This window comes from Corvus cornix, chromosome Z (assembly GCF_000738735.6).
Source record: "Corvus cornix cornix isolate S_Up_H32 chromosome Z, ASM73873v5, whole genome shotgun sequence".
Classification (NCBI taxonomy): domain Eukaryota; kingdom Metazoa; phylum Chordata; class Aves; order Passeriformes; family Corvidae; genus Corvus; species Corvus cornix.
In genome coordinates, this window is record NC_046357.1 from 10379028 (window position 1) to 10523206 (window position 144179).

The 144179-nt window shown below is 40.6% G+C and overlaps 3 protein-coding genes across 5 annotated transcripts in view; 1 reads left to right on the plus strand and 2 right to left on the minus strand.

Moving 5' to 3' along the window:
- FBXO4 (F-box protein 4) overlaps positions 1 to 609 on the minus strand; it is a 16990-nt gene extending 16381 nt beyond the window's left edge. For all 3 annotated transcript variants that reach the window (XM_039567369.1, XM_039567368.1, XM_039567367.1), the window contains exons 1-2: positions 488 to 609; positions 139 to 374 (exon numbers count right to left, since the gene is read on the minus strand). In XM_039567369.1, coding sequence (XP_039423303.1) covers positions 139 to 374; positions 488 to 583 — 332 coding nt within the window. In that variant the 5' untranslated portion in view covers positions 584 to 609. The remainder of the gene's footprint in view (positions 1 to 138; positions 375 to 487) is intronic.
- Positions 610 to 784: 175 nt separating this feature from the next.
- CZH5orf51 (chromosome Z C5orf51 homolog) lies at positions 785 to 4424 on the minus strand. The gene is made up of 6 exons (XM_039567370.1): positions 4355 to 4424; positions 3734 to 3834; positions 3206 to 3352; positions 2672 to 2803; positions 2356 to 2470; positions 785 to 1216 (listed from the first exon to the last, which is right to left on the minus strand). The coding sequence occupies exons 1-6, from the start codon at positions 4422 to 4424 to the stop codon at positions 927 to 929; spliced, it is 855 nt and encodes a 284-aa protein (XP_039423304.1). The 3' UTR covers positions 785 to 926.
- Positions 4425 to 18266: 13842 nt separating this feature from the next.
- OXCT1 (3-oxoacid CoA-transferase 1) lies at positions 18267 to 99465 on the plus strand. Its single transcript, XM_010395207.4, has 17 exons — positions 18267 to 18466; positions 21980 to 22088; positions 23414 to 23504; positions 35203 to 35338; positions 39522 to 39671; positions 41421 to 41527; positions 48070 to 48130; positions 62709 to 62816; positions 65413 to 65524; positions 65994 to 66088; positions 66798 to 66846; positions 70778 to 70850; positions 71594 to 71669; positions 82374 to 82463; positions 87273 to 87353; positions 89236 to 89337; positions 95678 to 99465. The coding sequence occupies exons 1-17, from the start codon at positions 18395 to 18397 to the stop codon at positions 95711 to 95713; spliced, it is 1548 nt and encodes a 515-aa protein (XP_010393509.1). The 5' UTR covers positions 18267 to 18394; the 3' UTR covers positions 95714 to 99465.
- Positions 99466 to 144179: the final 44714 nt, after the last annotated feature.

Sequence of the window (144179 nt, forward strand, 5' to 3'; positions counted from 1 at the left end):
TGAATTTGAGACACATCACAATTTAAAAAGCAGCTTACAGCAGAGCTTTATTGCTGTAAATATGAAAGATGCCTGGGGGCTGAGTATTACTGCTGCAGGCACACTTGGAGTCATGTAAGAGAATACGGGGATACTTACACTGCCATGTAATCATACAGCGCATTGTCGCTGACCTCTGAAAAGGCTTTATTAAAAATCTCCACATCTGGGAGTGATTTCCAATCAACAGATGTCCAAGAGGGGAGATCCCGCAGGAGAAAATACCTCCACAACAACGGGTCTTGCACAGCTGCCCTCCAGTAACAACTTGTGCTTCCTAAACGGCACAAATCTTGGGGCGAGAGGAAGGACATGATGTTCAGCTGCACGTCGATCTGAAAACCATTGAGAGCAGCGGTTTAACGACTCAGGAATTCAGCAGTGAAGGACAGGGCGGGACGCAGCGCTTTGCTCCCCCCGCCCCGCCCTGCGACCGGGCCCTACTCACCGCAGCAGCCGCAGAGCGCTCTCTCCCTCCGCGCCGTCCGGGGGCGTCGGGAGCGGGGGCCGGCGCGGTCCCGCCGCGCTCGCGGGGACCCCGCATCCAGCGCTCCCGAGCACGCGCAGCCCGCCCCGCACCGCGGCCTCCAGGCCGGCGCGCGCGGCTCCGCTCCCGCCGCCATGGCGCGCCCCGCCCGGCACCGCGCCGCGCACGCTCCGCCAGCGCCGGGCCGCTGCGGGCCCACGGGCGGCTGCCGCACCCGCTCCCCAGCACTGCACCGCACTTCGCACCGGGAGTCCGGGAGTCCTTTGAATGCGCGTTTTTAATGCAACGGAAGTATACATTTTGGTTGGAAAAAGAAAGTGAGACACCGAAGCAGAGAGAACCTCCTTGAGCGTGCTCTTATGTCGCAAGTTTTCTTCTGGCACAGACAATGCAGTGGATCTTAGCTGTGGGACTTCACAAAGTAACGCAGCATTTGTTTTGCAGTTGTTGTGTTCCACCCTTGACCTTTTAAGGGTCCCTCACATACGGCCACATATTTTGTTAACATGTTTCTGCCTGTTTCTTGGAAATCCAGCGATACGCTCTGTGATCTGCTGCCCAGGTCACTGCTGGACACAGGATCTACTGACTCAAGGTTTTCCTGCTTCCCTTCTCCACAGTGTTTCAGTCCCCAGTAGCACATTTCTCCACTGTACATCATAGCCAGTAAGTGAGTGTCACTAAATATACCTGCAAAAATAATTTAGATCAAGTACTTTACTGTTCTGGAATAAGCAAGTACGCAGCTTGTTAACTTTCAGTAACACTGGGGGGAAAAAAATTCCAAAAAGACAGTGTAAGTATATAATTATATAAATATATAATGCCCAGAAGAAAACCTAGATCAAGACCATGCTCATTTCTCTGTCCAGTTTGGCCCTCCATAATGTTAAAATCTTTTAAGATTGCCATATAAATATTATTTCTGTAATTTTGTTTGCCTATTTATCTCATAGAATTTCAGTATTTCTTTATAGTCTGTTTAGCACAGGCATGACTGTACATATTTACTTTAGAATATTTCTGTGCCTCCCACAATTTAAGTCTAAAAGATACTGTTTGAGGTCATCTTAACTCAGGTTAACCAGCAGCAACTTTAGTATTTGAACTGAAAGGCACACGTGTGTCTTTCACAAAAAGACAAATCCTGCTAAATAAATCCTCAACTTGGGTTTGCATTATGGAGTATATAGGAGCAATGCCACTTTCAGATGAAATTAAGCAAGATGCTCCATCCCACTAGTCAGAGTAGGTAGAGCTGTTTTTGAGTATGCTCAACATGGACACTGAGTCCTCAGCACCAGCTGTTTTACCTTACAAATCCCCTCCTACTGCATCACCCTACCTGTATCACACTGATACAGCCTAAGATCCTCCTGTAAATGCTCAAAAGGAATGAAACCTATGCAAAGCTAAATAAAGTGGTGACAGAGATAATTTGCCAAAACTAACCAATTCTGCATATGTTTGTACCTGCGTGAAGTCTGTAATTGTGTTTGTGCTGCCCTAGTACTAGAAGGGAAGACCAATATGTCAACCTCTGGCACCCTCTGCAGTCGTATTTGTGCCTTAAACATCTGTCAATTCTGAATTGGATGGTTGTAAAATACTGTGTGTAAACACTGCCAGCGTAAAACACTGCTGTGCATCAAACACTTGTTGCGTCAGTTCACCTCCCTCCAGTGCATAAACACCAGGAAAATGAGTGTCAGGTCTTGGATACAAATTAAGTCAAACAATAAAAACACGCAAAAAAGCACTGCATAAAGCAGTTACTAAGAGGAGTGGGTTGTGGGGGTTTTTGGAGTTGTTTTTTTGGGTTTTTTTACCTTCACTGAGTAATGTAGCAGTGTCTTTATCTGGAAGTGAGACATCTTCGTCTAGTTGAAGAGGGCATCTAAAGCTAAGCATCTTCATTAAGTAGTGAACTCCATCATTAAGACACTGAGTATGGTTAAAAAATTGAGGAAAAAACAAGTTCCAGTTAAATTAATGATAGGCAGAAATAATTCTTTCTATGAAGTCCCCAAAATCCTAATTAAAGAAAAACAAAACAAAACAAAACAAACAGCCATATTTTAAAAGTGAAGAGTCAAACTTTAAAGCTGTATTCACAAGCTCATAGAACATTTTCATCTCCTTTACCTTTTTAAATGTGGCAATGTTTTCTTGTAGCCATTCGCTCCTTTCTTTTGCTGTATGGCAATACATGTAAAGCAGGGCTCCTTTTCTCCAGTAAAGACATTCTAACAACTCTGCACCAAGGATGTTGATGGGCTGAAATAAAATCCAACAAACTGGTCTAAGACAGAAATAAATCAGAATTACACCTATGCACTGTCACATATGCAAACAGTGTGTAAATCTCTTACTTTAGGGACTGTACTTGACAGCAACATGCAGAGAGACAAGCCTAGCCTAACCTAACATTGTAGGTGAAATGGAATCATCATTAACTGCCAGTGGAATCATGAGATGTTAACAAGGGAAATTCTGAGCACACAAGGTATTTCAAACAATATTTTCAGGAATCACTATTTAAATACCAAATAGGCTTGAAAATGTTTTTTTAATGCATTTTTAATGCAAAGTTCTGCCCACCAGAAATACAAACACTACTATTCCATTTCAGATTTTTTATTTTTAAATAATGAAATAATTCACCTTCTGGCTACTCACTTCTTCATTTATGCTGCATTCCCTCACTAGGTCTTCTGGTTCTGAAAGAATATAAATAAGTTCTGTAAGTTTTTGCAGGGAAGATTCTTCTGGAAAATCTTCATCCACAAGCTGGTTTTCCTCAAAGTATGTAATGTCTAGAACAGCCTATGAAAACAAGAACATATACAAAGTAGAAATGCTACCGTCAAAATAATCAAATGGTGGAGTGTTGTAATTTAGAAAGCTCGTTAGTTTATAACATATTACAATTTAAAGGTTTTTTTAACATTTAGTTTACAAAAGGTGCAAGTTAGAAGTATTGAAGGATTGGTAAAGCTAAACCCCCTCCTGTCCCTGAAGTAAAAGCACAATTATTATCGACTCCAAGTTATCCAAGTCAAAAGCAGCCCTGTGCTTCACAGACGGTCACCACACACTTCAAGAAGCAGAGATGCCTTTCTGCTCCACCCTTTTATTACACCAAACCCTCTCCAAAACCCTACACAGATTTTCTTAAAAGGAAATTTGATGTCCATAATAAAGTACCTGGGTATAGAGCTGAAAAAGCGTGGATGGATGTTCTTTCCCTTCGTTGCAGAGGTCCTTCAACTTGTCCAGAGTAGCAGAGCCTTTTGCTAAGAAGGTATCTGAGGGAAGAATACAATGCTCCCTTAGCGCTGATGAGCACTCAGCAGGAGCCTTACTCACTCTCCTTTTCCACGTGGTTTTATCCATCCTTGGGGCACCTACCAGAGCGGCTGAATAATACAGAACTTGAACAGGCCGGTCATCCTGTCAGACCGCACCTTTCACGATTAAATTAAGGCCACCCGCGGCCGGAGGTCTGATGCTCCCAAGCGCACACGCCGCTTGCGGACACGTTCTACCCCGCCGCCCCTGTCCCGGTGCCGCCCGTGCCGCCGGTGCCGCCCGTGTCCCCGGTACCGCCCGTGTCCCCGGTGCCGCCCGTGTCCCCGGTGCCGCCCGTGCCCCGGTGCCGCCCCTGTCCCGGTGCCGCCCGTGCCCCGGTGCCGCCCGTGTCCCCGTACCGCCCGTGTCCCCGGTGCCGCCCGTGCCCCGGTACCGCCCGTGCCCCGGTGCCGCCCGTGTCCCCGGTGCCTCCCGTGTCCCGGTGCCGCCCCGTGCCGCCCCCGCCGCGCCGCTCACCGCGGGCCCCGGGCACCCCGAGCCGCCGGCCCAGCGCCGCCACCCGCGGCCGCAGCGCCGCCACCGCCATCGCCGGCCCGCGCGCGGCCCCTCCACGCAGGCGCAGCGGCGCGGAGCCGGCGGGGCGGGAGCGGCCGCGCCTCCGGCTGCGGCTCCCGGGGAGCGGGGCCCGCGGGCCCGGCGGTGCCGCCGCCGCCCTGCCCCGCTCGGACACCCGGCCCGGGACACCCCCACCCCACCCTTTCGCCCACTGACGGCTGGGACTGCAGTTCTGGGGTTGTGTGGGCGTGAAAGGTCTTTCATAACAGACGCGTGTGGCGTCTGCAGAGCCCTGTGTGTCCTCGGGAAGAGTCCCTAGCGTGACCCTGTGTTTACAGAATTTACGGAATCAATTTACAGGTTGGAAAAGACCTCTGGGTCCAGCCTATGACCAAACACCACCATGTCACCAGGTCATGGCACTGAGTGCCTCGTCCAGTCTTCACTTAAATACCTCCAGGGACAGTGACTCCACCACCTCCCCGGGCAGCCCCTTCCAATACCTAATCACCCTCTCCATGAAGCAATTTGAAACAATATTTTGTTAAATACTTGGTTAAACACTATTATGTCCAACCAAAACCTCCCATGGCACAGTTTGAGACGATTTCCTCTCTTCCTGTCACGGGTTGCCTGGGTGAAGAGGCCAACCCCCACGTGGCCACAACCTCCTTCCAGGCAGTTGCCGAGAGTGATAAGGTTTCCCCTGAGCCTCCTTTTCTCCAGGCTAAACACCCCCAGCTCCCTCAGCTGCTCCTCACAGGGTTCGTGCTCCAGACCCTTCCCCAGCTCCACTGCCTTTCTCTGGACACACTCCAGCACCTCAGTATCTTTCCTGAATTGCAGGGCCCAGAGCAGGATTTGAGGTGCGGCCTCACCAGTGCTGAGTACAGGAGGGTAGTCCCTGCCCTGGTCCTACTGGCCACACTATTGCTGATCCAGGCCAGGATGCCACTAGCTTTCTTGGCCACCTGGGCACACACTGGTTCATGTTCAGCTGCTGTCACCAGCATCCACAGGTCCTTTTCCGCTACAAAAATTTTGTTGGGGTTTTGCCTCTTATCAGTTGATGCTTTCCACCTCACTGCAAAATAGGTTTTGCCCATAAAACAAACTGAAACAAAGCCAGCAAGGATCAAACCCACACTTACATTTTAATAAAGATGTTTTTTAAACTACATTTTAGTATTTAATTACATAAAATGCAGAAGTACAGCTTTGAAAGTACAGTTAATCATCCTGAAACTATGTACTTTTGGATAGAGAAATGAAGCACTTGCTTCAACATTTTGTCCAGCAATACCCTTCATGAACTTCATAAATAATAAAGAGCTTCCATGTATGAGGGGAAAACAGTAAGTTTTCCTTTTATCTTTAACAAAATTTTGCTACTATCTGACAGTCAATCATCAAGTATTTTATATTGTCTAGTTATAAAAGTGCTACATTCCACTATATTGTTTCCCTAGCCTTCTTCATCTCTTTACCTGCCTGGAAAAAGCTAGTACCTCAGTGCCTATTACAGTAAAATAAAACAAATTTACACAATATTCAGAATGTTGTTAACTTGAATATTTTAAAAGAATAATTGACTAAAGACATTTTCTCCTTTTGAGATGATAGGCTGTTCATTCTGTCATTGACTGTGTTCCACCAAACCAACCAACCAACCAACTGGCTAACCAACCAAAAAAACCCCAAACCAAACCAGCCAACCAACAAAACAAAAACCCATCAAACCCCATCCCCACCCCACAGAAAAAAAAAGTGTCATTTACTGGAATACTTTAGAAGTGAAAAGCTGTCTACTTACAGATAGTAAAATATTTTGCTGTTGTGTATCTTATGTCTTATGAAAAAAAATAGAACATAAAAAGCAAAATTGTGTTTTCTTCCCAAAATGGTTTGATTTATAGAAGAAGTCAGTGTTTTGATCGGATATGCACTGTTATTCATTCCTGCATAGTTGAGAGTCAGATGCAATTTTTCATCAAAGGAACAGCTCTGTTAAGAATACCAAAAGTATTCTGGTACCTAACCTGTGAGTGGAGGAGATGGTGGTTCATGCCTTGAGTGAAATACAATGCTTTCCATGTTGTCAGCTTTGGGACTGAAAAAGGCTTGTGAGATTGAGACATCCCCTTCTCTAGATCCTTTGCTTGCTTGGTCCTTACTTCTTTTCAACCCCCAGCTATGATTTAAGTGTTGCTTCTTCTCAGACCTAGTCAAGTGGGCAGGTGCATCAGCCTTTAATAGTGAAGGAGATGTCACCCAGCCTTCAAGATGTCTCCCGTAAAAAAAAAAAAAAAAAATGAAAAAGCCCCGAAGAGCCTAAACCAAAACAAAACACCAAATGGTTGTATGTTAATGCATTTGATAAAATAAATGGTATTTTGTATTTCTGTACTTCAGGCACTGCTGCAGCTTACTTTAGTTGCACCCGTTTTAAAAGCTAGATGTATACGTAGTCACTGTTTTCCCAGAAATTGTTACCCACTCTTTCTGTAAATATCCAGTGAAATCGGTTTTGACCTTATCAGTTGCTGAGATGGAACAGGTGTATTTCTGTTATTACCAAGCTGATAAAATAGAAGCTGCTACAAAGGGGGTGACACATGCTTCTCTTGGAAGATTTCTAGTGTTTGGTTTTTTATTTTCCGCAACCTGATTTTATCATGAAATATGTGGGGAGCAGAAGACATCCCTAGTGGCATTTTTCTTGTCATTTGTTTCTCTCATACTCTGCATACTCTCACTGGGAGCTGGTTTGTGAGGGACAGAAAAGACAGGACTTCTGGGCAAGTAACTGAGAGACTGCAGAGCCTGGAAGAGGGGCTGGGCTGAACCGGGTGGGGTGCTGCCTCCTCACTGCGGTTGGCAAGCCCTTGGCCCAGGAAGCCTCTGCCTCTCTGCTGCCTGGATTGGTCTCTGAACAGCCTCGTGCCCTTCCCTTCCTCAGGCTGTATTCCCTTGGGCACCAAACCCCCAAGCTCTGTTCTGTAGTTCATGGGGCTGCTGTGCTGGCCTTTTCCCCACACCTTGCAAAGTGCTTTGGTCTGAAGACTGGTGAAAGACAAGGCATCTGATTATTTGAGGGAACAGTGACCTCAATTTCCTTATTTTTTGCTTTTGCTTAGAACCTGTTTAAATAAAATCCCTCTCAGATATTTCAAGGAGAGTGGCCCAGTGTGGGGTGTGCTACCTCTCACTGTTCTTCTCAGGGCTTGGAAAACTTAAAAAGCATTCAAATTTTTAGAACTTCGCATGAAGGTGCATCCAATATATTTCTGAATATTTCCATGTTTAAAAAGAAACACTTACTCTGAGTGACACCATAAATTATGTTGAAGCAAAAAAATGTTTCACTTCTTATCTAGGGAATGGTTATGATAAAATGATCTCTGGTGGAGGAATTCATGTGGGATTTGTGCTCTTTCAGTGCCTAGCACTACCTGTTTTTAAGGCCACTGTTACCAATATGGATGGGGTAAGGTGTTTACTGTTTAGAGACATGCCTCTGTTCCTAAATTAATGGAAGAGTAACAGAAAGAGTGTTGTGTGTCAACAGTGTGGTTGATGGAAGAGGGAAAGCTCATATGATTTTGTCTTTCAGAGGCACTGCCACAACTGTTCTGATGGTTTGGGTTAGTATATAAATATATCTGTGTGTATGTGCATATATGTATATGTAATGCAAATGTAAAATAGATTCTGTGGGTTGCTACAGTAGATTCTGTTGCTTCTTTTCTTCAAACCGCATGCTCTTTTTGTCCTTGTAAGATGTGTGCGTAAGTGTGTATGCTGCTGGAGAACAGGCTGGTTGTAATGATACACTTGGGAATTATTTTTGACCTGTGGTATTCCTTCAACATTTGCTAACTACCCTGATATATGTAACTGTGAAACTGTGCTAGCCTGACATCTCCAAATACCTGAAAACTTTGAACATACTAGAATAAGTAATGTCTTGGATACCCATAGTTACTCTGCTTTAGTAGCTCTGAGACATCTATTATTTATATTCAAAGTTGAAGAAGTAGTCCTTAAACACAAGAGAGTTGTTCCTCTGTGTATTTAATGTTATTTAAACTAGGGAAATGTCTTTAGCTTTAATCAAAAATACAGTATTGTCTAAGAAAAGCAGTTTTGCACACCAGAGATTGATAATTTTTTATCATTATTAACAGCTTCAAGACTTTTTGAGTTGTGCAGGTTGTGCAAATTTTCTTGAACTATAACACTTAAAATAGGTAATATTTATAATAAGCTCATACAAATTCTTGGGGAAAGTAGCCAAGAGAGAAATTTTGGCAGGCTCAAATGAACTGTATATATTCATAGAATCACAGCATATCTCAGGTTGAAAGGGACCCGTAAGGATCAGCAAGTCCAACTCTGTAATGTCCAACCTGAACTTCCCATGATGCAGCTTTATTCCATTGCCTCATGTCCTGCTGCTGCTGGTCACCAGAGAGGGAAGATCAGCACCTTCCCCTCCTCTGCCTCCTTCACCTGGTAAGGAAAATGCAGAGTCCTGGGAGGTCCCCCTCAGACTTGTGACTGCTGGCTCTTTTGATCTCTAGAAAGAAAGCTAACTTGCTTCCAGCAAATTAGTCCTCTGACCAGAGATTATGAGGCCTGATGATCATTGGATTTCTTACTGCTTGCTTTGGTTATAAACTGACTCCTAATGTTAAAAAAAAAAAAAAAAAAAAAAAAAAAAAAAAAAAAAGGGGAAAAATCGGTTATGTGTGGAGCTGGAAGTAGTTAGTAATGGAAAAAATTAATGGAATTACAGAGATAGAAAAAATAGATCAGACCTGATTAAACAAGACTCAAAAGAGATTAAACTTGTCCCTTATCTAGCAGATTCCTAACAGTTTTAGAGTCTGTGGTCAAAATTGTGTTTAAAGCTAACAAGGATGGTATCATGGGTGTTACTACAGATGTATTCAGCTAGTTTAAGCTTGAGTTTGTAGCAAATAAAGAAAGTATAACATGCTTCAGGTCCTGTAGAAACTGGCAGAAGTTATAAGACTGTATTTGGTACAGCATCTTAGAATGACACTGAATTACTGTGATTTCAAAAATATATGCCCTTATTTTGCAAGCATGAATAATTAGTTGAGGAGTATAGGAAGTGTAGGTTATAAAAATACTTGAGAGAAACTAAATTTATTAAAATGTGTTGCAGAATATTTGGTCTTCCACCTGTCTTTCATCACTGTATTGTTTGAGGTAGATATTTCTGCTCTTGAATATATGCAAAATAAATATTTGTATTTATGCCCAGAAAATATGAAACAGAGGTCTTTATTTATTGTATGTGAGCTTCATGCATTTGTTGTAGCTAATAATATCTGTAATAATATCTGATGGTCAACAGTATGGTAATCACCTGTCAGACATTCCTCAAGTTCAAAAGAGGAGATGTACGTTCTGCCTCTTTCACTTTGTCACTTTACAGTTACCAGGGAAGGGGAGTAAAACTGGAAATTATTCAGAGTAATGCTAAAACAGTGGAAAATAGTTACCAAAGATTTCCTTCTTGTCTGCGGGATTAAGGACTATGAAATGATTTCCAGAATCTAGAGTCATATGGAATAATGTCATGGCATTATTCATAATGTCATTATTCAGGACATTATATAGGACAGTATCAAATTCAGTCAGCCCTCTTAATATGAGGCTGTGTATTTACTCTGAAATGTATTGAGTTCAGAGCATTTGATATCCATATTTTCAATGCCAAATGTAAAATCAGAGGATAAGTGTGATCTGTAATGGAATTTTAACTTTGTTGTCAATATATGTGAAATATATTTATTTTGGAGAGGTATGTGAATGCCAATGATTAGTAGAAATTGCAGGTGTGTCATATTTCTGTTTGCCTGATCTTATATGGATGTTCTTTGTTCTACCTGCTTTCTACTTTGTTTATAGTTCAGGTGGTGCCCTGACAAAATATAAAACAGCTGCTTTCTTACAGCCTGCTACTGGCACAGCGTGGTACCAGAATCAAAATAGGTTCTGAACATAGAAGGTGATTCAGCAGTTTGATTTCTGGTTATTAGAGTGGCATTCACTGAACTTTGATGTTGGAACTGCTCTCTGCTAAAGTGATGTCCTTAGAAGAGGGAAGCATTAAAGACTGACTTACAGGAACTTCTTACTGTTTGAGGGAGATCTGAAGCAAGTTCTTTTCAAAAAGGAATAATAAACCTTCTGTACAATCTTCTATAAGTAATGAAATGGTTTACTTTCAACAGGCAAGGAAACCTGAGTTTTTCTATTACATGGTTAATGAACGAAGAATGGTGTGTACTCTGTATGCCTTCATCCAGGGGAATGCTGTGCCAGCCACATCATTTATTGGCTTCTATCAGTGTTGCTCTGGGAGAACTTGCATACATCAGTCTTCATCCTAGTCTCCAAATGTTACAGATCACTACGTTTGTAATTTATGGTATTATTTCCCAACAACTTAAAGCAAACACAGAAGTAACGTTCTTTAGTCAAACAGACTCTTGTCAGTTACTGCATGTTCCCATCTTTAATTGTATTAATTCTAGAGTCATGTGCTAGTTTGGTGTGCAATGTCAGCTCACTTATTTGGCTGAATGCTGCCCGTTTCTTGCACAGACCTAGTGTGCGGCTGAATCCTCAAGCTGATCTGAATGCCTGTAAAATGATACTGTAGCTTCCTTCCGAAACTGTTCTGTGTAGCGCACCCTGAGAGAACCTTTATTTGGCTTTTACTGAAGTTTTTTGCCTCTGTAAGAGGTTTTGTACAGTTAATTCCCTTGGATCATAGCAAAATTAAATCCACTAAGTGGGGTGTTGTATTAACCTACATAGCACTTAGCATTAAAGTTTTTATTGCTCTTCTGGGGTTTGTCTTGAGGAAAAAAAAAAACCCAAACCAACCAATCAACATTCCTGAAAGGATCATGCAATGGCTAAGAAAAAATGTGTACCTGAGGTATACACAAGACAGGTGTCATGCCTTAGTCTGGCAAGCATTACTCTTGGAAGAAAATTAGTTTAATCAGCTGCTCTGCTCTCTTGCCCCTTCTTCCTACTTTGAAGTTGTGCTTACATGATTGTATCTTTCACATGAATGTGGCTGGAAGGCTCATCTGTATTAAAAGCCTCCTTACCCCTTTTCCAGTACTGCAGTTGGATGTTCAGCCATGCAAATTGATGCACTGCTCTTGCTTGAGCAACAAGCTCCTGTTTGTTGTATGTTAAGTGTGGAGGAGGATGGGAAGTGTCTGTGGTGTTCTGGTTGGCTTGCTGGAAATCTGCTACTTGTAAGTGTGACTGCCAAGAGTACCCTCTTGAGCCTATGTTCAACTAAATACCCCATCTTTCGTAGTCATGAGAAAATAAATATAAACCTACTGATTTTGAAGACCTAATCTTGTCACAGGTAATTCCTCTGTTACAGTCCACAGCTGCTGAAGTGGCAAACTATGATAATGATAATCAAAGTTTTACCCTGTGAGGTAAATGAAAAATCCAATATTGTTGACAGATTTTCTGATTGCTGTTGAGCCTAACTTGCAACCTAAGTGAAATTCTTCAAGTGCTTGCTTGAACTTATTAACAATATAAATGTGCTACGAGCACAAAGCATCATGTTTATCACTTGGATAAATGATCTAGTTATGTGAATTATACATTCTAAAATTAGGTGGGAATGTTGAGACCTTTTTGCCATTCCCATAGTAATTAGTTTCTATCAATTTTTGCTGGTTACCATTGCTACTTAATGTTCTCTATGCAAAACTTGGTACAGAGGTAGCACTTTATTGGGGCCTGCTAGCCTTAAGTGAGGACAGGCATTGGTGCTAAGAAGACAAATGTCAAAGACCTCGAAGCCATTTGTGTTAGAGTTCAGCAGGATGTCACGGGGTGTCACCAACACGCTCAGTACAGTGCAGCTTTTAACCAAGACGTCTCATGGAATTGATGTCAGTGTGAAATGATTGTGTGTACTGAAGCTCTGCAAAACCCGAAAACCAGAGCATGGAAGTCTTCAGTGAGCAGTTACGGTATGGCTTCAGACTGCCTGAAACAAACTGTCAGGATCTCTGATGACATGTTTGGACATGGTGAAATTGAGAGCAAGAAACCCAAGAGCTTTGCAACAAGCAACTGTGTGCTTGTAAATGCAGGAAATCTGCTGCTTAGTCTTAGCAGGCTTCAGAGCTCCTTCTGAGTGTGTATTTGTAGAACCAGTTTTAAAATCAGACAGATATACTTTACCAAAACCAGGAGATAGCTGAAAGAAAACATGATACTCTAAGACTAATGGATTCTAAGAGGCCTTTTAAAAAGATGGAGGAGTGAATTGTAGTTCATTTTAAATTACCTTCCAAAAAAAATTAACAGCAAAAGTTTCATATTTTGCCATATATCCTGTGTGAAAGTTGTTATATTCCTTACTAATTCTGTTAATTTGCTTGTTACTGAGAAATGAAATGTCACAGTAAGGGACGGTCTGCTTTTAGATGTGCAAGTTTTGGACTGTTGAGAATACTAAGCAAGCCATTGATGAGCTTCCCACTGTAAGGGGGAAGCTGTTCTGGACTCCAGACAGCTGCTCCTTCTGCAGTTGGATGGACCAAAAGAATCAGGCAAAAAAATTAGCATCCAAAGCAGATGGAAGATGGATGGGCACTTGGTTTTGTCAGTGCATGCATAGAATTGTCTCCCTTGTCAGTAGATGAAAAGTAATTACAAGGGCTTAGATTACATGCATGAGTTTGTGTGCTAGATTCTTGCAGACAAAATGGTGCTTTCCAATTAAGCTCCACACCCATAAAGTAGATGGCAAAGTCCAAGTTTCAAAGAGGAAACCACAGTTGCAGGTGAAACCTGCCAGCCAGGCAGGTGTTGCCTGTCTTCATTTACAGCTCTGGCAGCTTGGCCCTGTAGTCTTATTGTATAGCACTAGCGAGGTGTGGGATAGGCTGTGTGCATGTGATCTATTTGCCGTGTACAGCCTCTGCAAAAGAATACCTGCATAATCTTACTAAGGCTCTGTATTTGTTTTTATATGTTGTGTATCAAACCGAAGGAATAAAATTGCTTTGGTAGCAGTTTTACAAAGTCTTCCTTGGTTCTGTTTTTATGGTACATTTTGTTGCTCTTGAGGTTTGTTTGAAGGAACCCACTGCAGCTTATTAATGTTTGCATTGCAGAATCCAGAAAAGCCTGTTACAGCAGTGCTACCAAACATGAATGGACTGGCCCTATGACAGCTGCTCAGGATTCCTGTTTACAGTTTCTTGTTTCCGTAGCCACTTCTGCTATGTTTACCCTTACAGCACCATTGGTATGGAGTGTAAAAACCTCATTCTTTCAGTTTTACTAGAGGGTGTGGGGGAAAAGACTTTTCTGTTCTCTTGTGTTCTTGCAGCAGAAAATTCCTGGCAAATGTGAGGGGTCAGAGGGTAGTAGCATTTTCTGAATAGGAATTTATACCATCCTCCATAAATATCAATACACAAACATATGGAACTTGTGCAGCTGATGTCTGTAAATATCTGCTGAATAGGCATTTTGGATTTTCCTCACTCCTGCTGTAAAGGAATGATAAGGCACTTATCCTTTCTCCAGAACTATTAGACATACCGACTGTCACTGTCAAAGGTTATTTCACTTAACTTATTCAGACAGTATTAACATCAGTTACTAAATGAGGAATATATAAATGTGAATAGAAGTGCCAAGGATCATGCTGAGTAACAGACTTTGTGGTTCTATTTAAAGAAAAATGACACCTTAATTTTAAGTGCTGTATAATTAGACCTTGTAAGTCCTGTGGTTTTGAATTGAGATGCAGCATTTGCAGTGGGGAGAAAGTTTGAAGTTTTGTCATTTTTTTTAAGACTACCAAATTGCAGTAACAACTTAACTCTTTATTTAACTGCTGCTATTTCAGTGGCTACTTCTCAAGTGCTGTCAAGGTTAATAATTTGCTGCGGTAATTTTAATTCTCGAATTTTGCCCAAATATAAAACATTCTGTGGCTTCTAAGAAGTTCTTCATAGTTGCTTGTCTTAGCTTGTAATAATGATATGATAGTCTGACAAGATATAGAAGCTTCTGTATAATTTATATGAAAGTAGGACATTCTACCTAAAATATGAGTCTAGTATATAGAAAACTGGACAAGTACAAAACAAACAAAAAAAAGTCCCCTAAGATTGTTTTTCACAAACCTCATCCAGTTAGGGGGGTTTTTGTTTGGTTGGTTTGGTTTAATTTTTTTTCAGTTTTATTTTAAATTTTTAAATTAAAAAAAAATCTTAATTAGATGAGCTCTAGTATTCTACTACAATATTCACTGTAACAAAAATGTTTGAGGACTTAATATCTGCTCAAGAAGTCCTTCAGGGATAAAGAACTGCCCTTGCCAAAGGGATGTTGGTTCTTCCTTATTATGTAGCTTCACTATCCTTTCAAAGTTTGGTATTCCTCTTTACTTTAAGATTAGGACTATAAAAGGAAAGTTAGCAAAGATATTCCTCAACAGGTCCAAGTGTTGTTTCCTTCAAAAACCTTGGCTCTGTGCTTCTCTCATTTGCTTTACATTTCCATAACCATCTAGAAAATGGCTTTTAGGGTTTGGGAGGTTTTGTTATTGCTTGTTTGTTTTCCAATTGAATTTTGCCTTTGGTGTTTTTATTTAATTTTGTTTGAACTTTCATTTGTCAAATCCCTTCTGACTTTTAACATGTATAGTTTTAGTAAGACTTGTAAATATTAATTTTTCATTGTAATGACCTTCCTTTCACTGAAATCTTGTTAATAAGTTGAAAAATTAAGTTTTAGTGGCTTGCTAGTGTGATCATTAGTCATGTAAGTAGCAGCCCTTTTGTCTTCCCCTAGTTACTTACATATCCTGTAAGTGCTATGAATTGATCCTAAAATTGTTGAATGTATTGCACAGAGCTCATCAGTGTTTTCATATTCTTGCCATATTTATAATTATTTAATGCCTTTAGATCAGTATCATAAGTTTTATATCCTCCCTTTGTTCATTTTCCCTGTAGCACTCTATTGTCACAGGAATGTGAGGATGCCATGAAATAGTGCTTCAATTTTCTTTGACTTGCCATCCCATATCAAGGGAATCAGGTTCATCGCACTTTTCAAAGATGAGTTGCAAGTGCTCTTAAATTAATAATATAAAAAATACTTTAGTATTTTGAGTAGTAATCAAAAGTACCGAACCACCAAACTCTTGTTTCAGAACTGGGACCTATTAACATGTTGAAGGTAAGTTTAGGTGGTGTCTCTGTGTTCTAGTTGCTGCATAGTTAAATGAGCTTTCCCTTCTCTGTGGCTCCATATATGGTTTTCATGCCTCACTAACTGAATTTTCCTGCCAAGTTCCAGTGGGTCTGAAAGAAAGGTAAATTTAGCTAAAGCCTAGGTCAAGTACAAATGAATTTAAGAAAAAAAAATAATCTAGAAACAAAGTTCTTTACCTCAGAATTCCAGTTCCTGCCCCTTTGCAGGTAAATCAAACCTCCGAACTATCTGCTAACTCTTTGATGGCTTCTTTGGGCAATATTATTTCACCGTATTGGTGTGCTGACTTTGACATCTTATGCGTAGTAGTAGTATAAGTAAGCTGGTGTTATACAGTGTATATAATGATTAACCTGTAGTAGCTCCAGAATGTCTACCTGCTGACTTGTTTTGGGCACCAAGGGCTCAAAACTCTCCTCATTTGTAAACGCTGTTGAATTTGGAAAGTGTTTTGACTCACATTTACTGCAGTCATGTGACTTACTTCGCTAAAGAAAATAAGATACTGAAAAAGTCTTGATCATTTTAGAGACTTGTTTCGCATTGGGTGCTTAGTTGTAGTTCTTGTTGTGTGAAGAGCTTTAAGACATGTTAAAGAAAAAGTTGATGATCTACTCTCCTTTCTAAGCTACTCCAGAACAAATTATTTTATCTACTCTTTCAGTCACGTTTGGAGCTTTTCTAAGCCAAAATAAAATGCTTGCAGTCCAAAGAATGTAAACTTTGCAATTTTTTTAAAAATTAGTTTTACATAATCTTAGTACCTGGTGAGGAAAATTTAGTTCATAAACTAATTTATGTAAGTAGAATAACCAGTTTTGCATAATAGATGTTCCAAGGAAATATTAGTACTCATCACTATACCTACTGCATGCAGTTAGCCCCCTTCCTTCAGTCTGCAAGAAGGAACACTATTGGAATCCCAAATAGTGCAAACTCTATGCAAAATAAGTGCTAGCTGGATATATAACAAATACTCAACACTGAACTCTTTGGTAAGTTCTAGAGTGCACACTGTTGGTTCAAAGAAAGATAACTTACTGAACTGAAGAGAATAAACTTTCTTTAGACAAGTTTTCGTAAGGAATTTACTTGTTAATATGAAATTTAGGTAGAACCAAGGTTCAGAAATCCAGTCCTGTGAAACTTTTCTACTAATGCTTAGTCCTGGAAGAATACAAGCTGTGCTTTTATTTTGGTTTTAGTTCATTATGCCCCCGTAATTTGTAGCTTTTTTCACTTGGAATTGCCCCACACTTAACTGACTAACTAAATATGGTGAATAACTAGAAAAAAAACCCCAAAACAACTGAAAACCTTCATGACAGTGAAGGTGTCCCCACCACACTTCACTGGTATCTGCAAGGTTTGCCTGTTACGTGAACTGTAAGTACAGGAACCAGCACCTTTTAAAATGGTCGTATAAGAGAATGGCATGCCGCAGGCCACGGATCACCACCAGGTAGGTTCTGAATAAAATGGACAGGTTGTGCAAGAACACTTTGTAGACAAAGCAGCACACTCTGAAGGCCTTGTTTTCCTTGTAACTTGTCCTTCTGCATGTTGATTACCACAATGGCAAATTAGTGAGGCTGGCAGCTGTGTTGGAAACAGCCTGGAAACAAGACAAAGGTCAGCATGACCTGGCAGAAGTGTGACCTCCTGTCATGTGTGTGAGGAGAATTTCTCTTTTCCTGTCTCTAAACAGCTTCTCACATTTTTTCTGTGAATTCTTCTGTTGCATTGGGCATCGTTAGGGCATGCACTGATCATGTGGGGTATTTTTAGAAAGTGTAAATAATAGCAGAGGCATGCTTTGAATTTTCCTTCTGGCAGCAGCAGAAGGGCCAGCAGTTCACATCATGTGGCTGCTGCTTCAAAAAGTATACATCTATTCTAGTAACATTTTCCCACCCAAACATAGCATCCCAGAGCTCTTTGGAGACCATGTGCTTACGGGAGTCTGGGTCACCCTGAGGACTATGCACTGGAAACTTAACCACTGAAAAGCCTCTGCCTTTTCCTTAATTCCCGTGATGCTAGCCCTTGGTCACAAAGTGACAGCACAGAAATTTAAGCCACCTTAACTTCACAGGGGAAACAGGTGAGATTGCACATCTCAGTTGTCCATTTGTGGAAATCGTGGAAAGGAAAAGAGGGAAAAGGAAAGGAAAACAGGAACAGCTCTTGTTTTCTGAAGTGATTGTGGCATTGTAACACTGAAGCGCCGCTGATTGATACATTTTGCCCACCTGTGTTTTGCGCGGGTTCTGAGGGATTTTATGAACAAAACCGCTGACGATGGAGCGGGGTATCACTGGTAGCTATCAATGGGGGCTGCTCCCTCCCGTGGGACAGCGCCCGGGACGGGCTGCGTGTGCTCGGCAGCCGCGGGGGCGGCTGGACAGCTCTCCCCGGTCCCGGACAGGGCCGGTGGCCGAGGGGAGCCGAGAGCCGCTCAACCCTCCGGTCCCCCTCGGTTGGCGGCCCCGCCTCGGGCGCACCGACGTCAGCGCACGTCAGGGCCGAGCCCCTCGCCCTCCCTCCGCTCGCGGATCCGCCGTCCCGCCGCTCCCGCTCCCCCTCGTCCGCGTTGGGCTCCCACAGCCGCCGCCCCGGCTCGGCCCGGCCCGCGACCCCCGCTCCGCTCCCCGAGAGCCGCGCAGCGCGAAGATGGCGGCGTTCAAATTCCTCCTGGCGCCCCTCGGCCGCCGCATCCTCCTCCCCGCCGCGCGCAAGGCTGAGGTAAGGGCGAGGGGCGGCGGGGAAGGCGGGTCCGAGCCCCTCCGCCTGGCCTTGCCCACCGGGAGACTTTGGCGGGGAGCCCACTCGCGGCTGTCCGCGCCGGGATCGGCCTGTGTCGCGGGGGGTGACCGAGCCCCGGGCGGCGGCCGCCCTGCGGCCCCGCGGGAGAGGCTTCCCGCCCCGCGGGGAAGCGATGGCTTTGTTCTCGAGGGGTTTGTCCCGCGGGAGTCCCGCAGGCGCGGGGGCGAGGAGGGAGGGCAGAGAGCGGCCCCGCTGCAGGCCCGGGCCCGGCGGCGGGTGGGGTGCGGTGACCTTGAGAGGCGGCATGGAGAGTTGACTATGAGGTTTTTTGGTCTTGTTTTTATATTTAATTTTTTTTTTTTTTATTTAGTTCCCCATCATTTCAGAAGGCGGCATAGTTACAGTGTGTTACTGTGTATTCCCGTGTTGCTCTCACCGCCTCCTCGCCCGGAGGTGGGGAGCAGGTGTGCGGAGCTTGCTGGCAGCCCCGCCATCTACCGCTTTCCATAAACGTGTGCTGTGCAGCCGTGCAGCTCCCTCGCTCGCTTGCTTTGCCCTTCCTGTAGGAAGCGGCCGCCAAACCTCGCAGATTTAATGGTTTCCAGCCCACATGTAACCATAGCGAAGTTATTTTTTGTCGCTTCGTCCAGAAGTGTCTCTGTGGCTTTTCTTAGTTTATTTTAGTTGATAAAGCTCACCTTCTCATGCCTGTGTTTACTGCTTCTGATATCCTTACGTAGAAATCTTAACACTTTCAGATTTTGTTTTACTAAGTCATATTTTTGCTTTTCCAGATAATTTACTTAAATTCTGTTGATTATTCTAGGAGCTCATCTGTCTCCATGTTACTTTCTTAAACCTACCAGAATTGCTGCCCGTTCCTGAGATCTTAGCTTGCTGCTTTGGTGTGCAGGGAAGCATAGGTGATCCCTGGTGCCTCAGGTCCCCGAAAGCCCATTGCTCTCAAATGACAGGGTGGGTAGGAAAGGGACTGAGAGGAACATATTTAGGATAGAAGAGCAGATACACTCATTAGAGGCATCCAACCTGCAAATGCATGCTTTTGTAACACATGCTGCTCTGTTCACCAGTGTTGCACACGGGAAGATTAAAGAAAAGGTACCACATGGCCTCTGAAATATTTTCCTATGCAGGGGTACAGGGACACAGCAGAGGCCCGGCCTCCCTCCAGCCCTGGCCCTTGAGCCTTATTGCAGCCCTGTTGTACTGTGATTCCCAAGGCTGCCAGCACTTAACACTCCTCTGGACCTGCTCTGATAGGTCCATGTCTTTCCTGTTCAGAGGACCCCAGAGCTGGATGCAGTGCTCCAGGTGGGTCTCAGCAGAGTGAAGCAGAGTGGCACAATCCCCTCCCTCCCCTGCTGCCCACGGTGGGCTCTGGATGCAGCCCAGGACACATTTGGCTCTCTGGGCTGTGAGTACTCATGGCTAGGTCATGTCCAGCCTCTCAACCACCAGCAGCACCTATGAGTCAATGAGTTCTTCTCCCAGTCTGTACTCAGGCCTGTGATTTCCCTGATGCAGATGGAGCACCTTGCATTTGGCCTTGTGGAACCCTGTAAGATTCCCATGGCTGACTTCTTGAGCTTGTCCAGGTCCCTCTGGATGGCTTCCTGCCCCTCAGGGTGTCAGCTGCGCTGGATAGCTGGGTGTTACCTACAAACTGGCTGAGGGTGTACTTGATCTCTCTTTGTCATTGATGAAGATACTAAGCAGTTGTGGTCCCAGTACCAGTCCCTGAGGGACACCAGGCATCACCAATATTCATCAGGACTCTGAGTCATTGTCCACTCTGCTCTGGATGTGGCCATCCAACCAATTCCTCATCCACCAAATCCATGCAATCAAATCCATCTCTCTCCAAATTAGACAAAGATGTTGTGGGGAACTGTGTCAAAGGCTTTACAGAAGTGCAGATGAATCTGTAGCCCTTCTCTTGTCCACTGATGTGGTCACTCCCCCACAGAAGGTCACTAGGTTGGTCAGGCAGGACTTGCCTGAAGCTGTGTTGGCTGTCCTAGATGACCTCTTTGTCCTCCATGTGCCTTAGCACAGCTTCTAGGAAGGTCTGTTCCATGATCTTCCCAGGCACAGAGGTGAGGCTGACAGGTTGGTAATTCCTGGGATCCTCCTTTTACCCTTTTTAAAGATGGGCACAATGTTTCCCTCAGGGAAGTCTCAAGGGACTGCACCTGACTCCATGACTTTTTGAATGCCATGGATCAGTGGTGAAACATGCATAGTATAATTTAGCATGCAGAAGGCTGTTGTAGTTTTTCTCACATGACATTGTTTCTTACGACCCACATACTGACTTTTTATTGAGCGCATCAAAGCAGAGCAACATTAGTGTTTCCACTGGGAAGGAGGTAAGCTTCCATTCAGAAAGGTTTACTTAATATTCAGTATAAACTCTTGCAGGTTTAATTTTATAAAGAGGACAGCTTGTGTAATATTGAAACCGAGCCAAAGATTGTTGCCCTGATTGTAACTGTAGGTAATTCTTAAGGTAACTCTTCAGGGAAGAATTGGACTGTTGTCTTTAAAATGTGTAGATTTCCTTGCTGATTTATTAATTCTTCTCCCTCTTTCACAATATAAATTTTTCACTTTTGCTATCAAGCTAGAAGTTGAAACACCAGTAGGTAGTACTTTAGCTTCCAGATTTTCTGAATTTATTGTGACTGTTTCAACATAGTGACTTAAGTGTCAGTTTTTCTTCTGGTGCCTGAACAAATGCTTGCGTAGTATTAATGCATTAATTATTAGTGGTAAATACTTAAAGAGAAAAAAAGGTAGCTGTGACCTAAGGCATCATGGTACATGCGTAAGTTGTGATGACTACTGTGTAATGGCTTTGCACTGTAAGGTCCAGGTTTGGGGGTGGGGTTTGTATTGATTTCCCTCTTGTCCTCCACAGTTCATGCATTCCTTGGAGTCTTCTTGATTCTGAGCTGTTCTTCAACAACACAGGGAGCTCTAAGACTGCACGAGGAAGCTGGGGGAGGGTTCACTGTGTGGAAGGGTGTCCCTGCTTACCATACTGCCAGTACAATGCTGTCCTTCCTGTTGTTCCTTGGCTTCCACTCAAATTTTGTGGCAGTGTGTCGTTCTTTCAGCAGTTTATATTTAGTGTCTGGATGTCTTTGAAGCTCATGTAGCAATGTATAGGTTTAAGAAGTCTGTGGATGGCTCCAACTCGTGCTGAGGAATTGCATTTGTAAATCTGTTCTCAGAAAGCCACAATTTGTCAGTAATTCAGGATGAAATTCTCTTGTTTTGGAGACCTGCACCGTGTTTCCCTCCCTCCTCCCCACGGCTCCCCCCCTTCCCCCTCCGCTTAGTACTTACAGTAGCAATATTTCTTTTTATCTATTTCCTCCCCTATCTAGCTAGAGGCATGGTCTTCATTACAAAGCTACTGTATAATGCCTTTTGTTCATTCACTTGTTAATTTTATTGTTGTTGCAGATTTGTGGATGCTATTTTTCTACCAGCTGTCATCGCAACACCAAATTTTACACTGATCCTGTTGAAGCTGTAAAAGATATACCCAATGGGGCAACTATACTTGTTGGTGGTAAATATTTAAATTCTTTATGGAAGCAATCATGTTATATTAATAAGATGCTTTTTACTCATTTACCTTCTTTCTTTTACTATTAACTAATTTGAGAATCCATGGAATTCCATGTTTTTTTAAACAAGTGGTTTCCTACTCCGCTCATGAGGGGTATACTCTTTCAGTGAGAAAATCCAGGTTGTGTCACAGGGGAAGAAGCCTCAGAAAAATAATTAGGTTTTTTTTCCCCACTAGCAAAAATTGGACTCTATTTGTTTGAATCCAGAAAATGAGCTTGGGTATTTTCAAGATAACATTGTTATTTCACATGGTGAATAAATACAAATTGGTTTGATTATTTTATGTTAGCATTCGCTATAGCCTTTGTCTGCCGCCTTTCTGGGTCCCTGTGACCTTGAACAAATTACCTAACCTGTTTCTGTGTTAGGAAGTGAAGATAATACTTATCTATGTTACACTTAATGCTTATGTGAGGCATTTCCAGAAGAGTCAAGAAGTTGTGTCATACTAACTTTCACTGTGACCTGAGCTTTTGGATATTGTAGATGCTTTCCACAATTTCATGCTGTTCAGTCTGCATTAAAAAAAAGTGATTTATCTATTTATTAGGTTGTTTTAATATTGCTGAAGTAATTAATTGTAAAACATGGGAAACTTCAATGGAGATATGTAATGCGGCAAAATTCCTTCTGCAGGAATTTTGAGTTTTTGTTTGTCTCTTTTTGTTGTTGTTATTGCTTGAAGAAAAGAAGATTTGAGGCCAAGGTAGGTTGGCCTTGATCTCAGGGGTCTTTTAGAACCTAATTGATTCAGTGGTTCTGTGAAAAGGTAGTGCTTGTAGTGTGACATAGTGTTTCATTTTAGGTGTACTGGATTCTCACATAATAGAGTGTGAGGCACTTGTGCCTCTGTGGAGATCTAAATTACTGTGATTCCAGTTAGACATCTTCCCAAGGGTGTTCTGACTCCCAGATTTTTATCACCTAATTACAGGCTAAGTTGTATGGGATGTGCAGCAAAGATAGGAAGGTTAAGTTGGTAGAAAGAGAAGGAGGAATAATGAATACAGGGTTGAGGACACACATTAGGAGCGCTTCCCCAAAGGCCCACTCTGATGGGTAAACAGCTTTCATCCAAATTGGGAAGTATCTGGTGAGTGGGAGATTTCAGTACTAGGGGTAACTCTTTCCAGAAATGCTGATTTATTTAATTGACTAAAGAGCTTATTCTACTCAGAAAGGATTTTTAATTCCCATACTTCTGAACTATCTGTGTTCTTTCAAACACTTGTTACATAATCAATTTTCTTGTATTTTGTGTAGGTTTTGGATTGTGTGGGATTCCTGAAAACCTCATTGGAGGTTTACTGAAGACTGGAGTAAAGGGAATAACAGCAGTCAGTAACAATGCAGGGTAGGTATTCATATGTCTGTGGTTTAGTAAGTAGAGACTAAAGATTCCAATTATGTGAAAATGCTGATATATATGAAAAAATCTTTCTTTTCACCATCATAATTTTCATATTAACAAGACAGCTTGGTTTGAAAGTGTTATTTTTGGAAGGAGCCCAGGAAGTTCAGTATTATATGATACTCAACTTTTTCAGGGACCAGTTGTCATGCTGTAGAGAGTTGCAATTATGTTACTATAAGTATTTATATTTAAATTTATATATATTTAACTGGTTGACTGCAACTGGAAAGTCTAACTTAGATACTTTAAATGTAGTATCAATGATTTTGTGTGTATGTGTGTGTTTTTATGAAGTTCCAAATAGGGATATATTTTTTTAAACTCAGATTGATGCTTTCTGACCCTCTTACTGTATTTCTGTTACTTTAAAAAAACTCCAGGCAACACAGAAACAGTGGAGAATATCTGCAATGAAAAAATGGAGAGTCTCTTTAATGGGTCTTGAAATTTTTGATTTTTTTTTTAAATGTTTGCCTATTAAGAAATTCCTGTGGGGTTGGCAGTGAGAATACTTCTTTCACGTATAATTTCTCAGCTTCTCATTCAGGCTAGTTTTTACACAAACTGTTCATAGTAAACTCCACAATACCTAATGATCTCCACATAGAGAAATAACTACAGCCACTTCCATTGAAGTGCATTGATAAAAATATAAATGAAATTGAATAAAAATATTAATGTGCAAAATATGAATTGCACATTCATTGGATAACAGATGATTTGTATTGGTATTTGGTACATACACAGTCAAACTTAAGCTCCTTAGAATCTTATGGGAAACAATTTCTGCTGGATGATAAAAAGGAGAAAGACAAATAATTTTGAGTGGAAAGATCAAGCACTAGAGTAGAGATCATTAACTTTTCTCATAGCCTTATTTTTGAATAACATGCATATATTTGCAGATAGAGAGATTGCAGAGGTGTTCCTGAGGGCGGGGCAAAAGTTTGAAAATGAGAAAAAGTGAAAAGAGGACCACTGTGGAATAGGATGAAAAAGAAGACATTTCGTATTGTATTCTGAGTATAGTTGGTGATGTTATAGGCTAGAATTAATTTTTATTGAAATAATGTTAACTTTCCTGAAAGTTCTTTGGATTTTGAGGCTGAAGTGATTTCTGTAAAACTCCTGGTTGCTGGCAGGAAAGCAAAATTTAATTCCTGTTTTCTTGAAACTAGTTTTCCATGAACATTCATGAAAACCTGGAGAGTTCCTCACAGAACAGTGTAACAATTTAAAAATGCTTAAGGGCATCTAGAGTTTTTTTTCAAGTCTAGTTTGTAAAAATACAAGTTTTACTCTCCTGTTGAACACTATAATTTAGTTTGAAATTTAATTAACAATAAAATAACTGCTTCATCTATCTTTTTATTTACTGTATTACTACTGCTATAGTTTGGTAGTGTTTGGGAACCAGGTTAAAACACAGCTGTTGTCAGAAATAGAGTAAGAATTCTCAACACAGCAATTAATACCATTTCTAATCTTCTAATTAGCATGTCAAAAAGCCTGCTTTTCTAATACCATGCATCTTCTTAGCATCTTCTAATACCACGTCCAAAAGTATAGTGGTATTATCAAGTATTGCAGCACTAATAAATGCCTTTACAACTGAAGTAGCACAGCAGCAATATACCCTGCAGCAGTCGTATCCAAAGGGTGAATTGTTCTTGTAACCTTGAGGTGTCAGGCACTTTGTGGGATGAGTAATTTCCCATTTTCAAATTGCCATATGGTTTAGTGTGCTTTTCTTTGGTGACCTTGTGCTGGAGTTGATGCCTGGCTGTGTTTCAGTTTCTTCACTGCAGCTGCTTTCTTTTCTCCAGTTCTTCCAGCCAATAGGAGGTAATTGGTTGTGGTCAGGTTTTCTCATCCTGCAGTGGGGTTAGCTTGTAATTGGAGCAGGGAAGAGCCAAGTACATAGACAGACAGCCTATTCTGGACAGCAGTGCAGCTACATGGATTAAGTCACATGCCTTTCAATATGCAAGAACCACGGAATGTGCTACAGAGCTATCTGTTTATAACTAAAATAGCAGCAATGGAGACAGTGGTTCACTTACATCTAAGGGAAAGCAGTAATTAGGAAGTCCTGAAGCGTTCTTGCCAACTTTTCTAGCTGGAAACAAGGTTCAGCAGAGCCTAGAAATGCTTAGCAGTGTCTGGAAATAACTTTAAAGGAGTAGGATGTTCACAAGTTCACATCCTACTTACTGTTCTGTGCTGCAGTGTAATTGGGAGGAGATTCCTCCTTCAAAAACTTGTTCAAATCATGTCATTGCTGGCAGGTGAAGTCCTGTCTTTGGCCTTTCTAAGGCTTTTCAATGACAGGTTGTACAGTAGTGTATGGGGTGCTCTTTGTCACACTGCTCAGCTTGCTGTCTGCTGCTGTGCTCATGCTGTGTGCTAGCCAGTGAAACAACAGCTTTAAGAGCAGTTACTCTTTTGCCAGGCCAAACAAGGCAAAGTGTTTGAAAGTGAAGCAATTCAAATATCCAGTCCCTCTGGTATTTACACAACTTGCTGCAGGGGAAACTGAAGCTTGTGAACCAGGGCAATAGTGAAAGATAACTGCAACAGATAGGTGTGCTTCTAAAATACAACCTCTCCAGCTTCCCTTATAACTTGTTTTGCTTATATTGTTCATACTGTAAATACTTTCTTTACACTGTTTTTGTAAGCCCTTTAAATTGAGAGTATTCTGTCTCAGTAAGCTACCAAAATCCATTTTATTAAAGATTTTCTTCATTCTTGTTTAAATTTGGTTTGTTCCACATTTGCCAGTATTAAAATTAATAAAAATATATAAAAACAATAAATAAATGAAAATGAATGAATGGATAAATAAATAAATAAATTTTTAAAAGCTTATTTTAAACATTGATTCAGCAAATTCCCAACATAGTTGTGATTAGTATACAGTACCTTTTTGTCTGTTTTTTCACCTCCATGTAACTTCATGGTATCTTGTTGCATACTGTTTTCAAGTTACTTGGAACTTGGGACTTGGATGTTTTGGATCAGCCTATGCTAAGACTTCCATAATGCAGGCTGTCAGACCTGTTGTTTCAGGACCTGTGTTGCAACGGAAGCTATCTTCGTGTCAGCACAGCCAAATATTTAAAATGAAAGTTAAAAAAAAGTGCATGAAATTATTATTTTTAATTAATTGTGCTTAATAAAATGTATAAATAGTTTTCGCTATAATCACATTCTGAAATCAACATTTCTTTCATTCAACCACCCCAATAGGCTGAATTTGTGCAGAGTGAAAATGAAGCCCATTACTTGTGATAACTGTATGTGTGATCTGATTGCTTTATCAACTTTGGGCTTTGTCTGCTTTTGAGACTTAAAAATGCATCCTTTTGGAATGCAGTAGTCTTGAACAAAAGCCTTTCACTTACAGTAAAAATAGAGAAGTCACAGTTAAGATCTTAATTGCTTATCACCTGGGTGATCATCTGAAAGGAGATGGACAGCATATATCAGATTATCACTGGTTCAGACTGTTCTTGTAAGGCATTACCAGCTTTTTGAACCTTTGGTCTCTGTACCCTTTTTGAAGGTCTTTTAATGTTACAGTGTTATACATTAGGAAGGAGAAGATGACTTTGAGATAAGCATTTCCACTTCTAATCATGATGCCTGAGTGTCATTACTTAGCTCTGTGAAGCATAATACCCTTGCTTTCCTAATGGGCTGGGCTATTTGTGGTTCCCAGATCTCCAAAAGGCAGTACTCTATGGGATCTGATGCAGTGGTAAACTTACTGCACCCCTTATTCTAAAGCACAAAAGGTATCTTTATATTAGCAATTAAATATTTTGAATTTAAGACAGGTTTGATAAATGTTATGTAAGTTAAAGGTTGTCTGATTTTTCAGTCATTTCTTTGAATGTTATGTTTCTGTTGAAACCAAAATGCCATCTTCGCCACAGATTCCCTGTTTTTTCTTGCATGTAACTCATTGGCTTAATTCCACTGATACTGTTACTATAATATCTATCTATCTATCTATCTATCTATCTATCTATCTATCCATCCATCCATCCATCCATCTAGCTATTTATCTATTTATCTGTCTTTGTATTACTTACACTTATTAAAAACATATTCAAATGTAAATGTGTATATACCATCATGTGGAAATCGCATTCCAAATTCACAGAAGGTTGTGAAGTTTTTCTGTATAGTGTTAGGTATCAAGTGGTTTTAGTGGAGCAAATTTGATAATCTCTTGATTCAGAAAGTTAAAATGTAAGTGAAAATGTTTGAGGGACTGGCAAGGAGGCGGGTATGTGCACAAAGATGGGATCAAGGTCATGCTCAGAGTGTCTTACCTCATGTGTGTCATTTTTGTATATCCATAAGAAATTCAAGTATCTCAAATTAAATATACTTTCAGAAATGAAATACAAGGTCAGCAGTGACTCTTACCTCTCTTGGTAGAGAGAGAAGAGTGGAGTTATGTAAAATCCTGCACATGGCAAATTACCAAATTCAGGAGACAAGGTATATATTTTCAGTGAATTTAGTTATTTGACTTTGATTTTTTTATTTTTTATTGTCTGCATTCTTTATGAAGAATCTAATCAGATGCTTTGTTACAGCTGTTAAATTGGTGACACTGTGTGAACTGCAAATCCCTGAAAATCTGCCTAGGTCATCTAGCTAATTTTAGTGTGAAGGTTATTTAGGATTTTGGCAGGGAAAATTGTACTAACTTTGTACTATGTGGAACTATTGAAAAATCAGCTGTGGAGATAACTTTCTGGTTGTGATTACAAATGAGAAAAAAATAGGTATTGAACTCAACATGGTTGAGGAATTGGATATAGAACAGTGACAGTGAAAGTTAAACCTATCTTTCAGCTAGGTGACTTTTGAAGTATGATGGTTTCATGATCAAGTTAAAATATTTATCAGATTACTTCTATAACATATAACTTCTCTGTGAAGGAAAAATATAGTACATTTTAAAAGTTCTGAATAGAGTTGTTTTACTTGTCATAAAAACACAGGATGCCATTTTGTACCAGAAAGGAATGTGAAGAGAGGAGACCTTGCTGCTCATGTAACAGTGCAATGTACAGTATTTCTTCTCTTCAGAAATTATCTGCCATGTACGGATTTGGCCTATCTGCCTGCACCCATCATTCTCAGATGAGAAGAACATCATTTTTGGAGGAGGATGGTGGTGGAACAGTACTGCTGTTTTGCTGTGAGACTTGAGATGAAGTTATGAGAGCAGAGAGGACAGAGTTCCCATGAGAAGACTTCAGTAGCAGAGGGACAAGGGTGCAGTGCAGACACTTCAGGGAAGGAATAGAAGGAGATTAAGGCTCAGGTACACCAGTTTGCACACAGGGCTTTGTGATTTTCTACAACTGTGGCCTTCCTTCCTGCCTTCCTTCCTGTCTCCCTCCCTCCCTTCTTCCCTTCCTACTTTCCTCCCTCCCCTCCCTTTCTCACTACCTTCATCTCTTTTTCTCCTGAACAGGACTGCCATAGCATATGGCAGCACCCATATTTTTCTCTTCCTCCTCTTTTCTCAGTCTTTAGAGAGCTTCAGCCTCTCTTTTTTGCTTTCCGTTAAGCAATTTGCAATCAGATATATGGCTATGTAAAGAAGGTGCCTGAAGACAGTGTCAAGGCATTTGGCTAAGACAAGAAACAACAAGGCAAATAAGCATTTTATCTCTGAATAATTTACCTTTCTGTGAGCTGAATCTGTTTTTCTGTCTCTGTTAGGTAACTCCTACTCCTCATCTTGTTCTCATTCTTTGTACCCTTATGGAAGTGGGGGACAGAGAAGGAGAAACAGAATATCATCTGAGCTGGCTCTTTAATAATCTTCCAGTGTAACACATGGAGAAAGTATTGTGGGACATAGTCTCGTTATGAGCCAGCTGTAAGACTGGGGAAGATGAGTTATGAAGAGCTGTTATATGACTGATTGTCTACATTAATTTTGCCCTGGGTATGCCTTCCCTTTAGTCCAGTGTCTTTTGGCAAACACCATCTAGTAGGCATTTACTAATTTTCTAACAAAGACTGTTAAGGATCTCTTTCTGGGGCTGCCAGGATTATACTTTATTTTTGTGGATCTAAGAATGTGTGTCCCTAAGAACTCAGGTGGTACCTCTATCCATATAACTTTCATGTTGGTAAAGTTTCATGTTATAGTCAGGCACCCCTGTGAGCCTGAAAGCTTAAGACTCTGCAACTAAGAAATGCCAAGCAGGTAGTGATTGATGCATTCCTTTTAGTTGGGAAGCAGATCTACTCTTCCCTAGGAATTGTGGATCTGTCAGAAGACATAATTGCATGTAACTTGGAGCAAATCCTTTTGAAGACTGAAAAGCTGATGCTGCAAATAAAACCAGCCTCTCCTCTTCTACGTAGAGAATGTCAGAGGAAATGATTTCCTTTCCCCACTCCTAGCCTATTGCCAAGAAAATTTCTAGCTCTGGAACAGGTCCATTTGTTATCAAGTTTCATGCTTCGTTATGTAACACTTGGAGCTTATGAATGCCTAAAAAGACTGCTCGTCTCTCTCCAGAAGGTGACAGGTGCCTTTACATAAAACGTTTTCCAGGAGTAGGACCAGCTATTAATATGCATTTTTTTTCAGCAACAGCTAGCTGCAGAAACTTCAGCTTCTGCCTGAGGTGGAGCCTTGCCTCAGGATTCTTACTGCATTCTTTTCCTTCTCAGGGGTGATGTAGTTACCCCCTTACCTTTCCAGTCTCCAAATTATGAGAGGAGAAAGATCAGGTGGTGTATCATGTTAGCTCCTTGGCCAACGTTTTAATTCTCCAGATCTCAAGATATTCATGTTAATATTTCATAATCAAGACTTCTGGTCTTGTGTAATCTCCCAGGAATATCACCTTCTGGAGAATCTTTGGACAATGACTGTAGGGGAAGCGATCTCTTTAAGAAATCTAGAAGGAAACTCTCATTCTAATTGATGCTGCTTGCCATCCAGTAAGGGCAGCCAGTCTATTCTGACCACACCCACTTTTTTTAGAAACAAATAAATGTCTTTACAAAGGCAGAGAGAGAGGAAAGTTTTAATTGTCCTATAATGTCTCCTTTTACTCAGAAAACCCCCTAACGGTAAGCCAGACTGTGTTTTGTGCCAGACTGTGTGACATTCCAAGTATCCATTTTTTCTGCATAAGAATGCAAATTTCTATTTCCTGCCTCATCAGGCTGTGCGGGGCTTGTTGGTGTGTGAGGCTTTTACCAGCTTGGAAACTTAGGTAATCTCTTCTTCACTGTAATGCTGGATGCTAGAATGTGTTATGCTTGAGCCACCAAAGAAGAAGGTTTGAGAGCTTCAGATTGTTGTTTATCTGCAGTGAGATACTGAAATGTTGCCTTTGACTCCTTCCAGTATACTGGAGATGTGTGGGCTAGATCTGTCTAGGAGTCATCTTTGGCTAATTTTTTTGATTACAAAAGGCCGACATAGTTTTTGACAGGAAGGTTTTGTGGGTCTGCGAGGGACAAAACAATAGGAGGCAGTGTATTGCTAGACAGTCAGACCTCCTTAATTTTTCTTGTCTGCATCAATAATTTGGGGAACTTGGGTCACCTATGTCCTTGATGAATGCCTAGTTAGATCTCTTTTCCTATATATGTTTCATGTATTCTGTTGATTCACTTTTCATCCTAATACAGAATGGGGAAACTTCTAGACATCCAAACAATTCTGAGGGTAAAAGAACACATTCCCTGTCTAGCACTAATGTGCCAGCACACGAAACAACTATGTCAACTTCTGTCACGCCTTCTTCCTTCCTATCTAGAGCAACATATTTTTATTGCATTTACCTTTCTTTTAATTTTTAAAGGACTGAATCCAACTTTTGAAATAGGTGTATGGGATGTATTCTTTTCATGCACTCAGTAAAGGTTCTTTTTTTCTTTCTATGGTTGCTGTTTGACAGACGGAGTGTTGCCTACAACAATGCCTGCAGTATTTTAGGGGTAACATTTTGAGGGTAAACATAATTAAAGCTGAAAAGTTCAAAAAGCCCTTGTGCTTAAAACAACTAAATCAAGAAAGCAACAAAATATGGAAAGGGAGAACAAGTAACTTAAAATCGCCATAGAATTGTTATATGGAAAGAATTTTCTGTAAACCAGAGGGTTTTGAAATTTGTAATCTGGGATAGAGACATCACATGAAAATCAAAGGGTAGGGGAAATAGGAGTGAGGACAGTGTTTTCTATGTGAAATATTTGTTTCTTAGGGTATTCAGATATAAGAGAAAAACATAGGAAACAAAAAATAGGTTGAAGTGCTCAAAATGGGTTTTGGGACGGAGATGAAAACTGATGCGTGTGAGTGCAAAAGGGTTATTTTAGCTGGAAACCTGAAGATTGCAGATTGCACCCTCAAAAAAGATGGATGGCAGTCTATTTCTTTAAAGAAATTTACATCCAAAAAAAACGCATATGAGTAATGGCAACAGGATTTTGTGACACTGCTCTGAAGATTAAATGCATGTGGGAGTTGAAGTAATTTTGTGTTACCAGGCAGGCAGAGCCTCCTGGTACAACGACTTTTGAAAGGTGAAATTCCTGTTCTCATTGTGCTAGGGAAATAAGGTTGTATGTGACCTGTGTGCACAGTAACAGATCCTCACAGCAATTTTGTGAACAAATTGGCTGCATTTGAGGTGAAGAGAAAGAGTGACTTAAGAAGTGAAGAACAACTTGGCATGACAAAATAACCTTTGACGTCTGAAGCGGCCACCTAAAACAGAGACTAGACAAGAATAAGGGAGTAAAGGTAGGTGTTTATTTGAAGGGCCTTCAAAGGTACACCGTGGGGGGCCCAGAGGCTGTTGCCAAAATGGACCCCAGGATGGACAACAGGTCACGAATTCTTCACGCTTTTATAAGTTTGGTTCATTAGCACATCAGGGTTAATTCTCCAATTAAAGCTTCAGTTAATGATGTAGTTTCCCACAGCTTGCCCCCCTTAGAGGCTCTTTGGTTTACACATTTTGGGCCTACAATGGTCTGAGTGTCCTTGAAGAGCAGGCCCGGAGAGGCTTTGTTATGTCTACCTAGCATGAGAGAGCAGAAATTAAGAGGCTACAAGAAACTTCAGAGTTACACACTAAGCACTACAGGATTTGAGAAATATTAAAGTTAAAACCTAAGGCATCATCTTTGTGCAACTTTCTGTTTAATTTCTTCATAACTACTGAGTTTCTTTTGAGAGAACATTCCTCACAGTAGTAGATCAGGGAATCAAGTGTATCCACATGGAATCCTGCAGGATGATACACAAAGTCCTGTTAAGGACAATATGCTTCAGTAGCTGCTTCTGAGAATGTAGGAGGAAGGATTATGGATCTTAGTGAAATGAAGCAGAAATTCCTTTAACCATTACAAATCTGACCCTCTGTTGCCATCCTTTCTTAAGTGAATGCACACTCAGTATTTCATTGTTTGCATGCAGAAGTGCTTGTTTCTATTTGGTAACTTCCAAGATTTGCAATGATCAGAGCAGTGTAACCACCTGAATGATACACAGAAATTGTAAACTCTGGCTTGCAAGCAGTTCAGGAAGCTTCCCCTTGTTCTTGCACTAGAAAGCACTGCAGAATTTTGTTTAAATTCTCTGCTTTCGCCACACAGTGCTGTAGTTATACCAACCTGTTTAACCCCCATCAGATATTGGCTGCCCTGTTACATTCATTTACTACCTTTTATAATGAGAGGTCAGGGTTTGATGGTTTTCATGTGAGAGGAATTGCCCTGCTTTAAATTAACCTATACAGGAAATTCTGGCTTTTTTATTTTTATTCTATTTTGTAATCCCTTTTGCCCACAAGACTCCTCTTTCTTCTCTATACTCAGCTCTTCTAGTTTCAAACTGCAGGATTTGTTTTCTTGCAGGGAATTAGAAACACAGGTTGTTTCTAGGCAACGCACATTTTAGTCCCAAGGCTTTGGCACCACAACTCTTTGGAAGTTGCATCACAGTTAGATTTTTAGGGTTTTTTTAGTAGGTCAGAGTTGGAGAGTAGAGCAAGCTTGTATAATAAGTCGCATTCTTTTGTATCTAGAGAACATAGAATAAATTCAGAGAACCAGATGAGAGAAGCTTGTTTCACTTCCTCTCATCCAGTTTCCAAAATGCTTGAGTATGCACTGAAGTGGGCCATCTCCTTAAAATAGGCCTAACCTTAAAATAGTGCTCATGATGCATGCAGTTGCGAAGGCATTGTGACTGCATGTCTGTCCATGCAACTCTTGGAGCATTGTGGTTGGAGATGAGGAACTGGTGCTGGTCCTGCTTGCTCAGCCCCTCTCCCTTCACCAGCAGCACTGCAGCCTGTGCTATGGCTGGCAAGCATTACTACTTTTATATTTGAAAATGGATACTGCATAATAGTAAAGTTGTTGAACCTTGTCCTTTTTTGGAGCTCTTCTTCAGGAATGGTGTTTTCAACAGGATTCATATATTGTAGGCATGTGTGTGTTAATTACAAAGTGCTGAATACTTGATATCTTAAAGGATTATTGTAATATTCTTCTATATTTCTTATCCTGAAATGTCAACCCGTTGTGTGGATAATTAAATAATATTGAATCGACCCAACTAATGGCAGATATACATCATTTTTTGTGAGGTAATTCTGGATCATGGCATCTTTTCTATAGAGGGACTGGAAGGTCTGAGTTCTCTGCTTATCTGATGCAGAGACCAACATAAATGTGCAGGAGCTTCACACACATGTACCACTCTGCTGGCATGCTGCATAATGTGCTGGAAAAGTGAAAGAAACATGTCTTTATCATATCATCTATGTTTATTTCCATATTTATATATTAACCTCGTATTTCCTGGAATTGAAGTAGCATTTTTTACAGAGCATCTTGGTTGCAGGAACGCTTGAAAAATGTTCCTAATCTAATAGTACACAGTATAGCATGACAAACATCACAAAGGATATCAGCATTTTAGAAGCCCTGGCACAAGAAAAGTGTTGTCTAACATCTCTGGCATTCAGTTTCAGCTGACATAGACAAGAAAGTCTTGTTTGTAGTGCCCAAACCCTTTGTTGGAGTAGGTGGTTATTTAGTAAGAAATTAAATTATTTACTATAATAACAAAATTTAAATACAAACATTTTCTTACCTCATACAGAAATTAGCATTATAAATACAAATGTGCCTTTCTCCTTGGGCTGCTAAGCAATCACTTGCCTTTTTCCTGGTCAGCAGGAGTGTGAACAAAAATATATCTGTATTCACTCAAAGCCATGTGTGACTTTTTATTAATTTGGTAAGGCTTTTAAAAGGAGTAGATACGTAAAATAACGCCACTTGTCAAGCTGTTACTTTTAGCTGTTAACATGTGAAATGGCTTTAAAGGGAAGTTTTGGATGTATTCCATATCTTGGAGGAGACGAGGTCTGAACACTGAAATCTTAGATTTTAATTGTAGCTTTGATGCTTTTCCCCCCTAAAAGCTGGAATTTGGTTTTTGTCTTCAATTCCTTATGTGTGGGGGAGATAACTTTGTTCTTTCTTGTTAAGTCATTACAGCTTATCAAGTGCTTTGTTTACAACAAAACTCTATTGTCTGGATTTTTCTACACAGTGTTGACAACTTTGGACTTGGTCTTCTGCTTCAGACAAAGCAGATAAAGCGCATGGTGTCATCATATGTTGGTGAGAACGCTGAATTTGAACGCCAGTATTTATCTGGTGAGCTTGAAGTTGAGCTTACACCACAGGTAAGGAGTGTCTCTAAGAGACTGGTGATTTCTTTCCATCTAAAATACTGAGTAGAATAATGCTTAAGTGCTCTTATGAAATTGTTTTGCAATCCAGATGTTTTGCTTGTGTGCAGAAGGCACTTGCCATCTGTGGTAGGCTCACCCTGACTGGACTACAGGGTGTCCACCAAAGCTGCACTCTCACTCCCCTCAACTGAACAGGGGAAAGAAAATATAACAAAAGACTCATGAGTTAAGTAAAGGGAGAGATCCCTCACCAGTTATGATCATGGGCGTCACAGACTCAGCTTGGGGAAATTAATTTAGTTTACACCAATCAAATCAGAGTAGGCTAAGAGAAGTAAAACCAAATCTTAACATGTCTTCCCACTACACACGCTTTGCCCCAACCCTCCCTTCTTCCCAGCTGTAACTTTATTCACAGTTTACTCTGCCTCCTCTCTGCTAGTGGCACAGGGGGAGGAGGGAATAGTGGGTTGTGGTCAGTTCATGACACACTGTGCTGCTCTTTCCTGCTCAGGAGGACCCCTCATGCTCTTCCCCTGTTCCAGTGTGGGTGCCTTCCACAGGATGCAGTCCTTCAGGAACAGGCTGCTCCAACATGAGTCCCCTGTGGGGTCACAAGTCCTGACAGGAAACATGCTCCAGCGTGGGCTCCTCTTTCCATGGGGCCACAGGTCCTGCCAGGATCCTACTCCGGCATGGGCTTCCCATGGGGTCACAGCCTTCTTTCAGGCCTTTGCCTGCTTAGGCATTGGGTCCTCCAGTGGCTGCAGGTGGATTTGTGCTCCCCTGTGGCCCACCATGGGCTGCAGGGGCACAGCTGCCTCATCATGGGCTGCAGGGTAATCTCAGCTCCAGCACCTGGTGCACTTCCTCTCTCTCCTCCCTTACTCACCTTGGTGCCTGCAGAGCTGTTCCTCTCACATATTCTCACTTCTCTCTACTCGTGGATGCACTTACATCTCTGTGAGAAGTTCTTTCTCCTTCAATATGCTGTCCCAGAGGTGCTAGCACTCTTGATAATGGACTCAGCCTTGGAACCAGCTGGCACTGGCTCTGTGGACATTGGGAGAAGCTTCTGGAATCTTTGCACAGAAGCCATCCCTCTAACTACCAAAACCTTGCAAACCCAATACACCATCTTAGGGTCCAGCATCTGTTAAGAACTGGCTGTCTGTGTAAATTCCTTTAATGGAATTAATTAATTAATAATAAATTATATTCATTTGAAGTTTTTATATATATATACACACTTATGTATATTTTATTGAAGATTGTAGAAGAAGGCATAAAGTATACTCAGCACTGTGGCCGCATATAAAGGGAAGGAAGTCAAGGAGCTGCTCTGTTCCCATCCTGGTGGCAGGTTTTGGTATGTTGGGTGTGCAATGCCTGCCATCTAGTGGGCTGGAATCAAATTAGGAGATACCGTTCCTTGTGAGACAAAACCCTTTTTGGCTTGTTCATTAACTCTTAACGAAATTAATATTTGCATACTGTTATGAGCCAATTTACAACTTTACTTTTTAGCACCATATTTTTAATTATTTTAGCTCTGCTCAGCTACTCAAATAGCATGAATGCAATGAGATCTTAAAATCATCAGTATCAGTTATGTTCTATAGAGATCAACTTTTGTGAAGTTGGTGCTCTAACTTTGAAGCCTACAGCATGGTAGTGTGTAGCACTTTCAGAGGTGACACACAACCTTTGGGCTTTAAACAGCTATTCAAGTTTCTGGGAAAAACAACTGTGGTAAGTTTGTATTGAGAATGGTCTCTTGAGCTCCCTCTTTTGTGAATCACAGAATCACAGAATGGGTCAGGTTGGAAAGGGCCTACAGTGGGTCATCTAGTCCATCCTCCCTGCTCAAGCATCTGATCCAACCTCCCTGCTCATCCCAGAGCACATGGCACAGGATTGTGTCCAGGTGGTGCTTGGATATCTCCAGTGAGGGAGGCTCCGTGACCTCCCTGGGCAACCTGTTCCAGTGTGTGGTCAGTGTCACAGTAAAGAAGTTCTTCCTCATGTTCAGGTGGATCTTCCTAATGCATCTGGTTTTGCCCATTGCCTCTTGTCCCATTGCTTGGCACCAATGGACAGGACCTGGCTGCATCCTCTTGGCACCCCTTGTTCAGATACTTACAGGCATTGGTGAGGTTCCCTCTCAGTCGCCTCTTCTTGAGGCTGAACAGGCCCAGCTCCCTCAGCCTTTCCTTGTAAGAGGGATGCTCCAGTCCCTTGATCATCTTTGTTACCCTTCACTGGACCCACTCCAGGAGCTCCATGTCTCTCTTGTCGTGAGGAGCCCAGAACTGGGCATAGCAGCCCAGACACAGTCTCACCAGGGCTCAGTAGAGGGGCAGGGTCAGCTCCCACGACCTGTTGCAAATGCTCTTCCTGATGCACCCCGGGATACCACTGGGCTTGACCACAAGGACACGCTGCTGGCTCATGGTCAGCTTGTTGCCCACCAGGAGCCCTAGGTCGTTCTTCACCAACCTGCTGACCAGCAGGTCAGCCCCCAGCCTGTACTGGTGCATGGGATCATTCCTCCTCACGTGCAGGACCCTGCATTTTCCCTTGCTGAATTTCAGATTGTTCTTCTCTGCCCATCTCTCTGACCTGTCAAGGTCCTTCCGAAGGGCTGCACAGCACTATGTGGTATTGGCTGCTCCTCCCAGCTTTGTGTCATCAGCAAACTCGTTGGGGAGGCATCTGCGCCTTCCTCCAAACCGTTGGTGAATGAGTTAAACAAAAAAGGCCTCCAACTACACCCTGTGCCGCTGATTATGATGCTCTGGGATCAGCTGTTCAGCCAGTTCTCAATCCACCTCACTGTCCTCTCATCGATTCCAGACTTTCTGAGCTTACCTATGAGGATGCTGTGAGAGAATGTTTGTTAGAATTCCACACCTGAATGGAAAAGTTTCTTTTATACCCAGTCAGCAGACCTGAAAATAGCCAGACACTTGTCATGTCTATGTTTCAAATGTCACAAATCTCACAATGCATTTTTTCCTTCCTATTTAATGTTCAGTACTTTCACCTAGAAGACTGTGAACTCCTTAGACGTGTAGTTGGCTTTGTGGACTACAGATAATCTATGTAGATCCAGCATTGAAATAATGGGTTTACACTGTGTAATGGTAAATGTAATTGCTTACTAGGAGATGTGGGGATTTGAAATATTTGTGTCAGAAAAAATAGTCTTTTGTAAAAAAGTTTGGTGTAACCTTAGGCAAAATTGGAGACTTTTGTATTATTGTTGCACTGTAAGGGAGATGTCATGGTGAGATCTTGAAATGCTAAGGCTTCTTAAAACACAGGACCCTGTATCATTGCATGGTTTGCATCTGTGTCTTCCCATCATTTTGAAAACCAACCAGAAGTCATCGTTCTTCTTGCAGGATAACTGGGGAAAATGCAAATGATGTTATAGAGGCTGTTAAGCTGGATAATTGACCATGATGGTCTTGTCTTGCTTTGAATACAGGAAAATATATTTGAAAAAAAAATCCAGGAAATTACACTAATGAAAAGCAAACACACATTTGTGGCTCTAAGTCCAAAATTAAGGCAGATGAGGACTTTCTGCTGTTAGTATCTGTGCTACAGCTGGACATAGAGAAGAGTGCAGACAGGGTGGTGAAACAGCATAAAAACTGCTCTGTTAGCTTTTTGGTATTCTTGGCACAGGCAACCCAGATCACTGGACTCCCTCTTCCTTTCTCAGTCTGTCATGTTTGGCTGCTTCAACTTGGAGTGGATTCTGAAGTTTTTCTTAGGATGTTGTAGAATGAACATCAACTGTTAGAGAAGAAAAACCTTCTAGGATATGTAGCCAGGTGGGAAAAAGAGCTCTGTACTATGCTCAAGAATAATGGGTTGGGAAACAAACTGAAGGAGAGGAGACTCAGCCAAGTGCTGGGGCCTGGGATTTGGCAGGTAGTTGTATGACAGTGTCATCTCAAGCAATTTATGACTGCCATATCCAGTACCTGTCCCACATAGGGAAGCTAAAATGTGAGGAAGAAATAGATGATCCCATCTGTCTACTTAGTACAGAAGGAAAAGCTCCAAATGACGGGATATAAAATAAAGTTAATTCAAGCCATTCATTGAAGTTTTATCTCTTGTTCCCAAATGATGATTTTTTAAATATGTTTTTCTGTAGGGTACACTTGCTGAACGTATTAGAGCAGGAGGAGCAGGTATCCCAGCATTTTACACCAGTACTGGCTATGGGACTCTGGTGCAGGAAGGGGGTGCACCCATCAAGTACAACACAGATGGCACCATTGCCATTGCCAGCCAGCCAAGAGAGGTAAGAGGTCTGATTGCCATTAGGAAGCCTGCAGCTTTGAAAAATGAGTTTCTAACATATTTACAAGATAAACAGGAGTTTAAGAAGGTATTAAGTTTAACCTTACTGTATTCAATTAACTGGATGTCTGTGGTACCAGACACATTAGTTTTGCTCCCATTGCTTACTGCTGTCCTCTGTGATGTGTTCGAAAAGTTTTTGAAGCGTTAGAGTGATTTAGCATCAAGAACTGGTCCAAGTGAAAGCCTGCCTTCCTGAGTTACTCTTCACTTGACTGTTCTCTGACCAGGTTCGCTGTGTATTCAAACAAATTTTGTACCAGGCCACTGCAGTGCATAGAGGTATTTGAGAACAATCTCCTGTTAGGGGGCAGGTGCTCTTCAGATACTGTGCCTTGCAGTAAGCAGCCCTGCAGCTGTACATGGAGCTTCAGCCTTAGAAGAAATGGGACATTTTCCTGCTAAACTGGGAAGAGCTCAGTTGACACAAATTTCAGGAAATGCATTTCCCAATCTTTGAAATGCAATTTATTCTCAGTATTTAAAACTGCAAAGAAATAAAAAGACTGTATGTGGCTTTCAAGGGAGAAACAAGGGTTTCATTTTGAAATTGTATGTAGAATTTGGAGAAGGGAAGAGAGATCTGCCGTAATTTTTCTTGAAGAAATTGGTGGGACTAATATTGTGTGTTCCAATTAGGCTGCATAGAACATTAAATTTCACCTCAAGAAATCTCTGCGGTAAAGGTAATTACGCCGTAACCCATGATTTTCATGTATGTTATACATGACTATTTGCAGCATCTAGACATTGATATAGTCTTTTTTATTCCCTTAACTTTTATACTGTTTTACCATTTGGAGGAATATTTTGTTCATTAAATAGCTTATAATTTTAATAAATTTTTTCTTCCTTTGTTTTTCTTTTGACATTTGTGGGAAAATCTCCCTTACTCTCCTCAATCTCATAACTGAGGGGTGCTAATAACATGACTAGAATGATTAGTTCAATTCCATTCTCCATATCCATTTTGCACAGAAGTGTCATTTTATAATAGCTCAGATCTCCTTTTATGGTACTGGAAAACTGACTTATGTACACTTTTCTCATACTTCCTCCCCCTTTCAGCAATTTTAAAAAGCTCTCAAGTAATATTTGTGTATACTCTCACCTTCTACATTGTTAAGAGTGGTGGATTCATCTCTCTCTGTAGGATCAAAAGACTAGCTGTGTCCCTGTTCCATATTTTGGCTTCAGGCACAGTATCATTCATTGCAAATATTGATCATAAATGCAGGGAAAACCAAATTAAATTCAGCCTGTCAGATGACATGATTCGAGTAGTCTGTCTCAAGCTGACTTAATTTTGGATTTGGGGTTTCTGATGGTGGGCAGTGTTTATGAACTTTTTCAATAGTTCTACTTTAACACCTCAATTTTTGGTTAGCTGGTAGATGTGCAGGACAAAGCATGTCTAATTCCAGTAGATGGAGCAGGAGGAATATGGATTCTCATGCTGTTTCACTGGAGACACTATGATAAAACTGGGGTTTACAGCCTTTCCATGTTTCTCTGTTATTATACAGTTTTTCAGTTAAAACTTTACATACATAAAACTTTTCAGTTAAAACTTTACATACTACAAAAAGAAGTCAAAATATAAGTCTGCAAAACTGACCCTTAAAATAAGTATTACATGTGAAATCTGTTGGAAGAAACCTACATCTCAACTTTTTACTTTTCTCTGTAGGTGAGGGAGTTTGATGGCCGTCACTTTATTCTGGAGAAATCGATTACAGGAGATTTTGCTCTTGTGAAGGCATGGAAGGCTGATCGTGCAGGAAACATCATTTTCAGGTATGACTTGTTTACTGGTGGGAAAATATTGTTTTACAGTTTAGATAATGAGAAGGAGAATCCTGCCTCTTATGTTATGGCAAAGTAATGTTCTACTGATTTCACATTCTTTCATATTGCCTTTCCCTACTGTCAAATTACACTGCTATAAACCACCAAAATTTAATTACTTTTTCTAATGAATTTTGAGAATTCAAACATAGCTATGCAATAAAACATTGGTAGTTAAAAATGGGACACAGCAGACCAAAGTTGTTACGATGACTGTTGAGAAATTTAGTGACATTCTCTTCTTTCAATTTTCATGTTAGTTTGGGTCCTTTTTCTTGAGCAATTAAAGGCTGACCCAAGAAGTGCAGGTTCATGTATGACAGAAGAGAAGGGAACTGAGTCAGTCTTCTTGCCAGCCAGTGATGGGAAAACTGATTCTGTCTAAAGAAAACTGTGTTAAAGTTGATTTGATCTCAGTGGTGTAGGGAAAGGCATCATATGAATTTAAACATCTTTTCAATGAAAAGTTTGATGTTGCACTACTGAGAAAATCTTTTATATGAGTTACTCTGTTTGTGTTCTGGTTTGTCCTGAACTGAAACAGAAGAGAGGTTTGCTTATGTTTAATGCCTGGTTTTTATTTGTTTGTCTTATGGCTACCAGATGAAAAGGTAAGTGTTGTAGTTATCCCTTGCAGTTTATTACAAGAAGATGCTGATTGAGAGTCTTTGTATGTATTAGAACAAACAAGGAGTTGGAAAAGCAACTGAAAAATATGTGTAAAAATCAATACCCATAAAGTAATGCTTTTCTTTATGTGTATATGTGTGTGTGTATATATATATCTCCTCATAATTAATACTAAATTAAAATACTTGAAAATTAACAAACAAGTTTTTATTTTGCCCAACTCTTGACATCCTGACTTGCCCACTAGCAAGACAATATGGTTTCTGATTGAAAGCCGAACTTTTTTGTGTGTGTGCAGATGAATTTGATGGCTGCTAAACTGCTTTCCTTAGGCTCTGGTACACTGAATTCATGAAACAGTGTTCCCCCTTGGCCTTGGCTTTGATCCTGAGCCACTGCTCTCTGTGCTTTTATCCTGTATCTATCTACTGATGCATAGTACATACCTCTGAAAAGTTCTTTCATTCTCCACAGAAACAGACTAGCTGTGTTCTCCTTTTATGTCCTGTTATCCTCTATGCCTTTCCTTCTTCCTGTTCCTTCCAGAAGTCTTCATATGTCTCCCACATTCACACAATACAGCTGATACCAGGTACTACTTCCATCTGGAGTGAAGACCTAAAAATCTTGATTCCTTCCTTCAACTGTAACTCATCAAAGATGGAAACAAATCATCACCTGGTGTCCTATTCCATATAGAATATTGCTAGCTCAAAGGAATTGGCTTATGATAAGCCGTGACCTATTCTGGTTCTGGATGAGACATGATTATCTGATGACATAGAGCAGAAACATAGGCTCGTCTTTTAACTTGCCGTCTGTTACCACTTTCACAGCAGTGTGGTACTATTCGTTGTGTGTTTCCTGTGACTCTGTGGAGCCAGTAGCAATCGTGTAAGTCTCTGCCAAACTGTTAATCACCCTGGAGCTAAGAGCTTTCATAAATTTAAAGGATGGACTTTAGGTACACTTACTTGGACCGCAGGCTGGCATTAATTTTTTTGCTATTCTCATACATCAAGCTATACTGTTTTCTTGGAATCTAGAATGGCACCAACTTCTTTAGAAAGCTGTTTTTAAAACTGTTTGTTTTGGGGTTTTTTTTGAAGTGATACTTTATGGGTCCTGGATCTTTTGTTCCATACAGCACATTGTGGCTTCTTTCATTCCAGGCATCTTCATGCTGAGTGGACTATTCTGCACCACTTATCAGTGGTTATCTTTTGTCTAACAAAGGCCTATGTCTGACTCAGCAGGTAATAGCTTTTAGGTACAGTACACCACTAGCAAGACAAATAATCCAAGACTCCCTCAAACATTATGAAATAATCTCACCTTGTTCCTATGATAACTGAAAAGATACATGGGCATTTTGCTTTGTTAGTCTGATGCAGGTGCTAGTTCTACTTAGCTGAACAGAGTGTCTCCAGGTCTTAACCTCCTTTAAAGCTTTGCTCATTAGGGACAACATCAGGGAGTGCCACTGCTTCTGTTGATAGTCACCAAAGAATCCCAGAATGGCCTGGTTTGGAAGGGACCTTAAAGATCATTCAGTTCCAGCCCCGGCTGTGGACAGGAATACCCTTCACTGGGTTAGGTTGCTCAAAGATCGATCGAGCCTGGCCTTGAACACTTCTGGGGATGGGGGATCCACAACTTCTCTGAGCAACCTGTTTTAGTTCCTCACCACCTTCAGTAAAGAATTTCTCCCCAATATAAAATCTAAACCTCCCCTCTCAGTTTGAAGCCATTCTCCTTTGTTTTGTCACCACATGCTCTTGTGAAAAGTCTCTTTCCGTTGGTCTTGAATACTCCCTTCAGGTCACCCTGAAGCCTTCTCTTTTCCAGGCTTAACAATTCAAATTCTGTCAACATTTCCTTGTAGGAGAGGTTCTCTATCCTTCTAATCATCTTGGTAGTCTCTGGACTGGCTCCAGCAGGTCCCTGTCCTTCCTGTGCAGGGACCCCAGAGCTGGATGCAGTGCTCCAGGTGGGTCTCAGCAGAGTAAAGCAGAGGGGCAGAATCCTCTCCCTCCCCTGCTGCCCACGGGGCTCTGGAGGCAGTCCAGGACATGTTTGGCTCCCCAAGTCCTGCTGGGCAGGGCTGCTCTTGGTCTGCTCATGCCCAGCCTGTGCTGATACTGGGGGTTGTCCCTCCCCAGGTGCAGCACCAGCACTTGGTCTTGTTAAACCTCATCAGATCCCCATGGGCCCCTTCTTGAGTTTGTCCAGGTCCCTCTGGATGGCATCCCATCCTTCAGGTGTGTCATCAGCACCATCAGGTTGGTGTCATCTGCTAATTTGCTGAGGGTGCACTTGATTCCTTCATCTATGTCATTAATGGAGATACTAAATAACACTGGTCCCAGTACAGACCCCTGAGGGATGTCACTTGTCACTGATGTCCCCTGGGACTCTGAGCCATTGACCATTAACCTCTGGGTGTGACTGTTGAACCAATGCCTCATCTACCAAACAGCTTATGCAATCAAATCCATCTCTCTCCAAATTAGAGACAATGATGTTGTAGGGCTGTAAAGCCATTTCAAAGGCTTTACAGAAGTGCAGAAAAATGACATCTTTAGCCATTTCCTGTCCACTGATGTAGTTGCTCCATCACAGAAGGTCACTATATTGGTCAGGCAGGACTTGCCGTCAGTGAGGCTGTGCTGGCTGTCCTGAATCACCTTCCTTGTCCTCCCTGTGACTTAGCACACCTTCTAGGACTATGCGCCATGATCTTCCCAGGCACAGAGGTGAGGCAGAGGTCAGTAGTTCCTGGGGTCCTCCTCTATGCTTTTATAAAAGGTGGGAACCATCTTTCCCTGTTTCCAGTCACCTGGTACTTCACCTGACTGCCATTACTTTTCAAATATCATGGAGAATGACTTGTCTGCCTCCTTTGGTTCCCCTCCTTTTTCATCTGGTACCATTCTGCTTTGGAGTTGTTCTAGCCCAAAGTACTTTGACTTTCCAAGCAAACGTGTGGCTTGGTGGTGATGAAAACAGACTGTTGTCAAAGGAGCAGGAATGTTGAAGGGATAACCTGAGTCAGAGCCTCTGCTGTCAGTCATGTCTGGTCATCTCTTCGTGCTTCAACTGGTTCTGTAATACATAAATTCAGCTCATACCTGAGGTGTCTCTGCACTGTCATATCATTAGGTGTGTAGTGGATGCAGTTTTTTGGTTTAGTCTAGTTTACTGTCTTTTGCCTTTGGGAGAAATGATGTCATACCTTTAGGTCAGCTTAGAAATCCGGTGGAACAATGGAACTTTGTAGGCATTGCTGAATCTAGATGTCCAGAAAATGATCTTAAAATAAAAAGGCAACTTTGTCTAGCTAGTTTTTGAATTTCCTACTGCTAACTCTTTAACATTATTCTGTGTTGGAAAATAAATGTAGTGCTTCTGGTTTTTCTCCTTCTGGATGATGTGCTCTTTAGAAATAAGGCCTTCGATCCCATAAAACTTCTGGGTGGTGTGTTGTTTAGAAATAAAGCCTTTGATCCTGTAAAAGACTCCTGCTTCTGAAACAACTTTACTAACTCAAGAAAAGTCTAAATGGTGGAAACTTTTATAAATTATATGAGATTAGAGCCCATTAGCTCTTCTTAATGTCAGATTAATATTGAAATGTTTTCTTGTAGTTTTTTCCCTATGTAAAAGTAATTTTATATCAGTTTCTTTTACTGGCAGAGTAGCCACTACAATCTTGAGAAAGTCTTTGGCTCAGAAAAGTAGTCACATGGGATGAAATACTGAATTGTTAGTTTTGTCATCTTCGTTCCCCCATCTGTACCCATTTCTCAGCTATTTTAATTCAGCTTTTGTAACTCCGTTTTTCTTGTCATTTGCTCCTTTACCTAGTTTATGGTAGTTTTTCCTGAAACACTGCTAACTAGTATTGTATTCATCTCTCAGAGGAGAATATAAATTCATGTGGTTTTTTTTCCTGTTGTTTCTTATTCTTACATCCTTCTTTTGAGCAACCAAGAAGACCCATGGGCAGAAGATATTAATAGAATCATAGAATCATAGCATATGCTGAGTTGGAAGGGACCCACAAGGATCATCAAATCCAACTCCTAGCCCTGCACAGCACCACCCCAAGAGTCACACCATGTGCCTGAGAGCATTGTCTCACATCATGAACTCTGTCAGGCTTAGTACTGTGACCACTTCCCTGGGGACCTGTTCCAGTGCCCAACCACCCTCTGGGTGAAGAACCTTCTCCTGATACCCAACCTAAACCTCCCCTGACTCAGCTTCAGGCCATTCCCTCGGGTCCTGTCACTGTCACCACAGAGCAGAGATCAGTGTCTGCCCCTCCTCTTCCCTTCACGAAGAAGTTGTAACTGCAATGAGCTCTCTCCTCAGTCTCCTCCAGGCTGAACAGACCAAGTGACCTCAGCCACTCTTCATTCGGCTTCCTCTGAAGGCCCTTCATCATCCTTGTGACCCTCCTTTGGACACTCTCTAATAGTTTAATATCCTTTTTATGTTGTGGCACCCAAAACTGCCGCCAGGACTCAAGATGAGAATACCCCAGTGGAGAGCAGAGGGGACAATCCTCTCCCTTGTCCAGCTGGTGATGCTGTGCTTGATGCCCCCCAGGACACGCTTGGCCTTTTGTTAGAGGCTTCACAGCAGCTGTGTATTGCCAATAAAACAGCATTTCCCCAAGATACGTGCCTTCGGGTATAGCTTTGACAGTGTCGATACCTGCGCCGGAAGCCTGTGAGAGCGGCCTGTTGGTGTCGGGCTTTGTCCGTGTCCCTTCCCTGCCCGGAGGCACGAGGTGGCAGCAGCGCCCCGAGGCTCGGAGCGGCTGCGGCAGCGCGCACGGGGCTGGCGCCCGGGGAGCGAGGGAGGGCAGGGCGCCTGGCGGGTCAGCTGTTGGACTCGATCGTCTCAAGGGCTTTTTTCCCAGCTTAAATGATTCTGTGATTCTATGAAATAAGGATGGTGAGGGCGGAAAAAAAAAAAGCTTCTGTGGAAAAACTGTGTGGGAAAGGAGGTTTTAACTTGTTTTGAACCCTGGTTTCTTGGATTTTGATGAAAAAGTTTCAAGAATTCTCCTTTCTAACAGAGAAAAATGCTGAGAAGCTAGCAGTGGAGCACCACTAAAACCTCTGTAATTTTTATTGATTATTAAATGTGCCACATGTTTTTGTGGGGCTGACACAGGTCACTTGTTTCCTGTGTGCCTACTAGGATCTTGGTGCAGATCCCAACACAGGTCTACATGTCATGTGTTGCTTTTATTCTCCAGAGGTTCTTTTTCCTTGGTACAGAAATCCTGTATGGGAATACTTAAAATGAGTGCCAGAGTCACACTGGCACAGTGAGTGCCAAAACTGACACAGTTTTGGGTTTTTTTCATTAAGAGAATTGGATTACCTTTACTGCTGGGTAAAGGGCTGTCCTAAGTCCTAGTCTGAATTATGAAAGCATACTTGAGAGATTGTTAGGCCTGGTGCTGGTCCCCTGTGGAGATTAATTTCATTCTTTGTGCAGTGAAATAAAGGCATTGTACAAAGTCCAGCTTGCTGCTGCTTTTGGATCCAATAAATGAACATATCAGTAACATAAGCAATTTCAATTAAACAGTGTGCTGATTGAAAGTCAAAAGAGCTGTAATGAATACTTTCTGACATAGAAAAATATGATTTCATCTCAGATGCATCTTACACAATTCCATAATACTTTTTCCTCCCTGTCCTTAGTTCTCCAGCTATTTGGCAAAAAGCTTTGTGATGCTTATAATACAGACATACTTGTAGTAGCTTATCTCTGAAAAGTCTTTCATTGTACTATTACAGCCGTTAATATTTATTAATTTTCTTTTTTTTTTTCCCCAGGAAAACTGCAAGAAACTTCAACCAACCTATGTGCAAAGCTGCAAAGACAACTGTGGTAGAGGTAGGGAATTGAAACATAGTAAGCCCTATACTGGTATAGTCAATATAACCCTTTATTTTACATGGTATTCTGGAGATCAGGTGGAGGGATTTCAGATAATTGCAGGGTTTCAAATCAGGGACAGTGGTCTAACCTCTCTCCTTGGATTGCCTGCTCCTGACACTATGCTCTGCTTCAGTGATTAATTCCTTAGTTGCTGTACCTTTGATCCTGACCAGGACTTCGTGTTCACTGTGACCAGCCTTTGAAAGGGAAACAAAGCAAGAACCTTAAAATTTGTAAAATAAAGTAATAGGTGGATGAAAGAGGAAAAGGGTAGGCTTTTAGGCTGTGCTTGAGAAGATTCTCGAAGACTTTATGCAAAACTTCTTGAAAAAAAAATCAGGTACATAACAACTTGGATTAGGCAAACCATAGAGCTATCACAGTTGTGGTCTCTAAGATTTAATAAATTACATAAATATCAGTCCACAGTGAGATACAGACATTTGGCTATGTCTTGAGAAAGAGGATGGACTAGCTGATCTAGAATTTTCTTCCAATCTTTTTGCCCTTTTTCTTTGTCTGAAATGATCATGTTTAAAAACATGAAGCAGCCTACACTGGAAAAATACTGGTGCCTGGAGAGTTGCTAAGGCGTAGCAATATGTAAAAGATAGACTGCTCTATTAGCTTTTTCTTCACTCTCTGGTAAGTTTTTTATATGCCTAATAAAAGCTAAATATGATTTGGCAGTAAGATCAAGACAAACTCTTCTAGACTATTTCTAGTAAATGGTTTATGGAAGAGGCTGTTACTTCTTCAGGATTTTTGGTTTATTTTGTTTGGGAGTTGGTTTGGGTTTTTGTATGTTTGTTTGTACGATGTTATTTGGAAAATATATTTGTTATATAAGCATCTCTGAATAATACATTTGGGAACTTCAGTTATTTCTTTGTGCCTTACAGAACTATGACAAAAAATACCATGGTATTTGCCACATGACTTACAGTGACAATGCAGCAAAACATTTTCATGTTTTGTTTTCAAGAAAGGTTTCAAGTATTTTTCTATTTAAAAATTAAATAAAGAATCTTTCCTTCTAGACAGTTGTCCTTCATACCTTGTTCAGTCTGGCATTTAAAGAATTTAAGTAGATCAAAGCCTTCCACCTACATTCCATCTTATTCTCTCTTTCTGCTCTTCTATCCACGTATGATAAGGTAGAATTTTCTTGTCAGTGAGCAACTGATGTGACATCGTTCTTGCTGTAATTCCACTTATCAGTTGTTAGTAGATCTGCTGTGAACTGTGTCCACTTTGAGTCTTACTGCATTTTCAATACCATTTATAAAACTGTCAATCTTTTTGCAAGATGGCATATTAATATTACTTTACAATTCTGGTTTTTATGGACAAATGAGATGAAGATGCAAAACCACAGATTTAGGACAAATATTTTGAACCATCCTCGACTTAACTTCTAAATGTCATTCTTTCAAAGTGGAATTCAGAATGTTGTGTTTGGGTTTAAAGTTCAAACCCAGGGAATCAGAAGGAAATATCTCAATATGGTGTCTAGTATATCCTCAGTACTGAGCACTATAAGCTGTCTTAGCTCATCACTAGGGAACAGAGGCAACTAAAAATTTGAGTTTTGCCTGACTCCTTAGTTAATGTTGTTCAAGGCCGAAGGGTGAAATTCTCAGTCCCATTTACAGGGAGAAGAAAAAGGTTTTTGTAGGGTAGTAATTCAGATACGGTCTTGGCTGCAGGGATTTCTGAATTCTGGTGTTTGTTCCCAGCTTTGTTGCTATTTTTTATTGACTGAACATCTAACTGAATTTAAGCAGACAGTTCTAGTCTCTAGGAGTAAAGACTTGAAGCCAACCCTGCTCCTTTTCATCAAAATAGCTACAGGTCAGGCTTGTCTTCAAAGATGAAGTGATTACCGTAGGTTTTCAGGATTGTAGTTTCCCACTTTCCCAAGATTTACTTTAGTTTCTGATCATTGATAAAAATATGGAATTTGGCGTAGTAAGATACCAATGAAATATAAACTACTGGAAATCTGATCTCAATGTATCTGTGAACTTGGGGAAAATAGGAAGTTAATTGAAAATCAATGACATTTGTTAACTTGTCCTGCTAAGTTAACCTGAGGAGCTGTGAAATCCAACATGCATACACAGTGAAAGACTTTTTTTTTTCTTTACTTTATGCTGCTGTTCTCTACTTTTAGTCGGTGTGGTGTTTTACACATTCTTATCTGAAGTACAGACAGACACTGGAGATTTGCAACAATTAAGAGGCAGGCAAATTTTGTGGATGTGAAGGATAAGAGATAAACCCCACTTCTCAAACTCACAGACTGATAGCTGTTGTTTGCTTAAAAATTTGTCTGTATTGTGAGGAGCAAGTTTGGCTGTGCATAGAGGAGTCTGAAGGAGGAAGTCAGCCTGTACTATTACCTGTTATGTTTGGGACACACAGTGAAGAATTACTAATTTTTAAAATGTCAGAATAAACTATCTGACCTTCACCCTTGTTTATATTGAATAGGGAAATGGTCAGAAGTAGCCATTTGGTACTCATTTTGGGATCAGAAATACATTGATTGTAAGCTTCTAATGAAATGCAACAAGTGCTTACTGATCTGCATGAATTTTTTGAACTGTTGCATGCGTATCTTTTGTTTATCTAAGTGAGAGGGAGTATAACCTGCTAATAAGGTTATTAGGATAATCAGGGTAATAAGGATAGGTTATCTGAGGAACAGATAACTGTCTGTAAAAACCCAACTGTGCCAAGTCCAATGGAATTTCTACTTTAATTTGAAGGAGACCCATTATTGAAGGTCAAAAAAAACTTTCAACTGAAATGCATGATTCCTGTTATTTGGAAGTTAACCTTTGCAGAGACAGATGCTAAATAATGTTGGCAGCATCAGTTAGTTTGGCTTTATCTATATATGAAAGCAAAATGATGCAGGGAGTTCATCTTCTCACTTGAGCTTGCAGAACTTGCAGAAGTTAAGCATGCAGTCAGACCTGTAGCTTTGTTTGAACCTGAGCTCTCATGCCTACACTCAGCCTGAGGCTTTCAGTTGTTTTTCAGATCCATAAACACTTTTCTGCCCCTGTTGCAAAGATGGGAGAGTTGAGAAATTGGCTGATATAAAAGAAACCCAACGGTCAGAAGTTACATACAAGCCACCAGCTCTTGTAAAGGTTGAAAGGAACAGCACGGCATGTGATGGAACTTGAGAGGCTGTGTGGTGTTATAGATGTGGTAACACTTCCAACACTGTTGAACGAAGGTCATGCTGAATTGAGGAGGTGTCACTGCTGTCAGGACCCTTAACAGAGCTGTTGAACTGTGTGATGAGAGATGAAGTGCAAGGCAGCTTGGAGTTGCAGGGAGGCCTTTTGGATGGGTGCCTAGACTCCTAGGGTGAGGGCTGTGTTAACAGAGTGTTTCTTAACATGTGCATCTCCCTGTAGAGACCCGTCTGAGCAGAGCCCCACTGGGGCTTTCGGTCATGACACCTCTTTTTTCTAGGGAGCTGTGGCTGCCCAAAGCCACAGGAGAAAACATGGTGTGACCTTGCCAGATGTGGGTGTCATGACAGCATGGGGAAGGGTAAATAGGGCTCAAGCTTTTGCTTTCTGCCGCAGAAGAGTACAGAAATGTCTGTAAAGGTCCCAAATGACCCTGAGCTGTTATCTGCTTTCTTGTTATTCTCTGCTGTGAGATCTACTGAATATTTGTCCCTGGTGAAGTGCTTTTAAATCTCAGCCATTGCCACAGTGAAAGTGTTTGGTAGTGGTAATGGTCAATATGTTTAGAAATATTTATTGACTGACTGTTTGAATATCCAGTTTGAATAATTTTCTTGTTCAGATCACAGAAGATGACTAAATATATCTTCTTGGGTAAATAACATTTACACCTCAAATAATATCAGGGAAGGGAAAAAAAGAGAGTATACTTTCTCATAAAAATGCATTAAATAAAAATCATTAAGCCCTGCATTTTATCTCTGGTTGCCTAGTAACAACACAGCCACATCAGTGAGCACCATTTTCTCAGGTACAATGAACTGCATGGCACTAAGGGACAGAATCAGACTGAAATAAGCTATTTGTATCCCGTTATCTGTGCTAAATCATGGCATTTGGTTTTATTGAGGAAACTGGAAATAAGCCTTTTTTGTGTGTGTCTATTCCTTCAAATGCTTTAACAAGGGCAAAACTTTCCTCATGTGCACAGCTCTGTTCTGAGGAATTCTTCAAGATTTTTGCACAGTGACAGTTTACTATAAAAAGCCTGTAAGTACCACTTTAAAGTGGAACAATAATCTGATAGAATCTTTTTTGTCACCTGGATGCCTCCAGCCATGGAACTCAAAACTGAACCCTGGTGGAGGATGGCTTTGGGATGGGCACAGACTTTACATTTCTGTGAAACCACAGACCATGATGAAGGATGTAGAATTGAGGTCCTTCTGTGCAAATGCTGTAACCCCTGAGCTTTTGTGTTGCTACAGCCTTTTTTGATACTATTTAATTGCTCAGTGATGAGTCTGTGTGTGCTCAGGCAGTGGTTGTGAGGGAGTGTCCCATGGATCTGCAGTGGGGGAAAGGCTTTGTTTGAGAATCCCATTTGTCACAGGATGGACACTGAGCTTCTTAGCCCTGATACATTACCAGCTACTTTTGGCACAAGTGACAGAATTCTAGTTGCCATAATATGCTTGTGTAATAAATTTTACATGTATATGTATATGTATAGATATCTTTGCATATTGAATATGTAGGTGGTTAGTCAGGGCTTTTGACTGCAAAAGTGTATTTACGTGCCTAGGCCTTGGCTAAATCCTGAGTCAGAGATGCCTGTGGATCTGAATTTAGATAACCCAAATATAGTGTAGAGACATTACAATAACCTTTCCCAGAGGAACCTTAGTTGAAGGATTTGAGTGAATACTTGTGGGAGAGAAAGTTTGAAATGCATGCTCATGATCTTTAGAAAGTATAGGGAAAATAGCAAAATATGAGGAATGTCTCTTAGGAGTACTGATTTCATAAGCTCAAGGACTTGGACTGATGAAGCCTTCTGGGAGGTATAGCGAAGAAGAAATGAAGTTAGGGGAAGACTGTGTTAATGAGTTTGAGAATAAAATTTTCCAACATGGAGAAAGTATTGGAAGAGCAGTAGGAGTTTGACCTTGATCTCAATCATTGTAATCTCAAACACAGAAAAGGAACATGATAGAAAGTGAGGACTAAGGTCAGATGTCTGAGGCTAAGCATTACAAAGCAAAATAAACCAAAAAGCTTAACCTTCTAAGAAATATCCAGCCCAGTACGAAAAAAAAAGACTATTTGAAAGTAGCAAGAAATCGTTTTAAGAATACATACATAGTGGGCTGGGAGACCAAGGATACTTCACTGCTCAGTGAAGTGAGTAAAATTATCAGTGCAGATTACAAGGAAGGCTGAAGTGTTTAATGGCTTTTCTCCTTCAATATTGAGCAAAGTTAACAACCAGTTTGGTGGCTATAGTGATGCCAGTCATAGAAAGTTAAAGAGCAAGTCAGAGAAGTACTGGAATTGAAATTCAGAGACTACTAGTATTGTTTTGGAAAAGCAGCTCCTAGAAACGTTTGCACGCCCTTGCCACAGCAATTTTGATTTGCCAAAAAGAATCTCACCCCCAGACTCTTCTATCATGAGAATTTGAAAATTAATAGGATTTACAATACTATAAATTTAACTTTTCAGCTCTGCTTTGTAAGATGTGTAAATCAATTGACTTACCTGTCATTGCATTTAAAATCATGCATTATTGTAGCACTGAAAAGATGGGAGAATTTTAGGCATGAATCAAAGAATCTGCAAGTGTATATCCTGGTGTCTTAAAGCATTAGTTTGTTTTCTCTGCTATTAACATCTCTGATGGAGATTTCTAGTATAGGATGACAAAGATTTGACATCCAAATTGAAAACCTTCCAAAAAAATTGCCTTCTGACATGAAGCAAGGGCATTTTTTCAGGTGGTCAAAATACTGAGATTTGAAAAGCTGCAGCCTCATAACTTTTGCTGCAGTGAAAATTTTTGAGTAATTGAATCAGTTGCTCAGATTTTAGCAGCATCCTTTTAGCTCTTGCAGCATCCCTCTCCTGCAAATGCTATTGAATTACTCAGTAAAAAAAAGTGAATATTTGAAGAGAAGTAATGGGTTGAGATACCAAGACTGACTTGACTTAAATAATGTTGATTTTTCAGGCTGCAGACAATGGCAAAAGAATGAACAAGGACAACAGAGTAGTTTTCCTTTTCTGTGTCCCAAACAGTTGCCTAGTCTTCCTTTTTTTTTTTTCCTCCTCCTCAGATCTTTTATTAAATTCTGTTCTAGGTAACTCGCACTCATGCTGTCCAGTGTGTGGAAATGCACTCCCATTTATATTCCCATGCATTAGATACTGAGATCCTTAGTTTGCCGCTTCTGATTCTTCTGGAGAAAGCAATAACTAAATGAATCTTAAAAGAACTTCAGGTTTGAACAGGCGTTCCTGGGGTTTTTATAATAGAGAAAGAAGCACACCTCTCCTTTTTGTTAACCTTTGGAATAAGTCAAATGTATTTTATCAGTTTTCTTCTTATTGTTGAAAAAAGTGAAGAAAAGCAAAGACATGAGCAGATTGCCTCAGCTGGTCAGAGCATGGTGCTAGTAATGCCAAAGTTGTGAGTTTGATGCCCATACGGGTCACTCAGTTAAGAGTTGTATTCCATGATTTTTGTGGGTCCCTTCTGACTCAGATGATTCTGTGAAATAATCCTGATTAGAATGGGGGAAATATGTAGCCAGCTGGCTCGGTAAGCAGTGGGATAAGGAGCACTTTTGCTAATGACAATATTTCAGCATTTCTAGTGAAATCAGAATTTTCTCATTAGGTTATGATAAGCAGAAAATTCTATTTTTATAGTTTGAAGGACTGATTTAAATGTTTCTGCCAGCTTCAAATAATAATTTTGGTTCTGTAAAGCAGTTTATTCTTGGGTTTTTTTAATTTACATCTGTGTCTAGTGCTCTCTTTTCCAGGCAGCTTTTAGGAAGGATAATGATTACATGCAAGAAAACTTTAATTCTTCTTAAAATTTGTTACTGACAATCTCTTTATACACACATTTCTGTGGCCTGTTGAAAGTGTCTAAGTCACATCAATTGTTTTCTTTCTTTCAAACTTTTCCTTGAAAAGTACCCTGATTACCTTCTTCCTCAACTGCAGAGAAGTTTATTTATTTTGAGTATTTTAGGGAGTTGGGATATCTGCCATGCTTCTGAAGGTGAAATGGACCACACTAACTTCTTGTTGAGAAACAAAGTGGTAGCATGTCAAGTAGTTTTCAGAAATCTGTGTAAATTACCACCGTCTATAACGAACATCTGAAATAAGGAGAACTAATAGATGTATGGGCAGAACATGCCATTTTGGGATGAAGTTACCTTTTTGTTACCTTTATTGAAATGCGTGCAGGAGTTCTTTTTCTTACCAGAGTGAACCAGCAACATAATTGGCTATAAACCAGCTGCTAATATGTTGTTTTAATGGGATTACATTGCTATATGTCTTCTGCGGAGCATACTCTGGTCTGATCCTTAGTTAGAGACATTAATTGAATCTGAGGGTGGTTTAGTTGCACTTAAATAGACTGTAAAGTACCAAAGCCACTTTCTTGGATAGTGCAATTAAATCTCTGATTTATTTTTATACATTTATTTTACTTTACTACTTTTCCCTTCAGTATATAAATTTTATTTAGTTCATTTTTGAAAGTTAAGCTTATATTTATCTCCTGACCTTTAAGTTACATTTCTTGGAATGCGTAGGATTTGATAGCTCTTTTAGTCTTTTTTCATTTGTTATTTCTCTGATGTGAGTAAGAAAATAAAATCTTTCGTTGTGATTATGGTTGGGTTTTTTTTGAGGTTCAATTATTGCTGGTAAAATATGAATAATTTTAATTAGAAAGTCAGTTATTTATTTTTACCTTCTAATAAAGTTCAAAGGCTTTCATTCTAAAGTAATTTGAAAATAAGTAACAAAGTATAGCAATAATGTATTTAAAGCAACTTGTGTTTTGTTTGCAAAAATTTTTTTAAATTATATTGCACTTGAGTTAATATTGCTATCAGCTATTCTGTTCTGGAGCAGTAGTATTTGGGATGTGGTCAGTCCCCTTATTTGGCAGAGTACAGATTAAACAGGTTCTTCTACTATTAACTAGCCCTTAGCAAATGAAGACCATATTCACTGATTGTGGGTTTTGTTTGTTGTCTTCTGGCTCTTCTCCCCTTATTTAATTCTATGATTGAAAAATAATTACTTCATGCAATCTAAAAAAATATTTTCCAAAATTGCCATCTCCAGATGTGAGAAGGTGATTTTGTATATATCCCACATGGATGGTTATGTTTTATTTTTTGTTAAGAATGTAGGTATTGAATACAAATTGGGTGCTTTATCACCTCATTTCATCAAGAAAGCAGAAATCACAAAATGTGATCACAGCCAGCAGGAGTTCACTGATGACTTACATCAGAGCAACCACAGGGTTTCGGAAGGAATCACTCCTTAGGTGTGCCTGCTGCAGGAGGCTGGTTTGATTGGTAATGCTGGGACTGCTAGACTGCTGGATCTTAAAGTGCTCTCTCATGCTTTCTATTCAGGTAATTTTACCATAGAATAATACTGTAAAATCCAGAGGAATGAATTTAAGGAGATAAGAGAACAGCTATGTTCACTTTCACTTTTTTGTGGATACAGAATTATACAGTCATCCTGGTGCAAGTCATCAAACAAGCAAGCCCATCAATTTAATGGAGGAACTTCTTTGAGAAATGTCAGTATCTTCAGACTTTGAACATGTTCTTGGAACTTAAGACTATTATGTATCCTAGCTGTGCTAATATGTGACTCACTTAAAAATTTCTGAAGTGTAGTTCTATGTGTATAGGAGAACCTCTTCAGAGACTGGTGGTTAAATTTTTGATATTCTTTCATGCATGCACACGGCTTTACATATACATAGCCTTTGCAGATAATCAGGTGTGATTCCTCTTTTCTTTGTGGTGTTTATCCTGGAGCTGCTGTGTGTGAGTGCCTAGAGCAGGTAATTTGGTGCTGTCTGTTTTCTTCTCTGCTGTCAGCAGTACAGCGTGGAGGAAGACGTCAAATGCATGGAACAGAAAGGGGCTGTTGGAGGAAACAGGCAGCAGGTGCGGAGAAACGTGAGAGGAGATTAAGCCTGAGGCAACAACTACAAGTGGAGGTGGTAATTGAGGAGATTTAGAACAGAGAAAACAAAGGTGAATTGAGTATATTCTAGCAGGGTCTCCTGATTTAGGAGGATATGTAGCCACATGATGAAAATGTAGATTTATGTCAGTTTTGCTTCCCTAATGATCAGATATGACATACTGGCAACAGATCTCACTGTTTTTCTCTGTGGTGTTTACAGAGGATAACAGTCTACTAGAAAGAAGAAAAACACATAAAGGTACATAGGATCTTCAACAGCATGGAACAGACGAATAAAGAACTGCTGTGTGCTGTTCCTGTATGGTACAGAGAAGGGAGCACACAGTGAATTACAAGAGGTAATAAGAAACTAGTTAAATTTAAGAAATGCATCAATAGAGTCTTTTGGGTTCTAAGAAAACTGTTAGTTCCTTGTCAGAAGCTATGAAGAAGGTGGTGTATGTCCAGCCTTTGACTGAGGACATCCTGCAGCTGGCACTTGCTAGCAGCTGGGAGAACATAAACAGAAGTACCACACTGTCTTTTAAGATCCTGTTGCTAAGAAGAAGGGCTACTTGGCTAAGTGGACCTTCAGTGTCACCCAGACCTGGCTCATTATGTGAAAAGTTGTCTAACAAATATGAACTTCACAGGTTTTTACTGTTCCCTGCCACTCAGTATGCTTATGAAAACATTTATTTGGAGTCTGATGTTACCATAATGCGGTAATTATTGACCAAGATGTGCCTTTATCAGGCTATTTGGTAGTTGCTTGATTTTAAAGATATAAAACTCTCTTTAAAGATATAAAACTCTCTCAATATCTTCTGGATATTGACTGGCTGTCATTCCATTACTGTGGAATTTTGACTGGAGTAGAAATTTCATAGTCTGTCTGATCTTAGAAAAGCAAGTAATTTAACTTAGAAGATCCTCTGTTTCATCTCCCTTCATGCAGGCGGAGCTCAGTAACCTGCTTTGCTTTTTTCTGTAGTTCAGTAAATTTTTATAGTGTGTTCTTAATTTCTAATGAACTGTTTTCAGAGTGTATTTCACAGTTTTAAAATATCAAAGCCTTTTGTGAAATGCAGTCTAAACAATTAACTTTTTTTCCCCCTTGTTTGTCATTAACTATCATGAATGGTTGATCACAGTTTCTGTGATCTTGAATGCATACAAAATTTAGTCTTATAGCCCTTATTATGTATTTTAAGGTTTTTTAAATTTTATGATTTTATGAATGTTAGAATGAATTTTGCAGTGACATTCACACTCTTCCAGTAGTGAACTGAAGAAGTGTACTGATGAGTTTGTCTTAAGCGTCTAAGGGGCTAAATTTTATTTCATTCCTCTTGTTGTTTTGGACATTTAACCAGTTGTAATGTTTTACATTACTAATGTTCTGCTAGGAATGGTCACTATTTCAGTTTGAAGAACTGAAGTGTACTAAGATAGTGATAGAGAGATTTGATGAAGTAAGTGTAAAAATAAGCTACTTAAAAATGCATAGGTTTGTTAGGCTCTGACTCTCCCCCATCTCTTTCTTTCTTTCATATGCACATATTTTAATTTTTTTTCTGTAATAAGAAATCATATTGTAATTTCTGGTTATAGCTTAGTGTTATGAAAGCTGAGATTTAAAACTAAACCTGCTGAAAACATGTAACATATCATAAAGTACATATTTAGGCTGCAGAAGTAGGTAGATGGAACATACTCAAAACAAAGGCCTTTTTATTTTTGAGTGTTTTGGCATTAATAATTTGTCATTGTCATTTCCTTACCAATTTTTGGTCAGGAACCAGAGTTTTTTATTTTTCTTACTAGAAATCCATAACTATCAAGGTTCCCTCTTTCTCTCTGGAAGCGTTCAGAAATTCCGAAATAAAAATAGAAGAGTAGCTGGATTTCTGTAAAGGAAAGGAATTCAAATTGCTTTAAAAAGGAAAGTAGATGTAAATTAGAGAAGGAAGTGATGTAGTGAAGCAAATGACCACTGCCTTTGTGAGTGCTGATATCAAAAGGAATGGCAGAAGGCTCTTGTGAATCATACTGGAGAAGAGCTTCTATGTTCTAGGTGTATTTACAGATAAACCAGTGTTCAGAAAGGACTGAATTCATTCATCCTCCTTCCACTGTCAGCAGTCAGAGATTTGCAAGAACACTATCTCCAGGAAGAAACCTCCAATACTATGAAACTCTTGGAACAACGAAGGGATTTTTGAATCAGGGATCAGAGCATTCCCAGAAAAGGGCAGTCAGCCCTGGTGGTCTCATGAAGTTCCTTTTTAGCTCTGCTGGTACAGCAAAGATGTAAACATTTTCTGTCTTTTTGCACATTGATGAAATGAAGATTTGAGATGATCAAGGCAATCTAAATGGTACCAGAGGATTTTGATTTTCTAATTACAAAGAGTACAGGAGGTGGTCTGCCCTGATTAGTTCCCTCTCTATGCTTTGCCAGACTTGGTGCCTCTTGGGTGGGATGACACATAATAATTTTTGATGTTTACAAAGATTCTTCTGTATGTTACAAAATAAAGCCTGAGGCAGGGTGAATACAGAAAAGAAAGAACAGAAGCATAGGTAGGAGGAGAGCAGAGCAGGAGAAAAACTCACACACATTCTTTGAATTATTAATATGAATGCACTCCTGCCTTTCTCCTTGAGGCTTTGGCTACAGGAGTGTTACAGAGCCAACTCATAAAGAAATATGAAGCCTGAAAGTGAAGTGAATTTGCCCAGTGATGGGACTACTAAATTTGCAGTATTGTTCTTGTCTAGGAAGATACTTGGGCAATGCCTTGCGGTGGCCACAGGCACTAAGGTGCTGATTCCCATAGCCATCAGATTTCCTGGTGTCACTTCAGCTGGCACAGCTTCATCTCTGGCAATATTGATGGCAGGCAGCCCATGCACGGTGCTTCATCATTGAGTTCCCTGGGAGAGAGAGCTGGAGCACTCAGACGGCGTTTGTACTTCATCTGCGTGAATTCTCCCTTTTCCATGTAAACGTGCTGATTATTTCACTTGCAGAACTGGAAGACAGTTAATTTTTCATACATCACATGCAAATTCTTAATCCCTTCTCAAAATTCCTCTTTACTACTGTGGAGATATTTAAACATATTTAATTTTAGTTACATTTGATGCTTATTCCACATAATGGTAGAACATGGAAAGGTGTTCCAGTCGTCAAGGTTCCTTAGGCTTATCTAAAATCCCTAGGACAAAATACAGTTTGCAGTGTTATGTTCATTTAGGATAATGTTTGGAAATAGTAGAGGAAAAGCTATTAGGCTGACTGCTGTGTCCCAAGAGACAAAATACAAACCAATTAGCAGAATGGCGTGACTGATAACAAAATCCAACAATTTATTGTTGGATGAATAATTTATTCTGTGTATTCTATGGGGGGAGAGACTCAGTGTGTCAAGTTTTCTGACAGCATAATTCTGTTGGAGTTTGTTGAATTGTGCCAAGATTTTGGTTTTATAATCTCAGCTGCTGCAGCAAATAAATGTAGTTATTCTGTGAGAAAGTTCAAATCAGGAGCAATTAGTATTCCCCAGGCCTAGTTTTCCATCTGATAAGTGAAGACAAATTTAATTAAAAAGGATGAATTTGGGAATTCTGCTGGTAGCAGATCATCTGCTTGCCTATTGCTTCATTGGAAAGCCTTGTCTCCTGCTTCTCCTCCTTTTCGAGCATTTTCTGACAGTAGTCACTGCACCAAAAGTGCATTGTGCTTCAGCTGTGTGCTTCAGGATTTTTTCATTTTACCCTGTCTTTGACTTGGTCTCCATATTAATCTTGAAATGTGTGTATAAAATAAGAAACTTCAAGTGAGATGGATGACACTGTAGCATTTTTTCATGAATACCCAAGTCAGAATTTTCATGATACTGATTTGATTGTCTCCTCCTTATCTTTGGTAAGGGCTTTCTGGATGTGGGCCTCTGCTCTCCATGAACACTAAGGCTGGTGTTGCGGTAGCTGTTCTTGCCTCTTGCTTAGGATGTTTTCATTGCAGATTTCACAACACATCCTCTCTGTCTCTTTAATCCAGGGCTTTTTTTAGGGATCATCTGAACCTGATCCTGTGACCTTTAGTTTTTTACTTTTTCTTCCCCCTCTCCTGCTTTTAGGGTGGATTAGTTGGTTTCTTTGTTTGTTTATTGTCACAGTTCAAGGCACAGCAGGAAGTTAATTGTCTATTGGATGTACTGTAGATTTTAGTATTGATCATATTGTGCAATAGGATATCAGATTGAGTTTTAAACTCTTTAATGTTGCTTCACTGCTGATAGCTGTTAAGAGCTTTACCCTTACCATACCCCGGGTCTTGTTTTGGGGTCATTAGTGTTTGGACATCCCTAAGAGTTTAATAAATTGCTGGTGGTAAAGCATTTTGGAAACTTTCTTTTAATCTTCGAGTACATTCTTATGTCCTGTGTAGTAGATTGTTGTCTGTTATCTTTGCCTGTTGCTCTAACATTACATGTTCTCCCTGTGGTTGGAGCACTGCAAACAACACTAAGTGTCTGTTTTGTGGCAGAGTGAGATGTTCTCTGTGTGCCTCAGACTTGTCAGGGAAAGCACCAGCCATGGCTGAGGGTCTGTGCTGCAGGTATCTGTCTACAGCAGGGTCTCTAACTAGACCACCCCACAACTCAGACAGAGGAAGGAAACCCCTATTGTCTATGGTGCTCCAGATAGGTGACATTTCAAATCTACTATGTGTGGATGAGTGTTATTTTGTGCTAATCTGTTTCACTAGCTGTAAAGACTTCTAGATCTTCATCTTGCATATTCTTTCTTGCAATCCATTATTACAGTTCATATGTTTTCTATTTTATTTTTGAGTACACTATGAAAAACCTTTGATCCAGTTTCTGTGTTTGTATCCTCTAAAGTCATATTTCTCCATTATATTTTGATATTTTGTTACTAGCATATTGTTTTCCTCTGTTTGGGCAGAAATTACTTGCAGGTACAAACAACTCTGAAGTAACTGTACATAGTATATTTCTTCAAGTTGGCCATACAAATGGGCCCGTTAAAACATAAATTACCTTCAATTTGTATGAAGAAATATGCTTTGAAAGAAGAGGACAGATAAGCATCAAAGTTAACCTCTTTTAAAGACTATATCTATTTTGTCCCTTTCCTTAGTTTTCTTGATGTGATCTGCTGTATATTAATATTTAATTTCAAAACTTCATTGGTAATAAAACCTCTCATTGAATATTTTTTTCTAAATATTTTCACTTTTCCTTTTCACTCTGTAGGTAGAAGAAATTGTTGATATAGGAGCATTTGCCCCAGAAGACATTCATGTTCCCAAAATCTATGTTGATCGTCTGTTACAAGGAGAGAAGTTTGAGAAAAGAATTGAAGTAAGTAGCTGAGCTTCTCAGTCACAACAGTTTTCAGCTTGGGGTGTATTTAAAATTTGTATGATTTTTACTTTAGCCTCCAAGTCTTAGCACTGAGAAAATAGTGTAAGAAAGACCCATCATGTTTTGCTAAGAACTGGAGCTTAGGTAGGTACTTATGTAGTTAGATGGTGGCCTGAGGATTGAGCCTTCTTTCTTACACCTCAGACTCTGTGGTTAAGTCCCGGAATAACTTACAGCAACTGCCTGTAGCCCTGGATGAATTTACTGCAGTTGAAAATCTAGTGGAAAATGCTACTTCATTCTCCTTCCCTCTCTCAGTTCACCTGCTGTAGACACAACAAGAGGAACACCTAGACAAGGATCTGACTTTGACAAGTAGCTACTTTCTTTTCCACTGGAGAGCTTTTGATGTGGGCAGGTAGGGCCAGCCTCAGTCCCTTTTGTGCCGTGTATTGAATTATGTTATGTTGCGAAGGTCCTGGAAACCTTTGTTCCTTTTTCTTTAATCAGGAACTTTTTTAGCTGGTGGTCTTTCTGGTCTGAATAAAATATGTCAATAACTATTAAAATTCCAGCAATAATATTCCACCACTGAAAACATCCAAGAAAATTCCGATTATGTAATTGTTCTTTGTTGTTTCTGTGTCTTTGTCACACTCAGGCTATGTCCCTATATTCATTTGGTGATGTGACAATGGTTTTAAAGTGCAGTTGAAAATTCTGTATTTCTTCTGTGTCTTCATATTCTGGAGCTGGGACTTATTCAAAATGTTGTCAGAAAAGCTGGTAGAAGGGAAGATATATGACACAAGGAAAAAAAAAAATCTGTGAGAAAAAAGTGCAGAAAGGAATTGTGATAATTAAACTTTTGTTATTAAAATCAAGTCACAAAGTCCTAGAAAGTCATACAGTGTCTTTTCCCTGAGCATTCTCTTTTGTGAATGCTAAGATTAAGAAGCTTTTTTTTTAATTCCATCTGTTCATTCTGCAAAAGCATATTGCATGTTGTTGAGTAATTGACTGCAAACAGATGTGTCAAACTTTTTTTTTTCTCCTCTGGTTATGTTAGGTTAGATTGCAATTAATGGCCTGTGTTCTTCTCCGGAATGGCTGCATTATCTCCCAGAAAAGCTTTTTACCTTTTATGACAGAAATCTTTTCTTCATTTATTAAACTATTGCTTCTACTGCATCTTGGTTGCATAAGGGAATATGGATTTAGTCAATACCTACTGAATGATGACTGTTGCATACCTACCCAGTCATCTGCCCCCTTCCCTATATGCTTCATAAAAAAAGTGGGGCAGGGGTGAGGGAGAAAGCTACTGTTAACTGCCAAGCAAAATTGTAACAGAGATTAATTTTGATTATGCAATTTTGTAATTCTGGCAGTGGCACCTCTCATTACTAGAGGTATAGGAAAGAAATGGCAGCTTTATTTACTCTTACGTTAAATTTTATATATGAACTGGCTGTACACAGAAAAGCACTGAGTAGGATAAGTGGTGAGAGAAGAAGAGGAACATAAGAAATAAAAATAAGCTAGTCTGTCATAGTTCTTACTGGCTTTAAATAGCAGTTCTTGCCTAATATGGCTCAAAAGTGGTCTCTAGCACCAGCTATAATTTCTATCCAGCCTTCTCTTTGCTGTGTAGAAACCCTCTGTAATTGTTCTTACTTTATCCGTAATCCACAAGTCAAGCAATTCTAGGGAAAATAGCCAAGGCATAAAAAGGAAGTTGATGGGAAATTCAAGAGGATTGATACTGACTGTTTCTGACTGCCTAAGGGGAGAGTGACTCTGCAAAAATTCTTTTGTGGTGATGAAAAGTAGCAGGATAATTTTTTCTGATGTGTTAATTGTAGCCTGAAGAAGGAGAGGGTATAAAGACATATGGGGGTGCAGGACATGATGTTGCCCAGAGGAATTTTTTATGCGTAGGAGAAATGTGAAAGAACATAGTCTGTGTAGACAATAATTTAAAAGAAAGATGTTACAAATTTCTTGAATGTCTTGGCATTTTCACCTACATGTGATTTACAGAACATCAACTTGAGATGAGAAAATTTCAGGAAACAACTTCATGGAGGTGTGCAAGATTATAGAGATTTATGTTTGAAAACTTTGTTTCTTAGCTCCCAGTTTCTTTAGATGAATGGCATTTGTCTGTCTCATCCTTATAAATCTAGAATAGCTCATTGAATTGAATGAATGCAGAAAGAGATCAGTATTTGTATTTTTGGCTGACATTTTATGAATCTATTTAGGTATCTCTGGGGTAATGAATCTCAGACTTGCTAGTATTTCCACTAATGCTTGGTGCCTTCTTCACCACTTCTCTATGTATCAGGCTTGGCAATACAGATGAAGAAATAATATTTTGCTCTAAGGCTGTCATTGGCGATATTTGATGACTCCATTCGCTTAGATAAGCTTGAATGCATAAAATAAAAGGTTGTTTTTTGTAGAAGATGAATAAATAACTTTATTCTTAGAGCAAGTATCTCAGTGCAATCACAAATCAGGCTTTTGTGTCTTGAGAAGCAAGAATCTGGATTCTAATCTTTACTTATGATTACTTCTTATTTTGCAGCGCTTATCAATCCGAAAGCCTGAAGGCTCAAAAGCCCAACAAAAAACAGGAGACAATGTGAGGGAGAGGATCATCAAACGGGCTGCTTTAGAGTTTGAGGATGGCATGTATGGTATCCTTCAGTTGTGCCATAGGTTAAAGTGATTGCTGACTAGAATAACAAACCCAAATGGTTTGTTTAGAACGGGTTAATTAACATGCTTATTGTCTTTACCAGACCCTGGGATTCTCTCATTTTATTAATACCCAATTGAAATAGAAGGGATGCTAAGACATAAAATATGTGGAGTTTTTATTTCTGGTGGTTTTATTAGCAGTTAAATGTGTCACAAGAATTTCTTGAAAAACTTGGAAAAGAAGCTTTACTTGCACTGTTGGGCTTTTTTTGTCATGTAAAGGATTTGACAGAATGCAATTAGACAGTTCAAATCGCAAAATAATTCATCACAAATATGAGATATCTAAGTAAAAACAAAAGTGCTTGTGAAGGGAATAGTTCCAATCAACTCATAGTACAATAGTAATTTTTAAAAATTTATTAGTTTACCATGAGTGTTTGTGCCTTAACCACTTCTTTTCAGCTAATCTGGGTATTGGAATCCCACTGTTGGCCAGTAACTTTATCAGTCCAGATATAACTGTTCACTTACAGAGTGAAAATGGAGTCCTGGGTTTGGTAAGAATATATCTTGGTCAGAATATATCTTATTATAGTGTTTGTATTTTCCTGTGGCTGTATTTTATTTCCTGCCCACCTCCAACTTGATTATTATATTACTAAAAAATTGTATTCAAATATGTGCTATATTACATCACCATAAAATTCTCATTGTGCTGCAGGGAAGTTTTTTAGGAAATGATCATTTTATGATTATGGTGCTACTTTGCTAAGGATGTCCTTAAGTATGTGATTTTCTGGACTCAGAATCATCAGGAGTTTGCAAGACCGAGCAGTGTAAACCTTATCAAACATAATTTTAAATAAAGCTTAAAGTGAATATTATTTTTACTGTCTTTACTACTAGTCACATGGCTTTATGAAGTTGCAGTTATGACCTTTTTCTGAAAAATGTCTGTCACTTTGGTTAAGAACAAAAAAAACCCCCAAATCAAACAAACCTCTTACTTCAAGGTTGTTTAGTAACTCTAACATCCTTGAACAATATGTCCATCAGCCCTGATACGTTACTTGATGTAAATCATGCCTTGTAATGTCAGGATTTTTTTCTGATAAAAAATAGAATTCTGATAAAAAAAAGATAAAAAAACGCATGTCTGCCATGATCTGTTTTCAGTAATAAGCATTAGAAATAATATGGCAATTATGGATTGTATTTTAAAGGTATTTTATTTTAAAGTTTGACATACATCTGTATTGTTATCAGGGTCCTTATCCACTTGAAAATGAAGTAGATCCAGATCTGATTAATGCAGGTAAATATTTAAATTAAATTTAATTAATGGAAAGTGACTATTCATTGTTAATCTAAAAATTTTCTTTTGACACAGTATTTGAACCCAGCGTCCTGTTTTATTTGATAATAAATATTAATATATTTGTCTTTTAAGTGAAGGCTTCTTTTGATCAATGACAATGTTTAATATTCTAGTTAGAGCTCATGCTTTGATTCATTTCAGTAGCTACTGGGGGAGACTCTCTTCCAGACCAGTCAGTAAACGGTCAAATCATCCTTTCCAGAAGTGAGATTGTTTCGTGCAGCCTGTATGGGAATATGGGTTTGTTTTCCTGCTGCTTTTCACCTTGAGTCTTCTAGAAAATGGTTTTCAATGATTTATGCTTGGGACATGTTTTAAAACATCCTGTGTATAATGGCCTGGTTTATTCCCAACCAAGAATAGAACTCATTTGCATTCAGAGAGGGAGTGGTAGCCAAGGCAGGGGGAAAGAGCTGCCCAGCTGGGACCGGGCACACTGAGGGCGCTGCTGCAGGCAGCTGCTTTTGCCGCTGTTAGCAGGGAATGGCAGTTCTCACATACTGTGGTTGCCCAGCTGTTTTGGGGCATTTCACCTCAGAAGCAGCTATGCAATGTGAAAATGCACATTTCTTATGATTTAGTGCACCTGTCTGATTTCTTTTTGTTTTCGTGGAAAAGTTGTGCCTGTGTATATTCTCTGTTTCCATGTAAAGATACACTTAAATATTGCATTGTGACAAACAGAAGTAGGCTTTGGAACCTTGCTGCTGATGATGTTAATGCTGTAGGTGATAGAGCTGACATTTTAGGTTTTTTTTCATATGGAAAATATACACATTTAATATTTTTCATTCGAGTATACACATTTCATATTTTTTATTCAAATATACACATGCATACATACAAATACATGTATGAGTGTGTACATATGTATCTATACAGACAGTACCTTTCTCAGTGGCTGTTAGCAAGTACAATTAAACTCTGAAAAGTCAAAGGAGATAAAACACTGGCATAAAATAATTTAAATTTAATATCAGTCCAGCAATTGTTCACTGACTTGAAACATTTGCTGCCTGGCTCAACTAAATGATACTTATCATAGTGCTATGTAATTGCCCTGTTACTGTACTATATTTTAAATGTGGAGTTATTTGAGGCCATTTTCTGGTTTGAAATAAAAAATTATTAAGAAATCTACTCCACCATTTCGCCAGTGTCTATGTAATTGTTTTGATACACTCTATGAAGGAATATGTCAGAGGTGTGGAAGGAAAAAAAATATTTAGAAGAAAAAAAAATACTGTAAGTGTGAAATCATATGCATGCACATTAGAACTTAAGTTTTAATATGGGTGTGCATGAAAAATGAACATATTAACAGAGTGACAGTGAAAAAATACCCAAGAACTTCATAAATTCTCTGAAAAAGTTGTGCTGTAACGTGGGAATCAAGATAATCTTGAATTGTTATTTACAGGTGAAAAACATTTTTTAAGAGTTAATCTAGAAGGGATGAACCTAAGAGGTCAGAATGGAACATGGAAATTAGATTATTCTAGTATTGGTAATTCGATGTTAAGCAGCTTCACATGTCCCTCTGAAGCTGCAGTAGACAGGACATGGGATAGACTAACCTCAGACCTACCACCAAAATAATTATTGCTATAATTGCTGAAACATTCGCATGGTTGGATTAAGACCATTCTAGGTGCTTTCCAGCCAAATTTGTAAAACCATGTTGTGCTGGTTTGGACAAATTTGGAGGAAAAATATCCTCTGATAGAAGGCAGGACACAACCACCCCTCCCCCACCAGGTTTGGGAAAAAAGAAATTTTCCTCAGAGGAAAGTGAAAGAGATAAGAAGTATTTCTTTAACAAACAAACAGGAAAAGGATAATAATGCTAAATAATAAAACTTCTCGCTGTGGAGAGAAACCTGAGAAAATTTCAGAGTCCTTCTGTAGTCTCTCTCCCCCTCCTTGGAGCTGGGGTTGTGGTGGGCCCACCTCTGGGGCCTTGATGAAAAATTTTCCTGATGTGTTCTGATGTTGAAACAGTCCAAAAAAAGAAGAAGGGAAAAAACCAAAGTCCCACGAAAACAAAGTTCAATTCTCTGTCTCCCTCCAGATAAAAAAGAGCCACAAGCTGTCTGAAAAGCAAGCAGGGTGCTTCCTCCCCTCTCTACCGCAAGCAGGACGCAGAGGAGTGTGTATCTGTGTCCTTGAACAACCGCTTTGAGAAGTTTCCTCAGTTTTTTTCCTCTCCCCCCTCTCAGGCTCAGTTTAAAGGCACAGAAAGGCACAGAATTAATTTCCGGGCATAGAGCAGCATAAGGGATACACATCAGACGGTCACCCCAAGACAGAAAAAACCAGAAGCTAAATGGCAGAGGAGTAGAAATTAATCTTGTTCTCATTCATTAACTGGAATGATCCAGTATCAGCTCCAAAGTCCAGTTTGAAGTCTTTTAAACATATACTTGATTTTGGCTGTTGCCAAATTTCTCTCTGCAAATGTAATTGTATTGCTCTGAAATATGTATGGGTTTTTCTGTTTGTCCCATTTTCTTAATGTCTCACATGAAGTATATCTTGACTGAAAGGTAGACTACTGTATTACACACTACTGTATTACAGCAGAAATATTTAAAAGTACTGACCTCCTGAGAGCATTTTCAAGAAGTGGGTAATGTGGTGCTCTTTTTACATTATTCTGTGGTCCTAAGCCTGTGTGTCTTTCTTCTCATCATTACCTTACCTTGTCACTTTATCCCAGGCTTCTATCTCCATGTTGCTGCCTGCAAACCCTGTTTTCTCTCCCACTGCATTGGATGGGTGCCCTGTAGGGAAAGATAATTCAGGCAGTCTCAGCAGGTCTGGGTGTTAGCATGGTGAATTCTTGAGAAGTGTGCAGGACCCACGTGTATGACCTTAATTCTATACTATTCTGTGTGTCAAAATTTAATTTCCATGCAAATGGCATAAAATATATATCAGATGAACTCAATAATTAAAGCACTTACCTTAGATCTCTGCTTCAAGTTTTATGGACTGTTCCTCTCCCTTTTCCCATTCTCTTAGTTAATCTCATTGGCTTTTTTCCTTTGTTTTCTGGAAACTGTTTAATGATGTCTTATTCCCCTTCCCCTTTGTTGTTACACTGTTTCTTCTCTATGTCACCTGTTGCTAAAATATTTCGGTTTGGTTTTTTTTCCTCTCAAGTTTACCATGCTGTTTTTATAATTCCACCTTCATCTATATTTCTTCTGCCTTTTCAGAGGCACCCTGTGTAAATGTTTGTTGACTAGACTGATTGAAAGCACAGGCAGAAGAGGAAGTAAAGGGGCCTGGACAGAGTCAAAATAAGACACTGCCAGGTGTGCTCCATTGCTTGACTCAAGCATTGTTCAGAGAACAGTACAACACACAGAAGCACATTTTCTTGTGCCCTTTAAAAAAGCAAGAATAGACTAGACCTGTCATTTATTTTTTTTGTATTTTTCATTATTAGCACTATAAATTGTTCAATCTGATCTGCTTGCTTTTCATTGCAGCCTTTCCGTGTCCTGAAGACTTTATCTTTCTCTGTTTCAAAAGACAGTTACTTCTCACTTTTTCTGTGAATGGAGCAGAAAGCTAAAGCCCATAGATATTTCTTACACTCCGGTGTTCATGATGGCTTGTCTGGAACTGCTGGTGGTCAAAGAGCAGGCAATCTGGTCATTGGAAATTCTAACAAACTGCTTCACAATTCAATAGGATTGATTAGGTTTACATGTGACGTAGTAAGTGTAATCAGGTCCGTAGTTGTACTGAATCCAAAAGAATTTGATAAAAACCTCTTACTTGTTGGTAAATAGCTGTGACTTCATTTGTCAAAGAGATAAAATGCATACATACGTACTGTAGCTTATTTCTTTTGCAGGTAAGGAGACAGTCACTGTTCTTCCAGGTTCTTCCTATTTCTCTAGCGATGAATCATTTGCAATGATAAGAGGGTATGTAACAACACAAACCCTGATCTTTTTGAAACGGGAAAAGAATAAACTCATTAGTATTTCTTTCAAATGTGGTTAGCATTTAACAACCTGTAAAATTGTCATGGACTTAATCAGTGGTGGTTTACAGAGGGTTAGGTCTAACTATTGGAAATAAAAATCCACTGTAACTAATAGATACCATGGTGATGTTTGTGCCTACCACCACCTGGCCATATATAAACACATTTATAACTATGTTTTAGCAACTATTTTTTTGTCATTTCCAAGTATCTAATCTGTACTTGCACGCTGTATATTTTATGTGCTCAGCTTGCAACTGTGATCCTCATTCCACCTCCTTAATGGAAATTCAACGTCCGCACCTGTTTTTTGTTTGTTTTGCAGAAAGGTGGTTGGATGCAAACAAACACTAGATCCTAATGGCTCTGAAAAGATAATGAGTGCATGTAAATATGTTAAGGAGTGTACCAAAAAGCGCAAGTTCAGAGTTGATTGACTGTGCAATCAATTAACCAAACCAGACAAATGTAGGAACATTTTTGAGACTCAGTAGGCATAAAGAGACATTTGCATCAGTGATACATCTAGGGGGAAAACCCCAACTACATCTGTGACGAATGGTTGCTACCTCTGTCATATGCCACCATTTTTAAATTGATGTAATGAGAATGAACAAAAGCTTAAGGTTTGTGGGCTGTTACTTTAACATGATGTGCTAATTACACACTTTCTGTTGCCAGAGGCCATGTTGATTTGACAATGCTTGGAGCTATGCAGGTGTCTAAGTACGGTGACCTGGCCAACTGGATGATTCCTGTAAGTAGGTTTCTGAACTACTGTCAGTGTACTGTGTTTAGGATAACATAAATGTAGCTGAGGATCAGGCAAAGGAGAAAAGGGCAGAATTAGAATGAGGGTTGTGAAGCTAAAAGCACTAAAATAAGAGGATATGTGTATTTTTCCTGTATACTGCTGGCACCAAGCAATCCATTATCAGAAGCCAGCCTTCTAAAATTATGCTTGCACATTGTGAAAAGCAAAACATTACTTATGCAAGCCTTTTTCCTGCCTGTTGTGTCCATGCCTTTCAGATATCATGGTTCTTTTGCTGAGGACTGATGCTTTTTCTTGACAGTGACAACTTTTGTATGGTTGTACTTGGAACAGTAAGTTGAAGGAAAGTGTAAAACAGCATGTAGCTCTTTACAAACTTATTTTTAAAGTCTGCATTATTTTTCTGTGTTTCTGTCAAAAGATTGCAGCATTTCCCTTTCAAATACATTAAGAAAAAGGCAATAATGCTGTATTTAGCCAAACAGACCTTCAGGTTTCAATGATAGAAATATAAGCTTATCCCAGTATTATTTAAGCAGCTGATGACATTAAGCCATTCTTTGAACTTTATGTTTTAACATTAAACAACATAAGTAACTTTCATACTGTTGACAAGTTTACTATTTTCAATGGCTTTCAATATGATACTTTTTGATATGGTTTGTAACAGAGATGTCTAGAAGCAGATTTTCTTATTAACCTTGTTTAAAGTAATGAGGCATATTTCTATCTGCCTGAGCAGTGTTAAAGGACTTGGGAAACCGAAAGATGATTATAGGAGGACAAAAACCCAAATGAATGTCCTGTCTCTTGGAAAAGCGTTAGTCAAACCCAGCAGTCTCTGACTTCTCCAGGAGACCTTTGAGCCTGGAAGTCATGGAGCAGTGGCTGGAGCATAAGGTGGTTTTATGGAGAGGGGACAGAGTCTGACATGGGAGTGATACAAGCAGGTGTGGGAGAAAGGGTTATGTGAAGGGCTATTCCAGGTGTCTGTGTGAGCAATTGTGGGGCATGAGAAGGGGTATGGCTAGGTTGAAATGTGCCTTTCAAGATCTGAACTACCAAAAGATAAAGACAGCATTTTGTACTAGTAAAAAGATTTGTTTACACATACATTTCTTGAAGCATTGAAGCTAAGATTGATTGTAATCTTTCTCAAAAAAGTGCAGATTTACATGTTCTTCCCTCAGTGCTTTATGTTCTCTGAAAGATACTGAGTTTCGTTTTGCATTCATACATATTGCGAAGATTATTTTTTATATCTGGTATTCCTTATTTTACCTATGAAGTTGCCTCTCAGTTCTGTTCAACCCCAAATTTATGAATAACAAGTATGTTTTCAAAACAGGGAAGTATAAAATGCAACTTTCAATACTGTTTCACTTTTTGTTACCTTTGAGATGTATCTTCTTACTACATACTACAGTCTACATCAAATGGATCCTTGTGACTTTTTGCTGTCGTAATTTTCCACTCTTACTAATCTTTGGCTGTTTGAAAATTTCCTCTGCAGTAAGTTTGTATTAACTTTTGAGTAAATGTGCCCAATGATACTTCATAAATCCAACCAGTAGCGTTTCCAAGCAGCAATAATTTCTCTTTGGTTACTTTTATTGAGATCTGTTGGATGGATGTTTCTTAATCTACTTTATTGATGTGTTACTGCTATTCTACAGTACAGGTTTTTAAAATGGGATTAACCAACCCATAGATATTCAGATCTCCCTGCTTTTCCTGTAAATAAGATGATACATTATTGTCAGTTAAATTTAATTATGAGCAAGATGTGTTTCTTTTTTAGTCACAAGATTTGTGTGTGGGTGATACAAAGACTGACTGCTGAAAACTCATAGTGTAAGGCAACTTTAAGCTGTATTTTGTTCTAACACTTTTCACTTTGTTTTTCATTTAGTTTTGGTTAAATATTTCTTATACACTGTAGCTTTTGGATTCTTGTATTGATGGTATTTGCCATTATTTCAGAGGCAAGTAATAACTCTGTATGTTTTGAGCAAGCGCACCATCATGAAGCAGTCCTTTCTGTCCCATAAGAGCTTGCTAACACTTGAACCCTAGCGTGTGCATGTGTGTGTTTACTTGCACTTATTATTATGAACTGAGCTGAGGAAGTCTCACTGCAGTAATTACAGCCCTTTATCTTTGCTCTTATCTGCTGACTTTTAATGGAGAGAAAAATCCCATGAGTAAAGGAAGAAGAGGGTGTGAATATTTTAAGCACATGCAGTAAACAATGCTGTTTGCTTAGCAGAAGTTACTTCCTAAATACTGGCATTTATTGGTAATTTTATTCCATTAAGCACTACTACTTAATGGCTTTCTTCCTCACTTTGGTATTTCTCCAACTAACAAGAGGGTTTCTGAGGAGGGGAAGGAAGGAGGTGGCAAATTTCTGTGAATCCCCTGGAAACAGAGTGCAGCTGGGAGAAGGTGGCGAAGAGAGGTTGAAGAGAAACACTGAGGTCATGGTTATGGAGTAGGGCAGATAGGCCAGAACAGATAGCCCGTAGCTGCTGGTTGCTACTGGATGGATACTACATTTCATTTCATGAGTGCAGAACACAGTATCTGACCTGTCTGTGTCTCAAGCTAATGTCAGATATTGTCAGAATAGCAGGGCAGCTTCCCAGCATGTACAGAGCAGCAGCATTAATTGTCTCACATGAGTTTTTAAAAGTTGGGGGATTGACTGCACAAATCCCTGCATGTACTTGCTTTGTTTGAGTTCCTTTCTACCAGTGTCTTTTTGAAACCCTTGGAATAGAAACGTTTATGAAACAGTTTCTGCTGCCCTTCTGCAAGGGCAGAAGCTTACTACAAAGTACTGCAGCTTCAGCTTGCGCCAAGTACTGCTTTATTTTCCCCATTCTTCCTGAGGGAAGGCACATAACTATGATTGCTATTGTGATGTGTATCAGAGGCTGGACATAGGTCAGAACAAAACACCAGAACTTCTGCCATGTTCCCCTGTGACACCAAGGCTTGTAGATGTGTAGATATGGCACTTAGTACCAACCATAAAGAGGACTGTGGACTGATTAATAAACTGGATTTGTGTAAGTTCACAAGGGCAGATAGGATACATCCAGAGGTGCAAAAGAAGCTGGCCATTTCCTAAGGCAACAGGCTCAAAGCCTAGTGGCCGGAAGTTAACAAGCAGCAGCCTCAGAGATGATACAGGGCCTGACCCTATTTAGCATCTCTGTTCTCTACAAACAATACAAACCAAGAGAATAAACCTTAGCTTTGTATATTCTTCAACTGGAGTCTAAAATTAATGTTTTGATTCTAAGGTAGTGCAGTTAGTTAGCACGAAGAGAAGAGAGTGATGTAATTTGTGCAGGAGGTGCAGTTTGGATACATAAATCTGTATCATTCTTGGGAAGAAAAAAATCCTTAAATTTTAGAATCAGCAGCCTGAGATTTTAATGCTCTAGCTTGGACTAGCCAAACCTAGAGGATTAAAACATTAAGAATGAAATAAAATTACACAAAAATTCTAAGCTTTATCAGAGAAGATTATCTGAAAAAAAGAATTGAGAAAACCTAATTCAAATTCAATAATAAATCTTTTAATTTACAGTCTGTAGAAGTTAGTATAACCTAAGGCTTTAGGAATATAATTTTATTCATTATTGGTAGTTTTTCTACAGAGCTTCAAAGTACATATTTTGCACAGTTTTGGGAGCTTTGACCATGAAGTGAATTTCATTAGTAAAGACATTCTTAAAATAAAAGTTAACTGACAGAGACCAGCCTGCTCTGTGTCTGCATGATGGTTTTTTGGTTTCATTTTTGCCTTTAGCTACTATTTGTTGTGCCAAGCCTGGGAACAGAGGGCTCCACACCAAGAGTTTTTCTTACGTAAAATTATCATTTTTAATGATGGAAGAAAGGACCGGTATCCCAGAATGCATCCCTGAATGCCTGAGAGCACTGTAGGTCTTCTTTGAGGAGCCCTGTTGCAGCCTGTTTGTCACTCTGCTTGAGTAGGAGTGTCTTTGCACAAGGCATATTTTCATTTTTAATCCAAGCCTATTGTCTACTCTCCTAGTTCTCCTAATATATCTGTGGCACTGAATGCAGCTCTGTTTTGTTTCAAGCTGTACAGCATTGCAAGAAAGGCATTTTATATATTAACTATAAAATGGGCTAAAATCGGTATGAGTAGAAAATACACAGGTTAATTATGCTCAATGACTGGGTTTCTCTCAGTAGTAATATGAAGTTGTCTGATGTCTAGGACATGAGTAAGGCTACATCAGTTATTGAACAAAGGAGAAGGATGGGACTTGCGGTTACCCAGAGTCTCCTTGGAAATCTACTTTTCAGCGGGATATTAGTTTAGTATGAAGATGTATTAGGCTTTTGCAGACACATCTTGAAATTAAGCCTACAGTAATATATCAGCTTACTGCTTATCTCCCAACAAACATGTGCGTGAAAGCCCTGCAGAGCCTTTGCAACACATAATTATCACTCTTGCAAGAGTCCTGCAGCCAAAAAGGAGAAACTGAGTGTATTGTGTTGGCTCTACCTCTTCCACCTTTTTGAGGGCTTTTTCTATCAATTTTCTTCATGTTTATTTCTCTTCAGACTGTATGGAAGGAATGTAGGAGCTCCCTATTGGTATTTTATTCATACTCTTAAATTTTCAATGTGGGAAGTGGCAGCTCTGCTTTCTGTGTAATGAGAGCAGCTGAAGAAATTCTGCCTGTCTCAAAAATACAAGCATATGTCAAAGGACTTCTGATCTGTGGGTTAGTGGTGAGAATTGTTACTACGATATGGAACCATTACTTTTGATTGAGACTAGTATTATGTTGGCAGTAAAATTTAATTATTGCATGCCATGCCGTGTGTTTTGGAAGTGGTATGCAAAGGTAAATGGACAGCTTAATTGTCCCATTACACTGAAATAACATTCATCTCTGTAAAGCAAATCCATTTCAATGAAGCATGTCACAGACTGTTTTGCATTGCTCCTGAGATGCAGTTTCTCAGTGTATTCATTTGAATTTTACTCTGTCATTCAAATCTGTTGCCAATGGTTATTTCAAGTTAGGTTTATGGGACAACAAAGGAATAAAATTTGTCCAGCTTTCTTTGCACATATTTTATGCGCCCCTAATTTTCTGATCATGGAAGATAAGAATATAAATATAGTTAGTGCACATATTTTTGTATGTTAAAAGTTAGGGAAGAGTTATTATTACATTTTGCCAAAAAAAGAAGTAATTCAAGAACTTATGCTCCATTCTTTCAGAAATTAGACTTAATTTTTAGTTTTGCTTTTCACTATGTGTTTGTGTGTGTGTTAGGAGGTATCTGGATAACATTCTTCAAAATCAGGCCATTTCTTATATGGCTAAGCCATACAACTAGGTTTTTTTGTATTTTTAAAAAAAACACGTTTACCATGTTGTGAATGTAGTGTGTGTTCAGTTTTGTTGTATTCAGCCTGTATTAGCTTTTTGTTGTGTTGTTGCATTACCCACTCTACTGATTGAAAAATCCTGTTAATAACTTCCCAGTTTTTTTTCTCAGAGTAAAATCTAATCTAGCTCTCCTAGTTGACAGTGTAATTACAATAATTCTGTAAGTGGGACATATAAGGACATAGAATCAGTGTAAAATAGAACAAGGAAGTATAGTTCACAACACTTGAGCTTTATCCATCTTTTTGATGCAATCTTCATCCAGTCTTTTTTCACTGGAAAAGTGGAAAGTGAAATTGGGAAGAGTTGTGACTTTCCGTTTTAGAATCAACTACAAATATAACTTTAATATATCCTTTAAATACAGGACAGGGCTGTTAGCAACAGGCAAAGGAGACATCTACATTTTTATGAAGTTAGAGTAGATATGTGCACATATGTTTTTTTAATATTACCTTCTGATTGTTAGTTTGGTTTTTTTTTAATAAAACAAAGGTTTGAGCTAATATGCACTTTCCCAAACCAACCAGGTGTAACCCCACAAACAACTGAGATAGTTACGTATGGCTCCGATGACCTCCTTCCCGGTGCTGTGCTGTTTCATGCTGACACGTCTGTGCTGGCAGGCAGTATTTATACAGAGCGAGAGCTGTGTGTCTTACGTGTGTTAGCAATACTGCAGAGAGGGACAGAGCAGGGACCTTTGAAGGGGCCTTCAGAGACCTTTGAAGGGGCCTTCAGTTTATCCTTTTGACTGCAGCCTTAGCACAACTGATGGTCGTGATGGCAGTATCTTGTATCCACTGCATTACCAATTTCTGCTTTTCTCTGTGAAGTTCATACTGTTCCAGTTGCTCTGAATTTTAGTGCTTATCCCTGGCATGATACAATCATTTCCTTTCATAAGGACAGCCTTCATACCTTTTTTCCTTTCATACCTGACACCTCGTCTGTGTCTGTGGCCATGAGAGACAATGCTGACATCTTTAAATTCTTTGCTCTCTCATCCTAGGAATCTTGTTCATGATGTTCAGGGGGATGCCTGAAAATTGAGGTTGAATGGGAAGCTTGCAGTTTAAACTAGAAGCACTGGTTATCTTACCGTAAGACTTTTTGAAACAGCAGTTTCGCTGACTTTGAGCATAGTGTGAGGCATGTCTATTCTGTTATCTCATGGAAGCAAAGAGAAATTTCAGACTGAATGCTATTTGTTTAATACAATATTAGGGCAGCTGGCAACATGGTCAAGGAATCTTAAGAGGGAAGTGGCTTGGTTCTGTTCCAAACAGGTGTACATTTTCACCTTGAATGTGTTTTAATATTCAGTTTTAAAGGGAATTATTCGAGATGCATTTACCACTGACAAGTTTTCCTTGTTTCTTAAAGTCATCATGAGCATCTGCTCTGCTGTACTGTTGATGCAATACCTGTTTGTCTCAAAAGATTATGTTATTTTAACTTAAGTACAACAGTTCAGGTGCATTTTGTCATACCATATTAGGAGTAGGTATAAAATTCAGTTACAGAAGAAAAGTTCTTCCCCCTGGGAATATAGAGGAAGGTTTTAAAACACCAGCATGGATTCAAGACCTTAATAGTGTTAGAAGGCTGCTGAATTTTTCTCTTTTCTCTCAGCTATCTCTTCTTTATCTATCTGCTTGAATTTTCTTATAAATTGTTTCCTGCTTGCTATAGCACCTTCCTAGCTTGCTTGAAATATCTTTTAGGCAAAACTTCGCATTCTCTTGAAAAATATCTTGACTGTCTTGCCCACATTGGAGTACTCACAAGTTTCCACTGGAATGCCAGGTTGTCTTGGGTGCCACATGTGACCAAACAAACACAAAGGTTTCTGTTTAGGAATTGCTATTAGGCTAAATTAATTCCTCAGACTCTTTCAGGTATTTTGACTACTCAAGTAATGTTCCGATATAAACGCATTAGATGAGAAAATATGTACCCTTCTGTCATATTTTCTTAATGATGTCCCATCACCACAATAACAAAACAGTTTATTTTGCAGTAAGTAGGCATTATAAGAATTTGCACTAATGCTGTGTAGGTTCATGACCTACACAAAGAAGCAGAAGAGCTGATGATCTCAGTTAAAAAACCCAAAGCATCAGGTCCAAAATTTCCATGTCTTGCACTCCAGTATTATTTGGACTGAGACTTGGAAAAAACTGCTGATGCAAGCACAATGGGAAAAGCAGAATTCCCACCTTGTATTGTAACTGAGAAGCTGCAAGGAAATTGTCAGCTTGTGTCTGTTCTCCGCCCAACCCTCTGTATAAATACTGCCAACATTGGACCTCCCAGGAAGTGCATGGCTAATTCAAAAATCTTTTATTCTTACTTCAAGCTCTTTCTGATGAAATGGGTTTTATAACAGTGCTTCAATTTACCAGTATTTTACCGCTGCACTAAGTCTTTCCTTCTGAAAGGTTCCTGAAGCTAGCAGTACCAATGTAATTGAGAACTAACAAAAATAATCTTAAATAAATAAATGGAGGGAGCAGGGTGGGGCAAAAATGAGCAAAGTGTCTTTTTGGAATCACCTTTTAGTCTCGAATATTTTAATTCAAATTTAGCATGCAGGTGTCCCCTTTTCCAGTATGGTGTGGGGGAAAGTGCTAGTTGTGGTAGTTTGGTAGATGCACTGACAGCAATACAAATCTCTTATGCTTTGGATATTCCTCAAAATAAAAGCATGGAATTGGCTAGTTGCATTTAGTGCTGAATTGATTTGCATGACCAGGCACCACCCAATAGCATTGAATATGTTTTCTAAAGAGAAAGAGCAGATGAAGCAATTTAAAATCCCTGAGTTCTTCTCTTCAGCTTGCATTTTTCTCTTTCTTCATGCACAGTGGGATGATGTCTCTTCTCTCAGTTCTGCATGACAGCTTCTCCACCAGTACATTTGTTGTTGACCTTCATCAGCACTTAGTTCCTCAGGAATTTACTTGTTGCTGTGGGTCTTTTGTAGTTAATAGAACTAAAAGGCCTGGAAATGAGGTAATGGCATTGTCAGGACAGTTATATTGATACCATGATCCTCAGTGCAAACAGATTCTGAGTTACTGGGAAGATAATATGTCATCTTCAGCTACTCTGCATTATCTTGTCATGGAGCCTCTGGTAGGCAGGTAAGAGGTCACTGTAAGAGCTCTGTATTTCCTGGCAGGATGGAGAATGATCCAAGCAGTGCCAGGAAGTTAAGGACAGAGGTAAATCCTTTTCACATTTGTATTTGCTAAGAAATATTTAGTAGTAATGATAATTTATGTGATAAATATTAAATATTAGTCTGACTGAACAGTTCCAAAAGGTTTGTTTATGGATTTAGGAAGATGTGATTTATTCTTCACTGTGCCAACAGTAGGTAAATAAGAAATTTTTTTGGGGGAGGTGGGATGTGGGGTGTGAATACTGGCTTCGTTACATAAGAGACTGTAATGATCAAGAGAATAACTAGTAGCTGGCCTGGCAGTTTAATGAGACAAGTCTCTTCCATATATTTTTTATGATGGACCATAGGTACTCATACTTGTAAGGTATTGAATCACATTGCCGATAGAAGGAAGCATAAGAGAAAAGCTTTGTACTAGGAAGTTTTCCAGGCATTTAATCATAAACTTTTAGGGTTTGTATCCATAACAGTATATGGTATATTACTGTCCATATAACCTGTCAAAAACAAATGGAAACCATTTGAGACAGAAGTTAATTTATTTTAATCTGTAAAATTGACAGAATCACAGAATCAGAATATTCTCAGTTTGAAGGAACCCACAAGGATCATCAAAGTCCAACTCCTGGCCCTGCACAGCACCATCCCCAAGAGTCACACCATGTGCCTGAGAGCATTGTCCAAATGCTACTTGAGCTCTGTCAGGCTGCTGCTGTGACCACTTCCCTCAGGAGCCTGTTCCAGTGCCCAACCACCCTCTGGGTGAAGAACCCTTTTCTGATATCCAGCCTAAACCACCCCTGACACAACTTCAGGCCACGGCCTCGGGTCCTGTCACTGATCACCACAGAGATCAGTGTCTGTCCCTCCTCTTCCCCTCATGAGGAAATTGTAACTGCAATGAGGTCTCCCCTCAGTCTCCTCTTCCCCAGGCTGACCTGGTTGCAGCCACTCCTCATATGACTTCCCCTCAAGGCCCTTCACCATCCTCATTGCTCTCCTTGTGTCACATTTCCTACTAGCCTCTCCTATCATGCAGATGTTCCACTCCCCTTTCTTTCCTCCTCAGCAACTCTGGATTGGTATGTGAGATTGTTGCCATCTTTGATTATTGGGGTCTAGTGCTTGTTCAAAAACAATTGCTCTGCTCATACTCATAGAACTTTGTACTTTTAATCATTTCCTGTCAGTAGTGTGTTGTGTCTGGATCCCTTTCCCTTCCAAGATCAGATGTATCCAGTTTTAGGTGATGGAAGCAGGCAGGGTTGAGTGCCATAGCATTATGGAAAGTAAAAATAGAGGTAGCTGAACACCAAGCCATAAGACACCTGCTGTGATAACACGTGCAATTCTAACACACTTTGAGAGAGGAATGAGTCCAGAGGCTGAAAACACTGCTTGGTTTGAGGGACAAGCAGAAGTGAGTACTGAGGCACATTTATATATTTGCTCATACTCTGAAATGACCTCTACAGACATCTGGAATAGAACAAAAACAATTGGTTTGTGCTGATATAGTGGTACAAGGCATGGCTTTCTAAAGTGGCAAGAGACTTTCCAAACTGTCAGGTGGATGTGCAGTGCTCAGATGTTCTTGTTGCTGCATTTCATAAGTAGGGATTTCTTTTGAGGAAGTAATGACATTTCCATCAACAGGAAGATGTACACTTTGCTTTTCAAGTGACAGAATCATTGGAACTAAATTCATTGCTCCTCAGCGTCAGTGCTTCCACTAAGCCAAGGATACTACTCAGATTTAGGTTACACCCCAGGGCACCAGCCATGGCAGTGGATCTCTTTATTCTACTCATCATTCTTCTCCTATTTTCGTCATATAGAGCCTAGAATGAGACAGCTCCTTTCACTCTGTTGGTGTTTGAATACTGTGGTTATGAAATAGGTGGGTGTTGATGCAGGAAAAGGTGACTATCTTGTGCTGCCACTTGCAGCCACAATATTATCTTCTTTTTTTTTTAAATAATAATAATAATAGTAATAATAAATAATATTACATTTCCATTAAAATTTTAATTTTAGGGTAAGATGGTGAAAGGAATGGGGGGTGCCATGGACCTGGTATCGAGTGCACAGACCAAAGTGGTTGTCACCATGGAGCACTCAGCCAAGGTAAGGCTCTGCCGCTTCTTTCTAAATTAGTGGTTTTTGCTGCACCAAAAAAAAGGAATTAAACAGGAAAAAAAGGACTTTTTCGTTCTGCTACTCTGTGAGGATTTGACAGTTTTGCTGTTATTTATTATGGTGGTGCAACTGGAGGCTAGGTTAGTATGGTTCCACTCTTGTAAGTGAATCATTCACCATGGGAAAAAAAATGAAATATTAACTTGATGTTTAAAAGCTGCACACATTTTTTTAGCTACTTCATGCAAATTTAATGGGGGTAGCCATTGCCAAAGCTACAGTAGATGCTACTCTACTCTTTGCCTCAGAATAATTTGAAAAATTAGGTTTCCCACGGTTAAATACTTGTTATGATGGAAAGTTATTTACCTTTGAAATTACCAGTCAAATTGGTACTAACAGCTTAATAGAATATATTTTTTGGCATGATGAGATGCAGGCTACCTTGCATCATTATGTGTAAGTGTTTAATCTAGAGACTTCTTTGTGGGGGTAGTGATAAAGGTATATGCTATAGATATAAATCCCCCCCAAAGATCATAGGAAACTTTTCATTTGAAACTTCTAACACAGGAGAAAAAATGTACTGAAGGAGAAAAATCTCTATCCCAAATGTTTAAAAACTTGCTTTTTGTTTAATTTTTTTGTTTCTGTTATTCCAAATTTGTTATATGTCTGCAACAAGGATTAGTTTTGTATTGTTCAAAATAATATCTCTTGTCAGAATTTGTGTAGTAAGCTATAGTAAATATGGAAATATGAGAGTAAATACATTAACAATTGTGTTTTTAATGAGATTTGAAGAATTAATTTTCACTTGAAAATAAAAAAGAATTGAATAACATAGTAGTTTCACAATTTCTACTAAACTGAAGGGGCACATTTCAAGTAACAGGGCTGAGTTTAACCCAATAGTTTTCATGTTCATATGCATAAATAAGTAAATGAGAGTATAAAACAAATTTGTCTCTATGACTTGCATCACTATCGCATAGCCTCCCAAAAATTGCAGTAACATATGTAGTTATCTGTTTGCTCAGACACACACTTCAGGTATTAATGTGGTCTGAATAAATATTTATGCTAAATGTCTACATACTGTGGAATTTGGTTAAGGCTTAGAGTCCACACACAATAAAATGATTCAAACCAGTTTTTCTCTTAAAGGTACTATTGCTAAAATATTTTTCCAAAACAGTGTTTGGAAATTGTTTGCTGGGTTGTTTTTGTTATGTCTGTAGGAGTACTGGAACAGGAAAAGAGTGAGAACAGAGATAGGTTCACTGTTAGGAACAGGTCAGGCATAGAAGTATTTATTTTGGCATAGGTATACCTACTTTGGGCACTTTTGTGCATGGTGTGCCTGGTGTGCACTTCTGGAGAGCCAGTTACAGGTTTTCATAAATTATTTCTTCTGCTTTTGTGAGAAGGCACTGCCAAATTAAGCAGTATGCATCATTTTTATTTTATTCTTATGTTTAAATGGCACTTTTTCCTCTTACCTAGCTTCTTTCTGGGGGTCTTCATATCAATGCTTCTTGCTTGCTCAAATGTGAAGATGATGAAATATATATATCTAGTATTTAGAGATCAATGCTGCTGTTAGAGTTTTCAGGTGCTCTTCCTTTTTTTCCTTTTTTTTTTTTAATTAGTAGGCAATTAAATACAGCACCCATGAGGCCAATTCTGAAAGTCAGAAGCCTTTTGTTGGGGCTGACTGCTTCTCACAGAGCTGATTTTCTATTTATGGCTTTTTAATTCTTTACACCAAATACTTTCTCAAAAACTTACTGCATATGAATCTCTGCATTAGAGGAGCAATCCTTCGTCCTGCTCAAAGCCCTGTGTATGCTACTGAGTGAAAGAAATGTCTGCATGTACTGAGACAGTCTGTTGTGTCTACTGTCTCTTTAGTAAAGGGATGTTTTTGTAGTCTTATTCTCCAAATAAATAAGAAATCTACCATCAGACATGAAAGTTTCCTGTAAATCAGCAGCAGTCAAGATTTGATGAATGGAAATACAGTGGCAGACATGGGATATAGGCAGTGCCTTCAGTGGGCGTGTTCAAGAGGTGCTGCAATAGGTAGTTCTTATGCTAGTTATGTTTGATACGTGATCTTGTGAAGGATCTTCTAATCCTTTTCAAGTTTGGTTGTTTGCTTTTTTTAATAATAACGATGGCTTGTTAAACATTAAAGTAAGTTTTCTAAGAGTTTAATAGCCCTTCTCCTTTCAGGACACATATTGCACTTTTTAAACATAGAAATAGGCTGGGTCCTTGCAGCACAGGCAGAATATAATTTACACTAAATTATGATGGTGGAACTAGTAACTTGTCTTACTACTCAAGTAAATACTCAAGCAATTTTACTCTTTTAAAACTCTGATCTGCAGTATGTTACAAATACAAATAAATATGCTCAGTCCCAAGTTAATGACACTTCTAATTACTTAAGTTTTTATATGTAATGAAAGCAAAAATGTACAGAAGATAGATGAGACAACATGAAATCAGCTTTGTAGAAGAGTCTTCAGCTTAAGAAATGCTATTGAGGAAGGGTAACGAAGTACACAAAATAAAGAGGGAATGGAGAAGGTAGATGCAGAATTGCCACTGCCTTATAAACAAAATAGGGATAACTAACTGAAATTAATTGAAACAGGAAGAAACACTTTCCGCAGCCAGCTAATGAAGTTGTGGATGATAGCAGAATGATGCAAAATCTCAAGGAATTAAATCTGTATAAAAGAGACTAAACTATTTTATGAGATTGAGTTCATCAATGACAGTTAAATACCACTGCCTGGAAGCAGTCTCTGCAGAGAAAATCTGTTCATTGCATCATATCAGGAACCAAGAGGGCATATCTGCAGAAGGGTATTTCAATTTTTGTTCCATATGCTTAGGCCACTGTGAGACACTTGGCAAATAGACCTTAAGTCAAATTCATTAGTTTTTCTTAGTGTAGTTTTTGATAAATTACCTCTTCTTTTATAGCTATGAAGAAAAGAGTAATAGAACATAAGCTTGTTATTTAATGTCTAAACAGTCCCAGTGCATCTGTGTCTAATTTGCTAAATACTGCCTGAGAGAATTAGAAGTCAAGTTCTTACCCCCATACCATCATTGACGTGTTTTGCAAAACATGGCAAAGTAATGGCTGGTAATTGTTCCATGTTGTGAAATGAGTTGTCTACATTGTTCAGCAAAATAGAATGGCGACTGGTTTTAAGCACTGGATTTGGGCATGACTGAAACATGGAGCACTGAATTGAAAACTCCTTTCTCATACTGTGAAAAGTTCTGATTTTAATATGTTGTGGAAGACTAAGGACATTTTTGTTCTTCAACAACAGAATTTTTTATTTAAAGCAGACTGGAACACCTAAGATGTTATGTATCTATACAATAGTCTTTTCCTTTAGCTGAACAAATATATAAATCTGAATAAATTCAGATGGTAAAAATCATGCAGTTCCATTTAAATTGCTCTTCTTATACTGTCCTGACAGATGTCTTCCAAAAGTCACAGAATCATTTAGATTGAAAAAGGCCTCTAAGATCATAGAGTCCAACCTTTGAAAAGATCAGGAAATGCATTACATCTTTAAGGCTAACTGGTAATACAATAATCTTCAGCTCAAGTGTTAAGAAGCTCAAATGTATCAGTTCTCAGAGTTACAGAAGCCATTCAAGCTGTCACCTCTGCAAGTCCATGCATTTCAATCTCAATTAGGTACCAGGAGGAGACACTTAATTTCACAGGGCTGAAAAGTGTATCTGATATGTTACTGAAGATATTATAAATAGCACAGATTAATCTTGGCTCTCAGGCAAATTGCACAAGGACATTCTCAAGATGGACAGGATATAAGTAGATCAATTGAAAGTAACTAGAATGAAGAAATAGTTCCTCACAGAGAAAGATACATTCAAAAGCACATGGATTGCTCATTTTGTTATCATGCAGGAGTCAAACAAGCTGTGAGATGGCTCCTGATTAAGCCTTAAGGTAAACTGATGATTCTAAATTATGTAAGTATTTCATCCAGATGGTTAAATGAGACATATTATACTCTGAGAAATTTGAAATGCATAACCAAAAATTGATAATTAGACAAAAAAATAAAAACATAGGGTAAGGGGAGAAGTGTGCACTTAATGCTACTTCTGTAAAACACTTAAAAATACTGACCAAAAATTTAATGATCCATTTGCCTTATATCCATTCAGAGCTCTTGCAGCCTACATTAACTAAGTGTGATCTAGAGCCATTTGTGAACTCTTTTTGCATTTTTAAAAAATGAAAGGAAAAAAAGACAGGGTCTTTCCCAGAGACAAATTGGGAATGGGAATTCAATGTGGGTAAATAAACTGGATTTACTGTTTTGAGAGTATGAGTGTGCACTTGAACTCTGGGGATTTGAATTTCCTCTGTGTATGGCTGATTCTGCACATACCATTTGTGATAAAGGGTAACACAGGGAAATACGTTGTCCATAATGTTGTTTCCTAATTTTTGTCCTTCATGTGTCATCATTGAGGTTCCATGTATCTCTTGACCTCACATTGTAGCAGGAAGGGCAGATTATTAAGAAGCAGTGTGCAGAACTTTTAAACTCAGGAATCCACTCAGTAGTACAGTAAAATTCTTACTAGTCTGCCATAGAAGTGAGTTTGAAGAGTGTTCTGAGTACACTGAATGTTTAAATAACACTGAATGGCTACAGTTGTGATTTCCATGAGCATGTTTGAGTTTTTTAAAAACAGATGTTTGCATATTGTTAAACACAGGGCAATGTCCATAAAATCCTGGAAAAATGCAGTTTGCCACTTACCGGGAAACAATGTGTGGACCGCATCATTACAGAGAAGGTAAAGTACTTTTCTTGACTCCTTATTAATAATTTTCTCCTCTATCCCTAATAACAGTAGCAAATCTTAGTAAAAAATGAAGAATATATTCAGCATCTGTGGCCACTGAAGGGGAAAGATGGCCTTGGAGTTCCGGTCCAGAGGTCTTGGGGCTCGTATTTTTCCTTTTAAAACTTTGACATCTAGCATACTGAACTGTACCCTTAGATTCCTTCAGAACAAAGATGCCTCCTATGACAAGCATGAAAAGTGTGTATCTCCTTATTTTTCCCAAAGTATTTCTGAAAATTTGCTGTGAGATGCAATTTTCGAATGCGGCTGTATCACAGCTTGGGAGGCAAAGGGGCATTGTTGTTTGGTTTTGGTAGGGTTTTTGTCCTTTTGTTTTGTTGGGGTTTTTTTCCCAGCAGAGCACCTATAGGTTGGACAATTGGCATCTTCTTTCATGTATACAGGTTTCAGAGAAACCTGTGGCTGTAGCAGAGCTTTAGTTCTCTTGTCCTTACTTGATTCCATTTCTGAAGCAATTTATTCTCCGGTAAAAGTACATATGAGCATCTGATTCTGCTGCTGCTCAAAGTACATTAGTGGATCTTTTAAGCACAGGATAAGTGACTTAAGGTTTCTTGCTGTAATCATACTCCTTTTATTATCAGTGTCTACATTTTTAAGGACTTACAGTAGTCCCTCTGTGAGCCATCCATCATGCCAAGTAGAATGCATCAAGGGTGCTGATGTAGAATTTGCTTTCTCATGGTGGGATATTGCTACATCTAAAGGATTTTTCTTCACAAAATAAGGAAAAATATATCAAAATGTGGAAGTTTTAGAAATATCTGTAATATTCATCAATTACCAGATCTTGTGGCTTTATCAGGAGATGACACAAATGTACAACAGCATTTGGATAGTGTTGCAAATTCTTTTCCACACTAGCATCTTTGTGTGTATGTTCTTTATGCCCAGCTTCTCTTTTAAGACTTAGAGAAGCTGTCCTTTTTCAGTCCCATAAAAAGCAGTTTCATGTGCCCAGAGGACAGCTAGGCTTCAGTATACTTCTGTGATGAGCTTAGGACTTCACTTTCATTTCAAGTTCAAGCTTCACTGGTCTTTTGCTACTAAACTTTTATTTTTAAGGAAAATTACTTTAGACCTTACGGTTTCCTTGGCAACTAGTGTGCAACCTGTGTATCTCCTTCTGGTAGGCACTGTTAAAGTGCACATTGTTTTACAGGCGTTTTTATTTGATGCACTTGCAGGTCTCAGAAGTAGAGTGCATATCTTATGAAGACATCAGACAGAACAGCCTTTGCTCTTTCAGCCTCTTCCTCTCAGGCTTTCTTTTAAAAATGCTGCAGAAAATCTTGTCTTTCACTCCTAGCTTCTGAAAATTCTAGCATTTGCATTGGGTGTGCAGTAGCTGTTGGAGAAACTTATAGTCAGACAAAGGTGATCTCACTACTGGCCTTGAAATAAAAGAATGATGGAGACATTCTCTTCCCTTGTTTCTTTTGTGGTCTCTTGGTGGACATTGTCTTGCAGCAAAGAGCATGTCAACCCTTTCCTTTGAGCCTTCCATTCTCACCAGAGCAGCGGGCATGGTCCTCATTTCCTGCAGTGATGAACAGCTGTACTTTTTACTCAGAAAACTAACACATACTAGATTCGAGATATTCTAACGCAGTCTAGATTCTTTTTCTTGGTACAAATAAATGTAGCAGAAATCTTTATCGGTCAGTCATGAAAGTGGAAAGTGTCATCTTTTGTTACTGAAGGAATGCTATCTACTTCAGCACACCATTTTGTACAATGTTACTGCATTTACATCCTCATTTTCTCCTTTATTAATAAAAAATAATTATGTGCTTTTTGAACTTAATAGGCAGTGTTTGATGTGGACAAGAAGAAGGGATTGACCCTCATAGAAATCTGGGAAGGACTGACCGTAGATGATATCAAGAAAAGCACTGGCTGTGACTTTGCAGTAAGTAATTTTACAAACCAGTACAGTTTGGAGTCAGAACAAATACTCTCCACAAATACTTACCACATGAAGACTGGTAGTTGAAGTAAGTTTCGTCTTTATAGGTGAGGACTGAATAGATTACCTGTGGGATTTACAATGAAAGATAATTTGCGGTTAATATAGTGTGATGATGTTGGAAGCATCAGAAGCTAGGAAGACCAGGAGAGATGGAGAAATGACTAAGAGTAAAAAGACAAGTGGAAAGTAAACTTCTGTGCTTTGAAGATGGGAGGTGATTAATCTCTGAGAGATGGAAAAATATGTGATTTTTTTCACTGTATAAGTTTACCTAACTCTCTGTAGCTAAGTTTCCATGCTATCTTTAGGTGAAGTTGTGAATCTTATTGACAGGAGTGACTACTGTTGTCCCCTCTGTGTTAGCAGTGCCGATCAGTGAACTGCTCTAAGACTGCCTTGTATGAATGGAATTTATACTCTTCACCAATCTAGAAAGCCCCTGCCTTTTGACATTCACATTCATTCTTAAGTCTCACTTAATGCAAACACAAAACTGGCTTATTAATGGACAGCTGTAGCACTCTAGAGTGTAACTGAATGCATGAGTGGTTGATAATACAGTTTCTTCATGGCCTGTCCCTACATGAACATTACAAAATCTTTTCTTCTGTGTTGTGAAGTCTTTTGGGGCAGTTCAGCCCTCCTTTGGCAAGGGCAGCAAGTATGACAGTGTACAAACTGTGCTGTAAAAGTAGTTCAGGAATATTTAGTAGTGAAGTAAAATACTCCTGTTTGCAGAGTTCATGGCATGGCTATAGCACCTAATTCACAAACTGCAGAGCATTTAGTATGTGCAAGGGTTTTTTATTAAGGCTTTGAGCATATTCTTGGTAGAAACTTCCTGAGCAATGAACCTGTGAAATTTAATTTATTTCTTGTGTCCATAGGAGAGCATTTCTGATAACTAAATATGACTGTGTATGTTTCTTCTTGGATATTTTAAATAAAGATCTTTCACTGCTGAAAATACCTTAAATTATCTGAGAAAAAGATTTTGGATTAAAGACTAGTGGCCTGCAACTGCAAAGTGCAGGAAGCTGCTACAGAATCACTTTGCTAGGTTACTAATTTTCCATGTAATATTTTAGGGAAGTCATTATTATATTTTAATTTAAAGTGGAAGCAACCTTCCTTATACAGCAGTTCTGTGTGGAAATGAAATGATTCCTTCAGCTTCTGACTTTGATCTTTGAAAAAATTACCAAATTTTTAAAACCTCGGTAATGTCAAGACTTCCTTTTCTTCGGCTGATCTGCCCGTCAAGCAGCTAGCATCCAGAACTAAAATATAAAAATGAACTTTTTAGGTTTGTATCTATTGCAATCAGTCACTTTGTTTTGTTCTTTTGTATTTAACTGAGGAGTAACTTCATGATGAATTTGAAGGTGCACTGTTTAATAAGCACTTAAATAGATGTAAACTACAGAAAAGGACTTCTGTTTTCAGAAGACACTGAAGACACTCCTTAATTGTTCCAAACCTGCTTGTTGGAAGGATTTTAGGGTTTTTTTGGTTGAGATGACCAACAGATACATATTCAGTTAAGTGTGTTTTTCTCAAAGTAAAGTCCAGCTGCCTATGCTCAAGGCAGTGAAAGCAGAAGCAAACAAAAAATTCAGAGAAATAAGTGATAAGGTTAAGATGATGGGCTATGAGATTAAGCTCTGCAGCAGGTATGATAGGACAAGACAATTAGGTGCAAAGAAAAGATGAACACCACCCACTGTTCCTTGGTGCTTTCCTGGAAATGTCGCAAAGGAATGATATAAACTTCAAATCTTTAGTGTAGCCTCAAGTTAGGAGTTGATGAGAGGTATTGGAACAATGCACTGTCTGGGTCCCTGGGATATGTCTCTCTAAGATTAGGAAGGGACCCTTCACAGGAACCATTTCCTAGTTCTCCAGAAGGCAGGCTCCAGTACAGTCTGCTTTGTTCTGTTGCTGCAGTCATGCATGAAATCATGAGCTGTGGGCATGAAAAATGTAGATGCTTCTTGGTTTATGCATTTACATGTACTTACCTTGAAAGCAGTGGCTTGCATAAATGCTTGCAAAGCAATGCTTGTTTGCAGAGTGTGTACCTCTGCCAGAGTACGTGCGGGTGTCACTGACGTACTGATGGGTCCTTGCAAAAGTGCCTGAAATCACTACAGCGCTGCCGGTTAAAAGCATGACATGAACCTCAGTTATTTGTTTATTAAACCTGTGGCATGGAAGTGCACTAGCCCTTCCTTCCTTCCTTCCTTCCTTCCTTCCTTCCTTCCTTCCTTCCTTCCTTCCTTCCTTCCTTCCTTCCTTCCTTCCTTCCTTCCGAATTCCTTCCAAATTCCTTCCAAATTCCTTCCAAATTCCTTCCAAATTCCTTCCTTCCGAATTCCTTCCTTCCGAATTCCTTCCTTCCGAATTCCTTCCTTCCTTCCTTCCGAATTCCTTCCCTTCCCTTCCCTTCCCTTCCCTTCCCTTCCCTTCCCTTCCCTTCCCTTCCCTTCCCTTCCCTTCCCTTCCCTTCCTTCCCTTCCCTTCCCTTCCCTTCCCTTCCCTTTCTCCTTTCCCCCCATCCTGTAATTTCCTGAATTTCATATATAGCAAATCAGAGAATAGGAATTAGAGCATAGTGATAGGCATTTATTCAGACTGCAGCATCCTTGGTCCTTTTTCTCCACATTTCAAAACTCTGCCTCAGGCTTTCTTGCAAGAGTAACAGTTGTGCTTGTGATTATTTATGTTCACTGAATGAGATATCTTGGGTATATTTATATCGGTGACAGGAGCTTTAGTGATACTGTATTGCCACAGTAAAAGCAGGATCATATATTTTCCTGGTTTGAAACAGAACTAATCAGGGGAAAATGAGCAGCTGACCCCTTTTTCTAGCAGCTTTTTTTCAGTAGATCCAGTGTATGATCTGAACTAAAACAAATACCTCTCTAGGTTCACTAGAAATAAGATTTTAACAGATAGCTGTATCTTTATATGTAACTGCCTCACCCCATGTAGACTACTCCTGTTTGGAGAGGAAAAGTTCATGGTCTATATGGCCATATTTGAGACACATTTGACTATACAATTCCATTTCACAGCCTACTTACTTACTTGGAAAAACATCTCCTAAAGAACATTTGCAACAACAAAATGTCAAAGGAAACATGATTTAGAGTCAACAATCTTCATCACAGACTGGCATAATTTAAAAAATAAACAATTCGCCCTCAATTTTACGGTACTGTGAAGACAAAATGTTGGCTTATCTCGCATGCTTAAATAAGATTTGCTGTAGCCTAGCATATAGATCACCTTGGCAGGCAATCTGTTTGGGCTTGTACTGCCTTCTGCCATTGATGAGACTGTGGCAGAACGTACTTTTGCAGATGTATTTAATTATAAAAATAATCAGGATAAGTCACAAATCCCCACCACATTTTTTTTCCCCCTTAATTTTAGAGCTTGTTTTTTCAAAATGTTCTTAAAAGATAGCATGAAGTATAGAAAAGGCATCTGCCAAGCCTAGTGTATGTTTGAAAAGGAATTGTGTCTCCAAGTCATTGAGTTCAAAATGATATGGGATATAGATTTTATTTTCTGGAAGTACATTTTCCTTTGAGGAACATTTTCTTTCGAGGCTCTTGCAAGACTGAGTTGATTTTTTAATTAATAGTGTGGGGATTTTTCTTGATCAATCACCCCTGCTGCAAAAACCATTAAGAAGGGATTTTTGTATCACTTATACATATGATGTTAGAATTCCGGTTTGCATTTATCTGAAATTAAACAATAGGTGTTAATAAGAGACAGACAACTTTTATTAACTTAACAAATATGCTAGCTTTTTTTTTTTTTGAGGGGCTTATTTTAAATTTTTGAACAGTAACTTGCTGTTGCATGCTTGTTGAGGTCAATAGAACTTAACAGGATTCAGCATTATTCAGAATCAGAACCTGAAGGAATGCTTGCTACATAGGAATTCAATGAAATAAGCGTAGGGCTGTTTGTGTAGCTGAAAAGGGTATTTTGGGTTTGGGAATCAGAGATTCAACAGGCTTGAATTGCAGCAAGGCCCAGAGCCCATATTTCTCTTACCACTTGAGAGGCCACGTACTGGACTGCACAGGCCAACTCCTCCCAGAACACCTACCTGTCCAACATTAGCAAGGTATTTGAAGCTTTCAAGATAAGATGTTCTTCCTGTAATTGAATACTATTAAGAACGTGTTGCTTAGGAGGTACTGTGAGAAAGTAGGAGCTCTGAAACTGCGCACTGTGAATAGAATCTTCATTAAGACCCTTTAGCCCTTACCAAGTACTGTGCTCTTGGCATAAGGTGATACAGGATTGACTGTCTCTACTGGGATTTAAAGCAGTGGACTCAGGGCCCTTTCTGCATTTCTGCATTACTCCTTGTTTTCCAACCACAAACCATCCCTTTTGTTACACTGGCATTTTTCTGCTTATTTAATCACATTTTAGTAGGAGCAAAAGTTGCATTTGGGTCCAGTTCTGAGTGGTGCTGGGCTCTCACCACCTCCATTATCTTGAGCAGACATTATGGCACATCACACTCACGGGCATCAGACCCTTCTGAAGTGGATTGTGGTACACACAAATGACAGCTGTTAGCATCAGATGCGCAGACATCACATTTAATGTAATGTGCTCATCAAATGTAAAACACTTGATGTTTTGATGGTATTGAAATCTACAACATCAGAGAAAACAGTAATCTCTCCAGTAATTGCCTTTGTCATTGTTTGCAGAGTACAGATTTTAGTGGTTCTATCTTTGTCCTCCAGTGTTTACCTTTACTTAATGGAACCACCCCTGGCTGCGGTAGAAATAGGCCCAAATAAAGTGAGGCACATGGTAACTTGGACTGTGAAATGTTGAAACATTTCTGGAGTGAATCCAGGAATGCTGATGCATTGTACCTATTACATCTATTTATTATCCTAGTTCATGCACAACTTTGAAAAAATCAATGAATGGTTGCCATCCACTGAAACATTTCATTAGCATTTGATAGAGTAAACACATTCTTCATGAACTAAGTTTTCCTCAGTGGCTATTCTCATAAGGTTATAAATGATGATACATAGTGGCTGGAGGAAAGATTACATGGAAATCTAAGTGGTACAGAAAATACAGCTCTGTACCGCTAAAAGAAAGAGGCTTGAATGCTTGAAAAGGCACTTATATATTATTCTTTCATGAGTTAGCTTCTTGAGTACCGTTAACTGAAAAAGATGGGTTAAGGAGGCAGGAGGATGCAGTAGGTGATGCTTCCATGGGGCACATTAATCAACTAAGAGCCAGATTATCCATGGATTTGTTTTTCATCCTGAAAAAGTAAGATCACAGGAGTTATTTCTGATCTTCATTCTGGGACATCTCTTTAAATAGGGCTGGGAACAGGAGATAATTAAAGAGGCTTGGATCTTCTGGGGAGACCTATTCCTCAGGGTTTTGTGTAGACCTGGAGTGAGAGTTCACGCAAATGTTAACTATGCTGCTCTACAAAGTCTTCTCTGTATTGTTCCTATTTACACCTTCTTTCCTCATCTAACTTCATATGTAGGCTTACTATGCTTTATTTTTGGTCTGCTGTACATCTTATAATATCACTAATTGAATTTTGTGAGTGAATGAATTAAAACAATAGAATACATAAATGTGTCCTTACACAAAAATGAATGTGAATGGGAAAAGGCAAGTTTTTTTTTAAAAAAGCAAAATTAGCATTATTAAACCATAATTAAACAAATTGAATGTGAATGGAAGAAGGACATTTAAAAAAATGGGAAATATAAATTTGATATTGTATTATATCATCATCATCAAACAAATAATCACATCAAATGTATCCATATACAGTAGTTGCAGAGTGTTTACCATATATGTATACCTTTGATTGTATATCCCCTGCTAACATGCATATTCCAAAACTCAGTTGACTGTTTCTGCACAGAAGACTGTGCAGGGGGCAAGTACAGGTTCATCTGCCCAAGCTCAATATGCTTGCTTCTTACACCAATGACCTATCTCAAAACAAATGAAGTTGGGGGTCTGGATACTAGCACCACACATATCTTGCATTCTTACATCAGAAAATTTAGTTGTGGTAGTGTTTATCTCTGACATACTGCAAATACAGCAGTTTAAATAAGTGCAGGGTCTCTAGTACAAATGGTACATAGTTGATACAGGTGGAAGTGAATGGTGGGTTGTACTGCTACGTATCTGTATCTGTATGACAACTGTTGTGGGTTTTTTCCCTCCTTTTTGCTAGGTTTCACCGAAACTAATACCAATGAGGCAGATTTAAATGTGAAATACAGACTGGGCTTAACGCGCAAGAAAGCTTGTTTCCAAATGGAAGAAATTGATGACTGTCTTGCAATTTTACTTTTTTTTTTCCTTTCCTTTTTTTTTTTTTGTAAAGGGCTATTAAGTAGTTTTCAGGTAGTTAAACTCAGCCTGTGACTATAAGCCTAAATTGTATTCTGCTTTCATAACATTACCAATTTTAATGGAATGGCGAATATATTCTCTAAGTTTTGGATCATGCTATAGTAAAATGTTAATGATCATTGTAAAAAAGAAAAAAAAAAAGCCTTGTAGTCTCTCTGCCAAATACTAGGGTTTTTTACACAGAAGTAGAAAACAACTGTGCAAAACTTATGATTGCCTCTGTGTTTCCTGATATCTGTTGCTCTGGAACTACAGCACTTATCATATCCATTCTCCTGTGAAGGTGTGGGTTTTTCTTTTCTGGAGTGGTCTATAACAAATACATGTATCTGTACAGAGATATTGGGAATATGGACGTTCCTTTTCCTGAACTTTTTCATCAGTCTGTAACAAAATTGTTTAAATCTGTGGAAATAACTGGGATCTAAACATATCTACTGTTTCCACAGTGTGTGTATGTTGGTATTGAGAGGCCCACGCCTCCCAAAGTCCAACTGGGACCCTTTAAATTTCAATCATACAAACTAGAACGGAGCTAGTGTGAAGGAGGTAGATTAAAAAGTGTCCGTCCTCATGCAGACAGCTAGTAGCTGCACAATTTCCCACATGAACTGCTCTTATTCTCCAGATATAATGCTTCTCCCCAGCTACCAGTCAAAGGCAAATGAATATTGTTTCTGGAGCCAGGTCTGTCCTTCCAGTGTTGCATAAAGAAACAGGGGAAGAGAAGGTTGTGAACACCTTTAAGATTCTTCTGAAGGGAATACAGATGGTCAAGGGTAAAAGAAATATGCACCACTGTCAAGGCATCAGCAAAATCTAAAGAGTTTGGAACCCAATTTCATGATAACTTGAGACAATCAAAATTAAAAGACATTATCTCAGAATCATTTTTATGGATGTCTTCTTCTCCCTCTTACTTACAAAATAATTTTTGTATTTTGCTACCTTTGCCAGCAGGTAATATGACAGCTTTGGATCTTACATACCAAATCAGTACCATATATCTTTTACAGAGCATGGATTAACTGGAAATCAACATTTACTAAAATACAGTGTTCTCTCTAACATAATGGTTTCTGTCATTTCTATCATTGGTATAAATAGGAGCACACAAAACACTTCACTTAAAATAATTCCTGACATAATGTTTGACATCAGGACTGTAGCATATTAAGTGACTGAAAGACAAGTAAAATGTAGATGCACAAGAAGAAGTGTACGTAATGCCTATCATACATGTAATAAGCATGTTAAGCACATGACATAGAAAGATCTTCTAACACTAAGTGAATAAGGGATTCACCACAGTCAATGTGTGTTGTAGAAGGAATGTAACACATTTCTTGGGGAGCCAGATAGAAAAACCATACAATGTTTAGCTCTTGTACTAGCCTTTGTACAGAATTTTTCCATTCTAAAATAAGAAATGCTTCTCCTTCATGGAAGAGTTACAAAATTTGTCTTGATCCACATGTGGGTTTTACAGCAGTAAAACTGCTTTGATTTGAGGTATTATTTTGTATAGTTGCACTTACCCTAAACAATTCTTTGTTAATCTCTTCTCTATACCACAACAGGCTACCCTTCATCCCAGAAAGAAATAAACAAAATGCCTTTGTAAACACCATTATGCCAGTACAAAAGTATTCCCATAAGACTAAGCTGTGACTTGAACTTGTGGCTGCTAGTGGGTGGTAGGCCATTGCGTAGCCTGAATCTGTAGGCAAGACCTGATGCTGAGCCCATGGGAAAGAAATGTTTTGTACAAAGACCAGTGCTAATTTCATGATTATCATATACAAGTGATTTGGTTGATAGGTAATTTGCATTGAAGACTTGAAACTATATTATCATAGTACTCCAATATATCTTAACACAGCACGTTAGTCTTAACATGTTTTCTCTATTTAGGCTATTTAGGTGTATTCCCTGTGTTACTTGCTGATTCCTCACAAGTTGTTTGGCCATTTTTATTGCTGTGGAGGTGGTTCAAGTTCTGCTCACAGAGGTTTTGCAGATTAAAAATCTGTATGTAATAAAACCTGACTATTTTAGCTCACTGTAAAGAGTTTCACTTTTGGATAGAGCAGCCCAGAGGCCTCTTCCCTAACGCATGGAGACTCTTCAGTGACGATTCTAACCCTTGTGGTGCTGTACACAGCAAAAGGTGCCTGTCTCTGCCCTCAGGGCCAGAGATGGGCGAAGAGGTACTCTGAGGGGATGGGTGTAGTCACTGAAGGTGTTTTGTTCATCTTCACTCAAAGCTCTTGTAGAGAGTACCCAGAATGAATGCTGGGTTTAGGGGAGGATTATAGAAACTATTATACAGGGGAAGGCAGTTACTATTAACTTATCCAGAGGAAAAATAAACCCACAAAAACGGAACAGAAAGACCAAAGAACACAAGCATTTAAATAGATGGCAAGTCTTAAAGAAATCTATAAATTAAAATGTTGATATATTGCAATTACCTAAGCTACATTAGTTATAGGACTGATTAGTTAATTACAGTGAACATTTACACATCTATGAAGTACAGGAGAAGTGTCTGAGGGCAGGATCAGGTGTACACTGCTTCTGCCATAGAACTTCACTTTGCTGGCACACGCACAGAAGCCATTGTTGTCATTAACACATGGCTATAAAAAGACTAATGACCTGGTAATGTCTGGGAGTTTAGCACCTTGGTTTCTGAATCAAAGAATTAGGACCCAAGAACTCCTGATTTCCAGCTTTTCTGGTTCTCCACTTACTGCCTTGTGAAACGACAGCTGTGTTCCCTGCCTTGTCTCCTGTTGCTGGAAAAGGGGATGTTTTTCTTCCTACCTCACAGGGATGTTGTGAGGAATAAGAAGCTAAGGTCTGTGCAAGAGGTTAGTTGTTTCTCTTCAACTTGGGGATCACACTTGATCAAGGGTGTGGAAGAGTATTTGAAGATTGTCATACATGCTGTACATTCAAGTTCTGTGTCTTATTTGTGTCAGTGTTAGTGCAAGAGAGCAAAAGTACATGGTGCTGAAAACTGGGGATAAAAGGAGAACAGGCTCTCTCCATATACAGCAATGATGCTGTAGCAACAGGAGACAAGATAAGTATGTCACATGTGAATTTTTTTTGTCTTGAGGACAAAAGATTGTGGTAAAATATTGGTATTGTTACGAAAATGTCATGAGTCCGCACAAGCTAATTGCAGCAAGCTTTGAATCCACTCTTTAAATTCATTTGTTAAGCAGGAATAAAAACTAAAGCACTCCTAAGTATTTCCCTCTCTGTGGACACAAGTGCGGTTCATAGGTAAGGTATACTCTGAGCAGTAGTTGCAATAGTCGGTATTGCAGGGATGAAGGTTTACTGGGACTGAAATCACTCCCTGCTTAACAGCACTTCACAAGACAAGGACAGCTGATACTCTTTGTCCTGAAGAAGGTGATAATTCTACTGTATTATCATATTGGACTTCACTTTATATTTTATTGATTTTTTGTCCCTGAAAAAAGAAAAAAATATAGAAAATGTAGTTGTACTGTAAACTCTGCAAACTAAACATCAAAGTCCTTTAATGTATCTGCAAAACAATCAATAAAGTAAAAATTCAAAATCGCAGGTTTTGTCTATTGTTATCATTTTTTGTGGTGTTCTGTTCTGCTTTTAGGACAAGTAGAAGTTTAGTTTGTGTTCACATCAGCATGTCACACCTCAGCACACGACAAAACCTCAGGGTCTTGTCTGAATGTGGATGGGTTTGATAAACAGAAATAATGACGCTCGAAAATCAGTTAACAGCTGGATTCTACAAGTTCTCTCTTCTCACTGATGTCTCTGTTGGGTCAATCCCAAACATAATTATCACATTCATTTTTGAAATGACTTGTTTTTTTCAATCAAGTTAAATAATGGACTGCATATGTAGTCCTTAGCGAAGTGATTTTTTACCTTTTGATTAAAACTGCTGTAGAACTGATCACATTTGAGATGTTAATCATTGATGTTAGCATGTGGCTGCACTCTGAAAATTGTAGTAGATGACACATGAAGACAAATTCCATTAACCACCTACTGAATGATAAAGTAGATGATTGCAAAGGGATGAAAATGTCTGTGTGTAGTGGGGTCATCCTTCCATACCTGTCATAAGGTCATGCATAAATGTGTCATAGAATCATTTTCTCTTCAGTATCCTCAGAAAGCAGGTTGATAAATGTGGAAAAAAAAAATGTTTAGAGTCATTAAAAAAACCCCTGATGTTTTGTTCTGAAATGAAACTCTTCAGTAATTTATATGTGTGGTCAAAATCCAACACCCCTGTAAAGGGGTCTACAAGGTAAGTGTTAAACCCACTGAGATAATACAGCAGCCTTGCATCTCTAAAATCCACTCATACAAATGTGGAAGGTTACATTTTCCTCTGACAAGAGAAGAAAGCTGGTTGCAGGCATATCTGAGAGGTTTTGTGGTGCCTTGTGGTCTTCTGTTGCTGCCTATGGTGCTGGTTTGGGCTTGGGTAGAGTTAATTCACAGTAGCTCGTATGGGGGCTGTGTTTTGCATTTGTGCTGAACACAGGGTTGATAACACAGAGATGTGTTCCTTATCCTGAGCAGTGCTTGCACAGAGCCAAGGCCTTTTCTGCTCCCCATCCCACCCCACCAGTGAGGAGGCTGGGGATCACAGGAGCTGGGAGGGGACTTGGCCAGGACATAATTTCTTTGCTGTACAGCAGTACTCTGAACCCCTCTTCTGCACCTATCCATCTTCTCCTGGAGACCAGGGATCAGTTCTTGACATACCTACACCACAGTGTGTTTGGCAGCTTTAAATGGAAGAATTTCAGGGAACACCAGGATGGGGAAGGAATTCCTTTTCTGAATGTATTTACCTAACATCAGGTTTTGAGCATCCAGCAAAAATAAAAGTAGCTATTATGTCTGTTATGAAAACTTGCTCTGCCTGGTTCACATCTTTATGTACATATTTAGAAGAACTAAGGACATGGGAGAAGGCCTTGCCTTCAAGGCAATTGGGTTCTTCATCTGCCTCCCATGATACTTTGATTTTATTGATTGTATTTTATTGGTGTAATGGCTTTCAAAAGCAAGCAGAACATTACTTATTGGTGGGAGCAGTAGAGTCTAAAACTAGAATTTTTATTTCCATGTCCTTAAAACTGTCCCCTGAGCATGCAATCCAGAGAAAAACTGTTTAATTTGTGTAAAGCTTTGATAGATGATTAGACTGCAGGTGCTGCAGTGCTTTTGGGCACTGCCCCTGCTGCTATTGTACAGGTGAGAAATGCTGTGTTTGATGCAGTTCAGATCATCACGCTTGTGTCAAATCTGTGTCTGTATGAGGTTGACAAGCTGGTGTCCACCCACCTGGCTGCTGAAGGGTCTCACCATGTATGTAGATTTATGCTGTTTTCAACACAGAAGTGGCACAGCCCTAGCTCCTTCGAAAAATTGTCACAATGTTTCTTTCCCTGTATTAACTCAGCAGGGAGAGTTGTTGTGAAGGTTCAGCTCCTAACCCTGTCCAGTAAGCTTCAAAGCACATCTTGCTGGTCCCAGGAAAACACCTAACCAGCCATGCTGCCCGGGGAGCTGGGTGAGAGAGCTGCTCTAGTGAATAATGTCTTACTTTGCAGAAAGGATAGTAAAAGCCACAAGGCTGTGAATGAAGTCAAGAAGGAGTAGATGTTCATCTATTGTGTAAGTAATTCACCAAGCAGTGGCAAGCCTTGAATTATCTTTCAGAGAATGGCTCTTCTTTTATTAACATGCACTTTGAAATGTGTAAGCAACTCACTTCCCCTCTTTTCTGGCTCTCCCATGTGTAGGCGCCTACCTGCATTAACTCAGGTGTTTCAGGGCAAGCACACAACAAAACTGTGAAGTCTCTTACAGAACTGGCAGGTGAAGCGATGTAGTGCTACAGCACCTCAGCACAGCACAGAGAGGGATTTTCCCTTTTAAGATTAGATTGTCTAAATGAATCAAATTTGTTTGTAGGTGCCCATGCCAATTACTTTTATTGTTTGGATAAATTCCTAAATATTCCCTTTGGTTCTGTCGCTGGAAAGTACATAATACATAGGTAGAAAAGGGAACTAAAAACTTCTGTAAATGCAGGGAAAACCTGTTTCAAGATGAGCAAAAACTGCAGCCAGGAGGAGAATTAGTTTGCAGAAACTGAACAAAAGCAACATGAAAAGCAAACTTATATGTTACCACCAAAAAAACAAAGGCAAGCCACAGAAGCAACACATTGGTGCCACTTAAGAAAGGATACAGTATTTTTAAGACAAATTCAATCTCATCTTTTAAGCAGCAAGTGAATAAAGACTATTAATTGGATCTGATGCCTATATCCTACAAAATCACGTTTCCCCCACCCCCTTGGAAAATTTGCCTGTATGAGCAATTAACACTTTCACTCAGATTTGTCCAAAAATGAGGCAAGCTATGTGATACTATAGCAGGCAAGGCTGTCTTGTCCAATAAATATCCCTAAAAATATAAAATTTAATCAGACACTCTGGCTTGCCAGTCATTTCTGTCTAGTTCCATCTTGCATTTGCTCCAATAAAATCCATCACCCGTGCTTTCCTCTTTCTGGCACCCTACTAATCCTAAACAAGTAGCTCCCTCTGCCCAAGGAAGCCTACTCAAACTTCATCAGTTTTCCTGCTTGCCTGGGCTTGTTCTTACGGGGAGGAGAGGAAGTAGAATTGTGTGTGCCTGTGTTCAGCTGAGCCATGCCAGCAGGGGAACTGAGACCAGAATAGCAGAGCGGACATCGTGGGCAGAGATGGTGCTGGGCAAAGGTGTTAGAGAGCTACTGCTGAGCATCAGCACCTCTGGTGTGCTGGCCAGCTTCTAATGCACTTCCACTCACACATCTCTTGTCAGAAAATCCCAGAAGCACGGTATGTTCTTCTGACTGTTTTTAATTTTATTTCAACTTGGAGATCACATGAATGCTTTGTTTGAAAAATTAAAATAATGAACTCTAGTGAAGAGGATGAATCAGAGTGAAGAGCCAGGGGCTTGGCTACCCAAGCCCTGGGCATTTTCCGGACTGCAGTGCCCACTGGGGCAAGAAGGAAGACATCAGGCTTGGACATGGCTCTTCTCAGATCCTGGATGCTTGTTCTGTGGGCTGTGCTTATACAGTGGTGGGGGACAGGGCTGAGAATGGCTCAGGACTTCTTTGGAACAGAAGGCAGGAGCTCAGATCTGGGACTGATAAGGCACAAAACCATTTTTCTGTCCTGCATGGCAGAACTGCTGCTGGAACTCTCAGTTCCACCAGGGGATGCTTCTCATGGTATTGCTAATACTTCTTCAGGATTTCAGGCTGGTATTGCTGATCTTCTGCTGCTGTATTAATACTGCGATTTTCAGGTTTTCCTCTTTTTCAGGCAACCTTTGGCCTGGAAAAGGAAAAAAATAGAAAAGCCAACTGCATAAATCTGCTAGCTATACACCTGAAGGATGGTGAAATTATTCTGCAACAGCATATCCATGTTCTCATTAAGAGCAATTCAGCATTTTTAGGACATGTTAACTGCTGCAGCAAGAAGAAGCTGCAGATCAATATAAAATAAACCACAGCCTCACAAAAGCCAATTTATAATTTCCAAAGTACTTTTCCTCAGTTCTGCAGGAACGTCATCGCTGGTACACCAGTGGGGCAAAGTTACAGAGAAAGCCTCAGACCACTTTGGATGTGGAGTTGCAAAACTCATCCAATCTGAAAAAAGAATCTCCATATTGTAATGACAAAAACCTGGAGGTAATCTGTCCCAGAAAAACTGAGAGAGGGGAATGATCACTGATTACTTCACTTCAAAAGTGGAGAGGTCATGGCTGGTAATTAATTATCCAAATCACCCTGTGTATATCTCCACCAAAGAAGCTATCTGACCTTCTGCAAAACAATCCCTCTGAGAATGCAGCAGCCGGAGACCTTTCTTCCATGGGATTTTAATTGTGCAGCAGATTATTTTCACAGTGGAGCTGAAAGCGGTAGAGCAACCAGGGAGCAGCACTATCATATCATGGCACTGCTCATCCTGGGGCAGCAAACCCAGCCACCAGGGCCATGGCTCCTGGCTCTTGATTTGGATGGGATCCTCTTTGGGGTGATCTCTACAAGTGCATGTGTTATTTAAACATATCTTCAAATCTAATCAGATATAAGTGTGCCCTTGGGGTCCTCCAGAAGCACCTCGAGGAGTGTGAGCTCAGAGGTCAAGGTTAGAGGAAGTCAGAAACCAGGCATTGTGACTTTTGAGGGCTTTTTGGCTCCAGCAGAGCATGGGCAGGCAGGACCTGCCAGCAGATGGGGATCTGCAGTGTATGCCAGAAGTGCTGCTATCCCAGAGGTGGTGGGATGGGAAAGCTGGGAAGTGCTGTGTCTCCGAGTCTGGTCGAGGCTGTGCAGAGCTGCGTGACAAGGGCAGACCCTTCAGTGGGCTTTGCAGAGATTTTGTATCTTTTCCCAGAGATGCTGAGTGCTGAACCCTGGCTTGGATGGGCACATCTGAAGGCTTTCTGTATACAGAACAGCACTTCTGACATGACAAATTTTGGCAGTACCCGACAATTTTACCCGAAAGGGAGACCAGTTCTTAGTACAAAACAATATGCACAGCGTGATGCTTCAGCTGGGGTAGGTGCATGGGGAAACTGTATGTGGAGGTTGCCCAGAGCAATTTTAGCTACTTAAGCATTAACTACTAAACGTGTATCAATTTAGTGAGATTTGGCCTAAGGATCCCAGGATTACTGCTCCCCGGTGTGGGCTTTCATCTTTGAGTACACAGTAAATATTTTAAGTACTTGGCTTTCAAATATTAAGAAGGGTTGCACTAAAATCTAGAAATAGTCTAATAATAATATAATCTGGAACAATCTAATAATAACAGTATAATACGAAACTAAATTTAATGCAGCGGGTTGTAGCGAGTTGGGTTTGTAACTGGGCGGAAACACCAATTTAGTGCAGTGGTTTGGTCCAAAATACTCATTACAGTTTACCTTCTGTGAGATAAGAATTAGGAGAAAAGCAAAGCAGGCACCAAACTTGAAAGAATATAAAGAAATTTATTAACAGACCTAAAAGAAGGAAAAAAATTATACCACACCTTCAGAACTCTTCTCCTTCCCCCACCTTCCTCCCTTCTCCCACTGACAATGTAAAAAGACAACCCTTAAGATGTTCAGTCTGTTTACCACTTCCATAATAACCTTGTTCAGTCCATTTAGAAAGAGGAGTCTCTCTTGCTCATGCTATGAAAACATTATCACAACGAGACAGCCGCCCAATTCCAAATAACTCTGTTCAGTCCATTTAGAAAGAGGAGTCTCTCTGCTCGCATGTGAGTCCCTTCCCCCAACTTGCAGCTTCTCCCACAACTGCTTTTGAGGGTCCACTCTTGAAGTTTTTTGGGGTACAGTTTTAAGGTTGAGCTGTTTAGAAACAAAAGTTCTCTTCACCCATATCTGGGAGCATTTCATGTCTAAGAACAGAGGCCCTTCTCCTTCCCTGGGAGCAAAGGGTCTTCTTCATCTTCATCTTTAGGACTATCTCTGGGAGCATCTCTAGGAACTGAGGTTTTCTCCTTTCCCATTTGGAGCAAAAGTCCTCATGGCTTCCATCTCTCCCTGTCCAAACTTCTCATGAAATTACAGCTGCATCAGCATCTGCCTATCCCAGCACAGGTGCTTTTGCTAACAAGCACGAGTTGAGCACTCCACCCCCCATATCTTCACGAAATTACAATGGGTACTCTGATATATCATAGCTTCACAACAGAATTTCAGCTTTAAGTATCTCCTCTTTCTCTTCCGTCAGGTTTTCAGCTCTTCATAGCACTAAAAGGGTTAATCTCACCTAGGCCTTGCAGCTGGAATGTGGCTTATCACAGTGGAGAGGTTGGGGAGCCGAGCCGCTCCGGCTGCCCACAGCAAGGTTGCGGGGGTGTTCTGCGGGTGGAACAGGGTCCATCGGCTCCAGGATGGCCGTGACCCGGCCTGGCCTGGCCCGAGCAGGGCCTGGGCTGGGCCCGCTGGCCCCCACACGGGGCCCGCAGCCACCTGTCCCAGCGCCGGAAACGAGAGAGCCTCTGCCTCAGGGTTTCTATTCTTAAGTGTGCATCACAGAGGCGGTCACAACTTTAAGTGGCTCAAAGAATTGTCCATATTCAAACTGGCCATCTGATAGGTCCTGTCAGGTCACAGAGGAAGCTGTAAGCACCCCCCTGCAAGGACATCACTTCTGGGACTATGCTTTGCCAACCCATGACAAACAGGTTCTGTAAAAATGTAGTAAATGAAGAGGGTAGAAAGAGAACAGCTTTCCTGTGACTTTCTTGCCACTTATCACTCCAAATTTTGTATATTCACACAGTGCTTCACAGTTTAAGAGAACTTTGGCAAATCAAACCCAGCAGCAGACATTCATCTTCATAATTATTGGGGCCAGAGAAGAGGAAGCAAGCTCTAATTTCACCACCGCTATTCGCAGGTGAAGCCTTCAGTAATAAAAATGAATACAGCTGCAATCCCACTAGTTATACAGAATCTTTAAGGTGGGAAATGAAAAAAGATAACTGGATTCGCTGAAAAAATCAGCATGCCATCCCTGTTGGGGAATGTGATTACCTGTGTTACAGCTGGAGGAAGTCAGTGTTCTGCACTCAGGCTCTGTGCAATTACCCAGGGGAGTGATGGGGGAGCTGCAGAGACAGCTGGAAATGGTGCACTCAGCACATCCCCATCCACAGAAGGATAATACCCAAATGCACTGAAATGACAGGAGGAAAGGTCAATTCTTAACTGTTTTCTGGCACTAAAGCCAGGACCACAGAGAAGGAAAGCTGCTATGTTCTCTTAGGTGAATTAAGTTGGTGGTCTAACATGAGCATTGATTCCTCCCCAGAGCATGATGTGCTGGGGTGGTGTGAGGGTTTGGTCACTGCCTCAGCTGTGAGGCTCTGGGTGGCAGGGTGCCAGCCAGCCCCCACCAGCGCCTTCTGCCAGCTTTGTTGCTGTTACTAATTTTTGAGGCATCACAGAACATTAGAGGACCTTAAGCATGACATGGAGCTGTGGCTGAGATATTATTCAAAGAAGAGGGCTTTAATTGCTATTTGAGTGGTTCACAGTAAGATTGCACAGGTATTTGCTAATCCTAGTAAACAAAAAAATCCCTGCAGCTAAGAACGATCTCCAGAAAGCACAGGCGAGGTTGGCTCTCCCACGTTGTTCCTCCACTGTTTTTCTTCCCCCTCAGTCATGTACAAACACAGTATTTTTCACCCTTTTCCCTGTGTGGGGAAAAAAATTAAAATTTTTTCTTACGACAAGAGATTTTTTAAATACCTCTTCTTCCACATGATCCTAACAGGATCCTCAGCATGTGTACATCTGTATGAGAGCAAGATAAAGGGGGAGAAGATAGTAGGCAAACGTGTTGCAGTGATATTAAGTGGCGTGGGATTAGAAATGTCACAGGATAATTTAGGGATAACTTAAAATCTCTTTGGCCAACTCTTTGGCTAGTCTGGGAAGAGCCATTGTGCATCTTATTAAAAGCTGTAGTGCCTAAAAATCCTGTGGCCACTTAAAATGAGGGATGAATGAGACAACAAGCAGGTGAAAGTTCAGCTTTCAGAGTTTCAGAGCTTTTTAGATAACTGAAGAGCATGAAGTTTACCAATTCGTATTTTGGACAGTGTTAGAACTGACAAAGCACATGAATTGCTGGTAGGGCAAGATCTGACCTCAGTAGTGGAGATGTGTATTACTTCCCATGGATTATTATATTACTTCCCATGGATTATTGTATTACTTCCCATTATTTTTGGACTATTTTTGGACAAGTGAAAACAAATATTTCTGATTACAAAATGGGGAATGTATGTGATGCCAGAGCCAGGGTACTGATGTGAGCCTGAGGCTGCCCTTGGAGCAGCCGAGCCTCCAGGCAAGGACCTGCTGGGGGCCAGAGCTTGGGGTAAAGGTGCTCTGTGTGTGCTCAGTTTGGACTCTGGCTTTTAGTCAGGCTGTGGAATAGTCCCCAGAGGACCTTGCCACAATGAAAGACAAAGGAAAATGTAAGACTATCTAGAAGAACCAGCTCACTTTAAAATTCACAAGCTTTGGAGAGGAGCAGTTGCTGTACTCCCAAGCACAGGAGAATTTGTTCCTTGCCTATGCCCCCTGGCTGGGAAAAGTCTTGTGAAACTTCTTTTAAACAGGAACTTTTGGTCAATAGTAGTAGTTTGTCTCTTACCAGAAAAGTTATTATTTTTCCTGCCATCTGACAGCATCATTAAAAGTTCATCCTTTCCCTTCATGTCAGCTGTTACTGAGTATGAAGTAGGTTTGACCATCTGTATGTTCCCCCTATTAAATGCCCTTTTCGTAATTAATTATACAGTAACTCTCTCAGGGTGGTAAGCCTGGCAAATAATGGTGTATTCCAATGCAAACATTCTTTTGATGAGGATATACGTGCTCCAAGAGAGCAGGCACAAGGGACAATGCAACCTTCACCCATGTCCCTACAATGGGGTCGTTTCTCTGGTGTTTGTGGCTAAAGGGACTTACAGGATACTGTTCAAGACAATTTCCCAGGTTGTTGATGCCTGTTCCGAGCTTCCCCTCCCCTTCCCCAAGACAAGCCAGGACTTGCCTCTGCCATGTGTTCTGAACTCCTTTGTTCCAAGCGTGGGCAAAACCAAATGTAACTCAACTCTTCAGCAGTGTCTGATTGGCCGCTCACCCTGGGTCTGCCCCCAGTCCTCCCCTTTCCCCTTCTCCGAATAAAAGAAAGGACCAAGGGGGGGGGCCCGCCCTCTTTGGCTTGCACCCTTTCTGCGAACATCTTGTCGTCTGTTTCTGTTTGAAAGCTTCTAATTGCAGGAATTGGGCAAACCAAAGGCTATATTTCTCCCTCTTTGTTTCTGCTGGTGATACCAGCTTTGCAGCTACTATTGCTGCTTTTAGAGCTACTGAAATGCTGGCTTGCCCATGCTACCTCTCTAGGCTGCCCGAGGCTTTCTAAGGCATTGAACTATGAGCCTAGCCGGTAAAAAGCTGTGCGTATCTCCACATCTGGCACCCAGCGCGCTCTCTCTGAACCCCAGTTCTGAGAGACTTTTAGGGTGTCCCAGCAGCTGCGTGTCTGCTGGAGTTAGCTCTGCACCTCTGCACCTTAGCTCTGTGTAGCGAGCTGTTACTTCTTGCGTAACAGCGAGCCCAGAGCCTCAGCCTGTACTGTCCCCCACACCACGTGGCGAGGGAACAGCTGGAAAGTGGAAAACCCTCTTCGCTTATTTTTTTCTCCGGACCTGCTTTCCTGTGATAAATCCAGAATTCTGGTGAGTATTTCCCTGCTGGTTTAGGGGCTCCTGTCTTAAGCTGGTTCCAGTGCAAACTTTCCCTTTTTTTTTTCCTCTTTTTTGCAGTTTGGGTCTGAGGTTTGTGGTGCTGCATTCGTTATGGGATCGGAGGTTTCTGCACACCACAGAGAAATATACTACCAAGTTCAAAGCTACCTTTCTTGTACTGGGCATAAATACCCTAAAAATCTAGTTCAATCTTTTGTATTATGGCTTTTTCAGTACTTTCCTAATCTGACCTCCGAGGATATGAGATCTCCTGAATTTTGGGATAAGGTGGGGAGAAAACTCTCCTCTCTCAGGCGCGCAGGAGACGAAACAGTTTCAAAATTTTTTCCTCTCCTGTTACTAAGTTATACTTTGCCAGAGAAAAAAGCAGTACATGAAAAGCCACTGCAGAAACCCTCTTTTAATTCCCTTACACCCTCTTCCAACCCCTGCGTCCCTGACCCCTCTTCTGCTACGCTAGAAAACACAGATAGAGCAGACTGCTTTTCAGCACAGGAGTGCTATTGTCGTCCTGGCTCAGCTGTGTTTCCTCAGCACCCTGCCTTGGACGGGAATCTGGAGCTAGTCCAAGGACCTTTCCAACCCCTTTTCTCTACTCCTTTGTCCCCAGTTTCTAGCCCTCATGTTTTAAACACACGTAAAAACCCCTTCTCCCCTGATCTCTTTGTTCCCAGGGACAGCCATTGCCATGTGCTCGCAGCCCGGGAAAAACCCCCTCCCCCCAACCTCTTTTCTCCGAGTTTGTTTTGTCTCCCATAATGGCAGACGCAGTGTTTCTTCATCCCCAAACTACACCTCCCACAATCCCTTTCTCCCCCACCCCACAAATCCCTTCTTGTTCCCATCCCCTCCCACTCCTGCATTGGAACCTGTCCCTGTCCCCAACCCTGTCCCCAACCCCGCCCCCACAGCATCGTGTTTCACCCCTCCCTCTATTCCCACCCGTGACGCAAGTACTGCCCTTGCCTCCCACAAACCCGCCCCAACCCCTCCCCTCCTCCTGCCATGTCCCCGCCTCCACTCCCCACCCCTGCCCCTCCACTCCCTGCCCCTGATTCCCATTGTCCCACCCCAGGCTCCCACAGTCATGTGACTACCCCCTTAAATCCTGAAGCCCGTGGCTACCAGGAAGTAACTCCTCCTGCTGCTACTACACTCTCTCGTATAGGCGTGAACCCTGGCTTGACACCCTTTCCTTATTCTAATATTAAGGATTTGTGCAAGGCAATTAAGGAGTTTGGGATGCATAATAATTATTTCAAGAGCCTTTTAAGTGCTACTTTTGCAACTCGCTTACTTGTACCTCATGATTTAATTACAATAGTGCAAACTTCTCACACCTGGTGATTTTGTGTTGTGGAAAAAACAATGGAAAATAATTTTATCTGATTTATTGCAAATTTTGTGGCAAACTCCAGATAATTACCTGGACTTTGACAACAATTAGATCACATTAGACCTTTTATCTGGTGACAATAATATGGCAAATCCCCAAAAACAAGGAATGCTTATCCCTTGTCCAGTTCTTACTGAAATCACACATGCTGCTGAAAAGGCCTTAACATTACTACCATCTCAGACTTCTACATCTCATTATACCAACATCAAACAATTTCCAAATGAAAATATTATTCCCTTTTATAACCGTTTGTTATAGCTATCTTTTTTATAGCAACCATTTGTTCCATAGCTATCTTTTCCCAGGTCCCTAATTCTGACCTTCAACAAGCGCTCCTACTCGAACTGCTCCAAGTGAATATGAATGATGTTTGCAAACAAGTCATCCTCACTCTCCCTCTGCATCCTCCTCCTACTATTGAATCCATCCTCAAAGCCTGTGCAAAGAAGGTGCAGCTGAACACAGCTGTTCCCTTTTTGAAAAAAGTGGGGATGGTGGGAGAAATTGTGGAAAATGCTATGACTACAGGGGAAACTCAATCTCGAGGTAACTTTATATGCTCTCATTGTCAGAAAAAGGGACATGTAGCTCACAATTGCAGAACAACTATAATTGCTGATAAAAACTCTCCAAAGATTGTTTCCCCAGGTCAACAGCAGGGAAACTAGCGACTCAACGCGTCCTAACAGCTCCGCGTTCAGACATAAATAGGGCAGCAGACAAAGCAACTTGGACTTCTGGACTCGGGTTTAAGGTAATCTGGGATGAAACACACCATTTCAACAACAACAAACAGACTGTAATACCCATCTCGTTCCAGAATGTGGACCACATGCCAGACTTTGCATACCTTTTTGTTATTGGGGACACTCGAGAAACACCTGCTGGGATAGAGGTTACACCCACACTCATGAAAGTGGATCAGATCGGGTGTTCTAACCTAATTGTACAATGTATATATCCACTGTACTTCATGCCAAAGGGTCAAGTCATTGCACAGGCCATTCCACTGCCCAAATACCTGCCCTGGTCATATCCCAGCCATCTGTTGGACTGAGTTTTTGGGAAGCAATAAACCTGTAGTAAAATGTAAGCTCCGTCACGGATCACATAAAATCGGTATCATGGGAATGATAGACACAGGTGCTGGTGTGTCTGTCATTCCATTTGATACGTGGCCTGCGCAATGGGAATTGCAATCTCAGGGCATCATACAAGGGATTGGCGGTACCCAAATTGCGGAACAATCCAAAAACACCATTCAGATTGAAGGTCCTGAAGGACAAATAGCGACACTTCGTCCATATGTCCTAGCACCAAATTCACCCTGTGGGAAGGATGCCATGTCTCAGTGGGGAACAAAAAATTGATATCACCCTAGACATCAAAATTTTCCCTTGCAGGCCACTGAAGCAGAGTGCCATCCACAGAAATTAACTTGGAAAACAGATGAACCAGTGTGGGTTAACCAGTGGTTGCTAAAAGAAGAAAACTTAGAGGCACTCAAAACATTAGTAGTTGAACAATTGGCTAAAGGGAATATTGTGCCAACTAATAGCCCCTGGAATACTCCCGTGTTTGTAATACAAAAACCGGGAAAGAACAAATATAGGCTCCTCCAAGATCTTAGAGAAATCAATAGGGTTATTGAAGACATGGGACCCCTTCAACCAGGTATGCCATCACCTTCAATGCTCCCACAACATTGGCATTTAGCTGTTCTTGATATTAAAGATTGCTGCTTTCCTATTCCACTCCAACCTGCAGATGCCCCTCGATTTGCATTTTCCATGCCCTCTATTAATCATGAAACTCCCATGGAACATTACCATTGGCTTGTGCTTTCTCAAGGTATGAAAAATTCCCCAACTCTCTGCCAAGAGTATATTGCTAAATTCTATCTCCCATCCGTGCCAAAGCAGAGAAAGCCATCATCCTACATTACATGGATGATGTGCTGATATGTGCTCCCAATAGTCAGTAGCTCGAGCAGACACTTAACATGGTGATTGAGACCCTAGAAGCCAAGGGCTTTGAATTACACCCAGAAAAAATGCAGAGAACAAGCCCTTGGAAATACCTCGGACTCAAAATCACAGAAACCTGTATCACCCTAACACCCGTCACCATTAATAATAACCCAAAAACACTAGAAGAAGTGCAGCAGATCTGTGGGATACTGAATTATTTAAGACCCTGGTTAGGACTCACCACAGAGGATGTAGCTCCTATTGCAAACCTGTTAAAAGGGGAAGGTGGTCCAGCATCCCCTGGATCCCTGACAGAAGAGGCAAGGCAGTCTCTCAAAAAGATACAAGAGATCATTTCCACCAGACAAGCACACAGGTATCAGCCCTCCCTGCCCTTTAAGCTTGTCATTTTAGGGAAGGTACCACACTTTCATGGTCTCATATTTCAGTGGGACAAAGAGCAGAAGGAACTCATCATCATAATTGAATGGGTATTCCTTCCAATCCCACCACCTAAGACCATCACACAGCCACAAGAACTAATGGCAAAAATTATAATGAAGGGTAGAGCAAGGCTCCGCACCCTGGCAGGATGTGACTTTGCATGCATCTACTCACCTGTAACAACAGACACATTAGATCACCTACTTCAAAATAATATAAATTTACAATTTGCATTAGATAGTTACTCAGGCCAAATCTCAAATCATTACCCAAAAACATTCATTGTTTAATCTGGCATTCTCTCATCCCTCGAGAGATTCAAAGTAGAAAACCCCTCGATGCAATGACCATTTTTTACAGATGCTTCAGGAAAAAGTAAAATATCAGTGATCACATGGAAAAACCCAAAGACGCAAAAGTGGGAATCTGACATCAAAGTAATCCAGGGATCACCACAAGTAGCTGAACTAGCAGGCGTCGTTAGATCATTTGAGAGGTTCAAAGAACCCTTTAATTTGGTCACGGGCTCAGCATATGTAGCTGGAGCAACTGTTAGAGCTGAGCATGCTCTCTTAAAAGAAATCTCAAACAAAAAAATTTATGATTTGCTCTCAAAGCTAATTTATCTGGTTTCCCACAGGGAGCATCCCTATCTTGTCATGCATGTGAAGTCACATATAAACCTGCCAGGATTTATTGCAGAGGGTAATCATAGAGCTGATGCTCTGGCTATGCCAGCAGACATAGTTTTATCAGCTGATTTACCAAAGCTCCCCCAAGTTTTTGAACAAGCAAAATTGAGCCATGCCGTGTACCGTCAAAATATTCCTGCTCTTATCCGCATGTTCCATCTGTCGCAGACAGGCAAAAGCAATAGTGGCGACATGTCCCAAATGCCAGAAGCTACACCTTCCATCACTGGGCATGGGGGTCAACCCCAGAGGCATTAATAGCGGTGAAGTGTGGCAGATGGACGTCACACATTTCCCTGAATTTGGGAGATTAGAATACGTTCATGTTTCTATTGATACCTTCTCTGGTGCTATGTATGCCTCTGCACATGCAGGTGAAAAAGCTAAGGACGTTGAAAAACATCTTGTCCAAGCTTTTGCTGTGCTCGGTATACCTGAGGAGATAAAAACTGATAATGGACCTGCCTACACCTCTCAAGAGTTTAAAAGCTTTCGTCAGCAGTGGGGATTTTGACCTGTTACAGGTATCCCTCACTCCCCAGATGGGCAGGGCATTGTTGAATGTAGCCCATCAAGCCCTTAAGCGAATGCTGCTACAACAATCAGGGACCACTAAACTCAACTCACCTGTCCTCAGACTCAGCAAAGGGTTGTTTACCATAAACTTCCTGAATGGCACCTTTGAGGACCCAAACCCTCTGATCTATCATCATTTCCAGAACACCGGGAGACAGAAACTGAAGGAAAATCCAGAAGTCCTGATCCGGGACCTAGAGACTCAAAAAATCCAAGGACCATACAAACTTGTAACTTGGGGACGTGGGTATGCCAGTGTATCTACCCCTCAAGGACTGAGGTGGATCCCAGGGAAATGGGTAAAACCTTATGTCACTTCCTTTAAAGTCAAGGAGGTTAAAACTGCCTCCTGGAGGAGATGCCGTAAGAAGGATCCTGATTTTGCACCCTCATGTCAACCCCCTACTGCAGATTTTGATGTTAATCCCTTAAGTTAAGTTGCACTGTTTTGCACTCACATTTTGCACGGTATTTTGTAAATCTTCATTCTGATACCCCATACCACAGATGTCCTGGCTAACCCCCTGAGTTTTCACTGGGGAACTAGTTTAAAGACATCCTAGGTACTGTTGAGTTGTAGGGACGATAGATTCCAATTATGTTTTGCACTGTTGTTTTGTTACTAAGAGTTACAACCCAGCTTTAAAGAGAAAAAAATAGGGAATTGTTGCTTCCTGCTCTGAGCTTCCCCTCCCCCTCCCCAAGACAAGCCAGGACTTGCCTCTGCCATGTGTTCTGAACTCCTTTGTTCCAAGCGCGGGCAAAACCAAATGTAACTCAAACTCTTCAGCAGTGTCTGATTGGCCGGTCACCTCGGGTCTGCCCCCAGTCCTCCCCTTTCCCCTTCTCCGAATAAAAGAAAGGACCAAGGGCGGGGGCCACCCTCTTTGGCTGCACCCTTTCTGCGAACATCTTGTCGTCTGTTTCTGTTTGAAAGCTTCTAATTGCAGGAATTGGGCAAACCAAAGGCTATATTTCTCCCTCTTTGTTTCTGCTGGTGATACCAGCTTTGCAGCTACTACTGCTGCTTTTAGAGCTACTGAAATGCTGGCTTGCCCGTGCTACCTCTCTAGGCTGCCCGAGGCTTTCTAAGACATTGAACTATGAGCCTAGCCGGTAAAAAGCTGTAAGTATCTGCACACCCAGCTGCTCACCATGGAAGTCCTCAAGTAACCCTGGAAAAAGATGAGGATATTACATGACTATTTCATGGGATTTATCATGCTGGGTAGAGTATTGTGGGGCCACAGGGAAGTGCTGCATAAAACATGGGGAGAGACGTGTGTTCCCGAATTATCAGCAGGGCAGGTTTCCTGCTCTGCCACAAGATAACATGAGAGGAAAGTGCTTTAGTCTGGCAAACGAGACTGCTCTCAGCAGGAAATGCAAAAAAATCACGTTTTTTTTTCTCTTATCAAGGCTGAAAGCCTTCAGCCCTGCCGAAGCTGTGCTGCCTGGTTTTGGGCACCCACCCGCCACAGCATGCCTAAAGACCCTCCACTGTGGCATCTCATACCACTCTAGCCGACACTTCAGCAAAAGAAATGTTCCCCCTCAGGGAAACTGCAACCCTGCCAAAAGCCTAGAAACAAGAACTGAAGGCAAACAAATGGGATTTCAGACCATTTTTTTCCCTTTAAGTAAGGGTCACTGGAGTGGCTGAGCACCCTCCCACAAGCTTTCAGAGCAGCTGGTCCAGGACCCTCCTCCGTCACCCTCCGCAGGGCTTCACCCCTGTTCACTTCCGTGGTCGTGCTTCAATGGTGGTGGTTTCAATTTTTTCTCTTGGCAGCCTTTCATGAAATTATATTATTTATAGTCCTGTGTCCATTCCCATCATCATTACTCTTTAACAATAAACTTAATAATGCCTTTGCAAGCCTTTGTTATTTGCTGAATGCTGTGGGGTACTGTGTTTCGGAGCTATCATGCACTTTACAGAGCCTATGATTTGTCTCTTGGGTATGTTATCTTGCTATTAGCTGTAAATAGGGATCTAGATAATGTTTTACATCTGTGCCATTAAGAAACAACAAATTAGACTCTTCCCTAGCCTCTTCTGCTAGCTCACTAATCTTTGTTAACTTCAGGAAAAATGGAATAAAAAAAAAAAATCACTGTTTGTAAAGATACTGAGAAAACTCCACAATTCCTATGCTTGAGACTATAACAATTGAGATTTTTAACCAGATATGGTTGAAATTCAATACTCCTTTTTCCTGGGAAAGCCCCAGATTGTTGCTATTTGTTTTTGTAGCAACATGAAAAGAAAGCCCAAAGCATGAAATCTCCTTTACAAAATGAGATAAATATTAATTTTAAATCCACTATTTAGAACATTTTGTTTCAATGAAATGCAAAATAAAGCAGTTCAGAATAAAAATCCACTTGAAAAAAAAGATAAAAATGTTCCCTCTTAGTGCAACAGAAGCATTTATTTTCAAAGTATTTGCAAAATAAAATAAGCAGCTTCTAGGTATTCTCTGGGAAGTTGTTTTCAAAGGCTGACCAGACAGCAGCTTTCAAGTTGCAGATAACTGAGCAAAAAATGCTCCCTCCCCAGTGCTGGAGAGGTTTTGATCAACTCCTACAAGGCAGAGGAACAAATACTTTTAAAATCTTTCCACATTGACAAATAACCAGCCTTTTGAGTTTTTAAAGTAGTGATGCAGTAGCTGAGGCTTTGAAGCAAAGAGCAGCTTAGTTTTGAACAAAGGGGCTTTCCAGGTGGATAGCCTGTGCTGGACAGTGTGCTGAGGTGGTAGAACAGACAAACTGCTTGGATCCCTACTGGCCCCTCACCCTCCTGCCTGCTTTGCCTGGACTCTCTTTAAAGGGTGCATCCTACTCAGTACAACATTTCCAAAAGTGATGTGTTCAGAGGTTTGAGGTCGAATACTCTGAAACATGTTTAAACACCTTGGATAGTGTTTAGACACCCAAAGGGGTCAACATCATGTCCTTGCCTGGACACCAGAAATCTCCCCACAGGCAGTTGCTTGCCTTTTTCTTACACACTAGATTTTTCATCTTAAGCTTTTCCTTCCTGGGAGCACTGACAGCAGCTGATACTAATGGAACAGAACTTGGGAATTCACTGCCAACCCAACTCATGAGGAGACCATTGGAGCACACAAGATATGCTATTTCTTCATCAAACTCATGTTTGTCAACCTCTTAGCATATTAGCCAGCTTCACGAGCCAGTCTCTCTGCTTACAGAAACAGAGTGATTTGTTTTGTTGGAAACCATCACCAGGATGGAGAGTGGACCTGTCCACAGCTGATCAGACACTGGTACCTGTGGTGTTTGGAGTAAAGGGAAATCTTTTTATCACAGGATCAGCGAAATAATGTGAGCAGGGCCATGATTGCCTGAAGGAGGTTAGAGCACTTTCACAAGATCAAAGTAGCACAACTTAAGACTTGGAGGAAGCTGGAGTTTGGGAAGGATGTAGCTGCTGATGGGCACCACAGGACGTAAAACTCTGCAAAACACTATTCTCCTGATTTCTCATGTGAAGGTATATGGGGTTCAGCACAGCTTATCAGCACCTCACAGTGGTAGGCACTGTCCTGCTGTAATGCATTTACAGCCAGAGCACAAAAAATGTCATCTGGTGACGTGTAGGATGGCGCCGTAACAATGACCGATGGAAGCAAATGAAAGCTGTATGGAACATTCATGGCTTTCTTAGCTGCTCCCTTTCTACCTTGAAGTGATCTCCTGACACACTGAACTAATTTTGCAGTGTTGGTTTCACCCCCTTCGAGTTCTCACTGCTGAATTTCACCTGCTCTTTTCTCTGACTCCACAGCTGGGCACTGATCCTGGCCCCAGGGTATGACCTCCCAGGCACTTGGTGAAGGGAACTGGCTGCTTCTCACTGAATATTTGCTAAGGGAGACTCATGCCCACTTCAGGGCTTTAATTCACTTACTTGCTGCCTCTTGCTGCCATGTGCTCCAGCACAAGTTTCCCTTTATTTACTTCAGCTGTGCACTGTGCAATTAGGAAAAAAATCCCAAGGGATGTATTTTCAGTCCCTCTTCTATAAATTCTCAATCTTCATGTATCTCTGGGGTAATGGGTGATTTCTACTACTTGATTTTCGGTTCATAAAAGCCAGCAGTTGGAAGGGTTGTCTGTGATTTCACTCCCTTCATGTACTCAGAAATGTTTCTAGAAGAAGCAATCTAACATTGTGGTATTGCATATCTGCAGCAATAAGAAAAAAAATTGATTTTTCTTCACAGAAATATGGGCTTATATAGATCCACAAGGTGAGTTACTGCATAGTAAGAGACTGCTGTGGCACCAAGTTTGCAAATGTGGAAACCGAAACCATAAGTTTTGTATCCTAGAGGAACTCAAGCCCAGCTCTGGATGTCAGCCTGTAATTGCTGGATGTGTAAGACCAGGAGGGACTGGGAAAATGCTTCCTTTATTTTAATACATCCAAGCAGCCTTCTTCAAAGGGATTCCATAGAACATCTCAAAGAAACAGGACAGGTACATGAATAACTTGAGGGTCAGGTACTGTGTTGTTCTGGTATATTCAAATTAAGGGACATAAATTCTTCCTGTCCTTTGTCTTTGTGTGTCCCACCCTGCCACTTTTCACCCCACCTGGTAAGGAATTAAAACATCCCTGAGAGATCAGGGGAGCAAGTAAAACCACAGCAAGGGTTAAGGCATCAGCTGGAGGCTGAAGTGTGCTGGGATCTAACGGAGGTGCTGGGCTTGCCTCAGCCTCAGCCTCAGCCTCAGTGGCCTGTGATGAGAGAGGCAAACTGTCCCAGAAGTCACTGCTCCCCACCAGCCTCTACACCCCAGTCTCTGGAAGAGACTGCTTGGCAAGCCAAAACAGCAGGAGGTACCCCAGGGAAACTGTTATGTCCAGGTCTTGCAGGGGTCCCTTGCAGAAGGCATCTGTCCTCCATGACAGGCAGAAGAGAGATCCTTCTTTAAACGTATATCTAAACCTCAGCAACTTTATTCTCCAAATCAGAAGTTATACACTCCTGTACATCCAGGTGTGCCAAGGCCATGCCAGCGCATGGTGAAACAGCAAGGAGATGGTGCTGTCTCCTAGTGCACCCTTAAAGGGGCTCAGAGGGACACCCAGGCAGATAGACAGTGTTATTAGGGAAATAAATTAACTCCAAAGAGGATTTCAAGCAGAGCAGCTGTATAATATAAGGGTAGTGATGACACTGAGTGGGTGCAGCAGGGCTGATGTTGTTGGAAAGGCCCCAGGGGGAGGTGTAGAAAGATGAATGGCTCAAGCCCCGCTGTACTTCCTGCAGGCATCCCTTCGTCTGCAGGTGAAAAAGCCAAGGGAAAGAGAAACAAAGACTAACCTAAACTCGCATCTGAGGCCTTGCCTTTACTGGACAGCACACACTGGCAGGGCCATGCCCAGAATCTGCATTGACATCTGCACTGCTAAATTCCCAGACTGCTCCATCCAAGCAGCTGCTCCCGAGGGCTGGGCTGACTGGTGGGGATGTGGCACAATGGCAGGTGCCTGCTGGGAACAGTGTTAGATACCTTTCCCAGTGTTTGGGGTAGTGCTGCTGCAGCAAACTGTGAAATCTCAACCAGTGGTTCCCCATGAGGGTGCTCTGTGTGCCACCAGGATGGTGGGGTGCAGTGGGGAAGCTGACGGGCTTTGCTCCGCTGCAGGCACAGATTTATCGGGGAGGGCAGTGAGGCTGCAGCCATCAAGAATACTGCCAGCAGTGGCAGTGGAATGGAACAGTGCTTGAATGTTCCTGCTAGCCCCTGGGGTGGAAAGGCAGCCTGCAATGGAGGTGAGGTGGTTCTCCACGGTTGGTGTCATGAAGCGTGTTTGCTGGTGTTCAAGTCTCGTTGTAGGATAATTCGCAGAGACGTTAATATTTGGAAAGAGCAAGCTTGAGCAAAAGACAAGGTGTTGTGTATATAGTCTGCTAATAAATCTACAAGCAGAATCTCAGCTGGTCAGGATGACATGGCTCAGGCACTGCAGAGCCTGCACACACAAAGGCAGCCTTCCCTTCTTGCTCTGGGGCCTGACACAGGCATAAAACGCTGCTGAAAAAACCTTCAGGCAAGAGGAATTTTGGATTGCTCACAGCAACTGGCACTTTCTAGTTCTTTGTATTCTTTCATCCATGTCTCTTGGACTTGATGATCTTAAAGGTCTTTTCCAAGCTAAATGTTTCTCTGATTCACTAATTTAGTGGGAAATATATTTGACTGGACACATCTGAAGTTGGTGGAAACTGACTTTTATAGTTGTGCTAAGCATGAGCTGAGAGAGACGAAAGCTACTTTCTACATTGCCACATGTTAGAAAAGCTGAAACTGAAATACTTGTGATGGTGCCATCAGGCCTATCAGCTCCTTCTTCATGCCTTGGGCAGCCCAGAGAGGGTGTGCAGTCTCCATCCCTGAGGATATTCAAAACTTGAGTGGATGCTGCTCTGAGCAACCTGCCCTGGGTGACCTGCTTGAGCAGGGGCTTTAGACAAGATGACCTCCAAAGATGCCTTTTCAAGTCACACAGCCTGTAATATTGCAAATCAAGAGCTTTTAGAATGTTTTGCATTCTTTCTACTTCTTAAGCTCATATTGCCTTTGAATGAAAATGGAATGGTCCGTGGATAGATCCCCTTTTCTTGATGGGCCTTCAGCCAGTGCCAGCTCTGAGGGCAGCTGCAGCACCACTCCCTTGCCACGGTTGCCAAGGACACCAAAAGGCTTTGAACCCCAGGGCCTGAGCAGCAAACTGAAAAATTGATGAAAAACCTCAAAGTGAGACAGAATAGAAATGAGGGTTTAAAAGAAAGAAACAACCAAACAAAATCCCCACCAAAATCCTGTTGGTCCCTGCTGCACCCTGCAGTCTGGTCCTTTCTTCCAAGACTTTGCTCAGTCTGTAGTGGCTTTACTGGTTTTCCACAACCTCCTGCGCTCCTCAGTGAGTGATGGCCACATCCCCCAAATGTGGTCTGCCCTCCCCTTTGATGCGATGTGCTCAGCTTTACAAGAACATTTCTACTGAGGACAGGACTGTCTGCAGATAAATTCAGGTTTTTGGAAGTGGGAAAAGCTGGAGTTGTATTCCTGTCTGGCAGGGTGTGTGCCTTTGCATGTGGACTGCAGGGAAGCTATTTCCACTAATCACTTTTCTGTCTCTCACCCACAGCTCGCAGGCATGTTCATGGGCAGGTGCTGCCCGATGGTGCTCATGACAGGAGACCTACAAAAGCCGGGGAAAGGGGCAAAGGAGACCTGCCTTCTGGAGCAGCATTAGCTGCAAAAACCAGGCTATCCCATCTAGGGGCTTATCTGATTTAAAAAGAAAACAAAAATCTTAAGAGAATGGATGCATTAAAGACTGAAATATTGACAGTAGGGAAGATCGGCCTTCAGTCCTTCAGACGAAAGAAATGTAACAATTTCACTCTGCCTTGCTTTAATATTGTTTTAAATCACCTACTTGGAAAAGAAATTTATGTATTGCAATTTCCCCACAGTGTGGGGCACTGCTGGAAAAATTCTTTGCTGAAGGAAAGGATGTCATTAATGTGTAGTGAGGAAACAGTTTGACTGATTTTTCCTAGAGCCTGTTTTAGCATGTCTGAATTACAGTGTTTTCTGGTCGTTTCTGTCATTTCTTAGATGAAAACCATCGCTGACATTTTTAATCATTGATTTTTTCACCTAAGCTGCCTGCTTATGAAAATCCTGCTTTTCGCTGGAATTGGCTGGAATAATGTGGAGTTTTAGCCTGTTTTCTCTAAGTTAGGTATCAACATTCTTCTTGACATCATCACATGAGGGAATTCCTCTGTTGTAGCACCTCTCTCACATAAATCCCTTTTTGGCTGAATAAAAAGCAGATAATCTTTTAGCTACTCCAGGATATTTCCTCAGGGATTCAGGAGCTGTATAAAATTACAAGCTCTTCCATCTGCAAGGTCTTCATTAGCCCTTCCTGCTGCTGTTGGGTTCTTTTTCAGCAGGAGTGAAGGGGATGAGAATCATCCTCAGTCACACAGTAAATGGTGCATGTGAAACTCTTGCACATGTTTGTGCACTGTGTCTGGCAGACTTGGGCTGCTCCTGTTGTGACGAGGAGTTGGGAGGCTGCACAGGGCTGTGATCATGACCTGTCGACCTGGTGGTGTTCAGTGGTTGGAGCTACATATGCTTATGAAACCTGGGTCCACATTTAAAAATCCTGAAATGGAAAATATTATTCAATGCCAACAGTAAAAGCGAGGCAAATGGAAGAAAGGAGTTGTTGCCTTTTAGAAAACAATTTCTGTTCTTCATTTGTTAGCTTATCTTTGACCTGCCATTTGAATTTTAATGCATTAATTGTGCTGTGTATATTGTTGGAGACTTCTGAAAATGTCAGTGAAATTAAATTAGGATTTGAAGAGAACATAAAGGCTAATTTAATTTAAAGTCATATCATCTTCAAACTGAAGTCCTGTGTCCTGGTTATATCCTGTTACTATTTATTGCTTATACTGTCAAGGCGCCTTGGAGCCCAAATCCTCCCTATGTGAAGGACTTTGGGAAAATGGTCCTCTTTGCCTCTTTCTCCTCATCTCTTCCTCCAAGGACCTCTGCTTTTCTTTTGCCTATGCATGATTTGTGGGCAAGACAGATATCTCATCAGCTGGAGGCAGGATTAATCCAGTGAGGAAAGAGCTGCAGGAATGTATCCCACAACAAAGAGGCTGAAAGATTTGGGGGTTTTCAGCCTGGAGAAGAAAAGGCTCTGGGGAGACTGCATAGCATCTTCCTGTATCTATGGGGGTGTTCTACAAGGAAGCTGGAGAAGGACTTTTTACACGGGCATGTAGTGACAGGACACATGGAATGGCTTTAAACTCAAAGGGGCTAAGTTTAGATATTAGGAAGGAATCCTTCACTGTGAGTTTGGTGAGGCACTGGAACAGGTTGCCCAGAGAAGCTGTGGGTGCTCCATCCCTTGAAATGTCCAAATCATGCTGGATGGGGTTCTGAGAAACCTGGTCAGGTGGAAGGTTCCCTGCCCATGGCAAGAGAGTTGGAACTAGATAATCTTTAAGATTCCCTTCCAAACCAGATTATTCAGCGAGTCTATGATAAATGTCCTAAGCCTGGTCGTGGCATGTCCTCCTGGACAGCTCTAGTACAAATTGCCTGGGGTGGCCCCTTCCCAGGAGTGGTGGCGCACATCAGCTTGGGCAGCATGCTACAGTGAGCCACCTCCACTTATCTGCACAGCACCCTTCAGCCATGTGGTGACATTTGCATCTTCATCTATCACTCAGTAAATGAAAATACAAGCATTTGTTTTGCTGCAACACTTGTCTTCCATGAATGTCTTGACATTTACATACCACCAAGAGACACTACATTATGCCAGGATTTTATTCTTGTGGCATTATCTACACTAATTAAAGCTGTCACTACATGGCTGAAGCAGGTAAGAAAGTCATGAAGTTGCTTGAATTTCTGACTCTATTGCTGTTGCAACAAAGGAGGCAGCTGATGCCATTGGGATGGGCACTACATCCCTACAGTCTGTCTTGGCTCCTGCACAATGCCTTGGCACACAGCAAAGTGCTCCAGCCCAAAGTGTTCAGAGCAAACCTGTGTCCTCAGCTCTGGCTGACACCAAGGCTCCAGCACTGGAAGGGGCACTATTCCTGAGAACATATGCATCTCTTTCATTGATCAGCTACTATAAATCAAAAGAATCATGCTTTCTGGAAAGCTAGGAAATACCAGGCTTCAATCATGCTGAGCAACACGAAAAGCACTTGCCACACAGATGAGTGCAGGCAGTGTCCATGAGTATACAAGCCTTTTTTTTCCTGCCCTATCTCCCTCTTCTGGAGTGCAGCCTGGGCAGGCAGTGGGGCAGGTAATAGATGAGGCAGCTCTGGGGTGATAGCCCAGGCTCTTGTGTGATTCAAGTGTCTCAGCACCTCCTGCAGACAGCCCAAATGTCATCTGGAGCCATTTGCTCACCTCCATCTTCTGCCAGGAACTCTTAAGCTGTCTGCTCTCTTGTAACCTCCATGAGATGTACCAGGACAGGCCAATAAGGCCATGTGCAGGATGTAAACTGTGTGGTTTGCCACAAGAGAGATGTAGCATCCCATTATCATGTTTTTGCTCATGGATGAAAATGTAACAGTTTGGTAAAAATGTACTACAGATGAGGAAGAGAAATAATCTCCTACAGCTTTTACAAGCTTTATCAGACTGCAGGGGAAAGACATTTTTCTTCCTCTATGCAAATGGAAGCAGTTTGTCTAGCATTTACAGAAGAAACTTTGTCCTGGCTTTGACTGGGATAATTTCTTTGTAGTTGGTACAGTGCAGTGTTGTGCATTCAGTATGAGAATCCTGTTGGAGGTGCACTGGTGTTTTGATTGTTGCTAATTAGTGCTTACCCTGTGTCAAGGACATTTCAGTGTCCTGTGCTCTGCCAGTCAGCAGGTGCACAAAGGCTGGGGGAGAATGGCTAGGAGAGCTGACCTGACCTGGCCAAGGGATATTCCATACACAGATCGACATGGCCAGGACATAAACTGGGGGAATTACCTGAAAAGGGGTCAGTTGGATACTGGGGACAGGGTTTGGCATTGGTCAGTGGGTGGTGAGCAATTTATTGTACATCACTTGTTTTCTTCTTGAGTTTTATCTCGTTGTATTATTATTGTTATATTTTGCTCTTTTTTAGTTATCTCATCTTACACGTTTTACTTTTGATTCTCCTTCCCATTCCAGCAGGGTGGGGCTGGGTTGTGGAGGGTAAGCGAGTGGCTGTGTGGTGCTTAGTTGCCAGGTGGGCTTAACCTGGCAGGTTCTTACACAGGCACGTATTATCTGTCTACATATAACACATTTCTTGGACACACAGAGATGTTCTAAGACTCACCATGATTTCAGCACAGTGAGAGAAAGAGAGGGTGGAGTGTTCAGCAGCTGATTAATCCTTCTTGCTAGAGTAGGTTTGTATTAGTGATGTGCCCCTCACCTCTGCAGGGCTCCAATTTGAACAAGGAGGCAAATGCCTCAAGGGTGGTGCCCTTCTGGGTCCTCTCTTCCCAGGCCCTGGTGAGTGGTTCCATGTCTCAGCTACAGCTTCATGTCCAGTTAGTTCAGCCACTGGCTTCTTGGAGGAGACTGTTATTAAAATCACAAGCTTTTTTTCTGCTATTCTTTCTTGGAAATGAAGTGTTTGGCATATGGACTGCTTCTGGTTTAATGGCAGGCCCCTTCCCCAGTGCGGGGTCAGATTTCGCAGTTAATTTTTAGCTGCCGTACAACTTCTGACATGTCAAAGGAAAAACCTAAGTGTCTTAAAATCACAACTTGGATAAAGAAAAGAACCCGGGGGTTGCTTTTTTTCAAAAAAGCTTGAAAAGAGACTTGATTGGATATGAAAGCAAGTGGGTCTAATGGTGTATGTCATTGGAAAACAAATTCACTAATAACCTGTGGAGCAGTGCTCCTCGGCACAGCCAGTGTTCTTCCTCCTGCCACAGCTCCTGCACTCCCTGCCTGTGCTGTGGCTGGAGGCGCCTCTTGAGATCCATGCTGGCAAAGACCAGAAGACATGCAAAGAGCTGTTCCAGCTGGAGGCTGGCTGGATGCTGGACAGGTTTCATATTGTGGAGTGTAAAGTGAATTATCCTTATCTTTAGTAGAAGACTTGTTCATTTCTGTGTCTCGTGGGGAAACACGTATTTGGGAAATTAATGACTGTCTCCAGCTAAAACCTCTAAGGCACCTTCCCATTTTAATTGTTTCTGCTGAAGTCCCCTGACTTTGTAGTCTCTCTATTCTCTCTTGTTAGCAGAACTGGTAATTGTATTTTAAAATAATTACAACATTTCCTCTGATGGGCTTAGCTCCTTTAGCCAGGTCAAACAAAGGTCAGAGGAGATATAATATCTCTTAATAAATATGTTGGGTAGTAAATGCTGAGGAGAGGAAAAAAAGCTTTTTGAGCTGAAACATAATATTAGCTCAGGATCAAATGACTATGTGTTGGTTATGGATAAATTTATACTTTCATATAGAAGACAATTTCTGGGTATCTGAAGAGGCAAGTTGAGAAGAGGTCCTTTGGTCATGGAAGTGGAGGGCTTGGACTTGTTTTAAGATGGAGCATCATGGCCCCATGTGAAGAGCAGAACAGGTAAAGGGAGGAATTCTTGGAGAAAAGGGATGAGGTTTGTGCCTCAGGTAACACAGTTTTTGTACTGTCATTACTTGTGGTCGAGCTCTCTGGGGTTCTGGGAAGGACATTTCTCTTTGACTTCACCCAAGACAGTGACCAGTGAACGAGGGCAGTGGTAACATGCACTGCTACTTCTGGGGCATCCAAAGGAGTCTCAGTGCATGTTCCTTGTCTTGCTCTGCTTAAACCTCTGTGATGGTTTAAACACCAGCAGGAAGTAGCAAAAGCTGCAATAGCACATCAATTTGCAGTTACTGGAGAGCCCATGATGTCCCCAGTCTCTCCTGTTCTCTTCCTGTGGGTGAATCTTGTTTTATCATCATAGGCTCTGAGTTTGCTGCAGAGGTGGATGCTCTGTGGCCTGAGAATGTCTTGGCAGATGGGTGGATGTCCTGGGGTCCCTCTAAATGTGACGCTGCCTGGCAGTCTGTCATCATGACAGTGCCCCTATCTTGGCAATCCTATCTATGCTGAGTACCACTGCCCATTGCCCTGCTAATACCTCTGAAAAGCAGGAGATGATACTTTATAAGTTTTTTATCCCAGGCTGAATTTCCACAAAATTATCATCACTAAAATTACCCTCCTATATCCATCTGCTGTGCGCTTTTTTCCAGCCTTCGTATATGAAACCAAAAAGTTCTTTAAGTGAAGTTTTTTTCTTAGAATAAACCTTCTCTTCAAACATGCTAACTCTTATCAATTGGGCCTGTGATAGCTTGAAATAGAACATCCACCAAGTGGGAATTGTTTGCAAAAAAGCTGCTTGTTTAACTGTCTCTCTGACCTTCAGTGGTGTGTTGTCTTTGCCTGGGACAGAATTCTGGGGTTGAGACTTCTCCCACAGTAAATCATGGGACCTGCTGTAGCATTAACTGTGGAAACTCAGTCCTTGGGAACAGAAAAACAAGTTTTAGCTATCTTCTTCTGTTATATTCTTCAAGGGTAGGCAAATGTCACTGAAGAAACAATTTTGCTAAAAAAGAAATTTGGTAATTTTGGCAGGATGGTATGTATACAAAATGAAACAATACCGAATTTTTTGAGAATTAAGGGTTTCTGGGAGAAAGTGATGCAGCATTGTCTAAGAGTATGGTCTGTCCTAAAAAACATTTTTGTATTCTTCTGCACTAACTGTTTGAATCTCTTCTGAAAACTTCATAAATAACCCACTACAGACTGAGAGTCAAATCTCAACAGGGGTGCAGCACCTACAACTTCCAGGACCATGAAGGAAGGTAAATGAGGCAGCATGTCCATTTTTCTGCGACTCATGCTGCTGCTGCATATGCTTTGCTTGTTCTGCATGGAAAGCAGACACAGGCAAGCTGTGAAGCTTCCCATGTGGCATCAACAGCATGCAACCCTGCTGTTTTTTTGCTTTTTGTTTGTTTTTTTGTTTTTTGGGGTTTTTTGTGCATGGTAGGAGGATGAAAAAAAAGTTTGACTGTGAGGAAAAATATTGTGAAAGCATTGATTCAGTATCTGAATCTCACATCAGTCAATAGGTCTTCAGCTCCTCACTGCCTAGCTCTTTCCTCCTCTGTTGCAGCAGGGTACTCTAGTGACCAGTTTTGGTGAATAGAAAATGAAAGACCAAACTAATTCATCTGTCAGGGAGATTTCTTTTGGAAATGCCAACAGGGTCAGACAGAAAGTGAGAGCAATGGCCCAGCAAGGAGACAAGTCTCTGGGCAATTCCAAAGCCCAGAACTGAACAGACATGTCTGTGTATGTGCAGGCAGGTAGATACGGTGTGTCAGTGGCAGCAACTGTCCTTTTTCAGAATAATATTTCCTTTTTATCTTTCAGTAGGGATTTTTTGTTTGTTAGTTTGAAAAACACAGCTTGGAAATAAATGTATTTACTTTACATTACAATCTTGGTTTTAAACATTTTACCATGGGTGATCTATTAAAATTATCACGGCTAACTTAATAAAGAAATCCAATAGGTCAATAAATGTTCATAATTGTCAATAATTGTTCATAATAGGTCAATAATTGTTCATGGCTAATAATTATCTATAATCATAGATGCACATAGGACCATCTCTAATGGTAGCCATGGGAGCCTGGCACATTGTTTAGGGATCCTTTACAAAGAGTCTGCATAGAAATTGTGACCAAGGATTATGAAAAGCTGCCCATTTCACAGCCTGCCACCTCCCTAAATGAGAAGCATGTGGGTCTGTAATGTCAGCATCTTCTGCAGGGGTGTACCTTCACTTTCATGTGTGCGTGGGACTCTTGTGTCTTGAAACAGCAGAAGTTGCTGTGCTAGGTGAGGTTTTCTGGACAGCTTTGTCGTTGTCCATAAGCAAAATCAAACCAGTCTGAATTGTTAGGAATATTTTTGTCACTCTTCCCAGTCTGCAGGAAGCCTGCATGTTCATTCCCTGCAAGAGGAATAATTGCCTTGTCCTTTGAGGACATCCTTTCATTACACAGGAGCTAGGGTAGGTATGCTAGTAACCCTCAAGATGTAATTCCCTCTTTCTACTCAGAATGTGCAGCAGTCATGCTGGTGGTGAAGAACACGATCAGTGCCATCACTCAAAGTGAAAAATGAAGGCTTCTCTGGACTATCCAGGCATGAATGCACCCAAGGTTACTTGTTTATTCTTCAAAATCGTGCAGTGTTCATGGATGTTTAGTCTCTCACTAGTCATGCATGAATGTGTGTACTCTCTGCTGATGACGATTTTAAACCCTAGAGACCATGGCTGAGCAACAGCTTTCTCACTTGTTATAAAGACCCAGGTTTTGCTGGTCCCATTGAACACCCCAACTCTTTGTGGACACCAATGCAGCAAAATCCACATAGTGCCCAGTACTGCGCCAAAGCAGGCTGTGGGAATGGTGCTGTGAAACACCAGCAGGCTCCTCCAGTGATGTGGTTGCAAGGATATTTCAAAAAGCCCTTGAGTCTACAGAGTTGGACTGCTTTATACAAGAAACAGTGGGCTTGTAATTCATTCTTTTATATTATTAATGACATTAAACAATCTTTTCCCAGATGATCTGAGCAGAGATTGTTTTTTCTTTTACCACATTTAGATTTACACCAAAGAATAAACTTTAGAAGGCACTACATAAAGCAATTCACAACGTGCCCCTGCAGAGGCTCTAATGCATAGTATCAATGTCTCCCTTCTGTGTACGCATTTCTAATCAGGATTGTACAGATTTTATACAGGCTTTTACAGAACCCCCATCAGTGTAGTATCTAAAGGGTTTCCATGGTGCTTCAGTCAGGTATGGGTCATTCTGTAGTATGCCTTCAGAGAGAAAAATGTAGTTGTGTAGAAGAGCATTTTACTTTGTTTAGATTTGAACCATTTTGAGTTTTGGGTTCTATTAATGGCTACAGTTCTGGTGGCCTTAATAAAAAGCTGTGAAACTGGGGCTGAGTTGCATGTGATGACGGGAATGAACCTCTTGCAGAGACAGCAAGGATAAAAACACTGTTCATTGATGCCACCCAGCATCAGCACCATGAAAAACAAAGCAAACTTCCGACTGAACTTTGTCTGCCTGCAGATGCGCAAATAGAAGTCAAGCCTTCCTGAGCTATCAAATACAGTCTCCCACTATCCCTGTCTGTCACTTCTTGTTTTTCTATTCACATGTCTACCAAGCCCACTTCTGCGTGTCATCTTGCCTGCTGTCCAGGCTGAGGCACTGCTCCCTCCCAGAGGCTCTGCTGGCTTACTACTGTCCACTCCCATCCTGACACTATTATTGGCAGTTTGCACCTTTTGCTGTAGTGCCAAGCACACTTCTTAGCCTAAAAAGTTCCTCTTTCTGTTGTTTAGTTTATCCATACTTTATTTCCAGAGAAAAATTCCACTGCTCTTTGCCAATGGCTAACTGCTCCTGATGCCTTAGGTTTTAACTTTTATATTTTTCAAATCCTGTAGTGCTTAGTGTGTAACTCTGAAGTTTCTTGTAGCCTCTTAATTTCTGCTCTCTCATGCTAGGCAGAGATAACAAAGCCTCTCCGGGCCTGCTCTTCAAGGACACCCAGACTGTCCTAGGCCCAAAACATGTAAATCAAAAGCCTCTGAAAGGGGGAGCAAGCTTGGGGAAACTACATCATTAACTGAAGCTTTAATTGGAGAATTAACCCTGAGAAGCAAATGAACCAAACCTATAAAAATGTGAAGAACTTGTGACCTGTTGTCCATCCTGGGGTCCATCTTGGCAGTAGCCTCTGGCTCCCCAGGGTGTACCTTTGAAGGCCCTTCAAATAAATACCTGCCTTTATTCCCTTATTCTGGTCTAGTCTCTGTTTTAGGTGGCCACTTCAGGCATCACTCCAGGATGTTTCATGCCATCACAGGGACCAGCCACACATTTTGTTGTGTGCCTACTCTAATCCACATTAATTTGTACTGCAGACAAATGCCTTTTTTGTAAGCCATTACATTTAAATTCAGATTATGTTAGCAACAGATTTTTCTATTTTGTTATAGTGTTGTTTAAAGTTAGCCCCTGGATGAGGTAAGGCCATAACCCGATGGATGTGAGCTCTGACCACACTTCCAAGCGTGGTCACACTCACCCTCTCTCCACCCTTAGGAGTATTTCATTACCCTTTACAAAGTGGTGCCCCAGGAGAGCCCATAGCTGATGATTTGGGCACTCAGGCAGGTGCTGTGTGCTCACACCCTTCTAGGTGAGGTTTCCTAATGTTAGGGGGATCTGGGCCCTTGGGGTCCTCAAGGTCTTTATAGCTGACAGCAGGGACAGAGAGTGCTGATGACCAAATGTGGCAGGTGAGGAGGGAATCACAGGGTTTAAACTGGTGACTGCATCCTGGAATGACAACTGGGAAGTTTTAGGGCTCCAGTGATGCAGTATGCCTTGAGCCATTTCTGGGGCTCCTGGACAACAGGCCAGCCCTAGTGACTACGGCACCATCACCCACCACTTCTGCAGGGTGCAGGGAGCTCAATCTGTGGCTCCCTGACATGGAATGGACAATCTCTGGTTAAAAGGCATGGATGTCAGGGTAAGGATTTTTGTTGCACCATTGCCATCAGGAGGGGGAATATCACTGAAATAGGATGAGCAAGTGGTTTGATGTTACCTGGAATATTTTTGTAGAAACCATGGAAACAGACTTTCTCAAAATTAACAGCAGCTTTGCTGTCTGGGAGCTCATTCTGCACCTGCTTAAGCTGTTACTGGTTGCTAATCCCTTTCCTGTGGTAAGGTTGCCTGAGCAGGTGAAGCCAAGCTTCTGAGTACTTGTCTGTTTGGTAATTCCACCACTGTGGCTTCAGAGTAACAGCAATTTTGTCAGTGAAATCTCTGTGTATACTATGAGCGTGTGTGTAATTTCCAACCAGATAATTTTAATTTATTAATGTATAAAAGCTCTCACAGTTTGCTGTTTGTCCTGCATTGTTCTCATACATGGACAAATCGCTCTTCAGTGCTGTGTCAGAAACAATTATTTATGGCCTGGTGAAGGTCTCATTTTTCATTATATTTTATAATTCTGCTTCTTAGTAATTGCAAACTGGAACTGTTTATTTACTCAAACCACAGGGGCTCAGCAGTATTGCTAGGTACTCTGCATGGCAATGTGAAAGGCAAAGAAGAGAGTTCCTCTTTGAGTGCGCTCATTTTCCCCATGCACAGGGCTGCCAGCATTACAGATGCGTGGCGGAACCCACACTTCACTTATTCTGCCAACCTGTGTATTAGTGCTATTTAATATTCACTGTGAGGAGGGTATTTTGGAGGACTTCTAGGGATCAGTTTCATCTCAGAGCTGTTTTATTTTTTTTGATGGGGTTGGTAAATATCATCTTATCAGGAGCTCTTTCAAGAGCTTCTCTTGTTGTACCCCGGGGCTGCTTTGTACCTTGTGGGCTGTGGCAGAGCATATGCTGCTGTGTGGTGCTGCCAGGCAGATGTGTGGGGGGTGGTGGGAAGTGCTGTGACAGTTCCTGTGCTTGTCACCCAGCTTGCACAGCAGGACCAAGTGCAAGGGGAAGGCACCAGGTAAGATGCTATGATGCTTCCTCCCTACTTTGCTGCAACTTCCCAGAAAGCTGGTCTGCTCTGCTAGCCTGAGGGTGATTAACAGTAATTGTCATAATATGACACTTTTTCCAGAGATTTCTGAACCATACTATCATAATCAAATGGAGGAATAATTAATTAAATAAAAAAATCCAAGCATTGAAGGCCTATGATTCTTGAGGATTTTTTTTATTAACATGAATCACTGAACACTGTTATTAAAATAAAAACCATTGTCCTAGTTGCTGCAAACAGAGCCAATGTTTTATGGTGGAAGTTCTTTTAGCTGCAGCTGCGCAGAGCCTGATGCTTTTTTTTGAGTCACAGAGAGAAAGAATTTTAACAATACATTGGAGCAAAAGGAAAATCTCATAATTTTGTAGCTTGATATGGTGATCCATCTGTAATTCAATATCATTCATATATCAGATGGTAATAAAATCACTGTGAGACAAGGTACAAATCTGATGGTTATTTTTTTAAAATGAATGGAGGCCTTTTCAGCCTTTTTTAAGGGGCTCTCCCTGCTAAGAGTATAGAAATTGCTTTTACTTGATCCAATTTCACATTACTACAAAAGTAAATTTCATGCTACATTTCATTTTCAGATGTAGGATATAAAATCATGAGCTACAAAAGAAAGTTGCGTACTGCTCCTATCCCTTGTCTCATAATAAAACAAAACAAACAAACAAAAAAGCATGGAGAGAAACAGAGAGGTTCCTAAGGAAAAAAGCCCCACCACACAGGGGCAAAATCAGGATCCTGTGTACCTTGCTATATAATATGTTATGGCTTTATTTATTTAAGGGGCAGTGATTTGCACAGTGGAAGGTCAGGAGTTCACGTGCCCTACCTGCCTCGGTTCCTGCCTGTGGTTCTCACTGAATGCATGATCTGTCATTCATTCCTCTGGTCAGCTGACTAATCAATAGAAATGCTGGAAGACACCTTTAATTACTTAGTCTGACCCACATGCCACATGCTATAAAGCTTCACCCTCACTCATTGATCTCTGTATGACTTATCTTCCAGAAAAATACCCAGGCTTGATTTAGAGAGACCAAGTGACAGCTGAACATCAGTGTCTCTTGGTGCTTTGTTCCAGCTGTCAGCATCCTCACCTGCCAGGCTTGGTGTCTTCATCTCTCTAAGGTGGAGATGTCTGCCATCTATTCTTGTTACTCTTGTTATTCTTGTTACTTGTCTGCGACAGAGAAGGCTTGTCTTTAATGGTGGTTGTATTTCAGCAGGTGGCAAAAGGAGTCCTTATTCACCTTCTGTGCTCTATAGTTCTACAAAGCCCTACATTGTTTTATCTAACCCAAAAATACATAGCCATTTTTAAATTATATAATTAATATATTATGCTAAGACAGTCTAGCCGTGATCAGAAGTTTGCCCCTTATTTTTGGCTGAAGATTAAACCTCAGAAGCATATCTATGACCTAGTAAATGACAAATCAGGTAATTGACCTTTTATTTGAAAGTCTTGAGACAGTACTTTGCAGGAAAAACATCACCTGAGAATTTTCAAAAAATGCAGAAGAAAATTCACTACCAGAGAGATTATCATGTTGATACACTGACGAAATACCACAGAACCTGACCATGTCAGATCAAACCTAGCTGCATTTCTTCATGTATCGTTTTTTCATGGCCTGGTTTTTGTAGCAGTGGCAGCTACAGGGGTGGTTTCTGTGGGAAGCTGCTAGAAGCTTCTACCGTGTCTGGCAGAACCAGTCCCTGGTGGCTCCAAAGATGGATGTGCTGCTGGCCAAGGCTGGGCTGATTGGAAACAGTGGTAACTCCTCTGTGAGAATGTTTTTAAAAAGAAATCAAAAGTTGTACAGTTTTAATTCTGGCCAGAGCAGAGCGGGGTGAGAACACACGAGGGGAACAGTCCTGCAGACACCAAGGAGGTGGAGGAGGAGCTGCTCCAGGGGCCAGTTCCTCTGCAGCCCCTGGTGCAGCCCATGGTGAGGCAGCTGTGCCCCTGCAGCCCAGGGAGGTCCAGTGTCCTGGGGTTACAGATATCCATCTGCAGCCCCTGGAGAAGCCCCACACTGGAGCAGGTGGGTGCCTGAGAGGAGGTTGTGATCCTGTGGGAGACCTGTGGGAAGAGGGCCCAGCTCCCAGGCTGGAGCAGCCTGTCCTTGAAGGACTGCACCTGTGGAACAGTGACCCACTGCTGCAGCAGTGTGAGGGGGACTGGTGCCCATGGGATGGACTCACATCGCAGCATTTGCAGGGAGCTGTTGCTCGTGGGATGGAGCCATGCTGGAGAAATTCATGGAGAACTGTCTCCAGTGGGAGGGACCCCACAGTGCAGCAGGGGAATGACTCCTCTCCCTCACTGGTGAGAGAAGCCCTGGGTGATGAACTGACCACAACCCTCATTCCCTGTCTCATTGCACTGCTGGAGTAGGAGGTAGAGCTGGGAAGGAGGGAACAGGGTGGGAAAGCTGTTTCTAAGGGCTTATGTTACTTCTCATTATCCTGCTCTGATCTGGTTAGTAATAAAATCACTTCATATCTCTAAATTGAGCCTGTTTTGCCTGTGATGGTATTTGGTGAGTGATCTCTCCTAGTCCATATCTCAAACCATGAACCCTTCATTAAATTTCCTCTCCCCTGTCCAGCTGTGGAGAGGAGTGGGAGAGTGACTTTGGTGGAGGCCTGGCATCTGCCCAGGCTAATCCACTACACTTCAATGGCCCCACAATTCTTCATTGTTCTGTGATAAGTATATAAAAAGTAGGAGGCAAAAACCACTGGAGATCACCATCCCTGAAGAAAACTCATTCTGACTCAAAGTAAGCACAGCTGAAAACTCTTGATGTCTTTCTGTGTTGCCATTGCAACAGTTATATAAATAATTTCTCAGGCACAACTCTATCAAGAAAATCCTAACTACTCTAACAGCTCTGTGTGGCACACAGGTGATTAGTCCTGCCTGACAGTTATGCTTTCAGGGTTCTCTTCTTCTTTCTAAGGCAAAATTATAGTGATTTTTGCTTAGAGGTAACAAACTCAAGAAATGGCCATACTGAAACTTAGATCTGCCCTCTCCCAACAGAAATGCAGAAGGCTGTTCATGGTCTGCTAAATCTCTGTCCATAGCATGGGAGATCAAGAGTACCTACACCTCCATGGAAAGCTGTGCCTGACCCACCATCTGCAAACCTCTAATACCAAGGTGTGTTGTAGACTTTATGTGAGGACTTGAAGATCTCCATGCACAGAGAGCAAACTTTCCAGGTGCTGGTTAGACAGACACTTCTAGCTATGTAGGTCTGTGGTGGCCGGTCTGTATGTTACTGAGTCACCGAGGCTCTATTTTCCCCACTTTGTTCCCTTCCCTCCCACTGTGCATCCTCAGGGATGTGAAGCAAGACATTTATGTCACACTTCCGTAGAGATGACAAATAGGTTTCCTTCCCTTCCTTTTGGCAGGAACCCCAGAGCCTGGAAATTCTAAACCTATGAGATGGTACGCAGTTGATGGAGCGGTTACCCAGACAAGACATACATAAGCATTAATAGTTTTGTACCAGTATTAGGAAGCACTTAAGGATCCAAACTCATCTTTTAGTCTCACGAGCATTTTGAGCACTTCAAAGCAGGCTACCAAAGTAAGTATAGCATTGTGTTCGCACTTTGGTCAGGAAATTTTCAGGTAGTCCAGAAATTTTCTTCTTATCTTGTTTTTCCAGCAAAGAAACATGTCTATGTATCCTTATTCCTGTCATGTCTAGTATATGTTCTCACAACTGCTTTTTCCTCTGTCTTACTATGAGTGCTGTGAGAAGCCTCATGTGTGATTGTACAACATGCAGCTAACGTGTCTCAAAAACAACGATGGCCAATGTGAGCATTTCAATTTCATACCAGATTTCCAAAATCCTCATCTTCATTGACAAAGTCACTGCCAGAATAATGACAAGCTTTCTGCTTGAGGGACTTCTCCATCATCCAGAAAATTCCATGCTCCAGGGAAGATAATACTTGTGGGACAAGTCCTTGAGATGCACAGGGAATCTTCAGTTGAGTATCCCTGTAAAAGAGGGAAGAGCGGGCTGAGCATAAGCCTTGCTGTGAAGTGTATAGCACATTCTTCTTTAAGACCAGGGATTGGTACTAAAACCAATACCATGGCAGAGGGGTTGAAACTACATCATCTCTGAGATTGCTTCCAACCAAAACCATTCTGTGATTCTAACACATGCAAAAAAAACCCCCAACCCCCAAAACAATAAAACAAAACCAAAATAAACAAGAGCCAAACCTCCTTCTATATATGCTCACACCCTGCAGTAGGGCAATGAAACAGGCCAGGCAGGCAGGAAGCAGATCTTATGATCAAGCTTCTATCCCCAGGCTTTACCTCTAGGATTTCCTTGTTCATTTTTTAAATCTTTCTGGACCTTGCTATCTCATTTGTAAAATTATGGCTTGAAATATTGCTTTTGTCTTTTCTTCACATAACATTAAATTATGTCAATGAATGATTGTTAGGGACTGGCATAACATAATCATGGGAAAAATACTACTAGCTTTTGAATCTACAGTCCACTCAGATAAAATCAAACTTAATGTGTGAATATCAAAGATTGTTTTCTAAAATTACAAATGCTGGAAAAATTCAAGATATGTTTAATTAAACCCCTTGGAGCATCTTGGGTGAAAGTCACCCTACAATTGTTTATTCTCATATTTCTATACTGGATTAGGGAGTAGCAGGTTTCCCATTTTTCTCATTCAGCCTTTCTTGAGAAGGCATGTTCAATGCTTTGATACTGTCTCTTTTGTAAATGGTAAGATCATTGTTTCTAAGAAATGGCACAAGCCCAGAGCACATGTTCCACTTGTGTTTGTCTGAAAGGTTACCACGATGGTGCCACACTGTGCTGACAAATGTGACCAAGCCATTGCTGCCAGTAACAGTCCATGCCTTGGTTAAACCTCTGGTAATAACCGCTGCTGAAAAATGCAGAGCTGAAGAAACCATATGATAAAGCTACTTGTCAAGAAACAAGCCATTAGCTCTAGTTTTACATGTAATAGCACTAGCAATGTATTTCACGTCTGGGTATATGTTTAGCGCCTTTTATTTTTTCTTGGAAAACCATGTTGTAAGAAATTACTTAGTCTAGCTGAGATTTAACAAAGCAGTTCTATTACATTTTATGTTGTGGAAAATGATGTTGAAAGAAAAACATATTCAACAGGAAAGAGGCTGTGCCCTTTCCTAATGGTTGTTTCCCTCAGGAAAGAGGCTGTTGACTGCAAGAACTTGCCATTCCGCAGCTCTCCAGGAACTTTGGGATCATGGTTCTAGTTGCTGTTAATTAATGGGAGACACTCATCTGTATGAAAGCAAGTCCTGCTGAGAGCAGGAAAAATTCAGCTAATTACTTTTTTTCTCTTTCCTTCTTCAAAGTTTTTTCAATTTTGTGAATGATTGCAATTACTATTTTGAAATCAGTAAGCACAAAAGATTTCAGGTTTCATATAGACCACTGTTATTAAAAGGAAAAAAAAAAGGCTGTAATAAGTACAGTGGTGTGAAACGAAATCAGTCATGTTACTACTGGAAAATGTGTTGCGATTATCAAGCAACTAGAATGTCTGGGGATTATTTTCAATTAATTTGACATACATGACATTTGACATACACGACATTCATTCCCTTTGCTGTACACACAGCTATTTCCACAGTAGCCAATAAAATTAAGCTGTCCATACACCTTCAGGCTCTGCTCTCATATTCAGTTTAATTTGCCAATAAGAATAATGCAGCTTCCTGAGGATAAATGACTCAGGGCTTGCTGGCTCAAGGTGTGCACAGACAAAATCACCCCCTTCTGGTCATTACTCGCTGGGATCAGCATGTTCTGATTATTGCTGTGTAATTAGCTAATAAGGCCCCTTTCAAAGTGGAAGAGAACTGCTTTCTCTGAGCACAATGTGCACTGCATCTATCACGGGTTTATTCATTCCAGATGAATCTGATTCCCATTTAAGAAGATGTATTCTGGGAACATAATATCTCTATTGTAGTGTTTCTGTTGTTTCCGACACTTCAAAAATAAAAGATGGTGACAATTATCAATTACTTTAATCTGAAGCAAATTTTTAAGAAGTAACATACATTGGGCCCAGTGTTTTGGCTTGAGTATAAAATAGTAGAGGTGAAGGAGGAAACTGATATTTCAGAGTAATAGATTTACTTGTGGGACTTGGAGAAGATGACATATATTCTGAACAACATATTTTCGCTTTCTGTTGTCCAGAAATTGAGATATCTTTGATTTTGTGTCTACTATTACATTCCTATTTACTGCTAAATGTATTTTTGAAATAATTGCTTTGAGGAGTAGCTAGTCCTGAAAAGTAACTATCTTGAGTTGTGTTAATTTAATGCATATGTTGCATGGCTTTTAAGTCTAAGTTGCCAGGCCAAGGGTTTTGTAACTCCAAGCACCTTAACATTAGTTCTTTCCTTGTCAGACCATAGACTAAATTAATTGAACAGAATATTCACAAATATTGTATTCCTAAATAAAAAGAGACCCCATTGTGATCAGGTGAAATTATTGTACAATCATAAATGAATATTCACAGACAGGATGGTGGTGGTGGTGGTTGGTTTTAGTTGTTTCTTTTGTTTTGTTGGGTTTTTTTCTCTTTAGCAGTATTTGGCCCAGATTAACTGATCAACTTCTCAAGTTAGAAAACATATCCTACTCATTACTCTGGAAAAGTTCAATGAATTTATGCTCTGTCCAGCCAAAATTGCCTCAATCCATAATTAGTAGCAGCCTGACCTTTTTCATTATTAAAAGGTCTTTTACAAGATACTAAGACCAACAACTGTCAGCATCCTGAAATGGAACTTTTGACTCCCTTACTGATATTTTCTGATCAATGGAGCTGTTACAGGTTTGTATAAGCAATGAACACAGTATCTCTCTCCTAATACCATCAGATCAACAGTAGTCTATTTTAAATTATAAATCTCTGAAATTAATGGGAGCACCTTTTTGGCCTTTTGTGGAATAACAAAACCTGAAGAAGAGGTTGAGCAGGGAGAGTGAGCCTGGCAAGGGGAGCCTGACAGACTAGACTGATTGTGCCTGAGGAAGGGAAGGCACCTCAGAGCCCCCTTCTATCTCTGGGCAGGTCACTGAGAAGATGGAGCCGTGCTTTCCAGAACAGTGCAAGGCAGCAGGATGAGAGAGTGTATGTCTAAGTTGAAACAGGAGGAACCCACATTACATACAATGTGAAGCTTTTTTCCCTGTAGGGACAGTCCTGTGTAGAGCAGGTTGCTAAGAGAGGCAGTGGGGTCTGTGTTCTTGGAGCTTTTCAGGACTGGTCTGGAGAAAGCCCCAGGCCACGTGATCTCACATTCTTGCTGCTGCTGTTTTGAGTGGATGGCTGCATTGGGTACCTCCTGCCATCTCTTCCAGACTGGGTTACAAAAGCCCTTTAGAAAAGAGACCAGGACACCTCTGTGCCATGACTATTTGCTTAAGGCCATGGAGTCTCTTCCAGTCCTAGACATGTAAGATTCTTTTCTATTTATTCACTCTCGTTTTTAAACCAATTTATAGTTTGAAAACCTTGCTGGCCCATTTTCCACTCAATGTCTGACTCATGCTGTGACACACTCATGTCATACTTTTCAGTATCTCAAAACTTCCTTAACAACCAGTTCTCTTGCAAAAGCTAAGAAACTCAAGATGTTTTATGAGGTACTGCAAACAGTCTTTCTTTTTACATACATACATATATATATATACACACACACACACACATATATATATATATACACACACATATAAAAATACACACACACACACACACACACACATGCATATACACACACCTCACTGACTAACTATTCAACATGTTCTGCTTGCTTTATATGCATTGGAGTGATCAGCCTTTAAAAGTCAACTGCATCCCTGGGTGCCACAGAGCTCATACTGTACGGTTGGTGCAGTATGTATTTGCATTTGTAGTTAGGGCAAAAGAGTTTTTCTTCTATGATTGAATTTTCACAGCCTGGGGATTACCTCAGTGAGGATTCTGCTGTGCATTTCTGCTCTCTGCTGATTTCTCAAATGCACTGTATCTTGTTTACAGTCTTCTGCTGCTATCATGCAAACTTACTCTGTAATTGAGTCTGTTTCATGTTTTAGCTCATTGCTTAGGTTACAAGCAAGCTGCTGTGCACTGGAGCTCTAGCAGCTACAGCCGATGATAGATTTTTAGATTTCAGGCAACATTTTTCCCTATTATCTTATAAGAAACATTCCAACACATTAGCCAGCACTTCGAAGATATTTTAGTGCACTCATTTTTCAATTGCGACTTTGCAAAGAAGAGCCAAGTACAATTTACCACCACCATTCAAGACTTCAAGTTATCTTTACCTTCCGCCACTCAATAATTAAATCCACTGTCTGGCAGAATTTGTTTTCCAAGTTCAATGGATAACCTGTTTCTCCAGCTACAACTAAAGAGCATTGACTCTGGAAAATGGAAGGAGAGAATGGAGCATGGAGAATACAGAAAGCTGGGGGTAATGCCACAAAGACCTTAACCTTTCAGATTAGCTGTATCTTCTTGTTGTCTGCAAAGCAAAAAAACTTCACTAAGCATTTGGGCAGATTAAAGAACAGCAGTGGCAGATGTGTTGCCATGGTAGATTCAAGATGGCTCATTTTCTGTCGGCTGAATCTCCTACAATTGATTATTTGATTTTCCACTATTTTGCCTGAGATTGCTATCAAATTAAGCCACCATCTGTCATTCTGTTTGCTCTGGCTGAAGTGTGGACAGTGTTGCAGCTCTTCCAGGCATCAGACATTTTCTCTGGCCTCTGATAGAATCTATTTTCTATATAAAACCAACTGTCTAGAACATTCCACAGAAAATTTACTTCATGACTTGGGAAAAAGTTACCTGCCCTGTTGTCTCAGGTGTTTATCCACTATAAGCTTAGTGTGCTTCATCTTCTGCTGGCCTGGGAATCATTTCATCTTTGTCAGGAAAATACTTCAAGTACCTCATCTTGCCTTTTTCCAGATAAAAAGTAGTAAATTATTCTATAAAGGTTGCTCCTAATGAGAGAGAAAGAGGTGTTCATTAAACAGGTGCCCTTCTTGATTTCGCTCTTTTCTTTTCTTTTCTTAAAACATTTAAATGAAGTTGTTTTGTTCTTTGCCCAGCCTGCCATAAATCTTTATGTAACGTATTAACTTCTCTTATTACACCTTTCTATACTCTGAGCTAGACAACGCATTAATTTTACCTATTCCTCCTTGTTTCTTTTTTGTTTATATAGCTTCTATCTGGTCTGTGTTTATTTAACAGGACCGTTTAAGCAAAAAAATTTCTCTGCCTCGACTGTAGCTTTTCGACTATCTAAAACTTTTCTCAAAGAAAGACAATATCCATTCTTGTTCCTTCTCTTTTATCTGGGCCTTTCTTTCAAATGAAGCTGCCTAAAACTATCCTCATATGCAATAGAAGAACTGTCTCCTTTTTATCACTGTCACTAATCCATGAATCTTGCCTTACACGATTCAGAAAGAACTGGAACAGGTAAAACTGTTAGACTTTGAAGACCTCCAAGTGGGAATGTATACAATGAAACTTTGGGGAGAAGAAAACCAACTTTTTTTTATTATCTTTTAACACAAAATAAAGTGTGTGAACATTTACAGAAAACTTGACCACCACCACCACCCCACCAAAAAAAAAAAAAAACAACCAACCACAAAAAACCCCCCAAACAAACAAACAAAAAAACCAGAGGAAACTAGCTAGCAGTCTGAAGGGGTGAACAGATGTGATAGGAACAGAACAGACAGGATCAAGCAGCATCAGGTAGCATTCAAGTCAAAGATGCAAATTTCATAATAGCAACCTAAGACAACAGTTTTACTGTCTACCTCTATACTCTTCTCATTGGTTTACAATGGTCAATCTACTCATATGTGTCAAACATGGAAAAAAAAGAGAGCTAAAAAAGGAAAATCAAACCAGTTCAAAGGTGATATAACTAATGTTCAGTCCTTTTGTGTGTGTGTGTGTGTGTGCTCTGGACTGTAGTTCAAAGTCTCTACGGTGAGCAACAGTTCCTGTGACACATGCTGTAATTGTTCCATCTGTGTTATACCTGTTTTATTTCTCTCAACCAGGTTAAAAGCAATGCTTTTAACATTCTAGACATGCAATTCCTCCCACTAGTAGTCTGTAATGTCAATTATATTGTGTCTTCTTTAAAATAAGAAATTTCCAATTCTTTTTGCATCTTGCTGCAATTTCTACCAACTGGAATGCTAGTTCTTTTCACTTTTTCTATCATTGTAGGTCAATTTATTTATGATTTGCTGAGTTAACGTTGATGTTATATTTGTCTCATTTTCATACTCCCTTCTATTTTTAAACCACTGCCTTCCTTAGTGCTCCACTTCCCTTCATTCCCAATAATTACTGCTGCAACACAGGAAATACTGGTCACCCAGTCTTTAAAAAAATCCTTCTGTTTAAGGCTCTGGGAAAACCCATTTCGCTCTACTAATATGACTAATGATGTATCTCCATTATTTCTATCCCATTCCTGTCTCACTCTTGGGGCCAGAAAACGTGGAGCCATTTTTCTCCCATCTGTCTGGTTTGATATGGTATTGGTCACAGAGTAGACCATCACTAGCAGTGTTTTTCTGGATGTTTTCATAATACTGTCTAGTTCCAGGAGTTCAAGTAAAAGGGTCAGCATTTGTGCTTTTCTTCTCCAAAGAGACTGCATACACTATCCTATTCTTGAGCCATTGAGAGGTAAGGATGCCCATTAGGTAATGTCCTGAGCTGCTAACTGAGTTTTGCTTCTTCACCGACAAGTTTCTTGGCAGCTGACTTACCAACAACCTGGTAACCACATGATTTCTCCAGCCATATTCAAAACTGTTTCCCCTTCTCATCTTTTCTAGCAGTCTCCAGTCTAGACCATACATGAGTATGAGTACTGGGACGTGTCAGAGAATAGTGTGGTTTTCATCCAGTCTTGTGGAAATTTCTGAATATCACCAAGAACTTGAAGTAATTTTATTCTGATATTTAAAACAATCGGGTTTTGAAAGTGTTATTTGATCTGGACCAACACTGCTATCTGCCAGCTTTGTAGAGTGAAGGATTCTTTAAGACCAATAAAGGTCTCAGCTGAAGCTCCCTCAGTTGTATGGTTGAGGACAAGAAGGTCACAATGTTTTCCTACAGCTTGAGAAACATAAGGTGCCAGTAGGGTTCCCCATATGAAACTGCAGAGCACATATTTGTTATTTATGCATAAGCAAACACAGAGATGCTAGCAGAACTAAAAATCAAACCATATGACGCTACAGTGATATTTTTTCTTAATATTTTGTTCTTGACGGGGATAAAACAGTGCAATCAAAGGTAATAGAAATGTTGGGAGTTCCTATATTTGGACAATGACTGGTAAATAACCTCCAGAGAA

Excerpts from the sequence above, each read along its gene's own strand:
- OXCT1 (XM_010395207.4), top strand. The coding sequence starts at position 18,395 with ATGGCGGCGTTCAAATTCCTCCTGGCGCCCCTCGGCCGCCGCATCCTC. Across the intron at positions 23,505-35,202 it reads GCAGTCAGTAACAATGCAGG|TGTTGACAACTTTGGACTTG; the intron begins GTAGGTATTCAT and ends TTTTCTACACAG. Across the intron at positions 62,817-65,412 it reads AGTTTGAGAAAAGAATTGAA|CGCTTATCAATCCGAAAGCC; the intron begins GTAAGTAGCTGA and ends CTTATTTTGCAG.
- CZH5orf51 (XM_039567370.1), bottom strand. The coding sequence starts at position 4,424 with ATGGCGGTGGCGGCGCTGCGGCCGCGGGTGGCGGCGCTGGGCCGGCGG. Across the intron at positions 3,835-4,354 it reads CGGGGTGCCCGGGGCCCGCG|ATACCTTCTTAGCAAAAGGC; the intron begins GTGAGCGGCGCG and ends TTCTTCCCTCAG. Across the intron at positions 3,353-3,733 it reads TTTTTCAGCTCTATACCCAG|GCTGTTCTAGACATTACATA; the intron begins GTACTTTATTAT and ends TTGTTTTCATAG.